Source organism: Oryx dammah, unplaced genomic scaffold, assembly GCF_014754425.2.
Source record: "Oryx dammah isolate SB20612 unplaced genomic scaffold, SCBI_Odam_1.1 HiC_scaffold_13, whole genome shotgun sequence".
NCBI lineage: Eukaryota > Metazoa > Chordata > Mammalia > Artiodactyla > Bovidae > Oryx > Oryx dammah.
In genome coordinates, this window is record NW_024070197.1 from 39049205 (window position 1) to 39186198 (window position 136994).

The 136994-nt window shown below is 51.1% G+C and overlaps 4 protein-coding genes across 6 annotated transcripts in view; all 4 read right to left on the reverse strand.

The window, feature by feature from the left end:
- Window positions 1-8980, reverse strand: part of DRC7 (dynein regulatory complex subunit 7) — a 21787-nt gene extending 12807 nt beyond the window's left edge. For both annotated transcript variants that reach the window (XM_040253897.1, XM_040253896.1), the window contains exons 1-6: window positions 8944-8980; window positions 5833-6064; window positions 5065-5239; window positions 3847-3972; window positions 2908-3102; window positions 684-842 (exon numbers count right to left, since the gene is read on the reverse strand). In XM_040253897.1, the coding sequence (XP_040109831.1) occupies window positions 684-842; window positions 2908-3102; window positions 3847-3972; window positions 5065-5239; window positions 5833-6064; window positions 8944-8965 (909 nt within the window). In that variant the 5' untranslated portion in view covers window positions 8966-8980. The remainder of the gene's footprint in view (window positions 1-683; window positions 843-2907; window positions 3103-3846; window positions 3973-5064; window positions 5240-5832; window positions 6065-8943) is intronic.
- Window positions 8981-15260: 6280 nt separating this feature from the next.
- On the reverse strand, window positions 15261-42219 carry ADGRG3 (adhesion G protein-coupled receptor G3). Its single transcript, XM_040253903.1, has 12 exons — window positions 42156-42219; window positions 35251-35413; window positions 27585-27723; window positions 25883-26029; window positions 24943-25077; window positions 24378-24420; window positions 24108-24205; window positions 23839-23951; window positions 21047-21327; window positions 20745-20838; window positions 19160-19434; window positions 15261-16495 (listed from the first exon to the last, which is right to left on the reverse strand). Exons 1-12 carry the CDS (start codon window positions 42205-42207, stop codon window positions 16383-16385), a joined length of 1653 nt encoding a protein of 550 aa, XP_040109837.1. The 5' UTR covers window positions 42208-42219; the 3' UTR covers window positions 15261-16382.
- A 4390-nt stretch (window positions 42220-46609) lies between these two features.
- On the reverse strand, window positions 46610-90189 carry ADGRG1 (adhesion G protein-coupled receptor G1). 2 transcript variants are annotated; one of them, XM_040253898.1, is made up of 14 exons: window positions 90044-90189; window positions 59765-59858; window positions 58779-59201; window positions 57090-57222; window positions 56403-56550; window positions 55849-55980; window positions 55155-55271; window positions 54897-54942; window positions 54571-54674; window positions 53717-53835; window positions 51344-51612; window positions 49931-50039; window positions 48627-48895; window positions 46610-47077 (listed from the first exon to the last, which is right to left on the reverse strand). In XM_040253898.1, exons 1-14 carry the CDS (start codon window positions 90173-90175, stop codon window positions 46947-46949), a joined length of 2226 nt encoding a protein of 741 aa, XP_040109832.1. In that variant the 5' UTR covers window positions 90176-90189; the 3' UTR covers window positions 46610-46946. The 2 variants fall into 2 exon arrangements, with proteins under 2 accessions (XP_040109832.1, XP_040109833.1); XM_040253899.1 differs by lacking the exon at window positions 90044-90189 and adding an exon at window positions 81412-83937.
- Window positions 90190-133736: 43547 nt separating this feature from the next.
- Window positions 133737-136994, reverse strand: part of ADGRG5 (adhesion G protein-coupled receptor G5) — a 16500-nt gene continuing 13242 nt past the window's right edge. Inside the window, exons 9-11 of the mRNA XM_040254125.1 lie at window positions 135828-135834; window positions 135209-135734; window positions 133737-134832 (exon numbers count right to left, since the gene is read on the reverse strand). Coding sequence (XP_040110059.1) covers window positions 134726-134832; window positions 135209-135734; window positions 135828-135834 — 640 coding nt within the window. The 3' untranslated portion in view covers window positions 133737-134725. The remainder of the gene's footprint in view (window positions 134833-135208; window positions 135735-135827; window positions 135835-136994) is intronic.

Genomic DNA, 136994 nt, shown 5'->3' on the forward strand with positions numbered 1-136994 from the left:
TGGGAGGGTGGATGGGAGGGTGGTGGGAGGGTGGATGGGAGGGTGGTGGGAGGATGGATGAGACGATGGTGGGAGGGTGGTGGGCAGATGGATGGGAGGATGGATGGGAGGATGGTGGGAGGATGGTGAGAGGGTGGTGGGAGGGTGGTGGGAGGGTGGTGGGAGGGTCGTGGGCGGATGGATGGGAGGATGGATGGGAGGATGGTGGGAGGGTGGATGGGAGGTTGGTGGGAGGGTGGTGGGAGGTTGGTGGGAAGGTGGATGGGAGGTTGGTGGGAGGATGGATGGGAAGGTGGTGGGAGGGTGGTGGGAGGAAGGTGGGAGGAAGGTGGGAAGGTGGGTGGGAGGAAGGTGGGAAGGTGGATGGGAGGATGGATGTAGGGTGTATGCAGGTATATCTTCAGTGAGCTCCTGGTCTAGAACAACTAGGACACCAGAACTGCACATCACACAATGAATTGGCCCAGGCAGCACAGCTCTGTACTATTAGCAACTGGCTGACCACCACTGGGATTCCCGCATGGCCGGGCAGAGGTGGGGTTTTTTTGGAAGAGGGAGGAAGGGATTTGAACCTGGGGGCCCATAAACACATCCCTTCGTGACCTTCATCTGTTTCCCCATTCCTAGCAGCCCCTTCTCTGGAGCCGAGTTCATGGCTTGAGGGCTGAGGATGGTGGACCCACCAAGAGGCGTGCTTCCTCCTGCTTCCGCCGATTCTCCTCCTCAGCCTTGATTGCCTCCTGCCTCTTCATCTCCTGTTCCTGCTCAAACCTGCTGGTCAGGTCCCTGGGCGGTTTGATGGTGTACTTCTTAGGGGGTGCCTTTTCCTCCTTCTTGACTGTCTGTCACAAGACAAGAGGAAAAGGATCGGCAGCCACCCACACTGTTGCTCCTGGAGTCTGCAGGCTCTCTGACCCCAAACACAGAAAGAGCCTCAGCTCCAGACTTGTGACTGTGGGCATGTCCTCCCATTTCCCTAGCCGCAGCCTCTTCTGCAAAATTCAGTGAGAACCTTTTCCCCAGGCTTGATCTGCCAAATGGAGACAGGAAATGCCTGTATGAGTTGCCCATCCAGGCCAGAGCTCAGGAGGTGTGACTTCTGTTCTTCGTCCCCGACGGCCTAGACGAGCTACGATCTGGATCTGATTTAGAAAATGGGGCAAATTGTCGGGAATCAGATTTTCCAGGTTTTACCACTGCAGGGCTTCACATGTTGACTTGAAGTGAGAGTTTCCTGGGCTCGGAAAAAGAACAAAGCTTGTGTGTGTGTGTGTGTGTGTCTGTATGTGTGTCTGTGTGTGTGTGTGAGTCTGTGTGTGTGTGTGTCTGTGTGTGTGTGTCTGTGTGTGTGTGTCTGTGTGTGTCTGTGTGTGTGTGTCTGTGTGTGTCTGTGTCTGTGTGTGTGTGTCTGTGTGTGTGTGTGTGCACGTGCCCATGAGCGTGTGTACAGAAATATGTGCTAGGTGGATAGAAAATGTCCAGGAAAAGACAGCACAGAAGCTGCAGAGTGGGGACCTGATATAGGGGAAATAGTGAATCTCCACCATTCATAATCAGACAGACTGGGCCTCAGCCCCCAGGGACCCATTTACCAGTTGTGTGACTTTGGTCACAAAAACTATTTCATCTCAACACACTCACACGTAAAACACAGAGCAATCACTCCTACCACGCAGTGCTCTTGAGAGGAGCAACCAAGTCAAGAAACGTGTAAGTGGTTTATAGACCGGAATGTTCTCAGTACCCATTAGCTATTGATATCAATTTCATAATTAAAATTTTGGCTGAGCTAAGAGGCCTGTATGTGAGTTCATGGGCCTTTGGAGCCAAAAGCAGTGATGGAGCTTTTTTTGTTCCGTCTTTCCTGGGGAGCCGGGGCTGAGAGAGGAGGCTGGGCTCTCACCAGGTGCCCCCCTCTCCTTCTCCACCAGGAACAGCCCCGGGGGCCCCAGTTGCTCACAAAAGTATAACACAGGTGCATCATGCTGGTTGCCTCAGGTCCCTGGATCCCCTGCCCCAAGCTGCAGGTACCCATGGGGCCTTGACCCTGGGTAAGGCCAGGGTCAGGAATCAATCCAATTCATGGAAACGATTATCTGCCTGTGCATGCATGCTAAATCGCTTCAGTCGTGTCTGACTCTTTGCGACCCTATGGACCGTAGCCTGCCAGGCTCCTCTGTCCATGGGATTCTCCAGGCAAGAATACGGAGTGGGTTGCCATGCCCTCCTCCAGGGGATATTCCAGCCCAGGGATTGATCCCACATCTCTTACGTCTCCTGCATTGGCAGGTAGGTTCTTACTAGAGCCCCCTGAGAAGTCCTTTCTGCCTGTAGTGTGGCTATTTTCGAAATGCACAGAGATGCTTTAACGATTCCTACAATTAAATTCACCTAAAAGTGTCTTGAGTGTTCACAGCTGCCTTGGGCCATTATGGTGTGTGCTCAGTCTGCATGTATAAAAGCACCACCACTGCCTGCTGTGGTTTGCTGTAGGTTTGGTGAAATTTTGTGCTGTTAAAAAAGGGATCTTTTTACATGAAGGGGGAAAAAAAAGACAGAACTACATGTCTGTTCATTTGTCTGCTTTTTCCTTATATGAAAATGACTGGATGCATTTTTATCATATGCACAGGATAAATCTGGAAGAATTTGGCTGAAGATAGCCGCCATGTGGCATTCACTAATGTGGGGAACACAGTAGCTGAAGCTGAGTGACAACAAGTGGAGAGGAGCAGCCAGTTTGGAGGAATGGGCTGTGTGCATGAAGATGCCAAGGGGAGAGAAATCATCAGTGGTTTGATTTCAGTGGCACAGGTGTCCCAGTTGTAAAGCTCAGCGGCAGGGACAGGATGCTGTAAGGATAGTGTGTCTCATGTGATGTTGAGGGCAGCAGGGGCCCGGCCATACCTCCTTGGGCTTCATGGTGAGTGGGCACACCTCCCGAGTTAGGTCCATGTTGCACAGGTCCTGCGAGCCATAGCCATTGACACAGTAGGCATCGTAGCCGGCGCCGATGAGCATAGAGCAGAGCAGCGTGCTGAAGTCGAAGCAGTTCCCCTTCTGGTACTTGAGCACAGTGGTCGAGGAGTACAGGTACAAGGGCTGGGCACAGCAGGCTGGTCAGTACAGCTGCCCCCTGCCCCTCGCCAGTCTCCCCAGGGCTGGGCACCAGGGCCAGTATGCAGGCTCGACCCCAGTGGGGCTCCTCCCCTTTGCTGGGTTAGGGAGCCTGCTAAGAATGGGGTGAAAACCACAGCCCCCATGTCCAGAAAGTGCAATTCACATTTGCCTGTAATTCCAAATGGCCATGGACTCCTTCCTGATGGGAAAGACCATCTGGATGTTGAGGCTTCTGGCCTGAGGATCTTTGATTGGATGTTCTATGGTTTTATTCCAAAGTTACCCTTACCTCCTACCTCTGTCTCCCTCTTCTCTTTCTCCACTGTGTACATATCCCCTTCTCTCTCCCTCCTTCCCACCCTCCATTCTTAAAGAGATTAAGCTGGTCAGAACCCCCAAAATGTGGCCTTGAAACGTGGGTAGCATGTCCCCCTCTCTCCTTTTCTACCTCCTAAAGTCCTAAAAAGACTCTGAAAGCCGAAGGAGGCAAAGGAGTCAAAGAGGTGGGAGTCCAGAGATCAAGCATGCTGTGTGACCTCAGGCAAGTGGCTGTCTCTTTCTGGGCCTGTTCCTATCCTCCCTCCCAGCCAGGGGGTCGGTGAGGGGTTCGGCCCCGACAGACTCATAGACTGTGGCCCGAGGCTGGCCAAGCCTCCTTCTCCTGACCTGCCTGGTTTCCCGTCTCTGGCTTCATGGCCTAAGGATGCAGCCTCAGGTGGTACTTACAGGTTTGAGGGGGTCGGGCAAAGGTACCATGGACAGGAAGTCGGAGATGAACTGGGCGCAGGTGTCCCAGTTGTAGAGCTCAGGGTAGGGCATCAGTGTGGGCCGGATGGTTGTGCTCACGAACTTCTGCAAAGGAAGAGACCACAGGCCCTGGGGCAATGTGCCACTTGGGAGGAAACCATGGTGCTCCGAGGAAGCTGGAGACCTCAGGATGCGGTTGGGGGTGGCTCTCTAGGCCTCTCTGGGCCTCAGGTTCCTACTCAGGACTTGGGAGTTGGAGGAAGGGATTCCCTCAAGGCCCTTCTTGCCCAGATCTAGCATAATCCTGTGCTAGTGATGTGATCACTACTGCGTCATCACCACTACCCCACTCAGCGCCGCTCAGTCCTGCATCACCTCCCTGACCCCCAGCAACTCTGTGAGGCAGGTCCCGCTGATGCGTGAGGAAGCCGAGGCTCTGAGAGGTGAGCTGACTTGTTCAGGTTCAGTCAGTAGCAGAGTCGGGTCTGTCTGGCTCTAGACCGCTGCCCAGCGTTGGGGAGCTGGTGCTTCCACGGCCTTTGAGGGGCAGCTCTGCTGCCCTGGGGCCAGGAGCCAGGCCTCTGGGGTCTCTTCCTCTGTGAATTCGAAGAAGGTTTCACCAGCACCAGATCACACATGGCCCCACCTAAGGGGCAGCCCCTGCTGATGGCTGTAGTAGAAGTGCAGGTCCGGGGTTACCAGATCCAGGAAAGAGGAGACTAGGGATCTGGTTGGGAACAGCTGAGTTCCAAGTGCTGGCAGCTAACACAAGGGTTACATCACCAGGTGGGCCAGATCAAACGGTCTGCAAGCCCCTGTCAGCCTATGTATGGGCTGGCATTGTAACTTCGCATTCATGTCCTACCGTTCCCTCTACAGGTGGGGAAACTGAGGCCCAGTGAGAATCAGGGACGTGCCCTGGGTCCCAGGGTGGGAAGGAAGGAGGCCAGCACTCGGGTCCTGGCCCGTTTTGTCTTATATCTCTGCCTTTCTCTGCACAGGGCTGGCCTCATGGGCATGGGGGCTCCAAGCCACCACAGACCGCAGGGATGACGCACACCGGGCCTGCTGGGGCCTATGGTCGTTTGAGTTTATATGCTGCCCGCCCCCACCCTCCAGGAGAGGGCTGTGCTTGGCCCGCCTCCCTCCGCCCTCTGTGCTCCGGCCCCGGCCCTGCCCTCTACCACCCAGTCTTACAGGCACTTCGCACTCGTTCAGCGGGTGCAGGAAGAGAGGCACCCGGTCCGGGCACAGGTGGCTGTACTGGCGGGAGAAGTTGTCAGCCACCTGCAGCAGGTGCTCCTCCTTGAGCGTGTTGCTTTGGTAGGAAAGGGGCAGCTTGGAGGTGTCGATGGTGTCCTTGGTGAAGGTCCTGTGTCCACAAGAGGGTGGTATCAACCTGCGTGGGGTTGGGCCTGGCACACAGGGAGCCCTCTGTCTACCTTAGCTGCCACCGGCTCTACTCCGTCCTCATTTAATCCTCATAACTACTTAGGAGGGAAGTGTTGTTCTTATCAGCTGCTCTTTTATTTTTTTAATCTATTCTTAGTTGGAGGATAATCGCTTTACTATGTTGTGTTGATTTCTGCTGTACGACAACCATAAGGATACATACGTCCCCTCCCTCTTGAACCTCCCTCCCCTCTCCATCATCCCACCCCTCTAGGTTGTCACCGAGCACTGGGTTGATCAGCTGCCCCTTTAAACAGATGAGGGAAATGATGCGCAGAGAGGCCGAGTGGCTTGCCCAAGGTCACACTGTTAGGGAGGGGCCGAGTGGAGACTTGGCCCAGACAGCCTGAAAGCATGGTCCACACTCTTAATCGCCTCCTTCTAGGTTCCCGTGCTGCCTCCCAGCCCCGGCATCACCATTCTGACCTGCTCTCTCTTTCTGCCCAGCCCTGGTCTGACCCCGGCCAGGGTGGCTGGGCAAAAGCCCCCTCCCTCCCCATCCCTGACACTCACAAGAGCTTCTCCGGGACAGAGACCTCGATCTCTGACAGCTTCCTCTCCAGGTCTCTGAGCATCTCCTGCGTCATGGTGGTTTCCCCTCTCCGCACCTCCATCGGCCTCTTTGTTTTCTCTCCCCTCTCAGCCCGCTCAGCTGCTTCTTCTCGCTCCGCCTCCTCTTCCTCCTCCACTTTCTCCTTCAGGACCTCCATTCTGGCGTGTCTCTGACTGTCTAGAGAGGAGGTTGCTGCAGGAGGATTAAATGCACTCAGAATGGCCAATTTCAGGCCAGAATGGAGTCAACGACACCACCTGTGTCCCTGGGTGGTGCTTTGATGTGCTTTAGAATTTAGGGATCCCCAGCCTCCAGGATCTAATGTCTGATGATCTGAGGTGGAACTGATGTCATAATAATAGAAATAAATTGCACAATAAATGTAATGTGCTTGAATCATCCTGAAACCACTTCCCTCCACCCCTGGTTCATGAAAAAATTGTCTTCCATGAAACTGGTCCCTGGTGTCAGAAGGGTTGGGGACCGCTGGTTTAGGTCACAAAGGGAGGAGGCAAGACCCTCTTAAACGTCCTTTCTATCAGAGAGAAAGTCTCCACATGGTGCGAGCACACCTGTAACACCTTTTTGACATTTGCAAATTTCCCCTTGAAGCAGAGATGTTGCAGGTCACACGTTGAGACTATTGTCAGGGCAGGAACAGGTAGCTGAGGCTTATTAACCTTGCTTTGCTTTTTGTATATTTATTCCACCAATTACTTTCTCCTTCTGGCAGGTGATGTTAATGCTGTATGGATAGTATTATGAAGTTTCCTATTAAATATATTTGTGAAGTCCAGTAAGTCTAAATTCAAAGAAACTTATTCATAATTATCTTTTAGACCTCTTAGATATGACACCTATATGCTCAGTCACTAAGTTGCTAACAGGGCTGGTTCCCAGTGCCTCACGAGACTGGGTGGCACCATGGTTAGCAACACTGGAGACAAGCAGTTGTTGTTTCCCAAGCCAGGTGTTGAACCTGTGTCTCCTACGTCCCCTGCATTAGCAGGCAGATTCTTTACCTCTGGCGCCACCTGGGAAGCCCATTCATAATAGCAAGGAAGAAAAAAAAAAAAAGAGGTAACATCACCAAACTTGGAACACAGAGAGGGCAAGAATGGGGCTGCCTCTAAGCCACCTGAATAAGGGGCAGGCGTCAGTGACACAGCCTACAGTCTTCTGGCCAAGCCCTTGCGTCATCTCTCAGGATGGAGGACCTTTGTGGGGGAGGGTGGGGGGTGGATAGACACTGAAATGCCGTATATGGTCATGTGCCCTAGGGAAGGCCTTGTCTGCAGCCAGAGAGCCCAGCCTCACTACAGTGGACCAAAGATCCTGTCCCCTTATAATTTCCGAAGCGATAAGAACACCAGGCACATCTTTTTTTTTTCTGTTTCAGCAAGGCTGGGTGACCCCCTGGATGACTCCCTAATGGGGAGTCTTTCTGGTCACCAGAAAGACCAAGCCATGGCTGGAAGCTTGGAATTTCCAGCCCCTCCTCCATTCTCCAGAGATGAGAGAAGAGTAGAAATGGGCTCAATAATTGATCAAGCCTCTGTGAGGAAGCTTCCATAAGACTCTCAACAGTAGGATGTTCAGAGAGCCTCCAGGTTGGAAAGGCAATGTCCTCTTCGGGGACAGAAGCTCCTGCACTCAGGACCTTCACAGACCTCCCCAGACCTCGCATTATGTATCTCTTCACCTGCCTGGCCATCTGTGTCCTCTACTGTGTCCTTTAATAAACTGGTAATGTAATGAGGTGTTTCCCTGAGTTCTCTGTGCCTCTCTAGCAAATAAACAGGACCCGAGGGAGGGGTCATGGGAACCCCCAATCGGTAGCCACATTGAACAGAAGTTGTGGGTAACCCGGGACCGACTACTTGCTTGCTATTGGCATCTGGAGTGAGTGGGAAGAGTCTTGTGGGACTGAGCTGTTAACCTGTGGGATATGATGCCACTCCAAGGAGGTAGTGTCAGAATTGAGTTGAATTGTAGGACACCCAAGTGGTGTCATGGAACATTTCTTGGGACTTCCCTGGTGGTCGAGTGGTTAAGAATCCTCCTTGCAATGCCGGGGATGTCGGTTTGATCCCTGGTCAGGGAACTAAGATCCCACATGCAGTGGAGCAACTAAGCCCATTCCTTAAAACTACTGAGCCCACGCGTCACAACTAGGGAGTCCTTGAGCTGCAGAGAAAGATCCCACATGATGCAATGTAGATCTGTGTGTGGTGCAGCTAAGAACTGAGGCAGCCAAATAAATAAATGAATATTTTAAAGAGGAATTACTCAGTAAGGGGAAAACCCGCATATTTGGTAACCAGAAGTGTCAGAAGCAAAGGGTTTTGTCTGAGAAGTAAAGGAGACACACAGAAGGTGGAAGACTGAGTTTTTCCATTACGGACCCTATGAGGCAGATACTGTTATGATACTCACTTTTCAGAGGAGAACACTGAGGCCTAGAGAGGTTAAGTGCTTGGCCTAAAGTCACAGAGCTAGTAAGGAGCAGAAATATACATGAACCTGTATATTTCTGGCTCTGAAATCCATGCATTTAAGGGCCTAATAAAATGTAAAAATCCTAGAAGGAATGGATGGTTTAGTGGAGGGGGAGTGAGTAAGGAAAGACATAGGAGGGGAGGAGGCCAAGGTGTCAGTGGGCAGCCACTAAAATGGGCTCTGAGCCAAGGTCACAGAACACGTCATCAGAGGTGCTGAGCCAGGATTTGCAACGCTTATTCCCTGCATCAGCCTGCCCTGTCAGCTAAAGCACAATTTGGGGAAGGCAGTCCCGCCTTAAAGTTCCTCCAACTCTGTGCCCAGCAGTGCTCCCCACCCCACAAGCCCTTCCCTGAGTCTTTCTCCCCAGCAACAACCTCCTCTTCACCATCACACACACACACACACACACACACACACACACACACACACACACACTGAAAACTTCCCCAGAAAGTTTGGGGTTGAAAGGCCCCAGGCAGAAGAATCCCCCTTACCACCAGAGCCCATGCCCTTGCCCTCCCCCCTGCCAGGTGGGGTTCAGCCACCCCACACCCCAGCTCCCATCTCACCCTTGAGGACAGCCTGTACCATCTGTTAGCCTGTCTCCATGGTAACAGCTTTCCAGGCTGAGGGCAGGTCCTGGGAGAGGAGGCTTCTGGGAAATGTAGTCTTTTGTCACTAACCAGGTCTGGGTCCAGGAGACCCACTGCAGTGTGTCCCTCAGCCAGCGGTGGGCTGGAACCAGCTCATGTGCCAGTTTGCAAGAACTGATGGTTAAAGCTTTAGGAATGTTTGTGAACCCACTGATGAACACAGTCATTAGTAAAATTTAAATTATAAAAACATACAAGTAAATAGACTATACTAAAAGCAGAAGTAAGAAGTACTCAAAACTCATCACTTCCTAATTATTTTACTGCATTTTATTGTTATCTAAGCTCCAGAGGTTATTTATCCCTATTGTTATCTATACGACAAAAATATGATGTAAGCGTAAGCTACTCCGCATCTTTTCCCAGCTCTGTTCAGTGATGTCACATAGGAAGCTTAAAATGGTCCATGAGCTTATTTATACCACAGAGACTGGCAAATGCTGCAGAAAAGGACTTTTTCTCTCCTCACGCGTGCTAAGTCACTTCAGCCATGTCTGACTCTTGGCGACCCTGTGGACTGTAGCCTGCTAGGCTCCTCTGCCCATGGGATTCTCCAGGCAAGAATACTAGAGATTTCTCTCACCAAGTGTTGTTAAACATTTACCAGGACAGCACTGCTTCTGCTTGCATGCTCAGTATGGCCTTCATCAAACAGATAGAAACCAGTGTGGGTCCTGGCATGGCCGCCTGTCATGGTGGACAGAGTCAGGCTGCCTGAGTGCTGGTTCTAGTTGAGGCTGGACCACTGATTTAGTGTAAATCTCATGGCACAGGGAAAACTTGTTAGGTTAGTGGCCCATGAAATTGCTTATTTTAATTTCTTTTAAATCCCAAGGAAAAAATGAATAGACCAATAATGCACATTATGAATCCACCTGGGATTATATTTGTCTTCGTACCAATGTAGTCACAAAATATAACTTCGATTTTTTTTTTTTTGAAGGAAAGGGCCCATAGAACTTGTGATGCCGCCTTGTGGAGGGCAGTGGGGTCCAGAGAAATCCTGCAGATGTCTGGACGAGATTATATAGTTGCTGCTATTGGTGAAAATGTAGGAATCACCTCAATTCTTGATAATAAAGAATAATTTTTTTTCTTCTGGCTGGAACATTATGCAGTCATATAAAATAAAGTGAGAAGGGTAAATTAGATGGAGGGAAAGTTCCTAAGATGGCGTGTGGACATCAGTCCTGGAGTTCACCCTGGAATTACCTCTCTGGGGAATTCACCTGGGAGGCAGCCAGGAAGGGAAGAGGAAAAGGAAGATGTGATATGTGCCACTGGCGGAATGGAACACAGGTATCCTTTTTCCTTTTGTCTCATGCAACACCTAATTTCCTCCACATAGTTGTTTATTCCTCTTTACCCATTCCCAGCCCACATAGGCATCATTCTGACGCTCCCCAACTCCCTACCAAATGAGCGTTCTTTTTCATGCTGTCAGCATTTTTAATTGGTGTTAATGACATTGTATTAATATTTTTCTGTTTCTTAGATATTTGCTAAGAACTGTGTTTTTAAGATCCACCCACTGGACTTCCTTGGTGGTCCAGTGGCTAAGAGTCTGGGCTCCCAAAACAGGGGACTTGGGTTTGATCCTTGGTCAGGGAACTAGATCCTGCATGCTGCAACTAAGACCTGGCATAGCCAAATGAATAAAGAAAATAAATAAATATTAAACAAACAAACAAAAGCTGCACCAGAATTTATTAAAAAAAAAAAGATCCACCCACATCAATTTCCTCTTTACTCTCCCAGCCATGGACACCCCCCTTTGCCATCAACTCCCGTTATTCTCAGATAATGCCACACATGTCATTGGTGGAGTCCCTTCTAGGCCTGCAAGTGTATCTCTGGGCTAAAGAAGCGGAGCAGGACTGCTGGCTTAGCAGCAACACTGCACTTTTTTTTTTCAGGTGGTGAAGCCTATACTCTCTCCACCTCCCACAATGCCTGAGGGAGCCCGGTACTTGCCCCCACCAGCAGTTGATATTCACTCCCTTCCTGACGTTTGCCAGCTTTGTAAGGGTACGACAAGATCTTATTGTCATTTGAGCATGTGCCTCTCTGATTACTAAAGATTTAAAATCTGTCTTCATGTGCTAATGTGTTAGCTTCAAGGGTTTCTTCTTCTGAAACTGTCTTTTAAAAACTCAACCCATTTTTCTTTATTGCAGAATTAGCTTGTTTGGATTTGCAGCACTTTCAGGAGTTAATCCCTGGTTCCAGATGCTGCAAATGCCTCCCTCCATTCTGTCACAGGTCCACTAACCTTGCCGGTAGTGACCTTCATTGAACAGAAAACTTTAATTTTGATGTATCTGAGTCTATCAAGTTTTGGCCTGATGTTTTGCACTTATGAATTTTTGTTTAAAAAATCCTTTCTTGCACTTAAGTCACAAAAATATTTTCCCCTCTGCGATGACCTAGTTGGGTGGGATGGGGAATGGGAGGGAAGCTCGAGAGAGAGGGGATATATGTATACAGCTGATTCACCTTGTTGTACAGCAGAAACTAGCACAACATTGTAGAGCAATTATACTCCAATAAAAAACATTTTCCTATGTTACCTTTGTAATTTTGCCATGCCATTTAGACCTTTACTCTGCTGGAAGTCCATCTCTGTATGAGGAGTTAAGTAGGGATTTTGTTTTATTTTTCCCCTTACGATGAGTTAATTTTCCAACACCATCATCAGATCATTTGTGCCTTCCTCATGATGTCACTCTTGTCATACAGTAAGTCCCTGGGTGTACATGTGTCTGCCACGGAGCCCTCTGTTCTATTCCACTGGTCTTCATGTCTATCCCTGCACAGACTCGATGTTGAATTTACCACTATGGCCTTGTACACTCTTTATATCTGCAGGTCAGTTCTTCCTTCTATACCCTCTTTCATTAAGCATGACTTAGCTATTTGAGGCCTATATGCCTTAATATAAATTTTATTTTATTTAGTTTTTAAAAATTTTATTTATTTACTTACTTTTGGTTGTGCTGGGTCTTCATTGCTGCGCATGGACTTTTTCTAGTTGTAGTCCATGGGCTTCTCATTGCGGTGGCTTCTCTTGTTTCAGAGCACGCGCTCTAGGGTGCACGGGCTCAGGAGATGTGGCCCACAGACTTTGTTGCCCCGCGACATGTAGACCAAGGGGCAAATGATCTTCCTGGACCAGGAATCGAACCCACACCCCCTGCATTGCCAGGCAGATTCTTAACCACAGGACCACCAGGGAAACCCTGTCATATAAATTTTAGAATAAGTTTCAGGAAACCTAAAAAATCACTTAGAATCTTTATTGGAATTACATTGTATTTGTAGATCAATTTGCAAAGAATTTTTATCTTTTGATATTAAATTACTTCTCTGAAAGCATGAAGCAAGTAGGTCTTCTTACTTCCTACTTATTTGTTACATTGTAATGAAAAAGTATTAGGAAAGAAGAAGTTGGGACAGAACAGAGAGAACCTGGCAGGGAACCACAATGAGGGGACACCCTTCCTGCCCCACATAGATGACTACTGCTGCCTATGGCCTGATAAGGTGTCAGCCAAAGCCGAGTTCCGGCTTAGTCACGATCACACTGTGTTGGGTGGGCAGCCCTCTTAGCCGGTATCTCATGTAATCATCAGCTTTGTCAGGCAGCTGCCGTTATCCCTGCATTACAGATTCAGTAGGTGAGGAACTGGTCCAAGGCAAAGAACTTGGACCAAGCAGGCTGACCTCTGAGTTCATGCTTTTGACCATTAGGCTGTCCACCTCCTAGGTTGTCCTTTGGATGCATCAGTGACAGGAGAACTTCATCTGTCTAGGTGGACCTTGGGGTGTTTTTTGGCCACAGCCCTCTCTGGCCTTAGCGTGTGCTCAACTTGGTGCTTGGAGCCACTTTTGCACTGACTTCAAGCAGTGAGGGACCCCAGCCCCTCTGCCGCTGCCTGGCCCTGGAGTGGAGAGCCAGGCAGCAAACAGGACATCTCTGATGTTAGCTACGCACCCCTTCCCTAACTGCACCTGGAAACCCCGCCCATCCAGGGCTTGTGGTTCTATTGGTCCCTCATCCCACTGAGCATGTCTTAAGTGAGAAAGCAAGGAAAAAGCAAGAAAAAAACCACTGCCCAGGATTTCCCTTGAGACTCGGAGGTCAGGGACAAGGTAATATAACTCTAAACCCAGGGAGACCCCAGCTCTAGTGTCGGTCCAACTTTCAGGGTGGTCTTGGGTGGGGTTGCTGGGCCTCTCCGGGCTCAATTTCCTCCTCCCCACCCAGGGCTGGTCCACTTGGCAGAGCTGTGCAAGGAATCTGGAAGAGAGATTTTTTTTTTTAATGTATTTATTTTCAGTTGAAGGATAACTGCTTTACAATATTGGATTGGTTTCTGCCAAACATCAACATGAATCAGCCATAGGTGTACATATGTCCCCTCCCTCTTGATAGAAGGGAGCTTTGAACTTCATACCCTCCTAGTTAACAAACAGGTCGCAGAAGCTCACAATCTGCTTTATACCCAGGTTTTCTCTAGGCCAAGTGGTTTCTCATGGAGCAAACTAAGTCCTGCTGACTTAATGACGGGGATTCACTTTCACCACCTCACTTAAGACTCAATGGGCTTCCCAGGTGGCTCAGTGGTAACGAATTCACCTGCCAAAGTAGGAGACCCAGGTTTGATCCCTGGGTTGGGAAGAGCCCCTGGAGTAGGAAATAGCAACCCACTTCACTATTCTTGCCTGGAAAGTCCCATGGACCAAGAAGCCTGGCAGGCTGTAGTCCATGGGGTTGCCATGAGGTGGACATGACTGAGCAACTGAGCATGCACACATAAGACTCAACAAGCCCCATCTTACGCAGGGTGACTCTGAGGTTCAGAGAGGTGTGGTGACAGGCTCAGGATCCCCCAGCCCCTAAACAGCAGAGCTAGGATTTGAAGCCAGGCATGTCAGACACTGAAGCAGCCATTCTTCCTGAGGACAGGTTACTAGCTCTGAGACTTTGGGGTAAGGTTGCTGAAAACTTCAGTGTGAGAAATGATGTCTGTGAAGATAAGCCCCAAAACCCACCAAGTTTGTCCCACCAAACTGATAACGTGGCTCAACTGTTGCAGTGTCCACACTCTTAAGATTTCCCTTCTAGGAACACAGTGACCTGCATAAAGCCAGGGTCCCGGGCTTCCTTTCTTTCATCTGTTTGCTGAGTGGGAGGAGGGAGAAGAGGAATCCAAGTCCAGGGCATTTGTGGGGAGAAGGCAGACTGGCAGCCAGGGGTTGTGGTGAGGCTCTAATAATAATAACTTCTCACCTGTGGAAGGTGCTAGACTTTCTGCAAAGCACACTGGGGAGGGTGGGGGTTGAAGAGTGAGGCTGAACAGTAAGTTGGGTGAGGTGCAGTGTAGGGCAGAAGAGAGGGGTGGACACCAGCGCCCTGCCCTCCTGGTCGGGCCAGCCCAGGGGGCCAGCATGTCCCTGCATTTGTCTGTCTCTCTTTTTGTTTTCTTTCTTTGGGTCAGTTTATCTGTTCATCTTTCTATCGGTTTATCTTTCTGTCTCTCTCTATCTCTCTGTCTATCTCTACTGTCTCTGCCTCTTTTTTGTTTCCTACTGAGGAAACCAGTGGTTTCAAAACGAAGCCGAGCCACTGGAAGTGACAAACCCAGCTGGGTCTGGCCTGAGGCACTCCCCTGGCACACGGGAGCTTGGATGCCAGAAGAAATGTCCACCCTCTCTCTGTTCACAACCTCCCTCCCCCTACACTGGCTCCCCAGCCCTCAGATGTGCTGAGCCCTGAACCTTACGCCCTCCACCCCCACCAAGACAGCAGGTCAGAGGTCAGTCCACCTGAGACCAGCTGGGACGTGGGACCCTTTGCTGCAATGCTTGCAACCTGGGCAGACCTCTCCTCCAGCAACAAAATGCAGAGAAGCTGCTGCTAAGTCGCCTCAGTCGTGTCCAAATCTGTGCGACCCCATAGACGGCAGCCCACCAGGCTCCGCCGTCCCTGGGATTCTCCAGGCAAGAACACTGAAGTGGGTTGCCATTTCCTTCTCCAATGCATGAAAGTGAAAAGTGAAAGTGAAGTCACTGAGTCGTGTCCAACTCTCAGCGACCCAATGGACTGCAGCCTACCAGGCTCCTCCGTCCATGGGAGTTTCCAGGCAAGAGTACTGGAGTGGGGTGCCATTGCCTTCTCTGGCAGAGAAGCTATATGGGACTAAAAATAACTGCGTGCATGTGCAGTTGGGGCCAATTCTGGACAAAAGAAACAAAGCCAAACAAAAAACTAAAAAAGTCCCTAATGCCACCTCTGAAGAGCCAGGAATAAAAACGGTATCGGGGAAAAAAAGCTTGGTACTGTGCATGCCCCCTGTACTCAGCACCACCAGAAGGAAGGGCAAACCACCTAAGTCAGGCTTCCAGCCCAACCCCTGGACATACCCCTACCCTCACCCCATGAAAGGAATTGGCTTCACCACCCCTGCCCTCAGGGAGCGAGCAAGCAAGGCAACCTGTTGTTAGTTCTCACTTTCCCCTGCTGCAGCAGGGGCCCCAATAAAGCATTGCCCATCTGGCCTCCCATCAACGTCTGTTGATTGAGAAAGGCCAAGGACCCTGGTCGGTATCAGGGCCACCCGCGAGGCAGTCCAGAGGAGGGACTGGGGACTGCTTGAGGTAGCCCACCTACTGAGTAAGTGGCATTCCTTGATATTCAGGGTCCCCAGCACCTGAGGGGCTCCCAGTGCCCCTGAGCGGCAGGGAGACATCTGTGAGGATGGGCCCTGGAGAGAGTGGCTGAGACCAGGTGAGACCAGAGGAGGAGCAACCCCCCCACCCCCTCAAAACACCTCCAGTCCACAGCAGCCCCCCACGCCTGAGCGGGCAGTGGCCCCTGAGCGTCCCCTCAGGGACAGGCTGCCCAAGGACGGAGCTGTGGGAGGGCAGTGACGAGGGGAAGGAAGGATGGGGAGCGGCTGGGGACTCCTCACGAGGCGGCCAAGGGCCGACTTCCTTACTGGAACTCAGGCTTTCTGAGACTAGAAGGCCATTTCGCTGAGGCTGGGGGGTGGGCGTGGGGGCAGGGTGAGGGGGTCGCTCTGTGCTGGCAGGGGTCTCAGGATCACAGGGACTTGAGACTCCTGCCGTCTTGGATCTGTGAACTCTCAGACCCATAGGGGTATCTGGATAAGACCTTTGAGACAACATGGCCTAACATATTTCCCATCCCCTGGCTCCCCAGTCACATTGTATGGAGAGGGGCACTGAGGCCCAGGAGGCAGGGACCCCTTCTCCCCGCCCCCAGGTCACACGGCGAATTAGAGCTGAGTCCAGAGTGCAGGGCAGGCTCGGCCTGGCCACATGGCCTTCCTCTATTCTTGAGACACGGTGTGGGCATGGTCAACCCGGGCAGTGCCAGAAGATGAGGTCACGGTGCTTTGGCTTGGGCAGTAGAGGACAATGAACCAGCAGAAGATGAAGACACCTGTCAGGGAGGAGAAAGCCTCAGTGAGCCTGGGGCAGGGCTGGGGCTGGCGGCTGCCCAGAGGCAAAACCACTCCACTGTGAAAGTTCAAGAATGTACAGAAACATCAGCCCCCAAGATGAAATCTACTCCTGAAAAAGGACCTAATCAGTATCTTGGGAATGAAAGCCAGTCCTTGAAGTAAAATCTATATACATATCTATCACATAAAACAAAGGCTGAAACGAAGAGATTTTCAACCATACAAAACAACGACCGCAGCCCTTCTTATAAAGAGTCCAGGATGTCCTTCAGCAAGAAGAAGAGGGAAGGTGTGAGGTATGAAAACTGCAGTAAGTACAGACATTGAGGGAGAAGTAAAAATCTTTTTGTGTCTTTAAAAGAAATTTAGAACTAAAACCCTATACAACAATACAAGTATTGAGGGGACTTCCCTGGTGGTCCAGCGGTAAAGAATCTGCTTTCCAGTGCGGGGACACAGGTTTCTTGGTCAGGGAACTATGATCCCACATGCCACTGGGCAACAAAGCCTGTGTGCCACAACTGAAAAACTTCACCCACCACAACAAAGGGATTGTGTGCGGCAATGAAGACCCAGCACAGGCAAAAATTTTTAAAAGTACACTTGTTAAAAAAAAATATTGAAAAGACTTCAAGGGCAGTTAAAGTGGGCCAAGGGCTCTGCTTGTGAGAAAGAGAGAAATACTGAGTTACTCAGTGAAAGTGAAAGTGGCTCAGTCCTGTCCGATTCTTTGAGACCCCATGGATTGTCCATGGAATTCTCTAGGCCAGAATACTGGAGTGGATAGCCTTTCCCTTCTCCAGGGGATCTTCCCAACCCAGGAATTGAAGGGGGGTCTCCTGTGTTGCAGGCGGATTCTTTACCAACTGAGCTATCAGGGAAGCCCTTGAGTTACTCACAGTCAGTCGAAAAACCTCAGTGCAGTGAAGTGTTCAGGTTTAGCTATAATGGGTAACCTCAGAAAGAATGACAATCCACAGTTTCAAGACATGCCCCCAACCCTTAACCCCTGAGACTTCTCAGATGTGGACTCATGAATCTTCACCTAGGGCCAGTCTCTGATGGCCTAATAATATCGGACTTCTGTTGTTAACATAGTTCCCACATATTGAAGACTTCCTGCGTCCCACACACACATTATCTCAGTTATTCATCATGAGATCTGGTGAGAAAAGTACTGGGATTATCCCAGCTGTACAGATGACAAGGATCTGAGGAGCTGAACGAGTTGTTGAGGTGGTGAGTGGAGGCAGGATTTGAACCTAGGTCTGCCTCTCCCTGGGTTTCCCAGGTGCTCAGTGGTAAAGAATCCGCCTGCTGATGCAGGAGATGCAGGTTTGATCCCTGGGTCAGGAAGATCCCCTGGAGAAGGTAATGGCAACCCACTCCAGTACTCTTGCCTGAGAAGTCCCATGGACAGAGGAGCCTGGCGAGTTACTGTCCGCAGGGTCAGAAAAGAGTTGGACACGACTTAGCAGCTAAACAACAAGAACTGCTTGTACCCGTGCTGCCAACCACGTTGCCATGCAGTCTCGTGAGGCACTGGGAGCCAGCCCTGCTCCTGTGGGCTTGCACCCGCTGGACCTAGACCCCCTGCATCCCTAGTGACTGCTCTGGACAGGATGAGACTGTGAGTCAAGGCCACACTTGCCGTTCCTCTCCAGGCTGTTTTCCCTCACAGTCAGGCTGTGATATACTTCTTTGAGTTGTGTGTGTGAAACAGGGGTATGAGGAGGAAAGGGGACAGGTGCAGGCAGGGAAACCCTGTCCCACATGCACCCTGAGTACCTGCCCCTTTGCTGGATATGGGAGGAAAAATTCTGTCGGGGCAGGGAGCAGGCTTATCTACCATTTCCTCCACTAATCATTTCCTTCCCGCCTCCACAGAACCTCCAAGACTCTGTTCATGTCACATAGCCAGCACATCACAGGATTTTGCTCTTTTGGCCACAGATGACTGGACCAGAGATGGATGTCTGATGGCCCAGTCAGATCCTTGACTCTCCTAAGAACATAGAAAAGACTGAAGCAGACCACAGTCAGAAGACTGGAAAGATGACATAGGGATGAGGTGGTCATCGTGGGCAGCCAGTTGGAGGCCATGGGTAAGAACGGGCCCGTGGAGGGGAAAAGTTACCGCAGAGAGAAGGTGAGAGACTTGTTGTGACTCCAGAGAAAAAGATGGAACAAGTATCTGCTTCGGTTTTGGTGGTTTTTCCTGACCCTGCTACCAGCTCCCATGAAGTCAGCCAGTCTTCCTACCCTGGGGTGCTTGGGGGAGCCTTGGATATTTAAAATCAGTACCCTTGAGTACCACCGGGCTTCCCTGGTGACTCAGTGGTAAAGAATCCACCTGCCAATGCAGGAAGTGTGGGTTTGATCCCAGGGTCAGGAAGATCCCCTGGAGAAGGAACTGGCAAACCACTCCAGTATTCTTGCCTGGAAAATACCATGGACAGAGGAACCTGGTGGGCAACAATCCATGGGGTCACAAAAGAATCAGACTCAACTTAGCGACTAAACAACAACCCTTGATTTGAGCTAGCCTGAGTAGAATCCTGTTTCTTGCTATCCCCCAAAGCCCCCCAACACCCTCTGGTACAGGAAGGCAGCCCGTCTCCTCCCTAGCCCAGGAGCCTCACCTTGCAGAGAGGTGAACAGTGCAAAGACATAGGCCGTGAACGGGCCCAGGGACGTGAGGAGGGCCAGCCCCCATGGCAGGCCCATCAGGCACGAGAGGCCCAGCAGGGTGAGGACCCCCTTCCAGTGCTGCCCCTTCTCCTTGCCCGCTGTGGCACTCGACAGAGTGAAGATCTTCCAGGACACCAGGCTCAGGATTGCCGCACTGAAGAGGAAAACGATGAGGCAATAGCCGTGCACGGTGACGTAGAGGGCAGTTTTCTCACGGAACCAGCACCTGGAGGAGATGGATGGCCATTGGGACCAGAGGAAGTCCTCTGAGAGCAAGCCCCGGGCAGTCTCCCCAGCCTGTTCTCTGACTAAGAAGATGCACCGCCCACATATCCATCCATCCTTCCCCTGCTCTCCCAGGGGAGGGGATGTCATGAGGCTCCAAGTTGCTATCCCTTTAGACCAGTGGGTACAAAAGGCCAGTTTGGTTTCAAAGGCATGTTTTGTTCACCCCACCTTATATTGGGGAAAAACTGAATTAAGGAACACCCTTTTTAAAGTGAAAGGTTTGGCATATACATCCAGATTCCACTTGGCTTATGGGATCTTGGGCTTTGCTAGAGCCTCAGATGGTAAAGAATCAGCCTGCAATGCAGGAGACCTGGATTTGATCCTAGACCTCCTCCATGGATTGAACCCAGGCACTGGCAGTGAAAGCACCAAGTCCTAACCACTAGACCACCAGGGAATTCCCTAAATATGCCAATTTCTGCTTCTCTTATGAAACCATACAGCTGGCAGCTCTGTGGACACCTTCCTGAGGGACAGTAATCAGCTCCCAGTTAGGCTGGTGTGTGATTGCCAGTCTGCAGCCATGCCCACTCAGGCCACTGCAAGCATTTATGCTACCTGTCTGTCTCCTGGGACTCTGCATTCGAGGCCCTGGGCACAGCACCAAGGCCCCGCCAACTCTTCTTAGCACAGAGTCACGGGTCTCAGGCATGAGCCCTGGGAGAGGCTCAAATTGGCTCCACTGTTCCCTGTACTGCAGAGGTGAGAGGCCCCAAAGCAGGTGTGGATCAACCCCCATTGTACAGACGAGGCTCTGAGAGGGGACAAGCTTGCCCACGATCATACAGCAACTCAGAGGCAGAGTCTGCATAGAACCAGAGGTGCTGCAAGCACTGGAGAGTTGTGCCCTGCACAAGGGCACCTGGCTGGGGGGCAGGGGGAGGCTGAAATCCAGCTCACCCTGCATTCACCAGGCTGGGCACCTGGCATGGCAGGTCAGAGGGATAAAGGGGGTACCTTTTAAAATTTTCCCAAAGGTGCTATAGAGGCTGGTGGTACCGCAGGCTGGAGCAGGGTGTCCTGCCTCCTGGTCCAGTCCTCTCTCCTTCTCACCCCCCTCTCTCCTTGTCCTTCCTCTCTCTGGGCCTCAGTTTATCCCTCCAGGCCATGAGCTAGCTGGATCTGAGGATCCTTGGCCTTGACTTACTCTCTTCTCGGGATTCTCCCCTCTTCCCACCTTCTTCTGGCCCTAATTTGTGCCCCCAGGACCCTGAGGTCACCCCAACTCCCACAGCCACCACTCACAGCTCCAGCGTGGTGACATTCTTCTCATCACGGATGGAGTAGGGGCCGTAGCTGTTGGCGATCCCAGTACCGATGACTATTAGGGCAGGCAGGACTGGGGGCGAGGAGGGAAGGACGTATGGCGTCGCTGAGCCTCCCTTGGCACGTCCTCCTTCACATCCCCATCCCACCATCCATCCCTCGAGCTCTGAGCCAATCAGAGTGGGAGCTGCCCCTGTCCATGGCCCGCCCCAAGGCTGGTCCCCTTCTGGCCTCATCCAGACAGAGCCAGCCAACCCTCTGCCTGGCCAGGAGACACCTACCCCAGCCCACAAAGCTCAGCTTCAGGAAGTAGTGGCTGAAGTAGGTGTTAAAGACCTTGATGACGAGCAGGTAGAGGTGGAAGGCTTCCAGGCCCATCCAGGTGAAGGCGCAGAGCAGGAAGTAGTGGAAGATGGCCCCCCGGGCCCAGCAGGCAGCATCGGACCCCTTCAGGCGTTGCCCCACATTGATGAAGAAGGCCAGATTCAGGAGAAACAAGCTGATGCTCAAGGCCACATGGATCTTGGGGGCATCTTCAGACTTGAACCTCTGCCGGGAGAACCTGGGGCAAGAAGGGCCAGTGAAGAAGGGCACCCAGCCCTCTCCGTCTGACCTCCTCTGTTCCACCTCTCTGCCAGTGTGAGCACCCTCTGGTTCAAGTCCAGAGGCTCTCTCATGACCTGCAGGACCCTGTGGGTTCTGGATCTTTCTGGCTTCATTCCTTGACTCCATGCTTGAGCCAAACCGTATAAGTTGCAACTCTCTAAATGCCTTTTGCTTCTCCACAGCTCCCAGACTTTGCCCACGCTCTTCCCTCTGCTCTCTGGTGCCTTTCCCTGCTCCACCTTCAAAACCCTCCTTGGATGTTTCCTCCTGTGAAGGCTGTCTCTGAAGGCCACTATCCCGTGCTTAGGTGGACCTTTCCCAGAAGTGAGTGCAGTGTAACTCTCCTGCCCCTTATTTCCATCTCTCTCCATGCTGTGACCTTGGGCCTAGCACAATAAGCAGGAGGAGGCCCTGCCCTGGTTGAGTGACTGGATGGATGGTGCATGGATGCCTGAGGCCTAGAAACTATAAGGAGGTGAGGCTCAGAGATGGACAGGGACTCAGAGTCACAGAGCAGGACAGGGGCTCCAGGCTCTGAGCCCTGGGCTCCATGCCTACTCTGCACTTTCCTAGCCAATCAGTTCCTGCAGGACTCTCACTGGAGGGATGGGCCCTTAGGGCTACATGGAGGGATAACGTCCCCCCATGAGTGATAACATCCACTTCACCTGAGATGCCAGGCCCCACCCTTGGGAGATACTGACACTTCCTCCTGGCACTCCAAGTGCTTCTCTCAGGGTCCAGCAGGGCAACCAGCTGGCAAGTCACACTTAGCTTGTTGGGAATGAAGGTAGTGTTCTGGGCCAGGGCTTGGGGATGGGGGCAGGGACCACTTACACTCATCGTTTGGTCTGAGATGGGGGGTGGAGCTGGTGGGGGCCGCAGCCCCCTGTAAAAACAGCACCAGCATGTGGAGGAAGGCAATGGGAGGGCCCAGACTGGGAGTCAGGAGACCAAGGGCTGCTCCAAGCCAGTCATGGGTCAGAAGGCTGGGCATGGGGCTGCTCCCATGGGTTTCTTCAGCAGAAGTTCCTGTGGGTCCCTCAGCCATGGCCGGGGCCCAGAAGAGCCTGGGACCGGCTGCAGCAGCTTCTGCTATCCCTGCTCCTCCTTCTTCCAGGAAAAGCTCTGGGTTTCCCCAAGGAGTACCCTTCCCCACTCCCAGCCATGAACCTCAAACCCAAGAGCAGGCACGTGATCTGGCCTGACCAATCAGTGTCATCCATCCTTTCACCACAGTGGGCCTCTTTAGTCCTGGGCACATGGTCTAAGTTACACGAGTGAGACTCAACTCTGCAGTACAGGGACAAAACTGAATACACACACACACGCACACGCACACACGCACACACACACAACAGGGCATGCACGAGCTCAGCTCCTTTGGGGTATGATCTCTGCAGGGCCCTGTACTCAGAGGGGCTCTATGCTTGTTTTAATGCTCTGTTGTCACCATCTTGAAATTCTTCATGATTTTTGAACAAGGGACTACATGTTTTCGTTTTGGACTGGGCCCTGCAAATGATTTAGCCAGTCCAGTGTGCATGTGTAAACATGCTCACACACACACACACACACACACACACAATTGAATGTGTGTGGAAAATGGTGAAAACTGAATGAGCCGTGTATTTGCATTAGCAGTCCTCTGTGTGTGTGTGGGTGTGGGTGTTAGTTGCTCATTCACAAAGAGTTCTTCTCCAAAGAGCAGTGCTGTACCAGTATTAATTTCCTGGTTTTATACTGTACTACAGTTATAGATGGAGAAGGAAATGGCAACCCACTCCAGTAGTCTTGCCTGGAAAACCCCATGGATGGAGAAGCCTAGTGGGCTACAGTCCATGGAGTCACAGAGTCAGACATGACTGAGCAACTTCACTTTCACTTTCACAGTTATAGAAAATGTCATCACTGAGGAAAGCTGGATGAAGGAACCTTGGAACACTAGGTACTATTTTTGCAACTTCCTGTTAGTCTATAATTATTTCAAAATAAAGTTTTTTTAGAGACTTCAATTCTGAGGCTTAGTTCAGAAGATTAGCTGTTTAGGCAGATAAGAAGCTATGATGCAAGCCTGGGGCTCTGCAAGGCCCCTGAGTATGAGGAAGTTGCCTGACGTGACTGACAAAGGAGAAAGCGAAGTGGTGAGAATCAGAGGGACACGGAGTCCCAGGGACATCTTTTGAGCACCTGGATCCAGCATCACCTGAACCGAGATCACCTTGGGTTTTTCAATCCCGTGAACCATGAGTTGAGTTTCTGCCACCTGTAACTGAAATAGCCAGACACTTTTCAGCCTCCAATCCCGTTTTATAGATGAGGAAGCTGAGGTTTGGAGTAAATATGAGTATAACACAGGATTAACATTACTCTGTAGGTTTCTACCCTGCCCTGCTGCTGTCCTTGAGGGCAGGAAGGGGATGGGTCTCCTTCCTGGAAGGAGTGGGGCTGGGGTGGGGTGACCCACCTCAGGACAGTGTAGAGGACGATGGTGAAGGCCAGGAAGATCATGGAGGTTCCACAGCCAGCCTGGGAGATGTGCATGAGGGCCTTCACGGTGGCCTCATCCAAGATCGGCCTCTGTGGGTGATACCCCCGAATGAGAATCCTATCAATTGGAGGTCAGGCCTGCACACCCCAAAGGCCTGGCCCCTGGCCCACAGCCACCCTGATCCCTGGCCCAGGAGCCTCGGCATTTCTGGATTGCTGGGATGGTCGGGGAGGGGGCACTATTACCAGCAGCAGGGCGAAGAAGGTCAGGTGGTCACAGCGGCAGACAGTCCTGCGGACTCCAACCTCCGTGGAACAGCCCTTGGAAGACCAGTCTTCTGATGACCCAGGGGAGAAGGAGAGGGAGCATAGCAGAGGGGAGGGCAGGAAAAGGGAAGAGAGAGGTCCGGAGAGGAAAGGAAGAGGGGACGGCCCTGCTGTTGAAGTCCTGTCCCCTAAGAACAGGACTTACCCTTACCCTCCCTTCATCTTACCCGGGGAAGGTCCTCCAGGCCCTACCTTTAGTCGCATCCCAGAATTCACAGCTGAAGTTCATGTTCTAAAACCAGAGAGTGGGCGTCAGGGGCGAGGCAGGGGTGACTGGGAGTAGGGAGAGGAGGATCGGGGGAGTGGGAGGTGCTCCATGTCTCAGCATGTGCCTGCATTAGGTGGAAGCAAGGCTCAGCCTGTGGTCACACAGGAACCACATTTGAAGCATTTGATGTATCCCAGGTCAGAGTGTGGGGTGTGGATTGGTGTGGGTGGGAGGGGCGTATGTCTGGGGGCTCCTTTAGGGGAGCGCACATGTGAGCAGATGTGCAAAGCCATGTGTGTGCGTGTGGGTTTGCCAGGTCCACCAGGCCCCTCTGGGAGCACATGAGTGGAGCGTGTTGGGAGGACATGCGTGCATAGAGGACATGTGTCCATGGGCACAACTGTGTGTCTGGTCCTAATGGCTTCTCCCAAGTCGATGTGGGAGGGTAAGGGGTGCAGAGTCCCCTGGGTGTCTGTCTATACGCCTGGGGATGCCCACCTGCCCATGTGCCCCTCGGGAACTGCCAGGCCAGGGTGGGGGACTCACGGGGGGCTGGTACTGGTGGGAGAAGGTGATCTCCAAAGGCTCAGCCAGTTCGGTGACTTTTATGTCACCCAGAGTCAAGCCCACCATGCGATTGTTCAACACGCTGCTGCCATCCTCCCGGCTGAGCAGGGAGCCCTGTGGAGTGATGTGGGGGAAGCCAGGCTACACAAGGGGCTCCCCCGACCCAACCCTGGTGGGGGCTCCTAGGACCTTCTAGGGCTTGTGCACCTTGCCTGGAGGGAAAAGTTCGGAGCCAGAGGTCCAGGGGATAAGGGGTCATGGGCGACCTTCTTCCTGCTGCTACCCGGAGTCTGCACCGGCTGTGCCAGGACAGGCCCTACACTCTAGGCCGAATGGCCACAACGCTGTGTATCTGATAGCTGTCCATTTCTGGTCCCCAGGCCTCCTCTGCCCTCTTAACTGGAGCACAGGGTTAGAAGGAAGATCAGACGAGAGATGGAGGACAGTGGATGCCTACAGGTGGGGAGCCCCTGCCCAGCAGCACTCAGGGAGGCACACCCCCCGTGTGAGTGCAGACACACCTCTGGGGACATACCTGGTACATATTTGCAAGGGAATGAGCATGCTTGCTCGTGTGAACATGGTCACGCCAGCACATACATGATTATGTGTGTAATCAGGAATAAGAAAAGAGAGGCATGTTTGTTCATGGACAAGGATGCACACAGGAAATGAACTCACTCGGGATACAGATACAAGTCCAAGGACACTGATGGGGGGTGGTGTCTAAATACCAACCGGAAATAACCAGTGTGAGCCTGCGGTCCAGACTCTAAGGACATGGGTCTAGATGACCTTGGCTGGAGACGTTCATCACTTCCTTCATCCCCACTGGGTCCCTCAGCAAAGACTCCAGAGGGGGCAAGCATGTCCCGGTGAACCCAGCATTGAATCTCAGCCACCCTGTGCCTCTCCTCACCTTGAAGACATTCCCTGGACCGATGTCCAGGACGACTATGCCCAGCCGGACCATCGGCCTGCCGCTCTTCAGAGATCCGAAAAGGCTCTTGGGCAGCCGGACTCTGTCAGGATGCTGGTGCTCATCCTTGGTCACCTGCTTCGGAATCTGCAACCACAGACCCAGCCACTTTGTCTTTCCCTGAGGAGCCCAGCCACCAACACAGTTCCCGCCCCTCCCCCAGCTGGAAGGAGAAACTGAGGCAAGCTGGGTGGTGGGACAGCCCCAGGGTCCGAGGACAGCTCTGAGAGGTGGGACACCTGGGGACACAGTCCAAGCTCTGCTCTGTTCAGGCTGTGAGCCCCTGGCCAAGTCATAGCCCTTGTGGAGCCTCAGTTTTCCCAATATGGAGAATGGAGTCAGCAAGGTGTCCCCGTGGCCACCAGTCAGGCAGGCTGAAAGTGGGTTATGAAGGGGAAACACCCGGACAAGTCAGTTTGCAGGTGTGAGGAAGGGTCAGTGGTAGTGCTTTTGGCCAGGGTCCTGACCCCTGCTGTGCTGACATAGGGCTAGGATAACAGTGTCCGGTTTCTGACTCAGGTATAAAGGAAAAGCATAAGGCCCTCGGGAAGGGAGACAGTGAGGACAAAGAGGAAGAATACAAGAGTTCACACTGAATGTGATATCCATCCCCACCCAACAACACATTTTGCAACAGCTAAAAATGCAAAATATTAAAACAAAGTTTCATGGGTAGTTGCCAAGTGTGTTTCATCCATTCTGTGACCTCACTGTTCCCCTGGGGCTTCAGCCTGGTCCCACCTGACCCTGCCTCAAAAGCACCCATGGGCATGGAAAGAGGGGGAGCTAAGTGTTATAGCCGACAGCCTCAACTTTCTGCTTCCTAGCCCAGAACCTTGTCAAAAGGACATGTGGGTGATTTCAGAGGCCGGTGCCTACCCCACTGCTAGAGTGATGTGATAAAGGGTTGAGAAAGGCCCCTCCACCTTCCATCTCTCCTTCTCTAGGCTGACCTAAAAGCCGCTCAGTGACAGACCACTTCCCTACTGCTCAAACTTCCACCCTCTGCTTTATGCCTGGAGGGAGGCTGTGCCCTCACTGCACCAAATATTCCCTGTAAATTATTGCATTTTCTCTCTCTGATAACCTTGACGGTGGGCAATACCATCCCCATTTTACAGATGGGGACACCGAGGCTCAGAAAAGTTCAGTACTTTGCCCAAGATCACTGTAACTAGTTAGGGGCAGAATCCAGAGTCTACCTGTTAACCCTTTGCAGTACCTCCATCAGTGCCTCTATCTGGTTTCTAATGTGTTCCCTGATAGAAGTTCTCATGAGAATGTCAGACTTTGGAGGACCTTCAAGCTCATTTTATAGATGAAGACTCAGGGGCCCAGAGAGGGGAGGGGATTTCCTTGAGGACACTTTGTCAGGTGGGGGAGAGTCCAGGACTAGAACCCTGACTCTTGATTTGGCGATCTTCCGAAGGGCTCATGCTAGCACCCTGGACAATCTGTTACCAGGATCCACTCATCCAGCTAATTCACCAGCATGCACTAGCTAGGTGGCAGAGAACTACCCATTGTGACTTGGGAAGGACAACTGTTGATGGACACCAAGCACAGACCATGATTCTCTCAGAAAAATATGCCTGAGGAAAATAGGGCCAGAACCCACCAAAGGGGATGGGGGAGTCTTCACCTGAGAGGGGGTCAGAGAGAAGTACAGGTCTTCTGAGACATTGGTGTTGATGCTTTTGACAAGTGCCGTCAAAAAAGATGTATTCAATGTGTCCGTCTGACTCCTCTCCACCAGATAGGTCTCGAAGTTCAGCCAATATCTACAAGGGAAGATAGGGTCTTGCAGGTTGAGTCACTCACTCACCTGGATGACAGGAGGAGGAATACCATGGACAGCAATCATCAGGCTCTTGGTATAGGAGGGGTGACCCAGGATATCAAAGGGAAGACCATGATGCTGCAGAAGAAGAGGGGTGCACAGGAGTGATTCATGCTGGTTCTGAGGAATTCTAGTCAGAGGTCCCCCTGAGTACATGTTTCTCTTTTTTGGTAACAAAATACATTACAATGTAAAGTTTGTCATCTTAACCATTTTAAAGTGTGCAATTCAGTGGCATTAAAGACATGCACAACATTTGAAATCATCTTTGCTATCTAGCTCCAGAAATGTCCATCACCCTAAATGGAAACCCTGAACACATAAAGCAGTTACTCTTCCCCCAGGCTCTGGCAACCACTAATCTATGAGTTTGCTTATTCTTGATATTTCATATAAATGGAATTATGTGCTATCAGATCTGTTGGCTTCTTCCACTTAGTATGTTTTCAAGGTTTACCTATGTTATAGCACGTGTAAGTATTTCATTCCTTTTTATGGATGAATAATATACCTTCATATGTATATACCATCTTTTGTTTATACATGTTTCCATTGATAGGCATTTGGATTGTCTCAACTTTTTGGCTGTTGTGAGTAGAGCTGCTTGTATTCACCTAAATGCTTTTGTTTGAAGAGGTTTTTTTTTTTTTTTTTTTAAGTCTATATTGAATTTGATACAATGTTGTTTCTGTCTTGTGTTATTGTTTCTTGGCCAGGAGACATGTGTGACCTTATCTCCCCAACCAGGGATTGAACTCACACCCACTGCATTGGAAGGTGAAGTCTAAACCACTGGATCACCAGGGAAGCCCCTGAAAACTTGCTTTTAATTCTTTTGGGTGGATACCTGGGAGCAGCTACTGCTAAGTCACTTCAGTCGTGTCTGACTCTGTGCGACCCCATAGATGGCAGCTCACCACACTCCCCCCCTCCCTGGGATTCTCCAGGCAAGAACACTGGAGTGGCTTGCCATTTCCTTCTCCAATGCATGAAAGTAAAAAGTGAAAGTGGAGTGTCTCAGTCGTGTCCAACTTCTTCGCGACCCCATGGACTGCAGCCCACCAGGTCCCAGCCCAGGGATCAAACTCAAGTCTCCCGCATTGCAGGCGGATTCTTTACCATCTGAGCCACCAGGGAAACCCAATTTTTGAGGACTTAAGATTTATCATGTACCCTCTGGGGATTTTACATATAATAATTCTCATAACTCTATGAGGCAGGGACTATTTCACATGACTATTTTACAGATGAGGAAACAGATACATATAAAAAATTCAGAACCCTAAGAGACCTTAGCAACTATGTATTACCCCGGCAAGCTATTTATTTTCCACTCACGTCAAAATATTGGTATGTTAAATCATAAATTTAATCCAGGATTTAAACCTACATAGTCTAACACCAGCAACCACAATATTAACAGCATACTTATAAATGACACTGACTGCTGTTATAATCGAAAACACTCAACTAGAAAATCCAAAAGCTTCAAGAACTACAAAGTGTGAAAACTGTTTATATCAAATGAAGGAACAAACAAAAAGTCATTCCTGGTAGGATAAATAATAAGCTCTTAAATAAGATTTTTCTTAAAAAACTATTTTCCTGTTAACAGTAACTATCTAGCTCTCTTTTATTAGTATTTCTTTTAAACTCAATTCTATAAAATACCTAAGGAGGCACAAACAAGTACACGAAGACTAGTCTCAAAATAAACAAAATGGTAATATGTATTAACCCTTAATAAGGGGCACTATACACGTTATATTGTATTTTTCCTTCTATTTTATTACTGTGAAAGCTCTGTGAAGACAGTGGAGCATCAGTGTAAGAGTATTTCCCCCTACGTGCAGCAGAAACTTGAGAAAACCACAAAAGTTAAGTCAGGCTCTGCTTCTTATCAGTTATGTGGCCTTAAGGTAAGTAAGATACTTACTCCCTCTCAGCTAAACGCCTTCATATATAAAACCAGGAAATTTGTATAGCTTCCAAGGTTGTGTTGAGGATTAAGTGATATCATAGAATAAAGGGTCTGGGACACAAGCACCCAATCCTTTCCCAAAGCTATTATGTTACTATTAAAGCACAATGGTTAGGAGAATAACATTAAGAGTTAGACATGTCTTATTATGAGACCCGTTTTCATTATTTGCCAAGGACTAATGAGATAACATCTGAAGCATGGAGTTTGGCACATAAATACTGAATATTACTACATAAATAATACTACCAAAAGCAAAGATTAACTAGAAACTAAACCTAGAAAGATAATAAAAACTAGACCCTAATTTTTTGTGCTCTTCTACTAAGCTACAAGTCCATGATCAACTTGTTTCATGTACCTAAGCATTAGTTTATCTACCTGTAAATTAAATACATCAGAATACTGAGAATTCCCTGGCAGTCCAGTGGCTGGAACTCCAGGTTTAAATCCCTGACAAGGGAACTAAGATCATGCAAGCCATGCAGCGTCCCCTCCCAAAAAAAAAAAAAAGTATATTCTACTTATGCCTATCTGGCCTCCAAATTCATAAATTTTATCTTAAAACAACCAACACCCTCACAGATATATACACTCACCCTCAAGGAAAAGAAACAAGTCAGCAGGAGATTGAGAAATTTAGAGATTCAGAGTAATGACCAAAATAGCAAGTTCTACAGTGCCAGTTTAAGATTTTAGTAAGAAACATATTAATAGTAAATACTTTAAATGAGAAAAAATATTTTAAAAAGAAACACCTAAAATAATGAAAAACAGTAAAAAAACTATTTTCCTGTTAACAGTAAATTATCTAGCTCTCTTTTATTAGTATTTCTTTTAAACTCAATTCTATAAAATACCTAAGGAGGCACAAACAAGTACACAAGGAACTATTCAACTGTTTTCTTCCTGAGGAACTATTCAACTGTTTTCCATGTTAGCTGCATCATTTTACAGTCCCATCACCAATGGATGAGGGTTTTGACTTCTCCAGATTCTTGCCAACACTTAGTGTTTTCCACTTTGTTTTGTTTCATTTTCAAATATAGCCATCCTAGGGGGTGTGGAGTGGTATCTCACTGTGGTTTTAATTTGCATTTCTCTAGTGACTAATGATATTGAGCACATTTTCATGTGTTCATTGGTCTGTGTAAATCTTCTCTGGAGAAATTTTTCTGAGTAGTTGAAGCTGTGGGATGATCAGTGTGTGGTGTGAGGGCTGTGCTCGGCTGTGCTGTGCTTAGATGCTCAGTCATGTCCGACTCTCTGTGACCCATGGACTGCAGCCCGCCAGGCTCCTCAGTCCATGGGATTCTCCAGGCAAGAATACTGGAGTGGGGTGCCTTGCCCTCCTCCAAGGAATCTTCCCAACCCAGCGTTCAAACCCAGGTTCCCCACATTGCAGGTGGATTCTTTACCATCTGAGCCACCAGGGAAGCCCAAGAATACTGGGGCAGGTAGCCTATCCCTTCTCCAGGGGATCTTCCTGACCCAGGAATCAGACTGGGGTCCCCTGCATTGCAGGCAGGTTCTTTACCAGCTGAACTACCAGGGAAGCCCCGGTGTGAGCTCACTCACATTTATTACCAAGTGCTAAGTGAATACAGGGAATTCAGCCTTTGAAGACTTAGCTCTATGGACACTGACTTATGGGAACTGAACTGGCATTGGAAATACATAGAATACAAATTTAATTGTCATTTATTTTACTGTAGCCCTCTCGCCATTGGCTAAAACAGGGGTCCCCAGTCCCCGGAGCCACAGACGGGTATCAGTCCGTGGACCATTAGAAACTGGGTCGCGCAGCAGGAGGTGAGGGGTTGTCTTCCACAAAACCAGTCCCTAGTACCAAAAACGTTGGGGACCACTGGGCTAGAAAGTTGGGGTGAGGCAAGTCCCCCCACCCAGCCCAGTCCCTGTCCTGGTGCTCTCCATGGTGCTGAAACTTCTCTGGCCAGAGTTCCTTTTCCTGAGCAAGGGGTCCTAAGATGTGTTGCCCATGTTTTAAAAGTAATTTTAAACAGAGGAAGGCTGAAGTAGCAATAAGAGAGAAGTGGAACAAGAGCAAATAGAGCCAGATCAAGGCTACTAGAAAGGAGTAGCTACGGAGGGCTTGCAAGGGAGACAAAAGGGAGAATTTTATTTCAACATCATTTTTTGAATAGTCAGTTACCCAGATGGTGCTAGCAGCAAAGAACACATCTGCCAATTCAGGAGGCATAAGAGAGTCTGGTTCGATCCCTGGGTCGGGAAGATCCCCTGGAGAAGGAAATGACAACCCACTCTAGTATTCTTGCCTGGAGAATCCCATGGGCAGAGGAGTCTGGTGGGCTATGGTCCATAGGGTCACAAAGAGTCAGACATGACCGAAGTGACTTAGCACAGCACCAAGGAATAAAACTCCAAGGAAACTACAGGACAAAAATATTGTAAAATATAATCTATGAAAACATGTGCAAATAAGATTGGATGGATCAGGCAACTAGAACATCCAGCCAGGAACAGTGGAGTGAGACTGTCCAAATCCATTGACTGAAATACACCAATTGATGCTACTTTTTATCTTTCAAAAATCTAAACAAAGAAGTTTTGTGATTTTTATTGTTACCAAATAAAATAGAGAATTTTATTTCACAATATATATAGCTCACCTCATGCACTCCAAACATTCCTTTCCCTTACAAAACAGACCATGAATTTACTTTCTTGAGGGAAGATTTTCTGATCTGGTTTTCAGAGCACTTTTAAAAAATTGTTTTAGTTGTGAAAGTAACATATATTCAGAAATTCTAAAGCATAAATGAAAATGAAAAGAAAGTGTTAGTCATTCTGTTCTGTCCAACTCTATGTGGACAGAATTGGATTGCTTCCTCTGTCCATGGAATTCTCCAGGCAAGAATACAGGAGTGGGTTGCCATTCCCTTCTCCATAGATGTATAACTGAATTTTTAATTGTAAAGCAGACACTCATTTAAGGGTCATCTTCTTTGATACTAATTTAACTATTGAGATATCTTTTTGCTTGTGTTTGTTGGCATGATACATTTTTTTTCATTGTAAGTGGTGTGAAGTTCAGCAACTTGTCTTTTACCTTGGAGGGGACATCTTGATATTCTCTAGTCCTCTGAATGTCCAGGGGATGCACTGAGGTGATGGGATCCTGAATTCTTAGGGATTTTGTCTCCTATCTTCTGGTTCACATGTGTCTTCCTACAGCATCTTCACTACTTGCTGCTTTCTGCTCATCAGATCTAATCAGCAATGTTGTCAATGTGGTGAACTTTGTAGAATGTCAGGATGAGGGAGGTCTCTGTGAATTATCTTATGACAGTGAAGAGACTTAATGTGGCCCTGAGGAAACACTGTGGCTATATACTGTTAGCTCTGCCAAGTAAAAGCAAGCGACTTCAGGGACCTCTCTGGTGGTCCCGTGGTTAAAATCCACCTTCCAATGCAGGGGACTCAGGATCAACTGTCTTCCCTCATAGTTCAGTTGATAAAGAATCCTCCTGCAAAGCAGGAGACCCTGGGTTGATTTCTGGGTCAGGAAGATCTGCTGGAGAAGGGATAGGCTACCCACTCCAGTATTCTTGGGCTTCCCTTGTGGCTCAGCTGGTAAAGAATCTGCCTGCAATACAGAAGGTCTGGGTTCAATTCCTGGGTTGGGAAGATTCCTTGGAGAAGGGCAAGGCTACCCACTCCAGTATTCTGGCCTGGAGAATTCCATGGACTGTGTAGCCCATGGGGTCGCAAAGAGTTGGACACGACTGAGCAACTTTCACTTTCACTTTCACTACTTTCAGGTTCAATTCCTGGTTGGGGAACTAAAATCCCACATGCCTTGGGGCCACTAAATCCCTCTCACAGTCACTACAGAGTCCACATGCTGCAACTACTAAGCCCAAGCACTCTAGACCCCATGCTCCACAACAGAAGTTCACATATCACAATGAGAAGCCCTTATACCGCAACTAGAGAAAAGTCCATATGCTGCAATGAAGACCTAGCACAGCCAAAATTTTTTTTCAAAAAAGTCCTTGGAAAATGGTTTGGAGAAAAAAAAAAAAAACATTAGCCATGTAATAGCCGCATAGCAACAGCGAGGGGCTGTGTTGATTTCTTTGTGTAAACATACTCATCAGGGACAGCAGCTGCAATTAGATTCACTACCTGATTAAGTTTATGACAGTCCATGTTATTCTCCAAGATCCACCTGACTGATGGTGTGTTAAATGGGGTTATGGCAGGTGTTATCACTTCTGCTTCTTTCAAGTTTTCACAGCTGCATTAACCTCTATATTTGCCCCCATCGATGTTGTTTTGTTTCTAGTTTACTATCTCAGTGGGAAGAAGACATTCCAGGAGCTAGTATTTAGCCATTCAATGAAATGCCTTCTCAAATGCAATTCAATAAAGAAAGCATAATCTCTTTAATAAACAGTGCCAAAATCGGACTTCCCCGGTGCTCCAGAGGTTAAGAATCCACCTGCCAGTGCAGGAGACATGGGTTCGATCGATCCCTGGTCTGGGAAGATTACACATGCCTCGGGGCAACTAGGCCAGTGAGCTGCAGAAGCCCGAACACCCAGAGCCCGTGCTCCACACAAGAGAAGCCACCACATTGAGAAGCCTGCACAGTGCAGTGAAGAATAGCCTCCACTCACCTTGCAGCAGCAAAGATCCAGGGCAGCTATAAATTCATTAATTAATTAAAAATTAAAAAAAGTGCCAAAACCATTAGCTATCTAAATGCAAAATGACAGCAATAACATAAAGTTAGACATTTATCTCACACTGTGCACAAAAAATGAACCTCACATGCTAATTGAGCCTAATTATAAGACTTCAAACAATACACTTAGAGCAGAAAACTTAGAAGAAAAATTTTATAGCTTTGCTAGATGAACATTTCTTTGATATGTTTTAAATTTAAGTTATAATTTATCAAAATTAAATGCTTTGATCTTCAAAAGGCATTGTTAGGAAAATGAAAAAACAAAACATATACTGGGAGAGAATACATATTTGCTAATCATACATCTGATTAAGGACTTGTATCCAGAATTCTTAAAACTCAGTAGTAAGAAGACAACCCAGTTTTTTAAAAGAGAGGAAGATTTGAATTTCCCCAAAGAAAATACACAAGCACATGAAAAGTTACTCAGCGTCATTAGTCATTTGTTAAATGCAAATAAAACCATAGTGAAATACCATTCACACTCAGTGAAGTGGCTATAACCCAAAATACCAACAGTATTGTAAAATGTATTGAAACTACAACCCTTTTATACTGCTTATGGGAAAGCAAATGATATAGCCAATTTGAGAATCAGTTTGGCAGTTTTTTTATAAAGCTAAACATTTACTTACTGTATATCTCAGCAATTCCATTCCCAAAGAAATGAAAACATATGTCTACAAAGAACTTGAATTCAAATGTTTATGGAAGAGGCCCAGATTCCTGCTCCAGCTCAGAGGGCCCTTTACCTCTGCAAGTTTCCCAGATGGCAGAGTTCCTCCCGAGACTGTGTACACTTTGAGAAGCAACCAGCAGTTCTATTAAGGTCGAAGTCTTCATACCAGTTCATATTGGTGGAGCCCTGGCAGATATTTCTTGGCTTTTCATCTTTGCGTGTGACATCTCCCTCACCTAATGGAAGGATGCAAAATGTGAATGTTCTGCATGGGGAGGCACCACAAGAGGAGAGGGTAGAGGAGTTCAGGGTCCAGAGTCTAGTGGTGTGGACTAGAACCCCAACTCCATCCATCCACACCAACTGTGTGAACTTGAGATGGATTCATATCCTCCCTGGACCTCGGTTTCAAGGTGAAGGAGATAATATCCTGCCCCTGCCGCACCGCCCCCCCACCCCACATCTCACAGGGCCAGTGGGCTACTTTGGGGAAAGTGCGTGCAAAAGGCTTGGCACATGACTCTATAGATAAAGGTTCATGTTAGTGCAAGTACCCTTTCCTGCCTCCTCCAGGGAGTCTGCCTGGCTTTTTTTGCATTTTTTCCACACAGACTTTTCAAAGCCTTCACAAGTGGGACGCATGGTGTAACTCTTAGACATGATCTGTTTTGGTTTGCCTCATTCTCCCACATTCCCAGCACAACCCTCATGGCTATCTCCTGGTATAGGTGGAAAATACAGCAGAGTGAGGCTCCCTGAAGCAGAAAGACTGAGCAAGGTCAACAGCTAGATGGAGGCTCCAGGAACAGAGGTCAGCTTTCGCCTGGTAGGGGATGGAGTGCAAGCTGTGTGACCTCAGATAAATTACTTAAACTCTCTGATACTCAGTCCCATTGGCCAAATGAAGCTGATGATACTTTCCTTCCTAGTTGTGGGGAGGATCAGAGATCATACGTGTTAAGGACATAGCTCACCGGAGGGGTACAAAGAGTCAGTATTATTTATTCCAGGAGGTGAGAAAGGCATTGTAAAACTATTTGCATATTTATGTCTTTACACTGGATGGAAGGATGTGTCTATATATTTACTTATCTCTCAACAAAAATAATATATGAACAGAGTTTTTAAAAACAAACTGTACCCAAGGACATAAAATGAAAAGTAAAAGTCCCTGCAACTCCCAAGTCACACTCCAGAGTTCACTACCTGTAAAAGTTTCTTGTACAACTTTCCAGGGAATGACTATGCATATGCAAGTATTTTATGCTAATTTACAAATTTACATGAACGGGATCATTTAGCAATAAATCTAAAAGAGCTTTCTGTGTCAGCACATACCGATCCATCTCATTCATCATATATTTGCATACTATTTCAGTATACGGGTATTGCAATGGTTCTTCAGTTGGTCCCCTCCTGGTGAACATTTAGGGGGTTTTGTTTTATTTTTATTTACTATTTTGAATAATGCTACTTACATCTTTGTCAGTGTATGTTATGAATTCATAGAAAACATTCCTGTCCTCAGCATTTCTATATCAAAATGTATGCACTTTGGAAAATTGCTAGATATTATTGAACTTCCTTCTTTTTTAAAAAAAGATGTATGCAATTTTATTTGCTTATTTGGCTGCACTGGGTCTTTGCTGCTGAGGCAGGCTTTCTCTCCTTACAGTGTGCCGGCTCTAGGCACTCAGGCTTCAGTGGTTGTGGCATACAGACCAGTTTGCTCTGTGGGCTTAGTTGTCTGGCGGCATGTGGAATCTTCCTGGACCAGGGATTGAACCTATGACCCTTGGATTGGTAAGCAGATTCTTAACCACTGGGCCACCAGGGAAGTCCTCAAAGTCTTCAAATTTCCTTCTCAAAAGGGCTACAGCTCTTTATACTTGCACCCAAATGGGCAAGAGTGACTGCTTATTCACACGCTCACAGTCCTAGACTTCACCAAACTTTCAAATCTTTGCTAGGCTGAGGGGTAAAATTGGATTTCATTTTTATTTTAGAAGGAGTCTGAGCATCTATTTGTATGTCTTTTTCCATGAACTGCTTTATTGTTTCCTTTACAGGGGTGAGCCTGGATCTTGACGATCTGTGCCTTTAAGTTCTAACTGGCCCACCAGGAGCTGAGGGTGAGGTGGGCAGGGAGACAGTTACTTTTCATTTTTTCACACCCTTCTCCAGTGTTTGATTTTTTAAAAAGTATGTACAGTATTACTTTCACATTACATGAAACCAGTTAAATTTTAAGACAAAAATGAAATACATAGTAAAGACAACAGCACAGCAAAGTCAGGGTAAATGAGGGTAAAACAGTAACATTTTCAAGTGGATTTTATAACTATTAGGGCTATATGTGACAGTGTTTTAAGTAGCTTATAAAGGAACTTTAGTTTTCTGTTAGATTGTAAAGATATCCATAATATGTTGTTTAATGGGAAAAAGCACAGGATGGGCGAGAATATGCAGAACAAGATCCATGTTTTCTTTCTAAGCAAAGGAGGAAGAGAGGGGCTTCCCCAGTGGCTCAGCGATAAAGAATCCACCTACCGTTGCAGGAGATAAGGGTTCCATCCCTGATCTGGAAAGACCCCCAAGAAGCAGAGCAACTAAGCCTGGGAGCCGCTACTATTGAGCCTGCGCTCTAGAGCCTGGGAGCCACAGCTACTGAAGCCCATGCTCCCTAGAGCCCGTGCCCCCTAGAGCCCGCGCTCCCTAGAGGCTGTGCTCCCTAGAGCCCACGCTCTGAGACAAAAGAAGCCATCGTGATGAGGAGCCTATGCACCACAGCTAGGGGAAAGCCCAGGCAGCGATGGGACCCGGCAAAGCCAGAAATAAAAGAGAAATAATTTTTAAAAAGGAGGAAGAGAGAGAAAACAGGGCAGGAGGGAGAAAGAGAGAAGGAAGAAGAGCAGAGAGGAAGAGGAGGGGAGCCAAGGAAAGTGTCACGTCAGCTGCAGGGAAGGGAACATTGTCTTTTAATGGCAGCCCTCTGTGTGCCTGAGGGGTTACTCATGGGTGCTGGGTACAGGGGGTACCTCTGCAGGTGTGAACAGAGCCTCCCTCCTGGCCCGCCATGAGATTTCAGGGCCTTCAGACTTATGAAGCTCTTGGCAAGTACCTGGGGCAGAGAAGATTACAAAACATCTTTTTTTGCAATTAGTTTTGGAAGACATTATCAGAAGCATTTAGCCCAGACAGGGAGAGCCTGACCCAGGCCTTTGTGCCAGAGGTCCCTTCAAACCCACCCTACTCTTCTCCATCCTGCTCTGACACAGAGGCTGGTCTCCAAGCACCACCTAAATCCGGGTTCATATGGGGAGTTGGGGATGGGCAAAGAGGTCAGAGGGCAGGACCGTACCTGCTCCTCCCTAGCCTCCCCATCACTGGCCTGCTTCTCTCTGCCAACAGCCACAGACTCTTGTTCCTGACCTGTCCTTGGTAAAGTATCCCCCCGCTGCCTTTTTTAAACACTTTTTTTTTAATGTGGATCATTTTTGAAGTCTTTATTGAATTTGTTACAATATTGCTTCTGTTAGGTAGTTAGAAAGGAAAAAGGGGTCCAGAATGGCGGTGACTAAAAGACAAAGACAAAGAAGGGAAAAGTCCCTGAAAATAGAACAAAGGAAGATTCGAGGACCGGAGTGAGAACCTCAAGTAAAACAAACAGCCCTCCTGGCTAGCCCAATTTACAAAGGGCAGGCTTAAGGGGAGGAGAAAAAACATATACAAAGAGGAGCCAAAATTGGGCCAGGGGCTTCTCTTCTCTTCATGTCTTTTGGTTTGGCCCACCCTCACACCTTGAGGATGTATTTTCCTTTGCTTTCTAAATAAAAAATGCAAACTAGTACAGCCACTGTGGAAAACAGTGTGGAGATTCCTTAAAAAACTGGAAATAGAACTGCCTTATGACCCAGCAATCCCACTGCTGGGCATACACACTGAGGAAACCAGAATTGAAAGAGACACGTGTACCCCAGTGTTCATCGCAGCACTGTTTACGATAGCCAGGACATGGAAGCAACCTAGATGTCCATCAGCAGATGAATGGATAAGAAAGCTGTGGTACATATACACAATGGAGTATTACTCAGCCATTAAAAAGAATACATTTGAATCAGTTCTAATGAGGTGGATGAAACTGGAGCCTACTATACAGAGTGAAGTAAGCCAGAAAGAAAAACACCAATATAGTATAGTAACACATATATATGGAATTTAGAAAGATGGTAACGATGACCCTATATGCGAGACAGCAAGAGAGACACAGATATAGAGAACAGACTTTTGGACTCTGTGGGAGAAGGCGAGGGTGGGATAATTTGAGAGAATAGCACTGAAACATGTATATTACCATATGTGAAACAGATCGCCAGTCCAGGTTCAATGCATGAGACAGGGTGCTCAGGGCTGGTGCACTGGGGTGACCCTGAGGGATGGGATAGGGAGGGAGGTGGGAGGGGGGTTCAGGATGGGGAACACATGTACACCATGGCTGATTCATGTGAATGTATGGCAAAAACCACCACAATATTGTAAAGTAATTAGCCTCCAATTAAAATAAAGAGAGAGAGAGAGAAAAAAAAAAAACCAAGCTGTAACACAGAGCTGTAACACTGGTCCATCCGAGGAAAGTACATGGGGCTGTAACACTGGCCCATCCGAGAGCTGTAACACTGGTCTGTCCATCACTTCAGATTTTTGTTGTGACCAGACAGAACCGATGAAATTACAAACTCCCCAATGATTTCTGTTTTATGTTTTTGATTTTTGGCCACAAGGCATGTAGGACCTTAGCTCCCCAACCAGGGATTAAACCTGTATCCCCTGCATTGGAAGGTGAAGTCTTAACCACTAGGCCACCAGGCAAGTCCCAGGAAAGTAACCCTTTATTAAAGAGACCGTCTGCTTCCCTCTAGATACCTCCCAAGTGGCACAGTGGTAAAGAATCCAATCAACGCAGGAGATGCAAGAGGGTTCGATCCCTGGGTTGGGAAGAAACCCTGGAGTTGGAAACGGCAACCTGCTCCAGTATTCTTGCCTGGAAAATCCCATGGACAGAGGAGTCTGGCAGGCTACAGTCCATGAGGTCTCAGAAGTGTTGGGCACGACTGAGCGACTGAACACGCACACACTTCCTCCTCTGGGTCCCTACTCCTTTGACGCACCCATGTCACTCTGCTGGAATGTGAGTCCCTTGAGAGTAGGGACCACATGGTATATGAGCACAGGGCCTGACATTGTGTCGAGGGCTCCGTTCATTCGGGAATGAATGAATGAAAAGAGCAAATGAACGCATGGCAACTGCCCAAATACACCCACCAAGAAAGGACCTGACCTCAAGACAGAAACCTCTCAGGGCTCCTCACACTGCTTAAACAGCTGCACCAGAGCACCCATCTCACCACAGGGGAAGCTCTGTCACTCCGAGGGGACTTTGAGGCCCGACCAGAAAATTACAACTTCTGTGAGGGGCCCAGGGTCCTTATGAGGTCAAGCAAGAGCCCCTGCTGGTTATGAAGTTAATGAGTCCTTCAAGTGTTGCCGCCACACCTCTGGTTCCACGTTGCCGTTTTTCACACTTTTTTGAGCCATGCCCATGTGTTTGGTTGCTCAGTCATGTCCAACTCTCTGTGACCCCACAGGCTCCTTTGTCCACAAAATTCTCTAGGCAAGAATACTGCAGTGGGTTGCCAGCCCCTTCTCCAGGGAATCTTCCTGACCCAGGGATTGAACCCAGGTCTCCTGCATTGCAGGCAGATTCTTTACCATCTGAGCCACCAGGGAAGCCCTATTTTCTGCCATAGACTGAATTTTGCATTTCCCTGAATTCCCAGCTTTTGAAGAGAAGAGGATTACTTGAAGCCCTGAGAGATCAATCCAAAGCCATGTGACCCCACGCTGGACACACACAGGGGTGGGGATGAGGGACAGGCACGCAGGCCACTCACTGAATCAAGAGCAAAACAGGAGGAGCAGGCAAGGCTCAGAAACACAGACAGCCCACGGGGAGGGTGCATCGTCCTCTGCCCCAGGGGGTCGCTGCAGACGGCAGAGAGCAGCCAGGGAGAGCTGGCCAGGTGAGCCAGGGGTGGGGGCCCGCTTTCCCAGGAAGGAGGACAGCAGGGGCACAGCCTGGCATCCTCAGGCTGCCTCTGGACAACCACCGTGTGGATGTGTGCCAGACCAGGAGTGAGGGCTTCCCTGGTGGACCAGTGGTTAGGACTTCGCCTTCCAGTGTGGGGGTGTGGGTTCGATCCCTGGTTGGGGAGCTAAGATCCCGCACGTCTTGGGGTCAAAAAAAAAAAGCAATATGGTAACAAACTCAACAAAGACTTAAAATGCCCCACATTATATATATATATATATAATCCCTTATATATAATATAAGCCTCAATATATATATATTTGGGGAAAGAAAGGCCAAGAGTGAAGGAATGGAAAGTCTCATTCTCAGCTTGGGTGACTGGGTACCGTGGAGCTATCGTGGGGTCAGGGAAGGGGAGCCAGTGTGGCTGGGGAAAGGGGTTGGTGGTGGTGGGAGGGCAGTGCAGGCAGTGTCTGGCCTTAGCCTCCAGGGGGTCCCAGACTCCTTTCCAAGGAGCTCAGAGGCAGTGGAGAAGGCCTTGTCCCATCCCTTCACCCCATGTCCCAGAGCCATGACTGTCAGAGAGCCAGAGCCTGAGGTGTAGGGGTCGGGGAGCGCCCTCCATGCCCCCCCCCATCTCCAGGGTGCTGTGGGGAAGCCAAGGGGACCCAAGACGAGTGCTGCCCCAAGTTTATCAGGACAGTAAAACTGACCCAGAGGTCAGAGGAGGTGAGGCAGCTGTCAGGGTGGGCTCCTCAGAGGACACGCTCCAGACACGCCGCCTCCCCACCCCTCCCCGTCCCTGACCCTGGCTCTCCCAGGCTTGGCAGGAGAGGGTGAGGAGCTCACTGCTCACCTGGGGCAGGAGGGGTGAGGAGCCCACTGCTCACCTGGGGCCAGATGCAGGAGTAGCAGCACCCCCAGGGCCCTGGGCAGCACCATCCTGGGCCAGCCTCGTCCACACCGGCCGGAGCCCTGCAGCTGTGTGTCCTTCTGGTCCCAGGCTCTGCTGAGCCGGCCCTCCCTGGCCCCCACCCCGTAGTGTCACCACTTCCTGTGGCCTCTTTCTCCCTTCCTGTGCCATGGCACCGTCAGTTAAGTTGTGAAAGGTGAGTGTGGGGAACTGAGCAGTGTTCCTAGCCTCACCCCGCCCCATGACCACCTGCAGAGGGGCCCAGACTCCCTGGGAGCTGCTGAACCCACCCCAGGGACACTGCTCCTGGGGTCTTATCTGGGTGGGTGTGGGAATCCAGCAGCCACAGAAGCTCTGAGCAGGTTCCTGGGGAGTGATGATGGGCCCAGGCTTTGGAACCAACAATTCTTTTTCAGATCCTCCTTTCACAAGCGAGGGGCCTCTCTGAGCCTCAATTTCCCCCTTTGTAAAACAGACACCAGGTGGCCCAGTCAGTAAAGAATTCGCCTGCATTGTAGGAGATGGACTGTAGCTCAGGAGACCAGGGTTCGATCCCTGGGTTGGAAAGATCCCCTGGAGAAGAAAATGGCAACCCACTCCAGTATTTTTGCCTGGAAAATCCCACGGACAGAGGAGCCTGGTGGGCTAGAGTCCATGCGGTCGCAAGAGTTGGGCATGACTGAGCGATTAAACCACCAAAACAGACACAGCAATGCAGCAATGCCTCCTAGGGCTATGTCGGATGTGTGAGGAGACCTGTCACGCACCAGGCATGCAGCTCGGCTGTAGGGATGAGGATGAAGATGGGGAGAGAGTTGACACTCCCTCCTTCAGACCAAGGCTCAAGCCCAGGCCTGCTAGGGTCCTGGGAGGAGAAGAGGAGCCAGGCCTGGAGGCCCCCGGGGCCACTCCCCTCCCCCACCCAGCAGATGGAAAAACAGGAGAGGCATGAGCGAGGGCCCTGGGGCTTGGTCAGAGCTGGGCTGACGTCTGTCCTGGCCACTTCCCGGCTGCCTGAGCTGGCGTGAGCTAACCTCTGCTCCGAGTTTTTTATGAGGCATGGGGAGGACTCAAAAGACTGGTAGGCCCGCCCAGCCCTGGCTGGCCTCTCTTTCCCCTTCCTCCCACGTAGTGTCCAGACAGGACTCAGCCTCTTGTTAGGCCCTCTGGGCCCTGGGAGGGTCGGGGCCACACAGGGGGCAGGTGGGAATTTGACAGGACCCCAGGCACTTCCTCTGCAGAGAAGCCTGGAAGGGTGAATGGGAGCCACTGGCCTGCCCCTCCGCCCACCTCCACCTGACTGGCCGCCTCCTCTCTCCCAGCTGCAGGTCAGGGCAAGGGATCTGTGAACCATGACTGCTAGGTTCCACCCCTGGAGACCCACCTGGCACCTGGGGCTCGCAGAGGGACTCCCGGATGCCTTTTTGTAAAGAGCTTGAGCCCTGCAGACCGGAACCCAGAGTGTGCAGCCCACCTGGGAAGACAGGACCGGGGACTGGCAAAGTGATGAGGGAAGGTCCGGCAGAGCCAGAGCAGCGGCCACCTCTCCTAGGCCCAACAGGGGCTAGAGCTGAGCATGGAGCCACTCAGAGCCCTGGGGATTCCCAGGAACACCTCCCCCCTTCAACCATCTCCCATCCTCAGCTTGTTCAGATGGCTCCAGGTTTGGAGTCTCCTGGTGCGAGGCCTCTGGTACTCTGGACAGGCCCAGCCAACTCACCTCCTGGCTATTCCAGCCCATTTCCCACACAAAGGGGGAAACAAGCCTGGTGGGACCAGTGGTCCGATTGTCCAAAGTCCCACAGCCCAGAGATGAGTGTGATAAGAACCATCTGGGTTGAGGAGCACCGCAGAGCCGTCAGATGGCCCGTTCAGGGCTGTCACGAAAGGATGAGATCCGACCAGAAACCTGGTCCCCGCTACATGAGCTGGCCCCGGAAACAGACACTAGGTGCTCAAGAGAGTCATTTGGAGTGGGAGGATTTGTTTGAGGGGAGTGCTACCGGCCTGGGGGAAGGGGCTGGGTCACCCTTCCTGCCCTCCCTGAGGATGGCTGGAGGTGTTTCCTAAGGTCTAGCCAAGTAATGTTGGTCTGAGAGACCCCCAGAGAGGTCCACGAAGGGGAGATGGCCCTGATCTCTGTGCATCCCACCCAGATGTGCAGTCGGGACAACGGAGTCGGGGAGGAGGTCTGTCCTCTGCCTTCAGGGGCTGGGGCACAAGAGGAGCCCACCACTTGGAGAAGGGCAGAGCCAGGGGCCGATGGAAGTGGGTCTGGGCAGGTCCCCAAATATCCCACATTCAAGCCTGTGACATCACTGCCTGCCCATCCCTGGCTGCCAGGGCCCTTCACCCCACTTCCTGTCCATCTCTGGAGACCATGCCTGTTTCCTAAGCCCATGTTCCTCCTGGAGCAGCCAGGACAGAAGGGAGGAGACTGCGGGGATGGAAAGCTCAAATGTGGGCCAGGACTGGAGCTACACTGGACCTTTAGACACAAAGAGCCATGATCAAACAAGATTGCTTCCAGAAACTGAAGTGGGGATGAGAAGCTATTTGACCTGCCTCACAGGACAGAGAGGGGAGACTTGACGGGACAAGGTAGAAGGCAATGATGGGAGAGAATCAGTTTATTCAATTTATTGGATAATTCAGTTTATCCAATCAGTTTATTCCTGCAGCCCACCCACTGCACACAGGTCAGTAAACTGGCTACATACGTCCCGTGACCAGCCAAGGGTTGAATTCAGCCCTCAAATGTGATTTCTTTGACTGGTGAATATTTTGGATTAGCTAAGGGTTTTTTTTCATATTTATTATTTTTATTTAATTATGTGGCTGCACCAAGTCTTAGTTGCTGCACGTGGGTTTTGATCTTTGTTCAATGATCTTTGATCGTTGTGGCAAGTGGCATGTTTAGGAGCAGCATGCGGGATTCTTTTAGTTGAGGCACATGGGGTCTAGTTCCCTGACCAGGCATCAAACCTGGGTCCCCTGCACTGGGAGGGCAGAGCCTTAGCCACTGGACCACCAGGGAAGTCCCTAGTCAAGTTTTTTAAATCAGGGGATTTTACACCAGCACAATCTGGATTTCTCCTCATAAAAGGCAGGTGTGGCCTAGCTACACGGGCCCTCATTCTTGCAAGGTGGTGATTGGTTCAAGCCGAGTAGCAGCTGCACCCTCAGCGTGAGGCTCGTAACGTTCAGTTCCCCATTGACCCCACCATTTGCCGCTGCCTCCCCAGTGCTGACACCCAGTTGCCATTTCTCCTCCCCCTTGCCCTGATAACATTTCCAGTAGATTTCTTTTATACATGCCGTCTTCTCTTGTTCATGTTTCTCTATTGTGCCCCCCGCCCCACCCCCATCAGTGACTCTTACTAGAAGCACAGAACAAAGTTCCGGAGGAAACGCCCCAAAATGTTTGCATTTGTTGGTTAGGTGACAACTGACTTTTATTTTCTTCTGTGCACTCTTCTACAACTTCCAAATTCTCTACGATGAACACATACTTCTTTTCAATATCAAAAGACAAATGGACTGGTAATTACAAAGGAAATCTTCCCCATCTTTGAGTCTGAGAGCCAGGTCAAATGTTGCTCCCCTGCAGGAAGTCTTCCTGGAATCCCAGCGAGAAGTGATGGCTCCCCCAACCCTGTGCCTGCAGCTCTAAGAGTTCTCATGTTTGTGCATGGTTCCCACACTAGACTGAGAACTCACATCAGGGAATGACCAGGTCTGGCCATTCGTGTCCAGCAGAATTAACTGTGAGTGGCTGCCATGTTATCAAAACTGCCTGCAGGGGGCACTAAGGGGCACATCAGGCTCTACCAGCATCATCAGGGGAGGCGTGTCTCAGTCTTTGGAGGGCTAGGGTGGAGACGATTTTTGACTGAGATGTCCCATAGTTCGTGAGGCAAGAGGGCTTCGGGAGAAGCTGTGGGCCCCTGTGAGGTGTGGGCTTGGCAGTGGTGAGCAAGGGTGATGCAGCGTTGGAGAGGCCCAGATGGAAAGATGGACCTAGCCCAGCCCAGAAATGTTTCTACTAAGCCTGAGTCAGGGGCAGGCAAAGGCCCACACAGTAAATAAAGGTTTACAGCAGGCGCCAGGCAGCTCTTGGGAACCACTGCCCAAAGTCCAGGGTTGGAATCAGGGACCGTGGGGCTGTGAGTGGAAGGTTAGGGAGGTCCTAGGAGACGAAGGGAGGAGCAGGAAGGGGAGAGGGAAGGCTGGGGAGGGAAGGCTGACAAAGGGGGAGGGCCCTGGGCTCAGAGGTAGGGAAGCTGTGCTCCTCTAGGGGTCTGGCTCAAAGCTCTGCCTCGACCCATTTTCCCTGCGTGCCATCCTTACGTTAAAATGCCTGGGGCTACAGAGTACCCTTGTGGTGATCACCAAAGACAGGGCAGCCATGGCACATTTCTGTCCTGGGCAAAAGCACAGGACCAAGGGTGCCGCCAGCCTCCCAGGTTCAAGTCCTGCAGCCTCCCAACCCCCAGCAACAAGGGCTGGTCCAGTGGTGGTGCATTAAGACCAGCCTTCAGTCCCACTCCTGGGCCCCCTGAGATGGACCCAAGAGGCAAGTAGTCAGAAGGCCCAGGCTGGGAATTTCTGGCTGCCATGGCAACAGCCCCATCCCTCCAAGGTCCTTGGGCCTTCTCAAGTCTTCAGCTGGCCCACCCAGGGCCGGGCCTGGCTGCAGGGGCCACAGGCAGCAGTGAAGAGAGACAGGTGACTCTGCTTCTTCACACCGGCGGGGTGCGCTGGCGGCCTAGATGCGGCTGGACGAGGTGCTGCCCGAGCTGATGGGGAGCCTGGCACTGTCCGAGTTGCTCTTCAGAGGGGAGGGCCCACCCTGGGCCTGCAGGCGCATGGACCAGTACCAGAGGAAAATGAGGAAGCCTGTGGGCAGCAATGGGGTACAGGGCTTAGAGGCTGGGGGCAGCCTCCCCAACACCATTCCCTTCCACTTTGACCCATATCTGCCCACACCCCCCTCACAGGCTCCCCACACAGACTCAATCCCAGGAGTCCCGACTCTGTGCCAGGCACTGGGCAACGCTCTGTGTATCATCTCACTTTAGTCTCTCCAGGTCCCTTGAGACCAGGCCTCATTATTACCATTCTGTTTTACAAACAGGGAGACTGAGGCCCAGGGCAATAAGGGGCTTGGCTGAGCCAGGAGTCCAGCAGCGGTGGTCAAGCTCTGGAGCCACTGCTTAAGTACCAGGTGATAGTATTTCTCCCCAAATAATACTACTGTGATTTAGCAATAGCTCAGTAAATGGGTGAATTGATCGGCATCCTTACAGAGTCCCCTTCACTTCACAGATGAGAAAACAAAGGCTCACCTCCCTCACACCATTGCATGGGAACTCCATGGAGACCTTGCTTTCCCTGTTTTCCTGCCCAAGGCCTCCTCCCTACCCAACATGGTGAAAAACAAAGGGGTGTGTGTGTGTGATGTTGGGGGGTGGGGGCAGAGGGGTGCAGGTAGAGCAGGAACAGACCCTCATGGCATCAAGCCAGGCCCCCACGATCCAGCCCCTCTGCTCCTCCCCCCTCACCTCCTCCCCGCCTCCCCCCAAGCTCACTACCCCTTACGCAGCTCCTCCTCCAGCACACACCCTACTTCTGGCCTCAGGACCTTTGTTCACGCTTCTCCCTCTGCCTGGAGCACTCCAGCCCTAGAGCAGGTCTCCTCAGCCTCTAAGGAGCACCTGGGCATCTGTAACAGGGAGAACTCTGACTCAGCAGGCCTGGGGGGGCCAGAGGCGGCGTCTGCAAGAAGCTCCTGATGCTGCTGATGCTGCTGGTCCGAGAAACACCCTTGCAGTAATGGGACCCTTGATCTCTCCGTGAGTGGAGAGATCCACCTTTGTTTTTCACTGTGCTGGGTAGGAGGAGGACTTGGGCAGGAAAACAGGGAAGGCGAGGCCTCCATGGGGTCCCTGTGCAACAGGGTGGGGCGTGAGGGAGGTGAAGTGAGGGCCACCCTAGATCCATGGCTGGATCCTTCTGTTGTCTCTGGATATCTCCTAAATGGAGGGGCCTCCCCCTCCAAGTGTCCCCCAGCAGGCTCAGACTATCACCTTGCCCACTATTACTTCCTTCCTCTCCCAGATGCCGTTTGATGCCTGTGGCCCTTGGTCTTCAGGGCCACACTTGGTCTTCCCCACTAGAGATGAGCTCTGAGAAGCAAGGCTCTTGCCTGGCTAGTTCACAGCTGGAGCACCAGGGCTTAACATAGAGTCTACACAGAGTAGGTACTCATCAGTACCTACTGTACAGAGACTTGTCAACTGTGGCCGAGGCCCCCACTTTATGAACAGGAAGGTTGAGGCCCAGAGAAGGGGAGGCTTCAGGTCATCTGGGTCATCTCGTCCGTGGCCTGTTCTCTATGTATGGGCACCTTTCCTGGGCCAGGGTCTGGGGTCTTCTCCACACCTACCTTGGAAGGAGGTGATGATGCTGAAGAAGTAGAGGACGACAAGCTGGAAGGTGCCAGAAGCAAAGGAGAAGAAGACCAAGGCCCAGGGCAGGCCAAGGACCAGACTGAGGCCCAGCAGGGTCAGCACGTGGGGCCACTTCTGGGCATGTGGGCGCAGCCGCAGGATCTGCACCACCATGGTGCCCAGCATGGCCGTGTTGAACAGAAACACCAGGCTGAAGAGGCCCAGGTTGGTGACATGGCTGACCAAGGAGTCCCGGATCCAGCACCTGTGGGCAAGCGTACAAAGGCTCAGGGCAAGGCTGGGCTCACATGGTGCTTCCTGGGCCGTGGGCAAGCACCATGGTGAGCCCCAGTTACAGGGCAGTTACTTTAGACACCACTCATTCAAGGGCCAAAAAGTCACTCTTCTTCCAACTATCCTATATTCCTTCTCTACAGTCAAGAGAAAGGCTCAGTTTGGAGCTAATGTGTTTTTACACTTTTAACACTTGCTAGTCTCCCTTTTCAAAAAGAGTCAGACTTAGGATCACCACTTTCATCAAGAATTTAGTAGCAGGGTTATCTTGTTCCTTTCATGACTTTTCACTGTTTATGACAAGTAGTGCTTATTTCCCATTTATGTGTAATATGACTTAAAAAATACATTTAACAAGCCAGAAGATTTAAAGAAAAAATTAAACAATAATAATACGGATGATACAGGTAAGGCAAAAATCACAAGATTATGATGCAAAAAACTGAAATTTTTAAAACACTGAAGGAACGGAAAGGATTCCTTCCTAGCCTAGGGCTCAGGAGCTCTGGATTCTACTCTAGGTTCAGAGGGACTCACAGGCCAGGCCACCACCAGCCTGGGTGAATTAGCTGAATGTAGGACTGGATTTCAGCCCCATTCATCTCCTGGTTGGGTACCTTTGAGCGGGGTGGTGTGGATCCCTGCCTTCTCTGGGTCTCAGTCTTTCCATCTTTCCATGGGGAGGGAGATAGAAGTGTGCAGCAAAGAAACATGCTAGAGGTTCATCTGCTCCAGCTCAGACGCCACACACAAGTGGGGAAACTGAGGCCCAGAGGGGGGCCAGGACCTGCGCAAGGTTATCTGGCAAGTGAGTGGCAGATCCAAGCCTGTCCTCACCCTCCCGGAGAGAAGCATCACTCTTAGCCCAGAGCTCCAGCCAAGGCCAGGCCAGTACCTCCAGCACCCGTCACCCAAGAGTCTCCTGGTCAGTGCGACCTGGGCCCAGGCTGCTCTGACTTCTGCGCCATGAGGACCACACTCCTGCCCCCACTGCACAGCCACTCACATGGAAGGGTAGATGACGCTCTCAGGGGTCTTGTGCACGGCAAGGATGATGTGACCATAGTTGTTCACGTCCACCAGCGCCACCAGCATCACCAGGAAAGCGGGGAAGCCTGTGGACAGCAAAGCAGGGAGCTCCGTCTCCCACCTTCCGAGGTCTGCCCTCCCCTTCCCTCTGGTGAGCCCTCCTCCTCTCACGTGCCCTCCGAGACCTGTGCTCCCAGAGCCCAGCCAGCTCCACCTGGGGCAAGTCCTCCAAGCTTGGACCCTCCTTCTCTATTCCAGTTCTGCTTTCCCAAGTGGTGTCCAACTCTTATGACCCCACAGACTGTAGCCCGCCAGGCTCCTCTGTCCATGGGATTTCCCAGGCAAGAATACTGGAGTGGGTTGCCATTTCCTTCTCCAGGGGATCTTTCTGACCCAGAGATTGAACCTGGGTCTTCTGCATTGCAGGCAGATTTTTTTTACCAACTGAGCTATGAAGGAAGCTCCTGGTTTCCCAGAGAGGGTCCTATCTCCCCTAACCTAACCCCTGCCCCCTCGCCATCCTGGAAGGCCCTGAGGGAAAGGGCCAGCAGGTCCCTGCTGGGGAGCTGGATGTCACAGGAGAAAGGGGAGAAGCAGACATTGGTGGGGTGGAGGACAGCTCAATGGGAGACATCTAGAGTTATGCTCCAATGGGATGTCTATTCTGGGCCTTGACTCTGTCCATGAGGTGGAGATGGAGAGCTCCCTGGAAGGGGTTGCCCACCATTAAACACCTGGATTTTGACAAACAGCCAACTCTGAAGGAATTTCATATAGATCAATGATAAGAACCAAAAAGGAACCAAATGAAAAATATGGGAGGAGCAGCAAGCTGGGATCAGGGACATGTGGAGGCTGATGGGCCTGTGCAGCGATCAAAAGGACTTGTGGTGTGTGCCTCTAGGCCTTGGGTCTGACAAAAGAGAGGTCGGGCTGTAGGTGAATTGGGTTGCTATTGGCTAAGAACAAATGCCAGAGCCATTGGGAATCTGTTATCTGAGGTTCATCAGGATGCACAGTCTGGGCCACCACCAGCCTAGAGGCATTATGTGGGGACTGGATTACAGCCCCACTCATCCACGACTGGGCGCCTTTGAGCAGTGCCCAACCTGCACATCCGCACATGGCGGCTCTGTCTGCAAACCCTACCTGTAAAACAGAGATGAAGAGAATATGTAAGCATTTACTGGAGACAGGGCTCATCACCTCATCCTCCTAAAGAGGACCTTGATCCAGCCAAGGTAAAGAACCCCTGAGGATGGGTGAGTGAAGGAAGCAGAGAGGGAATAATCGTAGGTGGAGAAGTGGGACGAAGTGCCCAGCTTTTGTCAAAGGCCAAGAGGAAGAGGCCGGTCTGGGGGGAACCCATAAACCCCCTCCACTAACTTACCCCAGCCCACGATGCTCAGCTTGAGCAGGTAGCCTGGGACATAGGTGCCGAAGACCTCGACCACAAGTCGGTAGAGGTTGTAGCCCTCGAGGCCCATCCAGGAGAGGCAGGCGAGCAGAGAGAAGTGCAGGAAGATGGCGCTGGCACGGCAGGCAGCCTCGGAGCCTGCCAAGGCCACCGGCTCACTGAGCAGGAAGCTCACGTCCAGCAGGAAGACGGCCAGCAGCAGATTCATGTGCACCTTGATGGTGTAATCCCTAGACTTCCTCCTGCACAGGTGAGGGGTGGTCAGTGTGGGAAGGCAGGGAGGTGGGAGGTGGGAGGTGGGAGGGCCTGAGGGCCTGCCCACCCCTCCTCCTCCAGGCAGCCTTCCCAGACTACACACCCACCTCTCCTCCTCCAGGCAGCCTTCCCAGACTACACACACACACACACACACACACACACACACACACGCGCGCGCGCGCTTCCTATCCTACTCTTGTGGCTGCAGCCAGGCTCTTGCCTACCTGTCCCTCTGCACCTACCCTGTATCCAGCACCCACAGGCTCAGGCACTGTGTGTGCAATGAACAGCAGCCTTAGCTAGGCATAGATGCTCCAATCAACACAGACTTGACCATCAACCAGATGCTCCCAAAGTCAGAAGGGAAAGACTGGAATTTTTGCTGTTTTGGAGAATCCACGCCACCCACGTTCCATGTCTGTCTGCACAACTGTACCTCTGTGAGCACAGGCTGTGTGCGCCTGTGCCCTTGAGTCTGCGTGTGTGCCTGCCCTGCCCCCATCCCAAGATACTATGTGATCCAGGGCATCGTCAGCCTTTCTGCCCCCAATGTGCCCTGCCTGGCACCATCCACTGCCTGTCCCAGAGGGCGCAGAAGAACACCTGCCATCCTGGATTTCCACGCCTGCCGTGCCCCCAACACAAGGCACCACAATTGGCTGGCCCCACCCCCTCACCCTCAGTTTACTCATCTGTGAAGTGGGAGGACTGGCCCCCCTCGAGGGTGCGATGAGGGTTAAACTGAAATAAAGCACCCAGCACAGATAAGATGCTCAGTCCCGAAGGGTTCCCGTCCCTGTGTTCAGGGGCACTTTTGTGATCAGTGGGTTAAGTGCTGGGGGGCTTGTGCCCCCACTCCTGGCCCTCCACTAAGCCTGCCAGCCGTCTCTCTTCATCACCGACTCCAGCCCACCACGTGTGCATCTGTGACCATGCCTGCACACGGCTGCACCCTCCCCTCCTCCCCACGAGGACAGTGAGCACACTCCAAGTGTCACTCCAGAACTGAGGCTGTCTCCCCTCTACCGCAATTGCTCCAGGCCCCAACTGCAGGTGAACTTCAGTTTAGGCAAAGCCCAGCTCTGACAATCCAGACCCCACACACAAGCCTGTCTGAGGGTGGGGGGAGGCATTCTTCACTCTGCCAGAGGTGACCTCTTCTCTCCTTAGGCACCCAAACAACTAGGGTGACAGGTTCCTCCATGGAGCCAGGAGGCCGGGCCTCAAAACAGACACCAGGGAATGGGGGCTGGGAAGAACCCTGGAGGCTCTGACTGTCCACAGAGGCCACTGCCAGACAGCTCAGTAACTGGGGCCTTGTGGGCCTGGAGCCTGCCAGCTTCGGTTCAAGCCTGCTTCTGCCACTTCCATACTGTGTGATCTCAGTCAGGTCACTTACCCTCTCTGAGCACTCTTTCATAGGACCCTTGTGAGGATGAACCTAGTTCATGTATATAAAGCACTTAGAACAGGGTGTGCCCATGGCTGATTCATGTCAATGTATAGCAAAAACCACTACAATGTTATAAAGTAATTAGCCTCCAATTGAAATAAATAAATTTTTTTAAAAAGAAAAAAATTGCACTAAAAAAATTTGCAAATCTTTGAGCAGCCTTTAAGCAAATAAAGTATTGAAATGCATTTAAAATAGAGGGAAACAATGGGATATTTAAAATAAAGGAATGTATTCTATATGATAAAAAAAAAAAAGAACAGGGTGTGGCATGTGGGAAGCTTGATGTAATTGTTTACCATTATCATCACCAGCATCATCATATTACTGTATGCCCCCAGTGGAATCACATCTGGTCCTTCAAAGACAGGCATCTAGATTCTTACGTCAACTTGCCCGATTTTAAATATTGGCAACTAATATAAGCTGTCAGTGTGATGTTACCCAAACATCACAGATCTGAGGAGGGAAGGTCAGCTGAACCTCCCAGGGCTCCCACAAACCACACACACACACACGTCAGGGTCAGTCAGGCCCGTCTCCAGGGTGGGTCCCCTGACTGTGGGGTCCCAGCTCGGGGGCTGGGAATGGAGGCTCTCCCGTCTTCCCCTTTCCCTCCCAGCCCCAGGCCCTACCTGGAGCAGAGGTAGGCGGCAATGGTGAGGACGCATGCCAGGGCGGAGAGGACGCAGCCCACGTAGGACAGGAGGCTCAGGTAGTGTTTGTGCACGGCGTCCACCTCCACGGAGGCGACCTGCGCCACAGGGCACGTCGGGGTTGGCCTCCGTGCTGAGGCTGTGCCCAGAGGGGGCTAACCTGTGGTCCCCGGGGGACCTGGGGCACCTGTGAGCCACTCTTGCCCCCCCTAGCGGAGCAGAGTGGGGTCCCATGAGTGCAGTTTTTCACCACATTCTCATATGGATCCCCGTCCCCACCAAGGTCCAGCGGCCTCCACCAGAGAACCCCTTTTCTGTCCTTGCACGAACTATGTTTCTAGAACACTCAACCCAGAAATAAGTCTCCTGGGAGGGATTGAGCTCCCGATACCCAGAGAGCACCAGAGGACCACTCTGGTCCCTCAGATGCTGGGTCCTAAAATTCTGGGAGAATGAATGTAGGACACAGAGATCTTGGGGGAGGTACTGAAGTCCACCATAAGGGTCCCTGCATTGGGCCTCAGCATCCCCTGGAAGGCTCTATAGAAACACAGTCCTGCCCCCACCCCAGCCCTTTAGAATCAGAATCCTAGGTTAGGACCAGGAACCTGCGTTTGTATCAGGCACCCAAACTGGGGGATAAAGAGCAAGGACTTCAGAGACCTTTTACTTACTACTAGCTGTGTGACCTTGAGTAAATTGCCTAACCTCTCTGAGCCGCAGTTTCCTTATCGATAAAATGGGACAACAACAGGAGTCAGCTTGAGGCTTGTGAGGAATGAATGCCATATGTGTGAGAAGGGGCAGCAGTGGGGCAGGAGGGGGTCGTGTACCATCAGCACCGCAAAGTAGGTCAGGTGGTTGCAGCGGCAGGATGTCTGTGTCTCTCTCCTGATGGTCTCACACCCCGCATCACTCCAGCTCCCCGGGCTGCTCGCTGAGGAAGGGCCAGCATGAGGCTCTGAGACCAAGCTAGGCTCCCCCACTGTCATCCCTAGTACCCCACAAATGCATGACTTAACCTGCCATCACTCTTTCTTCAAAGCCACCTTCCTCCACGAAGCCCTCTTGGATTAACTCCATGTACCTCACCCTCTAGGACCCCCACTACCTGCCTCCAGGTACCTGCCCAGCTCAGAGCACCCCCCCACACACTCACATGTCAGGTCTTCAACCCAGAATACACACTGCAGAGTCACGTTCTTCTGTAGGGACAAGAAAGAAGGGGGGGTGCCTGTGGCAGTCTGTTCCTTCCCCGCCAGGCTGAGGGAGCCAGTGCCAGGGCTCCACTCTATTTTGACCTGACTGGCCAGGGCCCTCAGCCAGTCAATCAGTTTTCTTTCAGAAAAGAGGAGGGATGGGAGCACATGGGCAAACAGGGACCCTTGTCCCCTGGGTTGCTTGGCTCACAACTCACCGGCTGTGGCTGGTGCTGGAAGGTGAGAACCACGGGCTCCGAGAGGTTGGCTACTTTGGTGTTCTGCACAACAATACCCAAGACCTTCTCTCCCAAGACCTGGCTAGAATTCTTGTCCTAGATATATGGGGTATGGAGGAGAGGGGAGGGAGGGGGCTCAGGACTGAGAAGAAGAGTACACTCTTGTCTCTGCCCAGTACACTGCTCCCAGATTTTGAGTCTCCCTCAGGAAGCAGTTCTTGCATGGGTAGTCATTTACACCACAGTAAGAATAACACCATTTAGACCTTTCCCAGCATGGCAACCCACTCCAGTACTCTTGCCTAGAGAACCCCATGGACGGAGGAGCCTGGTAGGCTACAGTCCATGGGGTCGCTAAGAGTCAGAAATGACTGAGCGACTTCACTTTCACTTTCATGCATTGGAGAAGGCAATGGCAACCCACTCCAGTATTCTTGCTTGGAGAATCCCAGGGACAGAGGAGCCTGTTGGGCTGCCGTCTATGGGGTTGCACAGAGTCAGACACGACTGACGCGACTTAGCAGCAGCAGCTCTAAATGTCATGCACGTTGCCATCTGATTTCTGACTTTACAAAGACTCTTGGAGGAGAGGACTACCTTCCATGCCTACCTTCCATCTCTCTGTCAGAAGCTGCTTTCCCCAAGGGAGGGCACAAGGACAACCACCCCGTACCTGGAACAGAGCTTGGCTGCTGAAGTCCACCAAGAGGAGTCTCTTCTCAGCTTCCTGCCTCTTGCCCTTGGTCTTCTGGAAGAGCACGCCGGGCAGCAGCACCGAGTACTCCAGGATCTCGCTCTGCTCCTCCTGCAGACCAGAGGACCCGCTGGGGCTCAGCCAGAAGTGGACCTCCAGGTCCCCGCCATGTCCCCCCAGCATACGTCTTCCTGCACGCTGCCATCTCTAAGCCTACCTCCTTCACGAAGCCAGGCCAGACTCACAACAACCCTGCTCACTCCTTTCCTTGGCACCAGTGCTGGCTAGGGAGTCTTGTGGTTAGAGCCCAGGGGATAATGGCCTGGGAGAGTCATGTTTATTCCGGTGTCTGGGTGTCAGACACTGACCCTGCCTATGGCCCCTTGGTGTGCTGGGGGATATGAAAGGTGCGGGGGTGAGGGGAAGGGTGGGGGGGTGAGGGGAAGGGTGTGGGGGGTAGGGGGGTGTGAGGAGGGAGCGCTTGCAGCCTCTACATCTGCTTCCTGCCCTGGCTACCAATCCTGACCCCTGACCTCCCGCCGGGAATGGATGTGCAGGTCCTGCGGGCTGAAGGCGGGCTGGAGCTTCCACACTGTGGCGTTGACCCGCTCCTCCTCGAAGGACACAGCATTCCCTGTGAAGTTCACAGAGGCCAGCTTCGACTCCAGGCTCTGCAGCTGCCTGGAAGCACGGGGGAGAGAGGAGGAGATGACTGCTGGGGGTGAGGGGTGGATCCAGGTAGTCCAGCAGGCAGGAAGACCGAGGGAGCAGTGAGGCAACTCAGACTGATACACAGGAAAGAGTGTGGGGCCCAACAGAACGACCTGCGGGGGTGATGCGGAGGAAACTGGGGCCTCAGCACAAACAGGAAAGGAGCGGGGTGGGGTCCTATCCTCAGACTCAGCCACCAGGCTCTGGGTCCAGTTCTGCCTGGACAGACCCACTTTGTGCCACCGGGCAGCCCTACCCAGCAGTTGGCCTCAGTCTGCTGAGCTGTAAAATGGGTCAATCCTTTTTCCTTATTGGTGGAGAGGAGGGCTTGGGTGCTGGTAAGAGAGACTTTTTTTCTGACTCAGACAGGAGAGGGGGCTTGGCCTGTGGGACTGAATCGAGATGGAGACCAAGGGGAGGTCTCCACGGTCTCCCACTCCAAATCCCTGCCTTGCCCAGGTCTGGAGGAGCCTCCTCCTCACCCCCATATGCTGCAGACCCACACTTACTGGCCCATGGGGGTGAAGGGGGGCCTCCTTGAGGTCTTTCGGGGATGCTTCAGAAACTGGCTGAGCTGCTGGAGGTCCCTTTTCAGCTCACATACGTCCACCGAGGCATTGTGGGAGGCCTTGTTGGGGGGATCTGGGGGAGAGGGATGGACAGACCCACCAAAGGCTGTTGAATGAGGTTCCACTCATTCAGCTCAGGCCACACTCATCACACTCTCAATTACTCCCCCTGTGACTCTGACAGCTTCTGTCCCCATTTTACAGAACAGGAAACTGAGGCTCCAGGTAGTGGGGTAGACTCCCCCAGGTCACTCAGAGATGTAGCCAGCCAGACGGGGCTCTGTCATACGGAGCTCCCAGAAACTCCAGCCCCAGGAGGGTGGGCTAGACCACCCTTACCCCTACCCCAGGCATCCTTCTGACCACACACAGGGAGCTGGGAGGGCCAGTTCCCCAGGACCAGCCAGGCCTCCTTCAAGAGGAGCTGGGGGGTGGGGGGCTTCTGTGGTGGCTCCAGGGCCTCCACCCGGGCTGCCCTGCACCCAAGGGCTGCAGACTCAGGCCTCTCCAGGGGTTAGATGGAACTCTGATGAAGTCGGCAGATGGAAATAGGGACATAGCGGGAGAGGGCAGGCCCTATGCCATCAAATAAGGCAGGCCCTGTGGTCACATCTGAATTTTTAAGGCAGAAAGCCTGATTTTTCAGTCATTTGAAAACTCTGGCTCATGTTTTCCAAAAACTCTCTACAGACCAAGTAAGACCAGGCCAGATCTCCTCTGCAGGAGGCCGATTTACAGCTGTTCCTGACTTTGCCCTAATCCCTCCCAGGTTGGGGCAGAATCCGGGCCTGGGGCAGGGACCCCCATCTACCTCCCCCCACCTGCCCCACCTCTGGCCCCTCCATCCCTCTCCCCACCCCACCCCCCACCACCCCTTAGCATTTCCATGGGCCTGGAGATGCTAACATATTCAAAGCCCTGTGTCCCCTCTCTTGGGAGCCCTGCCCCAAACTGGAGCTGCCTGAAAGGAACCAGAATCAGGGAAATCCTGGACCCCAGGTAAAGCCTCCAGCTCCTTCTGGTCAGTTCCTCCTCCCTGCCTCCACTCTGCACTGAATAGAAGGCAGTGGCCAGGCCACACCTGTCACATCTCAGCCAAAAGACAGCCTGCACACCTCACTGTCGGCCTCTAGCCTTCCCACTTCCTGACCTTTGACCTCTGCTGGGTTCAAATCTGGCTCCCTCTTACTTGTTACTCTTGCAACTTTGTGCCTCTCTGAGCCTCAGTTTCTCTTCTGTGAAATGGGGATAAATAGTCTAGATGAGGCTAACGAAGCAGAATTTTTCCTCCAGCTCCTGACCTCTAGTTCTGTCTCTCCATTCTCTCTGCTCCCACCCTGTTCATCTCTTGTTTTCCTTTACCTGGACCTACACTGCAGTCGCAGGGTGGGACTTCACCCCTCCTCCCTCACCCCTGTCTTCCCCCAAACACACCTTGCATCACACTCTTCCACTCCTCAGACACCTTCCCTGAGTCCCCACTGCCTGTGAACAGAGCCCCCCCAACTCCATGACATGACAGGCAGCCCAGACCGCTTTAAGCCCCCTGCCCCCAGCCCCTGTGCACTTTGCTTTTCCAGTTTCCAGGCCTTGGACCAAACTCTTCCTGCTGCCTGGAAGTCGCCTTACTGTGGAAGGAGAAGATGAAGCTGGCTGCACTGGGCAGACTCGTGTTCTGGGGGCTCCACCAGGAGCTGACTGAGGTGGCAAACAGTGGGGGCCCCGGGGCCAGGGTCTCCTCCTGATGCCGGAAGCACAGGAGGTCAAGGGCTTGGTCACTCAGCAAGAAGTCTTTCCTGCCGTAGCGAAGATGCAATTTCCCTGCATGGCGGTTCCAGTAGAGGCAGAAGTGGTAGAGGCCCATGCGGTGAGGGAATGGCCAAGAAGCTGGGTGGACTCCAGGGAAGGGGGCGTGGATGGTGAGGGCCTCCTCAGAGTTCCTGATGGAGATGTGGAGCTGGGTCGCCTGCTTATAATGGAGGCTGCTGTTCTGCGTCTGGTTCCGCTGGCCGCAGAAGCGGAAGTCTTCCCGGGGGCCCCCGCCACGGGCACCTGAGGGGGCAGAGACTGCAGGTGAGACTCTGGGCTGGAGGCAGGCCCTAGGCCCAGAACGCAGCAACCTGGTGCCTGGGACCCACACACATTCCAAGGACCTACTTCAAAGGGTCTCCAAAAATATGAATCTACCCTGCTCCAAGATGGTTGGCTTAAAAATAGGAAAAGAACAAACTCAAAATCAGTAAAAAAAAAAAAAAAAGAAAGAAAGAAAGAAAGGAAAAAACTTTCAAAGGTAAAATAATATTTTAAATAGCAATAAAATATTTCACGAGGCCATGCCTGCTACAGACAGCAGTGCAGGCTGTGCACTGCACAAGGGTGCTCTGGCTGCAGGGGTGGGTGGGGCCAAAACCCACCCCAAGCTGTGTACTGGGTGGGCGAGGGGGCTGCATTTGACAGGATGAAGGGGAGACTCTAACTTTTTTCCAAGGTACTGTCTACTTGCTATGCTGTATTTGTAGGTGTGTGCCTGCCCAAAGGGGTTAGTGGGTGTGCTAGTCCTTAACACAAGGATGGCATTTTAACAGAAGTCCCAAGGCACCTCCAGGAAAACCTACCTGGAACCAGGAAGAGACCCAGCAGGAACAATGGCATCTGCAGCAGCACTTGGGCAGTCATCTTCCTCCCCCAAGGCACCGGAGACATCACTGCCTGAAAGAGGCCAGGAGTGTTAGCCGAGGTCCTGACTCCCAGGGTCAGCCCTACAGAGGGACAAACCAGGGTAGTATGGACGTGGGATGCAAGGCAGGCAGGCATGTGTGGAAACAGTCCGTGGACCTCCCCCAGAGCTGCCAGGAGCGGAGTATCAGGAGGCAGTGGCCGAAAGAAGACACACAGATGACCTATAGGCATGTGAAAAGATGCTCTGCATCGCTAATGACTAGAGAAATGAAAATCAAAACTACAATGAGGTGTCTCACACAGGTCAGAATGGCCATCATTAAAAAGCCTACGAATAGCAAATCCTGGAGAAGGTGTGAAGAAAAGGGAACCCTCCTACACTGTTGGTAGCAATGTAAACTGGTGCAGCCGCTATGGAGAACAGTGTGGAGGTTCCTCAGAAAATTAAAAACAGAGTTGTCATATAATCCAGCAATCCCACTCCTGGGCATATGCCTGGACAAAACTATCATTCAAAAAGATATACGCACCCCTAGGTTCATAGCCGCACCATTCACAATAGCCAAAACGTGGAAACAACCTATTCTTCCATCAGCAGAAGAATGAGTAAAGATGTGGTACATATATGCAGTGAAATCCTACTTGGCCATGAAAAAGAATGAAATCATGCTACCTACAGCAACACGAATGGACTAAAGATTATCACACTAAGTGGAGCAAGTCACAGAAAGTCCAACACAGTATGACATCAGTTATATGTGAAATCTACAATATGACACCCATGAACACATCTACAAGGCAAAAACAGACTCACAGACATAGAGAACAGACTTGTGATTGCCCAGAGTAGGGGGGTGGGGGAGGGATAGACGGGGAGTTTGGGGTGAGCTGATACAGACTATTACATACAGAGTGCATGAAAAGCAAGGTCCTACTGTATAGCACAGGGAACTATATTCAATATCCTGTGATCAACCATAATGGAAAAGAATTTGAAAAGAATATATAAGTACTGTATAACGGAATCACTTTGCTATAAGCAGAAATTAACACAATGTTGTAAATCAACTATTCGTCAATAAAATAAATTTAAAAATTAAAAAAAAAAAAGGCAGTGACTGAGTTCAAGTCCCAGCTCCACCTCTGGCTTGCTGCATAATCCTGTGTAAGTCAGGGAAAACAGGACTAATAATAGTACCTCCCTTCCGAACCCAGCAGTGATGGGGTAATAAGGGTAGCATCACTAGGAACCACCCCACCCTGCCCTCTCCGGGCCTTCAGAAGGCAAGGAAAAGGACGTTCTCAGGGCTCTCCTCCAAGAACCTCACCATGATCACCCCTAAGACTCAGCTCAGAGGACACCTTCTGCAGGAAGTCTTCCTCAACCCCCTCTACAGTCGGTCCTCGACTCCTTTGGTTCCCGCCTCCAGCCAGGGTCTCCTGTTACCAGCTCTGGGAGGTACAGGACGGTGCACCCCTCCTCCACAGGGAGCTCCTGATCCATCTCTGTGCACAGGCCCGTGTTCACGGAGGTTACTGGGCAGCTGGGCTGCAGGGGTATTGGAGTGAAGGATCAGCGCGGTCACAGCGCCTTCTACAGGGGCTGGAGGAGAGAGGCACTTCTTGGTATGGCCACCAGGGGGAGCCAGCTCCCAAGGCAGCCGGAAAGGCAGAGGGACGTCCAAGTTTGGCAGGGAGAAACAGTATGGTCCAAGCTGGGGAGGATCCAGGTCCCCTCAGCCCTCTCCTGGTGTAGAATGGGTCACTCCCCCAGCCTCTGTTAGCTGAGTACCCACTATCTGCCGGCCTATGTTGACCCAGCCTCCTCACCCCTACACCTATGCTAATCCTCATTCCAACCCTGTGAAATAGGCCCTAGCATTTGACCCATTTCACAGATAGGGAACCTGAGATCTAAGAAATTAAATGGCTTGCCCGTTTAATTGTTCCAGAGGCCAAGGGCTTTCCCTGCCTGATCAGGACTGTAGTGCCTGGCAGGGAACCTCCGTTCCTGGTACTCACAGAGAGATGCCGGGTGGCCTGGCCCACCCACGGCCATCTGGCCCAGTGACTGAGCTGGGTGCAGTCATGAACAGACACCCTCATCCTGTAGGGAGCCGCATATGTCTGTGGTGACAGATGCAGTCATCTGCTACAAGCCAGACAAAAGGAAGCCTGGCATCCATGGGGCATGTGAGGACTTTGATTTGGGGGAACCCAGGAGGACTTCCAGGAGGAAGTATCTTTTGGATGGACTATTTGAGGGCAGCATTAAATGAAGGGGTGGCCCAGACAGGAATTCACTGAACAGACCTGGCCCCCTCAAGCCAGTCTCTAGTATCCCAGCATATGTAACAGAACCCTAATTTCTTGGGTCTGGTCAGTCTAATCGTTGGTCAGCTGGGTTCATCACCCTGCCCTGGTGACATCGCAAGACCGCAGAGAAGAAGGAAGTGGAAATGGCTGCTATTTCCTAAATTGTGATTTTTAAGGTTTCACTCTGCATCCTCTCTGAGCATTTTGGTTCCTTTTGGGTTTTGGTGTTTTTGTTTTTATCTTTAGGGGCAGTGAAGGATTTATTACTTGAAGTAAGGAGAACACCGAGGATCTTTCTAAAGCAGTGTCTCCCATTTGGACTCCTTTTGAAACTGTCACTCTAGAACAGTGGAAGGAAACCCAGCATCTGGGGACAGAAGTATGCCTCTGCTGGACCCCTTCTCTTTCCTCCTCCTTTCTGCCAGTCCCTATCACTGTCTATACCTGATCCCCAATACAAACAACATCTCCTCCAAGCAACTCCCTAACCCCTATTTTGACTTTTGCTTTATACCTGTGAACTCAGAGTTCACAGATCACTTTGCAAATATGGCCCCAGTTCTTCATTATGGCATTTGCATTCAAGGTCCAGAGAGGGCCAGTGATTTCCTGACCTTACACAGCAAGCAAGGATGGAGCTGGCTAGAATCCAAGTATCTCTCTGGCCCACTGACTTTCAAAGTGAGTTACCCACCCCCCCCGCAAAAAAAGTGAATTACCACTATCAGTAAACAGTGCCTAGGACAGGGCAGAGTCATCTGTTTTCATTTATCTTCCTGGGCTGTTCTCTTCGAGGACAAAAAAGCAGAAAGAGGGAATGAGGTTCCCATCACCAGAGGGATACAAGTGAGGCTGCATTTGTGAAATGCCATTATTCCAACAGATAGGGGTCAATGGCATGCTCTGACATTCCTGGTCATCCTCACTCTACCCTGGCTGCTTGAAAAGCCACTCCAGGGTGAACAACTCTAGTCTTATAGACTTTCTTGGAATTTGAGGGGGAGGGACAGCCTGGTTTCCTTTAACCCATCCTTAGTAGAGTAGACTCTGGAGCCAGACTGGGTTTAAATATCAATTCCTCTACTCAATGGCCATGTGTCTCTGGACTACTCACCTTCTCTGGGCCTCACTTTTGTCATCTGTAAATAGGTGTAAAAATCAAGACTATCGCAAAGGTCATTGTGAGAATTAAATGAATTGGTATCTATAGAGGATTTAGAGCAGGAATATGCACAAGGCAGGTGCCATAGGTGTCGGCTCAATACCTCTGTATCCTTCCTGACCAGCTCACACCTGCCCCTCACCCAGCCCCCTGGGCCCGTCACAGGTCCCTACTCCTACATCTTCCCTCCCACCCTCCACGTCACCCCCTCGTGGGCCCCAGCTCAACTTCCAAAGCACCTCGACCGGAAATTCTTCGAGCATGAAATTTCCTTTCTGGGAAGACTGAAACCCCACCCAGAAAACTTCCCACCTCACAGCACGGACCTGAGCCGGTCCCCAGAAGCCTCTGAGGGAAAGGAGGGCTGGACGGGGGCACCATCTACACTCTCATGAGATCCTCAGAGCCACCCTGTGAGGCCGGTCCTGCTGTTTTGCCATTTTACAGATCAGAAAACTGAGACTAGGGCAGTGGCTGTTGTAAGCTTTCCCACTGGTGGAGCTAAGACATGGACCTCAGTGTTATTCTAGAGAACTCCTTGGAGAGCTGGAGCCAATAGTTTCCAGAGATTCTTGCTCCTCTGGTTTGGGGAGACCCCCAAACAAAAGGAGAGAGAAATGGTGAGTGGGTGACAGCCAAGACCACAGGCTGTGCAGACAACTCCAGCCTGGGAGAGAGAATTTAGGGGGCTGAGTCCCCAGTAGAGGCCCCTCCCCCACCCGCCCCTTCTAGAGCAGCTGCCCTTGACCTCAGGCCTTCCGTAAACACACGCAGAGAACAAAACAATCTGGCCCAGTTTGACACAATGGGGGGCACCATCACAGAGTCCCCAAGGATCCAGGCAGAGCAGAGGGGCCAGGGCTCATCTAAGCTAAGACTCCCGGCTGCCAATCCCTCGGGCCGGCTGGGCCCAAGAGGAGATGCCCCGGCTCCAGAGCGGGCCCAGCCCTGCCCATCCTCACGGTGGGGGAGAGGGTAACGGGCAGGGACTCATGGCTCACTTTCTCCCCTGAGGCCTGACTCACTTCCTCTGCCATCCGTTTAGAGCCACGAGTCACTGCTGGCCCAGTCCAGGCTCCTGGAAAACCCATTTCCTCGGAGGACAGAGGTGGAAGTTGAGTGGACAGGACCTTGGTGGCTCTGGGGTTAACCCTTCCCGGGCAGGCGCCTCCCCAGGAAGATGACCTAGGCCCCCAGGCATTCTCCTGCCAGTAACACACTCCGTGGACCGCAGGCTTATCCATCCCCCGACCAGCCTCTTTGCCTGGATCGCCTCCCTCTTTCCATGATCCAACTCATCTTTCTAAACTCAGTGAAGACACGCCCTCCCCTTGAAGCTTTCCCTAACTGCCATCAGAATTAACTTCTGTGTTCTGGTGTGGTGGGGAAGGGGGCAGTCCACAGCCTATGCTCAACCCTATATGCCCACCTTTGCCACGAGGAGTTCACATCAGAGGTGCCCAAACCCACGAAGGGTCAGAACCACCCCAGGAAGTTCACTGAAATGCATTATCACAGATCCTTCCACACTAACATTCAGTATCTCTGAAAATAGCACAAAAGATTTTTTTTCTTCATTCAGCAAATCAGAAGTAGCGGGGAATTTTTACCCAGTAGCTGCCATAAGCTTGATGGTTTTTTTTTTTTTCCCATTTTTTTTTCCTTTTTTTTTTTCTTTTGCCAGGAGAGTAGTAACATTAGGATGAAAACACGTGCACACATACATACAGGGTACTGTCAAGGATACATAAACGTTTTGTGATAGAATATATGTGAGGGGCTTAGCGGAGAAGAATCCACCTGCCATGCAGAAGATGTGACAGGAGCCTCGGGTTGGATCCCTGAGTTGGGAAGATTCCCTGGAGAAGGAAATGGCAGCCCACTCTAGTATTCTTCCCCGGGAAATCCCAGGGACAGAGGAGCTTGGTGGGCTACAGTCCGTGGGGTCACAAAAGAGCTGCACTGAGTGACTAAACAATAACAGCGTGTGAGGGGCAGGTGCTCCAGGTCTGGTGTGGGGCTTGGGAGTCCAGCTTGACCAGGCAGCCCGTTGACCAACACTCCGCAGGCATAGAACCACTGGCTTACAAGGCTGGAGCCCTGTCTTACAGAGTCAGGGGTGGGTGGGGCCCAGCCCCAGATCACTTGGGTGGTAAATGGTTCGCTCTGGACGGGAGCCAGGGCAGCTTGCCTCCCCCGTGGCATCTCGTCTCCACCTCAGTGGTGGTGAGGATGAATCACAATCCTGGGTGGCTCACCTAGCATTTATCAGGGTGCCTGGGACCTTTAAGCACAGCTGGGAGCAGGGGGGTGTGGCGGGGAGGGGCGCCCCTGCCCCAGCGGGCCTCCAGGTGTGAGCCTGCTCCTGCCCTCCTGCAGGGAGAGCCAGCAGTGGGAGGACCCAGCCCAGCTTCCCAGCTCCAGCCCTCATCTTCAGCTGCTGGTCAGTGTGGGGGGTGGTGGGGACAACGGACGGGAGACAACATGGAGATGCTGGCTCCCCCTCCCCCAGCCCTGGACAGAGGGCCTTAGGAGAGAAGGGTTTGGCCAAGAGAGGGGTGGGTGAGCATGAAGTCCTTGAGGGAAGAACACATGAGGTGTGCATGCTCATGTGTGCGGGTGTGTAGGGGAGCGAGGAGGGACGTTAGAGCAGAGCGGAGGCTCTGCAGCAGGTGTTTCCTCCACGGGGGTGGGGTGGGGGCTGAGAGGACCCTCCACCAGCCCTTTCCAAACTCTCATAAACGCAGTCTAACTTAGAAACACCATGTACCCGACAAACAAAGGCAGCGCCCCCACCAGACCCTGGTGGGACCCCCGACCACACCTCACTCTCAGCCGGGCCCCCAGCCCCTCAGCAGAGCCCAGGGCTCCAGGGGGCACTGCTTGCAAACGTGGGGCCCATCTCTCCCCGCCCTCAGTCACAGGCTGGGTGACTGAAGCCCAAGCTAGGTGACCACACAGACTCCCCCCAGGAAGGGTGTTCTGGCCTGGCCGGGGAAAACAGAGTGACTTCAGGTTCCAGGAATTTTTCTACAATTAAAAAGAATAAAAATTAAGCTAGCTGCCTGCCTCCCGGAGGCCGGCGGGTGCCAAGACCTTGCCGGCTCACTGCCCAGGATGAGTCCCACGTTCTGGAGCGCTGCCCCACCAGCGTGGGCCCCGCCGCCCCATGGCTTCTGTCCAGCAGGTCCCTGGGCCACGGCTCCCTCCGCTTGCCCAGACGAGCCCCGGCCCTAGGGGGAGACCGAGGAAGGGCAGGAGAGGGGCACCTGCCCAGATGAGAGGACGCCGGGTTCCCCCGAGAGCCAGTTATCCAGAGCCGCCCACCCTGCCACCTGCTTTATCTGCAATCAGAGTGTATACTCAAGAGGCCTCAGAGGCCAACACACCATCACGAGAGATGAGCCTGGGCTTGAGTGTTCCCTCCTCCAAACCTCTGCACACACTGGTCCTCCTCACTGGATGCCAACCTTGTGCCATATCTGTAAAGGTCTAACTTAGAAACGCCATGTACTCAACAAACAAAGGAGGTGCCCCCACCAGACCCCAGTGGGATCCCGGACCATGCACTGGCCTTCAGCCTCCACATCCTCCCCCGACCGCCCTGCACTCCAGCCTTGCAGTGCCTGGCAGAACAGCAGTCGGCGAGTGGGAATAAACAGAGGTCTAGCTGGCACAGCAAGAAGGGGAGCAGGAGATGACAGTTCCCATTTAGCGATCACTCACTTGGTGCCCAAAACTGTGCAAGGCACTTTTCACAAGTGATCGTTCAATCCCACCTTAACTCTATAAAGCAAATACTACTATTGCCCCAACGTAAAAAGGAAATGGAAATCCAAAAAGGCTAAGTGATGCCCAGGCAAGTAAGTAGCCAAGCCAGGATTCAGACTTTAGTCCACCAAACCTCAAAGCCCGTGATTTCAGCCATTACGGTCACCAGAGCCCCTTCCTTCCCTTCTCTGGAACTATCTCCCTGACTTTACCATGAGGTAACTTTGCCAAGCACTTCCTAAGAAGCTGTGTGTGCTTAGTCACTTAGTCATGTCTGACTCTTTGCAAGCCCATGGACTGTAGCCCATCAGGCTCCTCTGTCCGTGGGATTCTCCAGGCAAGAACACTGGAGTGGGTTGCCATTCCTTTCTCCAGAGGATCTTCCTGACCCAGGGATCGAACCCAGGTCTCCTGTACTGCAAGCAGATTTTGTACTATATGAGCAACAGGGAAGTTCCTCCCTAAGAAGCACTAGTTCCCAAGCTAGAGAAATACTGCAGGTCCTACTTGGTCATATGAATTAACATATCAAAGGCTCTGATAAGTCCTGCAGAAAGAAAATCCACAGAGCTTGGTTGGGCTTAGTTTCCCAGCCCAGTGTGATGGTGCAAGCTTTTTTTTTTTTTTTTCTTTTGCAGAACACCTGTTACCAATGTGAAAAGAGGAGCGCTCAGAAATCTTGACACCACACAGATAAGAAAACTGTCAGCATTCCCCCTCCCAGCCTCCAGCTGCCTCCCCTCCCCTCCCCTCCAAGCTGTCCCAAAGGCCATTAACTAGCAGGAGATGGGCTACAGGAGCCATTTAGGCTGTGATGTTCCCCAGGGCGACTCATCACCATCTTTGACACTTCCAGGCCAGAGGTCCTGGGGGAACCTGGAGTAATGGCAGCCCCATCGCACCTCCCTTTGGCCAGCAGCACCAGCTCTTGGAGAAAGGGGCAGTGCCAGCCATGTTTCTGGATTGCCATTAAAGTCAACCGCAGTCACCTCAAGCAGCAGAGACACTTAGAATGCTGAGACTGAAAGGGAATGAGGGAGGAGCAGAGAGAGAGAAAGAAAGAGAGAAAAGTGATGGGGAGGCAAGAGCTTTCAGAAGCTGAGAATCACAACCTTTTTGGAATCTGAGTGAGGATGGAAAAAATCTAGAACCTCAGGGAAGGGGAGGGATTAGGAAGGTCTGGGTCTGGCCCAGTTTAGGGGTGGTGTTCAGACAGCAGGACCTGTCATGAGCAGTCCTGGGACAGTGGCGCCAGCCCTGCACAGCTCCATGCCCCTGGGGCAGCCTACAACCCACATGCAGGGCTCCCCACAGCCCTCCCCACAAGGAGCAGCTGAAGCTGGGCCTCAGGGCCCTCACCAGTCAGCACCTGCCCAGGGAATGCACACTCCCAGAGTGGGGGTGGCAGGAGTTAGACACACGTGCATGTTAATCGCTCAGTCACATCCCACTCTTTGGGACACCATGGATTGTAGCCTGCCAGGCTCCTCTGTCCATGGGATTTCCTAGGCAAGAATACTAGAGTGGGTTGCCATTCCCTTCTGCAGGGGATCTTCCTAACCCAGGGATTGAACCTGGGTCTCCTGCATCGCAGGCAGATTATTTACCACCTGAGACATCAGAAAAGCCCACAGCGTCCTGAACTAGCGCCACACCTAACTGGTCCTGGGACCTTTGTAGCACCCAGTCCCCTCTTTGGGCCTCAGCTTCCTCCTCTACTGAGGAGGTGACAAGATCCCTGTCCCCCCGTCTGTCTTCTTCACAGACCAGAACCTCAGGTTGCTTCTAGGGAAGGGAAGGGCTTACCTCCCGGCTGACAGCGAGCGGAGAGGAAAACAGTGCTGGCCATCTCATCCTCCTGCCCAGCCTGTCTTCCCTCTCAAACCACAGACGGACCTCAGCCGTCTGGCTGCAGTTTCCCTTCTGCATCTGTGTTCCCAAACTGGCCAAGGCCAGGCATACAAGGTCAGCCCAGTTACCTCCCTGCTCATTTTTTGGGGGCTGTTTCAGTTCTTTGGGGACTTGGCAGAAGGCCCAACTTTGGAGCATAGGACCCCTTAGCATTCCCAAGGTCAGCTGCCAGCCCTCCCTTTCTTTTCTCCTCCTCCGGGTCCCAGATCCCTGGCTGAGGGGCAAACCGGACACACAGCCAGTCATCCTCCCCAACAGGGGCTGGGGGCCAGGGTGAGCCTGAGGTTCCAGCTCCCTCCAGGGAAGGTCAGTGGAGGCACAGACTAGGATCCCATCCCAGCTCACTGAGCACACAGCGTCGCCTCACCTGGTCCTCCACTACTGTTTGCATACCCCCACGGGCAGGGTGCTCACCACCTCCAGCCACACAGCTAGCATTAAATGAAGCTCTCTGAAGATGCAAGACTTGATTCTAAGCTCTCCACCCAAAGAAGCACATTTAATCCTCCCCCAAATCTGAGACAAATACCATTCTGCCCATTTAACAAATAAGGAAACAGAGGCCCTGAAGATCAGGTTGGCTGCTGGAGATCACGCGGCTTGAGGTCCAGCATCGGGGCCTGGCTCCAGAACGCAGGCTCTCGATTTTGCAGTCCGTTTCTGCTTGACATTACCTGTTAGAAAGGGCTTCTCTTTAAAATTCCCAGTAAAAGATGCTTCCAGAAATGTGTTTCCTTGGGATTAGCTGAAACCCTTCCTCTGAAGAAACCCTGGTCCTGGAGGCTGTCCGGTCCCCCTCCCAGCAACACTCTTGCTCTCCGTCCTCCGCAGGCTCTGGATACCCACTCCCAGCACTGGCAGAGGCTTGTCTTCGATGACAGGGGTACAGTCCGTAAACTGAAATTGACTTTTTGCTGGAGTGTGGCTGAGGGAAGGCGTGTGGGGTATGAGGCCCTTACCCGCAGCCACTTCCTCGTCACTCTGGGCTGCTGTCTGTTTCACTGACCAATTCCCCTCGGAATCGTATCTGAGCCCCGGGTGTCACTGACACCCAGCCCCAACCCCACCCTCCCCATCAGCTAAGCTTTCAGTCTAGGGAGAAGGGTGGTTGGGGGGATGGGAGGGAGAGGCAGAGGGAGGAGAAGGTGATGGGGGGGGGGATGGTGGGGAAGGTGGACAAGGAAAAGGGGAGAGATGAGAAGTGGGGGTGGGGTTTGGGGAGCGGGAGTCAGCAGGACGGAGAGAGAGGGCAAGAATCATACCTGGATTCCTTCGTGCTGTCAAGCGGATTATCAATACATAAAGCACGTGAATGAGTGGGCTAAGGGCTCGCCTTGTTTGCAGGCTGCAGCCTGCTGAGGCGGTGGGTCAGCTTCTTCCCAGTCCAAGAGGCCAGAGGGGCACTTTGAAGCTGAACTACCCCAGCTCTGGCTCCCGCCCCCTCACCAGAGCCTCAAACAAAGCAGCGGGAAGATGGGCTGCAAGCCCCAGCCGACAGCCCAGGGAAAGGGGCGCAGGTGACAGCAACCCCTGGCAACCGTTGCCCTGGCAACCGTTGGCAGCTGCAGTGACTACTACGTCACCACCCAACTCCAACCCAGCACAGCGCAGTTCCCCTAACTTGTCCTGTGCCCATATCCCCTTACTCAGATGCTGGCCAAGCATGGAACTGGCAGGAAGAAGGGCAGAGTTTAGTACACTAAGTTATGGGGAACACTGGGGAACATCTGCCTAAGTTCATCAACATTTACTTTAAATCCAAATCTTTTTAGAACACTAGTGAGGTCTACCCTTGTGATCAAAAAATGTCTGCTATCAGCTATATTTGCCCATGGGGCTGCCAGCTTGTGGCCTTGGCTTGATCCCCCTGGATACCCATCTAATCCCCACCACCGGGTTCCAAGAGAACAGAATGTGTATAATACTTCTCTGGAAATGTCTTAGAGGAGTGCCTCCTCCAGGAAGCCTTCCCAGATAGCCACAGCACACCAGGAATCTTGCTCCTGAATTAGCCCTGGAGTCAGAGGTTCCCCCTGGCTTTCCTCCAGTGCACCCTAGGGGCCAAGAGTGGGTCCTTTTTGTGCCTTAGAGTAAGTACCTGTTTGGGGAGGGACGAGAACAGAGGTAAAGCTTCTGAAATCCTGCATATGTGCCAGGCACTCCACTGAGCATTTTGGAAATTCATTTCCACCACTCTAAAGGTTAGCCCTATTGAACCCATCTTACAGATGGAATGACAGAGGCTCAGGCACATGATGTGACCTGTTCAAGGCCACCTAACTGGTAAGAGAGGTGTATGGAATTCAAACCATGATCTCCTCTGAGGCATGAAGACATCAAGACCCAATGTCCATCTGATGCTTGACTAATCCCACCCCCATCCAATGTATATCCAGACTTTATTGGATTGCCTCCATTGACGAGGGCTCACTTCATTTCAAGAGGACACATCTCTTTGACCTCTGAAAAGTCTTTCATAGCCATTGAGTTAAAGGCAAAAGGACATCAAAGCCATGGGATGGCCTCTGTGTGCCATACTGAGCCCAGAAGAGGACCAGGGCCATGGCGCCCCCACCAGGGCCTTCAGCTCCAGACCAGCAGCTGATTAAGAGACAGGATGGGGCTGCTCAGAGCGCCAAGGAGCCCAGGGTTTCAGAGCCCTTCCCCAGAATAAGCAAGGATCCCCTCGGCACTCACACTCCAGGGGGCTCTGGGCTGGCTTCTGGCCGAGGCCGTGGGAAAGGCAGCGGGGGCTGGGGTCCATGGGATGGTGCGCCCCTGCATTCCCATCGCTGCCCCCTCCCCCACACACACTAATGGACGAGAGCCAGGGCTATTGTCTCACTGGCAGCGCAGAGCTGTGTCCTATTCAGGCACTATTTTTGGCGCCCAGAGGAAGAGGAAAAGAAAGCAAAGAAAGGAGTTGCTGTTCTCGGTGGAACCTTCGCCTGGAAAGGATTCCAGGGCCTGCTGGGCCAGAGAAGGCTGTCACTGTGGATCAAAAGATCCTAGGCTTGAAAGGAGCTGGCGGGGGGGCTGTGGTTCAGGGGAGCCAGAGTGGGGGCCACAGATGGGGCACCCCTGGCCTTGTACACATGCTTGGTACTCACTAACTGCAGCCACATGCAGAGAAAGAGAGGCCCAGGATTCCTGGTCCCACCCAGAGTCACTAAGCACTTATAACAACAATTAAAAAAAAAAAAACCTACAGCAGCACATAGCTGCCCATAACCAAGTCTCTGCCGGAAAGATTCTCACTTAACACCCACAACACTCCTGACCAGGGCAGAGGTCAGGGACAAAGTGATAAGCCTCATAAATCAGATAATTGATGCTCTGAGAGCAGCATGACCACCAAAATAACAAGCTAGCAACCCCGCTCCATTTCCTCCACCTTGTGCCACCCCACCCTTCCTTGCTTACACCAACTCCAGCGCACTAGCCTTCTTTCTATCCCCAGACACACATCAGGGCCTTTGCACGTGCTTTCCCCACAGTATAGACCATTCTTTCTGGGTTCTTTCCCTGATTGGTTCCATCTCAAGACTTTTTTCTTTTGTTTTCTTTTAATACTTATTTCTTTGACTGTGCCCAGTCTTAGCTGCGGCTTGTGGGACCTTTAATGCGGCATGCACACTCTTAGTTGTAGTACGTGAGATCTAGTTCCCCAGCCAGGGATTGAACCCAGGCCCCCTGCATTGGGAGCATGGAGTCTTAGCCACTGGACTATCAGGAAGTCCCTCTTCTCAAGCCTTAATCCAAGTCTCCCTTCTCCTAAAAAGCCTTCCACATCCACCCAACCAAAATATCCTCGCCATTCATCTCCTCTTCTATGTCACCTTATGTAATAAACTTTAAAGCACTTAACATTGTCTGAAATGACCCTGTGATTTGCTTGTCATCCATTTCTGTGTTTGCCCTTTCTTGTCTATCTTGCTCATCACTTGTATCTCCAGTACCTAGTGCCACAGAGCCTGGGCCACAGTAGATGCTCAATGACAGCTAGTTAATAAATGGATGAGTGAATGAGACAGAGCTGGGAGTCTGACCAGGCCAGGTTGGCTCCAAGCCTTTTTCCAAAAGAGCCAGTTCCTGATGCCTAGGGCAGGGGGATTCCAGCTCTGAGCCATCCCCGCTTCCCAGCTTCTATCTGAGTTAGAGGCACACACATCGCTGCCAGGTGCTTGGCCAGAGAGGGGCTTCCAAGACTGTGCGCAGACTGAGAGTCAGGACAGGACCTGAAACTTCAGCTCCCATCCAGAGCCACCTGATAAAGGCTTTTAAGAAGTCCTGTAGTGCACGATGGCAGTGGCAGACTTTATTTTGGGGGGCTCCAAAATCACTGTAGATGGTGACTGCAGCCATGAAATTAAAAGAAGCTTATTCCTTGGAAGGAAAGTTATGACCAACCTAGACAGCATATTGAAAAGCAGAGACATTACTTTGCCAACAAAGTCCGTCTAGTCAAGGCTATGGTTTTTCCATTAGCCATGTATGGATGTGAGAGTTGGACTAAAAGCAAGCTGAGCACCAAATAATTGATGCTTTTGAACTGTGGTGTTGGACAAGACTCTTGAGAGTCCCTTGGACTGCAAGGAGATTCAACCAGTCCATCCTAAAGGAGATCAGTCCTGAGTGTTCATTGGAAGAACTGATGTTAAAGCTGAAACTCCAATACTTTGGCCACCTGATGCGAAGAACTGACTCATTTGAAAAGATCCTGATGCTGGGAAAGACTGAAGGCAGGAGAAGAAGGGGACGACAGAGGATGAGATGGTTGGATGGCATCACCGACTCAATGGACATGAGTTTGAGTATGCTCCGGGAGCTGGTGATGGACAGGGAGGCCTGGCGTGCTGCAGTCCATGGGGTCGCAAAGAGCTGGACATGACTGAGAGACTGAACTGAACTGAACTGTTGTGCACAAGCCTGGAAGCCCAAGGCTTTCCTAGACCAGTGGGACCACAGACATATTTTCACAGGTGCTGGATTATTTGATGTTTGAGATCCTGTCTGAACTGTGATCCTAGAGTTTTCTCTCTATGTGGAGGCAGAGTACACACTGCTACACTTTCCACCACCTGCTCCCTTGGACCCAGGAGAGAGGGGCCCAGGCATGCGACTTACCAACAAAGGCGGGTTGTGCACCCACTGCCGCAAATGCCAGATCTCCCATCTGGACTCCCTGTGGGCTCCCCAGAGTGGAGCAAGGAGGGGAAATGGTATGTCCCTGTGGCCGGGGAGGATCCTGGGGTCTAGGCACCTGGAGGCAGGTGTGTCCCTAGGACCAGCCTGCAGAGACTCGTGATGGAGCTGGGGTGGAGATAGGAACCAGGAGGGAGCATAAACCACACGATGTGCACCTGACCTTCTGCAATGCACGCGGCTGCCCTGAGAGGAGTAGGTATTATTAAGCTCATTTTACAACTGGGAAAACTGTGGCTCAGAGAGGTGAAGCTTCTTTCCTGGGGTCCCATGGCTGCTGAAACTGAACCTACAGGTGCACTCCTTCACCCGTGATGCCCCCATTGTCCCATCCCCAGCCCTGGAATCTCCAGGACATGGAGAGGAGTTGCCAGCCACTCCAGGGAAGTGGACATGAGGCCCAAGAGGCTGCACGATGGGTCCAAAGCATTCCAGCCCAGAAACCAGACCCTCACCCATAGGCTCATGGGGTTTGCAAACACTCCCATCCTTCCAGGTCATTAGTTACTGCAGCTCCCAACCCAGGTGCGGGAACAGAGGCCAGACTCCCAGATGCACTGACACCCGCTGCAGGGTCTCCTAGGGGAGACACTGGCTGTCCTTTCTGCCACAAATGGCAATGTGCACTACCCCCAGACCCGGCCCAGGCACTGGGACCCAGATATTCTCGGCTTCTAGCCAAGGAGATGAATAATAGACTGCCCATTTGGTCTGGGGTGTGTACCTAGGTGGCAGAGCCCCAGCCAGGTGTGGCAGATGTGGTCATGGACAAAGGATAAGTACAGCTTTGAGGAAACCGCACGAGGATTCCTTCCGGCCTTGCCCACTGCTTGCAGCTCTCGCCAGGTAATGTCACATGCAGGTGTGGGGGAGGGGAAGTGCCACGAGGCCAGGCACACACCTACCAGGCACAGGACTACTGGATGAAGGAGAGCAAGGGGCGCCTGATAATTCAGGAGGTGGGTGTCCACCCTTCCCAACTCCTCCATCAGACTTTCCTTCCTCACGCCCATCCCGTTCCCCTGATGCCCTCTTGCCCTCTGTGCCTCCCATCACAGCTCACCAAGCTGTTCACACGCTAAAGAATTGATGCTTTTGAACTGTGGTGTTGGAGAAGACTCTTGAGTGTCCCTTGGATTACAAGGAGATCCAACCAGTCCATTCTAAAAGAGATCAGTCCTGAGTGTTCATTGAAAAGACTGATGCTGAAACTCTAATATTTTGGCCACCTAATGCGAAGATTTGACTCATTTGAAAAGACCCTTATGCTGGGAATGATTGAAGGCAGGAGGAGAAGGGGCTGACAGAGGATGAGATGTGGGATGGCATCACAGACTCAATGGACATGAGTTTGACTAAGCTCCAGGAGTTGGTGATAGACAGGGAGGAAGCCTAGCATACTGCAGTCCATGGGGTCTCAAAGAGTTGGACATGACTGAGCAACTGAAGTGAACTGAACTGAACTGAGGAGCCTCTGAAGATGTAATGGATGGTTCTAATGGTGGGTGTACTGGCAAGACTATGGAGAGGGCTTTTATATGGAGGCACCACCTGCCCACAAACATCGCCTGATACTAGAATGAGCAGGGTTGGAAAAGCTCAGGACTGGAAAGAGCTGTGAAGAACCCCACATGGTATCTGAGGTCCCCCTACAACTTCCCTGTCAGACTTAAATACCAGCAGGGACAGGGAACTCACTACCTCAGTTGGGAACATCCTCTGCAGGGCCACGGGCAAAGATCCAGGTTCGGAGTCAGGAGACCTTGGCCTGCTTCCTCATCTGTGAAATGTGCAGATTCAAAACTCCAAGGGCAACTACACCACAAGTGAATGAAGGTCTTTGTAGGCGGTGGAGCTGTACGCACCAGGGGTAGGGGGTTGGGTAGGAGGCGCCCGGGGGGGGGAGTTGACACACACCCAACTGGTGACAAAGCAGAGGAGCAGTGGGCAGAGGGTGCCAGGCCACGCATGACTCAGCTGCCCCCCAGGTCACCCCTCACATTTGTCACCATTAAGGCAGGTGGGTCTGGGCAGTTGTGCCCTTGCCCTAGGGTCAGAAAACAGGATGCCAGCCACAGAGCCACACCCCTGAGGGCCAGACTCAGCCAGGGACCCTCACCCTCACTGCCCAGGGGCCAAGGGGCCTCAGCTACCCCAGGAGACCAGCCCAGCTCAAACCCAAGTCTCCCCTGCAGGTCTGGGACAGTGGTCAAGCCAGGCAGGCCTTGGGTCTCCAGGGGCAGGAGGGACCCTCATTCTGGGACAGCTCCTCAGGCCAGCAGATCAAGAGGCCATTGGATGAGGGTGTCCGGTGCGGGGTGGGGGGGCTCTCTGGGGCCTTTCCTAGTGATGTCATGGGAAGACAGGGCTAATGCTTGCAATAAGCTCACTGCGGCTCCCTCAGAGAAGGGCTTGGTGATGGCCCAGAAGAGTGGCGATGACACTGCTAATGGTGTCCCAGTGGTTGAGATTTCTTAACCCTCTCAATGTGCCATTGCTGTTATTTATTGTTGTTGAATCACTAAATGGTGTCCGACTCTTTCTCAACCCTCTGGACTATAGCCCACCAGGCTCCTCCGTCCATGGGATTTCCCAGGCAGGAATACTGCAGTGGGTTGCCACGCCCTTCTCCAGGCCATCTTTCCAACCCAGGGATCAAGCATCTCCTGCATTGGCAGGTGGATTCTTTACCACTGAGTCACCAGGGAAGCCCCAAGGTGCCCTCACTATCCTCATTTTGAAGATGACAAAAATAGACACAGAGAGGCTAATACACCTGTCCAAGTTCACACAGGTGGGCCAGAATGGGGCAACCCCAGAGCCACCCATCTTGTGCTGCCTCCCCTAGGGGGACAGCTGAGCTGGGTGACGGGAAAGCAAAGGTCCAGGACAGCTGGGAATGGGGGATCTACTGTTCAAGGGCCCCTATAGCCTGGGGCTGACTCAGATGATTCCCACAGGGTCTCACTTAGGGATTCAGGTACGCTTCTGCCCATTTGATGGCCTAAGGAATGAGGCTTAGAGAAATTAAGCCACCTGCTCAAGGTCACTTTTCAAGGATGTGAACTCAGTTCTAACTGAACTACTGTGTGACCGAACCTGAAGCCCAAACTTTCAGCAGAGGTTTAGGGAAGATCCATCAAAACTGCACACTGTGCTGAGTGCGTGCTTTGCAGGCATCTCTCCCAAATTCCAGCAACAATCCTGGGGGGGGGGAGTGTCACCTCGATGCACAGGTGTGAACACTGAGGTCTGGGGAGGCTGTGACCTTAGGCAGCAGGATACGAGCCCGAAAGTCCTCTGCTCTCACCCGTGGGCCAGAGAGCTAAGGGCAGGGCTTCTGGAAGGAGGGAGGCACAGACCCGGGGACCGGAGGGAAGTCAGAGGTGGCTCTGATCGCTCACTGCTGCTCACCTTGGAGGTAGCGTGAGTGGCCCTGAACCCAGGGAGCCAGGCTGGAGCCATTAGCTGTCTAACCGCCAGCCTTTCAGAGGACCAGAGCGGGGGGACCAGAGCGGGGCTGGCTCCCGGACAGAGAGGCCCCCGCCCCCAGGCCATCTCTCTCTATTGCAGAAGCCTGTCTACTGGTGCCTGGAAGCCTTGCCAGCTCCTCCAGGGCTCAGCTTTTATCTCAGCCTGCCTGAACTGCCAAGTGCACCACAAACTGCCTGAGCCTGAGCCAGCACCAGCCCAAGAGCCCAACTCCCACCACCCTGGCCTCCCCACCAAAACACAAGTCAGGCTGTGGTGGGGGGTGGGAGGGGGTTCCTGCTGATGCCCAGGTAGCTTTAGGTCTCTCGGGGGCTGGGAGGCAGGAAGATGGCCCCCCTCAAGCTACTACGTGTGTCTCTGGGCCTCTGTGCACCCATCTGCCCAAGAGGTAGATCACAATAGTAAAGGCTAACATGTGGGACAAGCGCTGGTGTCAGCAATTCACTGCATTAGTCCTTCAGGCTCAAAACAGCCCCAGAAGTAGATACTGTTATGTTTTATCTACTTTTTCCAGATAAGGAAAATGAGGCACAGACACCCAAGTTCACACAAACTGAGAGGAACTGAAGCTTTCCCCAGATAAGTGGCCTTGCTTTCTCCATGGGTCCTGTTGCCTTAAAAGCACATGGGCTTAACAGTGGCAAGGATGGGGTTCAGGACAAGGGCACATATCCTCTGGCCCCCAGCCCGGAGTCCGGCCTGGCTGAGGAGTCCCCTTCCCATGGAGAGGGGCAGAAGAACACAGTGGACGAGAGCCCAGATTCTGAAGCCCCCAAGATAAGAGGTCATTCCTGGAGGAGCCTCCTGTGCCTCAGTGCTCTCATCTCTAAAATGGGCACACCAGGAGCTTGTAGCTTGTGGGAATAAAGGTGTGTTCAAAATGCTGAGCCTAGGCCTGGCGGAGTCCGAGGGCAGCAAGGTCCAGGACTGTTCTAGTCCAGCCGAGCCCCCAGGGAACCAAAGAGAGTTTGGGGCTTGAGGGGCCTGCAGGGGGTAGGGATATTTCAGCCCACCTGTGCCAGGGCAGGCACTGGGCAGGGTTCAGAAAATGTGTATCTTGTGCTCCTTCCTCCAGCAGCCCCAACCTGACTCCCAAATCTGCAGGGCTCCCCGGGGGCCCCAAGGAACTCCTGATGGGTGAGAGGACCTGACTGACAGAGGGCAAGCCTGGGGAGGCTGGGGTCCAGCCGGGATTCCACCTCACTTGAGAGGCCCCTCGGTGCCAGCCCTGCCCTGCCCCCACTTGCCATCTGCCTGGTCCCTGGGGTCCCAGTCCCCCCAGCTGCTGGGTTTGCTCATGTGATGCCCCAGCTGCTGTGAGTCAGAACACAGAGTCACAGCGCTGCCCCAGGATCAGGCTTGGGGGTGCTGAACCTGCTCTGGTTCTAGGTGGGGTAGCAGCAGTGAGATTTGGGGCTGTGTGGTCACATTTCCCTCATCCCCCACCAGCCCTGCCCCTGACTCTTCACTCCATACCCCGCCACCCACCATCCACACACAGGTCTTGCTGAGGATGAAGTGACCCGGGGCTAGACTCAACTAGAGCACCGTCCACCTGGCCTCCTTCATGGCAGACTCTGCCCTGCCCATCTTGCACTTGTCATGCTGGACCTTGCTAGGAAGCCCACCCCCACCGCATGTGGACCTGGCCACAGCTCTGCCGCCTCTTGTACCTGTCCTTCTCCTGGACTGGCTGACCACCGCCCCACTTTGTCTCCTCAGCTATGAAACTCCTCCCTCCAAGCAGGAGCCTTGGGCCTGGGGTAGCCAGACTCTCCTACCCCAGTCACAATCCTGCCCTTCTCATCCAGCTTGGGTGGCGGCCCACACTTCCAGAAACTTCCCACCATCCCTTCCCCTGTGGGCAGATTGCAACCCGCCGGCCTGGCAATCAGGCTACCAAAATGACACATGCCAGCTCTCCAGTACCATCACCTGCTCCAGTCGCCCCCATCATTCTCAAACCTTTTCCCACTGCAGTTTCTCAGCTAGGAATGCCACCCCTGCCACCCCATCAGCCCTCTCCCTCTCCCCACCAGCCTCCCAGGCCAGCCTCTATGCCCTCTGTGGAGCCTCCCATCCTCCCAGGTCAGGAAATTCTCTCCCCCTCAGTCAGCAAGCTTATCTCTTTCCTTGGTCTCAGATCCTAATTGTCTGTTTGTTTGTGTCCCTGACAGGTTGAGGGGGTCCTGCCCAGTGGCCCAGGGAACCACCGAGGTTGGCAACAAGAGAGCCGCACCTGCCCAGAGTGGTGTCCTGCACAACCTGACCCTCTCGGAGCCAAGCCCAGGACAGGAGGCGGGGCAGCTACCACCCCCAACCCCAACACACACTTCCACTTATCAGCAGGGCCAACTGCACCCGGAGAGAGAGAGGCAAGGCAAGGCGGCCGCAGTGATGCTAAGACCAAGGTGGGGTGCATCTCAGGCCCCTGGGGTCCCTGCAGCAAAGGGGCTCAGGTCTGGTTCCAAGAGCTAGTCCTGCCCTGGTCATTGGCAGGGAAGACCCCACGGGAACCCTGGCCTGGGATCTGGGGGACTAACTCAGCCCCTGATGGTTCTCACTGACTCCAGACCCTTCTCCCCGACTCAGTCCGGAGGAATCAACACACTGCCCTCAGCATATCCCCAGTGTGGGTGGGGTGGGGTGGGTAGGGCAGGGGCTTGGCTCTGGACCACCCACACCCAATTTGTCTCATTCAAATGAGTCCCCTCCCCTAGAATAGTACCAGGCACACAGTAGGTACTCAATTATTATTTATATAATTAACTTCTTGGGCCCTCTACAGCCACAAAGGCTATTCTTCCCCACCTCACCTCGCCCAGGCCAGAGCTGCTCCAAGCAGGATGGTAGTGGTGGCAGCATGGTGAGAGGGGCCCCTGCCTCAACTCATGTCCCCCCCAACCCTCCTCAGTAAAATGAGCACCAGCCACCTCCGTGGGGGCCATAGGAGACCCCAACTCCCATGAAACAGCACCACAGGAAGGAGGCCAGTTGAGAAGGAGGTGGGGAGAGGAGCCAGACGTCCCCCAGGTGGGGAGGCCCTATCAACTCTGAGCAGACGGGGACCTGGGGCCTGGCGGTTAGCAAGCAGGGAGCACTTCCCCACCGACTCACGCTGGTTCCCAGGACGCTGCCTCTCATCCTAGGTCCCCCATGTTCAGACCCCACTGCCAGGTTCCTCTCCTCCCAAAGGCAGGGCCTGGGCCATGAAGAGCCACGTTGCCCCTGTCTCAGTGGCCGGTGGGGGGCCCCCGGATACAGCCCCAGGGCAGCGGCAGGCAAGGCTGCCCCCGAAGTGCCTGTGCCCAGCCGCCTGGCCCTATCCTCTCCTCCCTGAGGCCAGAGGCTGGCTTTCCCTCCCCACACTTGTTCTGTGATCTTGAGTGAGCCCCCTGCCCTCTCACCAACCTTGCTTCTCTCATCTGAACGGTAAGAGGCAGGAGACAACAGTACTTCCCCGGCAACGGAGCAGACCCAGGGACCCTACCACTCCCAGCCTCAGTTTCCCCCGCTAACAAACGGCTCAGAGAGGTTCCACCCTCTCCGGCTCCACCCCCTTCCGCGGCATCTCGCTGTCCATCTGCCCGCAACTCTCCAGCCCCGGCACAGCCCTGCTCATGTGTGGGCTAGAGACTTCAGAGCCCCGCTCCACCGCCACCCCACCCTCAGACACACACACCCCTGTTCCGCCTCCCTCCTGCCGTTGAGCCCTTGATCTGGTACCTGGTGATGAGCAGAAGGTCCCGTGTGGGGCCAGGCAGCGGAACCACCTTTCAAGATCCACCTCTGAGGCTTAACCTGCCAGCCGTGGTCCCGCAGCGGCCGAGGGAGCTGGTGCGCGTGAAGACTCCCTCTCCTGAGACAGTGCAAGGCAGGCAGCCAGTGTGGAGCTGGGGGAGGCGCCGGGGTGTGTTTGCGGGGGGTGGGGGGGGGGACACCCCTCTCCTGCCCCAGCTGGGCTCCTCCCTCCTCCGAGCTCGGCTGGGGATGACGGGACCATACGTGAGTCACACGGATTTCTCAGAGGGAGGCTGGGAGGGGGCAGGGCTGAGAGCACCGAGGCGGGGACATTGAGGGATGCCCATGACTCAGCGCTGGGCAAGGGGGCACTTCAGCCTCCCCTCCCCCCCACCCCCCCATCCAGGTGCCAGGCTTTGTGGACGGATGCTAGTCAGAGATAACTGCCTCCTCGCCCTCCATCTGTTACTTCCCTAAGGCTGTTCTCCCCAAAGTTCCCGCAGAGAGGCCAGGGTTACTATGGCAACAGTCTGCCCAGATGCCCCCCCTTCCACCCAGGGCCCGGCAACAACTGCCCCTTCCTGAAAGAAAGGCCGGCCTCCTTGGCAGCAGGCAGGAGCCGGTGCTGACCAGCAGAGCGGAAGGGACTCCAGGGAAGGGGTGAGGGGCGGGTGTCAAGCCGCCTGGCATGCAGCCAGCCAGGCCGCACACAACTGGCCACTTGACCTTGACTCCTCTCTGAGCCTCAGTTCGTCCTCCCAGCAGAGGGACCCACCTCAGTGTTCCCCAAGCACTCACAACATTCAGCAGGCTCAAGTTCTGCACTCTGAGACTCCAGGGGCTTCTTGAAATGGCCTTCCAGTTTGTCTGCTGGGTCAAAGGGGGAAACTGAGGCCCAGGGGAGGAACACTTCCAGGGGGCTCCGAAAGCTCAGAGAGAGAAATTTGAAAATGGGCTGATGCCCCCTTTCCCTTTCTGGCCACTGGCCTCTGTCTGCAGTTTCCTCTCTGTTAACCTTCACGGCTACCCTGGGAGTCAGGAAACTTCAGATGGCCCACGCTCCCCCATTGTGGAGGGTGGGGAATCCCTCATCTTCCTTCATCCCTCCAATGTGAACCAATGATTTCCAAGTCACAGATGCTGGAAGGATTTCATAGCCTAATGAGGGCAAGTGATGAGAGCAACAATAACAACAGTAATAATAATAATTAATAATAAGGATTAGATGCACTGACCATTGACTACATTCCAGACTCTTCCCTGGCGCCACAGCCATGGCAGCACGGGAAAACTCGTTGCTCAGACCAGCGCCTGACACTTGAGCCCTCAGTCAACGTTCGCCATGAATGTGCTGAAGCAGAAGGGAGAGCCAGGAAGCCCAGAGAAGGTAATTAACTTGCACAAGATCACACAGCTGGGGAGTGGCAGAGGCGGGGCAGGACCCCAGATGGTCTGGCTCCACAGCCAGCTGTCTTAACCGCTCATGAACTTAGACTCCCAGGCCTCTGGAGTGGGCCCTGGATACTACGGATGCCCAGGGCCCTAAGGTCCCTTCTCTCTCACGGGGATCTGCAGAAGGGCCTGGAAAATTCACCTGCTGCAGCATGAATGGAAGCTTTTCAGGCAGCCCAGGAGGCCAGGGGCTGCTGCTGGTGAAGTCCATCCCTTACCTGCTCGTATAAACCAAGCTGCAGGGAAGAGGAAGGGCAATAAAGCTACACAGTGGGGCACAAGGAAGCCCCCAGGCCTGAGCTTCTGGAAAGCAGTTCTGTGCTCTCCAAGCAGTCAGCCCGCTGACCAGGCTGTGCCCCTGCCTGGGAGAGGTGGGCACTGGGTCTATGTCCAGCCGGCTGCTCCCTCCCAGGGCTGCAGTGAGCACTGCCTCATGGCCAGGGCAGGAGGGGCCGGTCCACATTGGAGACCAAGAAACAAGGGGTGAAGATGTTCTTCCTCATCAGAGAAAGGACAGGGAGGAAAGGACCCAGGAAAAGGATCCAGGATTCCTTAAATTCATGTCTTTGGGCAAATCATCACTGCTAAGGTTCAGTCCCCCCAAGGTCTGTCCTTCAGGGCCAGGCCAGATGGCCGCTGGAGCAGCCTCAGCTGTTCTCTGGGATCCAGGCCAGCCAGACAGCAACCAGACACACACACACACACAGACACACACGCCACAGAGGGTACTGGCTAGCAGGGAGCAGATGGAGGGTCAGCAGCGCCACTCTGAGTTGGCAGGGACTTGCTGAGCTGGATGTCCAAGCAAGGGACGCAGAAGCCTGGAGCTAACTGCCACCCTGGCCACATAGGAAAGGCCCTAGAAGGTGGCCCAGCCATGCAGGAGCTGCTCACCAGGCTCTGCCCGCTCTCTCACCATCAGCCTGCTCAGAGACCTACTATGTGCTGGGTACTGTGCCAGGCTCCAGGGGTTGGGGGGCAAGCCTGGCTCACATTGTAGCAACACTGGGGAGTCAGTTATCAGCACCATAGAGCCCTAGGGAGCTCTGGGAGTCGGAGAAGAGAAACCAAATAAATTATTATTAATCACAACACTACCTGTTACTGGGCTTCTCAGGTAGTGCTAGCAGGAAAGAACCTGCCTGCCAGTGCAGGAGACGTAAGAGATGCAGGTTCAATCCCTGGCTAGGGAAGATCCCCTGGAGGAGGAAACAGCAGCCCACTCCAGTATTCTAGTCTGGAAAATCCCTATGGACAGAGGAGCCTGGCAGGCTGCAGTCCACAGGGTCACAAAGAGTCAGACACGACTAAGGCGACTTAGCACGCGTGCTGCCTCTTCCTAGTGCTGCTCCCGGGACTAATTACCAGGGCTGTGTCCATAGGCTCTGAGTAAAATGCTCAGCTCTATCTGAGTTCTTGTTGTATCCTCCACCCTGTGGGCTGGTTGTGCTGGTGTTTCAGAGACACAGATGGTCTGTGTCTAGGTCTCCAGACCCATGGGCTCTAACCAAGCACCTGCCAGGCACCAGGCTCCTGCTAGGTTCATCACATTCATGATCTCCCCTGCATCTCAGGACAGTTGTTATCCTGCTCCACTGAAGAGGGACAAGCCTCAGAGAGGGTGAGGGTCACAGCCAGGGTTTGAAACAGGTTTGTCAGCCCTTGAGAGCAGCTGGGTCTCGAAGAATCAGTTTCAATGAACAGAGACCAGCAGGAAGGACTTTCTGGGCAGAGGGGACAGCATCAACAGAGAGGGGAGAAGTGGGACATGGGAGGCATCCTTGGAAGGAAGTAGGATCTAATTAGTGGGTGAAGGCAGATTCAGGAAGATCTTGAAAGCAGGGAGTTTGCTTCTGAAGGGGTTTCATCAACGGCGCTGAGAAGCCAGGGAAGGAATTTCTTGTGACCAGCATGCAAAAGGTGGTCCACAGACCTACAGCATGACCAGAGGAGTCATTAGGAATCCAGCATCTCAGGTGTGCCCCAGACCTACAGAACCAGAATATATATTTAAACACGATCCCAGGTGGTTCCAGCATTTATTCAAGCAGGAGGAACCTTGGTCTGCTCTAGAAGCTGTACCACCAGTGAGGGGATGGGATATGGAAGGGAGGCCAGAGCCTTGCTGGGGCTTTAGAGATAGAAGTGGGTGGGAGGCTAGGGACCTTGGTCCAAGTAATGAGAAGCAGAGGCTGGGACCCCCACTCCACATGTGAGAGGGGATACAATATCATAGACTGCCCTGAAATGCAGGGATCATGGGACGGACTACAGATCTGGGTGACAGGGAAGAGGCTCCCCTTGGGAACAGCAGAATGGGGGTATCCTTGTGATATAGTGGGGAACCTTCCGGAAGGTCACTGGAAACACACAGCTAGGGCTCAGGGGTAAAGGGCTGGAGTCCCCCAGGGCCAGGGAAGGTCATGAACATTACTGGCTGGTGATAGTGGCCAGAGATGGGGTGGAGAGCGCAGAAAGTTGCTGAAAAGGGCTTCCTTTGAAGGGACGGAGGAGAGGTGGTAATGCTACTGCCGAGAGGCTGGACTCGGACTCTGGGCTCAGGCCAACGGGCTTCTGCTTCTGGCTCTGGCAGCCTAGGGACTCAGGCAGCATCTCTCTAGCCATCCACCATCTGTGCAGATAGTAACAGCACCACCAGTAGTAATAAATGAGGCCACATACATCAAGCTCCTGGCCCAGCCTGGCACAAACGCGTACTCTAATGTATTTGCAAGGGTTTTGCTGTTCAGAGAAGCCTGCACAGGAGACAGAGCTGGGGCTGTCAGGGCGGTGGGAGGACGTGTGGTTCCCAGTACAGGAGGGAGGACGGGACATTCATGGTGGTCACAGTGGCAGAGCCTTGGGCAAGTAGGAGGGTACAGTGGGGCTTCTGCCTGGAGGCCTCACCCTTTCCCAACTCTAATCCTCCAGCCTGGGCAGCCTTGCAAACAGTGAAGCACTGTGCCCACCGTCAGGAAGATCACCACTGCCTGTGTATGGGTGGGTCCTTATTGGACAAGAATTGTTCAGGTTCGGGCTTCTCCCCCTTGCAAGTTGAGTGTCCCTGAAAATAACTGAGCACCATGTCCGGCACACAGTAGGTGCTTGACAAATGTTGGCCAATGTCATGATTATGACCAAGTCAACGCAAATGCCACAGGCCCACACTCCACCATTCGCAAAGCTCTTTCATGTCCAGTGTCTCCTCTACAAACAGTGATGACTGTTCCCACTTAACAGAGACGAAGACTGAGGCTCAGAGAGAGAGTTTTTCCAAAGCCTCACAGCGCATCTGTATGAGAGACAGGATTCGAACCCTGGTTCTGTGACTCAGACTACGTACTTGGCGGCCGATGCTCCCAGCCACCTCCCTGTTCATTCCCGTGGGAAAGCTTCCTGGCCACAGGCGTGGGGGTAGCCACAGTCCCATGATAACGCCATCACAGCCACCCTAGGGCGCAGGGGGTTGGCACAGGCCATGTGACTCAGCCGCCCTCACAAAGGGAGCTGTGTGCCTGGTGCTTTAGGCCTGCCTCCACCACCCATCCCCCAGCCGGAGAAGGAGCAGGGAGCCTGACAGATCCAAGACGCAGGAGAGCTAGAGGCACCTTCAGCCAATGGGACAAGTTTAATGGAGATTCAAGTCCAGACTTGGGGTGCAAGAGGCTGGTGCCAGCTCCAGCGGTGGAATGAAGGGCAGGGGTGACCCAGGTCTAAGCTGGCTTTCTGAGGCCTTATTTGGAGGGCCAAGGACAGACTCAACCCCATTGGTGCCCCACCCACGTTTACCTGCATCAGGTTTCAAAAGCATGGGGCTTGTGGTCTGGGGAAAAAGACACTCCCTTGATACCAGCCGCTGGGCTCCTGTGTCCCCAGCACTGACCTCTCGCCACCTTTTTCCCCTTGAAGGCTTCAGACAAGTCCATGTGCCTCTATTAAGCTCTCACTGTGTACCAAACAAGGGACTTGTGTTTTCTCCCACAGTCCTGCCAAGGAAGTTTTGCCCGTTTTGCTGAAGGGAGAGACAGAGGCTCAGAGAGGGAGGTCCTGTGTGACCAGCCCAAGGTCACACAGGATCCGACTTCAAGGCCGGCGTCTTCCCTTAATACCCTCTTTCTGTTTCCAGTGGTATCTTGACCACATGCCAACAAGAAGTGTCCTTGGACCTGCCCCAGACAGACAAACAGACAGATACCGCCACCCCCATCCCCCACCTGCCACCTCCCACAGTTGCCCTATTCCTGCCTAGACACATTATGCAGGTCCTTAGACAAAGTTCAGGTTGGCTGGGCCTCCCCGGACCACCCTGCTGACCTTCCCCGGAGGCAGGCACGCCTGGGTGACCAGCTACCTAAGACAGAAGGTAGACAGGGTGGCCACCCCCTCTCCCTGAGCATGACGGAATGTCTGACCTCAGCCCAGCCCCCCAAGTACACGTGGCAGGAAGTTTGGATCAAGCCAGAGCAGGCCTGGAAGGCCATTCTGACCACACTCCTGCCTCCAGAAGCCCCTGAACCCAGGGCAAGGGCAGGCCCAGCAAACAGGGGCCGCAAGCCCTCTCCACAGTCCCATTCCCCAAGCTGCCAGCCTGAACCACCCTTGCTGCAGGAAGTAGGTGCAGGGCGGGGCATGCAGAGGCCCGGGTTCCACAGGTGAGATCCCATGCTGTCTTTACGTATCAGGCACCCCTTTGCAGCCCAGGGTTTTCGAGCTGGTGAGCTGGGTGCAGCCTTCCTACGGGATTGGGGGGCTGACATCTGGCAGAACCACTGTCCCTAAGGGGACCTCTGGTGCTCTGCTCTGAGGCAGGCTTGCCTGGGGGAGACTTGGTGATTGCTGCTGTTCAATCACTAAGTCGTGTCTGATTCTTTGCAGCCCCACGGACTACAGGATGCCAGGCTCCCCTGTCCTCCACTATCTCCCAGAGTTTGTTCAGATTCGTATCCATTGAGTCAGTGATGCCATTCAACCATCTCACCCTCTGCCACCACTTTCTCCATTTTTCTTCAATCTTCCCCATCATCAGGGTCCTTTCCAATGAGTGGACTCTTTGCCTGGTGATTAGGAGGCTCCCCACTGCCCCCTTCTCACCTGGATTCCTCCCAGCACTGCTCCCAAAGTCCTCCAATCAGCACAGCCTGGGACCTGGCATCCAACTGTCCGGATTCGAGCTTCTGAGCCTCAGTGTTCACAGGTGTAAAATGGGTCTGCGCAGGCTTCTCTGAGGCCAGGGCTTCCAGGGAGTGCAGTTACAGTTGCTCTCACTATCCCAAGCTCTCTTTCAAGGCAAATTTGGCCCTTAGGAGGAGCAGAAGAGGCTTCGCCCTCCTCCATAGGAGCCTCCCTTCCTGGACAGGAGACCCAGGCTGGCCACCCCAGCTGTCACTGATGTCTTGGTGGCTGTGCCCGTTTGGTCAGTGCTCACCCCCAGCCCTGGCCTGTGAGGTTTGGGTGGCAGCTACTCAGACACCCAAGACTTGGGCCAGGGGTGAGGCATCGCCACTCCTGAGTCGCAGGAGGGAAATGAGGCCCAGAGAGGTTGAGCCACTACCCGGCAGGTGGCACAGCAGCAGGCAAAGACGTCAGATCTTGCTTCATCGTGGGGTAACAAGGTGCCATGTTGCTTGACTGCCACAGGCTCCCCAGGGCTCAGGCTCTCAACTTTGACCTTCATGCAGCCAATGCCACACCCCCAGCAAGACACACACACACACACACATACACACGCACACGCGCACACACACACACACACCAGCACAGGCTTCCCAGGTGGAGCTAATGGTAAAGAATCCGCCTGCCAGTGCAGGAGATGCAGCAATCACAGGCTGGATCCCTGGGTCAGGAAGATCCCCTGAGGTAGGACATGGCAACCCACTCCAGTATTCTTGTCTGGAAAAACCCATGGAGAGAGGAGTCTGGTGGGCTACAGTCCATGGGGTCACAGAGCCGGACATAACCGAGCGTGCACGCCCGCACATACACACACACAGAGCTGTGTGGAAGGTGTTGGCTGCCAGAGATGCACCTGGGAGCCATAAAGAGGGTGCCTCAGAGTCCTTACCTGGAACCCGGGGCTTCTGTCACTCCTCTTTTGATAAATAAAAAGGCGTGTACTTTGTGGAAAGGCCATCCTCACCCCGGGAGATGCCCCCAGTGCCTCCCCAAAAGCACCACTTCCCACCTGTGCCTCTGCCCTGGCAGCCAGGGCGCCCCCAGGGTCTCCCCATAAGTGCTGGGGCGCAGATGGTTCAGGAAGTGTAATGGGGCGATGATGACAGATACTCAATAGCAGGGGTGGCCTAATTAACTGAGGCAACATGGGGAGCCCTTTCTGCTTCCCACACGCCCCAGGGAGCCAAGCTCGTGGGGGCAGAGCTGGCCGGGCGCCGGGCCCCCTCCCGGCTCCAGCCCCCCACTTCCGTCTGGCTGCCGTGTGGGGCCAGGAGACTGGGTGTGTGTGGGTGGAGGTGGGGGTGGAGATGTCTGCTCCCGTCTTTGTTTTCAGATCTCTGCTCCTGCCACCTCCCTCGAGGTAGATAGGGAACCAGCCCAGAGACGGCAGGCTGCCCTAGTTTCCACTAGTGGCAGCGGCAGGACCAGCCCTTTGCTCCAGGCTGGGATGGGACATGCTGCCAGGTGAGGGGTCTGGGGAGTGGTGGGAAGGACCCCGTGCTGGCCAGAGGGGCAGGCACGCCCCCAGGCCTGCACCCTGTCCCGTCTCACCCAGGGAGACTGCCATCCCCCGCCTTGTCAAAAGTCAGACAACCTGGGCCAACCAGCTCCCAAACCGGTTTCCCATGAGATCCCTGGTGGAAGTAGGTTCTGGGTGCTGGGTGCCTGCCTCCTGCCTCCCCATCCAAGCACAGAGGTTTGCAGCCTCCCCTCGGCCCCCCACCTTCCACAGTCTCCCCAGCTGAGCCCAGGGAGCATACCGCACCTGCCAGCTTCCCTGATGACCAGCACGAGAGTATGGCCAAACCCCCTTCAGAGCCCCGAGGGGCGACCCTGGGACCGCCAGGACCTTCACGTCAGCCCAGAATCCTGAGTTGTGGGGCTACACACCTGCCTTCAGGTGTGGAATTAGACCAGGATCAGCCAAGGTCAAGTGAGCCAGGCTGGGAGCCACGCTCCCCCAACCTCTCCGCCCCAAGCAGCCGCTTCTTACCTCAGGTCTGGGCAGGCCCCTGGCTGGACTCTGCCTGTGCGACTTTCTCCCCGTCCACCTTCTCCCAGGGCTCCCAGGCACCCAGCTGGAGCTTGTCTGGGCAGGCAGGCCCAGGTATGGCTCCGCCCTCATGCGTGTCTCTTCCCATTTCCGGTGGCCCCACAGCTCCTGCCTCCCTCTCTCATTCCTGGGTTTCCCTGCAAGGGCTGACTTGGACTCTTGGGTGCTGAAGTCTCCCCGGCCCTCACCACAGCCCTTAATGGGCTTTCAGCACCTCTGTTCAGGGCCTCCTGGGCTGTGGCCCTCCAGGGGTCCCTGAATGTCTCTGAGTCTCAGTGCCCCCTTCCCCAGGGCTGGTGGGTGTCACTTCCCCCATCACCGTATGTGATGACTAGCTCTGCAAGCTTCTGCCTCCTCCTCTCTGAGCTCAGACCCCACCTGAAGCCTAGGCCCAGACTCACCTGCCTGCAGTAGGAACAAGCCAACAGCCTGCAGCTGGCTGGAGACAGGAGGTGAGGGTGGGGCTCTGGGGCCTGGGGACTGGGGTCACGGTCCCTGCTGTCAGATATTCAGCCTCGTGTGGGGCACAAAGAGGAGCTGACACAGAGGAAGGATGGGGGCAAGAATTGGAGGGGTTGTGGGCAGCTGCGCCAGCTTTCCAGGGGTACAGTGGGGAGTAGTCCAGGCAGGCTCTGCTCTGTCCATCCTGGAGGTCCCCACAGAGGCCTGGGCCTCTGTGGACCATTTGTGCCCACCCCCACCTCCCCTGCCCAGCTCTACCTGCCTGGCCCCTGCGTCACCCTTGAGGCTTTGCCTGAGGCCAGCAGTTCTCCTGGCCCCACTTCCACAGGTGGCTTGTTTCCCTGCCCACCCCCAACCCCAGTGTCCCTAGTATTGAGAACTGAACCACCACTTTTTCCAAGAAGTCATCCAGGCAGTTGTTGATTCATTTGGCAAAGTCTGTTCCAGGTGCCACTGCGGACTCGGCCCCAGGTGAGGCCCTGAGCCACATAAATACACCTTGAGCACCTTTCCTCACCTCCCCCTGCCACAACACAGGGTTCCTGTGGGTTCCCCTCATCTGGGGCCTATTCCCCAGGGTCAGAGTCATTTCTTTCCTTGTCTGTGAACCCTGCCAGATGACCAAACCCACACTCCAGCATAGGGCCTGGTGCAGAGAAATTCTGGGTGACTGGGGGTGAAGGAGCACATATGGGGAGAAGCAGTGGATGATGGATGGACAGACGGATGGACACGTGGACAGACTCAGCCACATACTTAGTGAGTGCTTATTGAAGGCCTACTGTGTACCAGACACTGTTCTAGGCACGGGGGACACAGCAGCAAACAAAATATAAAAATCTCTGCCTGGACTTCCCTGGTGGTCCAGTGGCTGGGAGTCTACCTACCTGTGCAGGAGGAATGGGTTTGATCCCTGCTCTGGGAAGATTCCGCATGCCAGGGGACAACTAACCCACGCATCACGACTACTGAAGCCGCTGCCTTAGAACCTGTACTCCACAAGAGAAGCCACTGCGATGAGAAGCCCATTCACTGCAACTAGAGAGTAAACCCCTGCTCACTGCAACTAGAGAATACCCACGTGCAGCAACGAAGACCCAGCACAGCCAAAAAACCTCTGCCTTCCTAGAGCTGAGAGAGACAGATAATAACTTGATTAGGAAGTTAATATGAAATATTTTCAGTGATAAGAACCATGGAGCAAAATAAAGCAAGGGAGGCAGAGAAGGATGGAGGAGGGAGCGTTGGTTTTGATTTTCTCTACGAATATGACACGACACAGACTGAATGTGATGAGGGAGGTAGACTTTGCGATGTCTGGAGCAAGAGCATTCTGGGGGCAGGAAGAGCACGTGCAAAGGCCCTGTGGTGAGTGGCTCCTTGATGCATTTAAGGAATAAGGAGGAGCTGGGCACTGCTGAATAAAGGGGTCGAAGTAGAGATGAGCCCACGGAGATGAAGGAAAGATGGATAGACAGATGGGAACAAGGGAGGGACGTGGGTCTGGTGAAGTGTGGGAGAGATCCAACTTCCTGAGGGAGGGTCTGCCTCTTGGCCACAGCTCAGCCCCTTTCCTGGAGGCGGTTTGTGGTCCCCAGATCACCTTTCTGTCTTCGCCCCAGGGAAATTTCTAACTGTTGATACGACTGCTGCTCTGCCCATGAGCTTGGGTGGCTGCTCTGCTCAGCAGCAAGATGTGCCCACAATTGAGCACAGATGGGGGCACCAGGAGAGTGGTGAAATAGGAGAAATAGGCTTGCAGGAAGACAGCCTGACCCCTAGAACCACGGAGTTTCCCTGGGGCTCTGAGAGCAGAACCCATGGCCCCAGAGATGCCACCCACCCCGATAAGGACACCAGGGGAGTCCCTGTGACTTCCTGTACACCTGCCTGTGACTCTCCCACTCCTGAACCCACATTCCAACCCCCACGCTGCCCCACTGTGCCCTCAGGGCCCTGGCTGGTGATGTCATCCGCAGGCTCTTCAGGTGAACAGGAGGGGCTGGAGCCCGCATTCGCTGGATGCACCTGGGGGAGATTGCCTAACGCCTACGCCTTGGGCCGTCTATGGAATGAAAGCACACACCTTCGCCCTGCTTCTCTTCCAGCAGCAAAAGGAGGAGGGGAGGGGAGGGGATGAATGGGAAAGTGCCCTGTCAGAGCAGGTGTCTGAGAAGCACTTGTGGGGCTGGGGGCTGGGTCTCTAGGAACCCCCATCCAGGACCTGTGGATTATCCCCTCAACTCCCCACTACACCTGCTTTTTCATGTGGGTTTTACAGATACAGGTGGGGTTGGGTGGGGGGATTGTTAAGTAACACATCTGAGGTCATACACAGACAGTCTGACTCAGGACTGGGGCCCTTTAGCTGACCCTAGGTGAACCCTGCCTCCCTCTGCTCAACCCCACCCCCACTCAGAGGGGAGTCTCAGGAAATGCAGACCCCTTCATTGTTGGAGTGAGGGGGACGTGTGAAGGGGTGTAAAGGGTCCCCAGCTGTGACATCTCACACTCAGCAGGACCTCAGGCTCAGTCTTCGAGCTCCCTCTGAGAGATAGTGCTACCCACCCCCAGGGAAACCAAGGAGTGCTAAGCTGAAGTGTTGCAGAAAAGACACTTGCCACATCTGTGAGGAGGACTCAATGACCTCTACTTTTTTTTTGGCCATGCCATGTGGCATCTTAATTCCCCAGCCAGGGATCAAACCTGTGTCACCTATAATGGAAGCACAGAGTCTTAACCACTGGACTACGAGGGAATTCTCAATGATCTCTAAAATAATTTTCTAATCACAGGTTAATTCACATGGATCATTTTTCACTAATTCACTTATTCATTCACTAAACTAATACTTGCAGAATGACTCCTGGGTGCCAGGACCTTCCTTACATTTTCAAAAGCAAACTGCCCACAGGGCAGGCAGCAGCACTGTGATTGGGCGTGGGGCTCTAGAGCAGACTGCCTGGGTAAGACATCCCAGCTCCTCTTGCCAGTCAGTTTGTCTCCCGTGGCCTTGGTTTGCTTATCTGCAAAATTAGAGTGACATCAGTATCAATCTATGAGAATTAAATGAGAAAATGCTAAGTGCTTCCAACAGTGGCTGGCATGTGGTAAGGGCTCTGTCAGTGTTTGCCATACCCACGTGCAGAGGGGAAATGAAATTATGGACCTTACAAAGACTGTATAGTCCATGGGGTTGCAAAGAGTCAGACAAGACTGACTTTCACTTTCAAAGCCCGTTATAGTTTTTACTGCTGTCTCTGTATTGAACAGAGTTGGCCTCTTCCTCCTTTTTGGCCACATTTGGAAGAAAGTGACCTCCCCGGCCAAATGTGGGTGTACAAACTCACAGCTGTCACTGTGCTGGGATGGGCAGAGAGATAGCCAAGGGAATTACCCTGCTTGCCACGAGGAGTTCATTCCCCACCTTCTGCATCCTTGGACACACGTGTTCCAGGTTCTGCTTGTACCTGCTCCTTCATCTGCACACAGTCTGAGGGTCAGGAGAAACTGGTTCCAGTTCTGGGTCTGCTGCTCACTGGCTCTGTGAGGCTGAACAGGTCAGGGCCCTCCTCTGAGTCTCAGTGTTCCCATCTGTGAAATGGGGATAATAAGATGACCCATGCTACAGTGTTTTCAAATGAATCACAGGAGGAGACTTGGGGCAGCGAACCACTCTGAAACCACTCTGCCAACCAAAGACTCATTTCGCCATCCCAACAACTCTGTCGAGGGTCTGTCCCCAAGTGTCTGAGACCAAAAGCAACCCAGAGAGAAAACTTTGCTCATAGCCCATGTGTGTGGGTGGCGCCAGGCCACATGCCTGGCATTCCGTGACCCTGCAGAGGCTGTCCTTGTGTAGTCCCTGGGTCCTCTGTCGAGTTGACTGAGTTCTAGGACAACTGAGTCACATTTTATGCTGGGTCCCCCCATGTCTTCTTGAAGTCAGCACTCCCCGGGTAGCAACAAAACACAGGAAATGTGTTACAAACCAGCTGTGAAGACTGTGGGGGCAGGTGCTGTGGGCCTAGAACAGGGCAGCTCTTGCTGGGGCTATGTCTCAGAAAAGCTTAAAGAATCTTTTATCATAGTCCCAGGGTGGCCCTGACCTGCCCACGGGTCCCTTATTGGGACCAAGTGTCCCTCACCTCTCCTGATCTCCTATCTCGTGTCTGCTCAGACAAATCCCACCCTCTGCCCTTATAACCTGATTCAAACGTCCCCTCTTCAAATAGGCCTCTTGGAGTTATCCCATTCTTCCCTAGGGGAATTCAGCCTCTGAACCTCTGTTGGAAAGGGGGGCATCTCAACCCTACTCTGCTTGAGTTCTTGGATGGACTAATAATAAGATTGACACAAGACAGATTAACAAGAGAAAAAGAAACAAATTTTAATTTGTGAGCAGGGAGGTCTCAGAACTGGGACCCAAGGGACTTCCCTGGTCCAGGAGTTAGGACTGCATGCTTCCACTGCAAGGGGCACAGGTTCGATCCCTGGCTGGGGAACTAAGATCCCACAAGCTTTGCAGTGCAGCCAAGAAAGAAAAAAAAAAAAAAAGGAACCCAAGAAGTGGCCAAAGCTGGCAGCTTTTATACATTTTAGACAGAGAAACAATAAATTTTTGAGGAATTAACAGGACAAAGTAACTTATCACTTAATTAGTGAAGAACCTAAGCAGAGTTTGGGGGCTTCCCTGGTGGCTCTGTGGTAAAGAATCCACCTGCCTATGCAGGAGGGATTCCATCCCTGATCCAGAAAGATATCACAAATTGTGGAGCGACTAAGAACATGTGCCACGACTACTGAGCCTGTGCTCTAGAGCCCGCGAACTGCAACCGCTGAAGCCCACGTACCCTAAAGCCTGTGCTCTGTGACAAGAGAAGTCACCTCAATGAGAAGCCTTTGCACCGCAGCTAGAGAGGAGCCCCCACTCACCACAACTAGAGACAGCTCACACAGCAGCAAAGACCCAGCATAGCCAGCAATAAAACAGAATTTTGACTTGGGGCTGTAAATTAGGAAAGAAGTAACAAGGTTTGTTTATGCAGCTTCTCAGCCCAAATTCCCCCTGTCTGGCGATAAGGGTGTCCTTCCTCCTGCATCCACAGGAAGGGCACCTTTCACATCAGAGAATTGTTTCCTGCTTTTCAAGGAGACAGAGGAGGGTCAGAGCTTCCTTCTTGCATCGGCTGATTCTTGAATAACTTCAATTCAAAATAATCAATACACCAATGTGGCCTACTAGGGGCAGCCTGCCCTGATTTCTACCATCTCAAAAGTCCTCAGCACTTTACCTACAAGAATACTACCATCCAAGTCTCCTGAGCATCTCTATGCCAGGCCCTTTCCTTTATTAAGCTTTAAAGTGTACATTAGTCCCTTGTCATGTCCGACTTTTTGCAATCCCATGGACTGTAGCCCATCAGGCTCCTCTGTCCATGGGATTCTCTAGGCAAGTATACTGGAATGGGTTGCCTTCTCCCACTGGAATGGGTAGCCATTCCCTTCTCCAGGAGATCTTCCCAACCCAGGGATCAAACCTGGGTCTCCTGAATTACAGGAAGTTTCTTTACTATCTGAGCTACCAGAGAAGCCTAAACTCTGCATGGACAGATTCATTTAATCCCCATAACAGTCCTATTGAAAGATCAAAAGTGAAAGTTGCTCAGTCATGTCTGACTCTTTGCAACCCCTTGGACTATACTGTCCATGGAATTCTCCAGGCCAGAATACTGGAGTGGGTAGTCTTTCCCTTCTCCAGGAGATCTTCCAACCCAGGGATTGAACCCAGGTCTCCCGCACTACAGGCAGATTCTTTACCAGCTGAGCCACCAGGGAGGCTATGGAGGGATGCTATTATTATAGGCGAGGAGATGGAACCCCAAAGAAATTGAGTCACCTTCCCCAGAACACATTGCCCATGAGTGCCCGAGCTAGCATTTGAACCCATATCTGTGTTGGACCATAACTTGTCTCTTTTACGCAGCTTCTCAGTAAATGTATTTCATTCATTCATTCAACAAAATTTTTACAAGAGCCACTAAAATGCCAGACCTCACCCTTGGGCTCTGTGAACATGAGATAGACATCACCTCTGCCCTCATGGAATTTATAGCCAGATGGGGTGAAGGATGAAAAAAAGACTCAGTGAAGTAATTCATGAATCAAGTAATTCAATAAGTATGAAGAAAAATAATTCTATATAATGTAAGGGCAATGCAGAAGGCAAAAAAAAAAAAACACATAAGGGCAGAGATGACATGCAACAGGGAAGCTGCTTTTAGCCAGGTAAGTGTGGAAGGATTCTTGGAGAAGGTGACATTTGTTCTGGTGGGCAAGGGAGAGCCAGTCTTGGAAAGAATGAGCCTGGGGCACAGAGCACCAGGCAGAAGGAATAGCTTGTGCACACAGGCTCAGAATGGGCTCAGAGCGTTGGGGAAACAGGCAGCTAAATGTGTCTGGAGCACAGAGGCAAGAGAGATGAGGCCAAAGAGGAGGGCCATGGAGACAGGGAGGGAGGTGCAATCTTGATCCCAGAGCAGGAGGAAGCCATGGGTGGACTTAGGCAAGAGATGAGGGCATCCATTTACATTTTAAGGAGAGTAGCTGAAGAACTCAGAGAAGGCGATGGCACCCCACTCCAGTACTCTTGCCTGGAAAATCCCATGGACGGAGGAGCCTGGTAAGCTGCAGTCCATGGGGTCGCTAAGAGTCAGGCATGACTGAGCGACTTCACTTTCACTTTTCACTTTCATGCGTTGGAGAAGGAAATGGCAAACCACTCCAGTGTTCTTGCCTGGAGAATCCCAGGGACGGGGGAGCCTGGTGGGCTGCCGTCTATGGGGTCGCACAGAGTCAGACACGACTGAAGCGACTTAGCAGCAGCAGCAGCAGCAGCAGCAGCAACAGCTGAAGAACTAGTCCCTGCCCTGACTAGGTCAAGGCTGTTGATCAAGGCTGGGTCAAGGATCAAGGGTCCTGCAGGGTCGAGCAGACGCTGTGCAGAAGTTCCTCAGGGCAGAGGGCAGGGCAGCCTCCCACCCCATCCAGGAGGGAGACACTGAGGCTGGTCCATCCACAGTAGCTAGGTCCCCCAGAGCTGGAAGGCTGGCCTCTGTTCATCCATCAAGTAGTCACCTGTCCATCCATCAGGCAGTCTCTCTATCTGCCCAACAACCCTCTGCAGTCTTGGGTCCAGGGCTGGCCTCCTCTGCCCCTCACCAACAGTGAGCAGCTAAACAGTAACACCTGGCTCTCTGTGTATTGTTGAGACATAAACAGTGATATTTTCTTTTTTCCTTCTGTCTTTCGTTTTTGCCACTGCGTGGCATGCAGAATTTTAGTTCCATGACCAGGGATCAAAACTGTGGCCCCTGAAGTGGAAGCTCAGAGTCTTAACCACTGAATTGCCAGGGAAGTCCCAAGCACTGAAATTTTCATCTGTATCAACATCTAAGACAAGAGTGAAATGACAAAGACATGTTGGAACTTTTCTTGTTCATCAGTGACATGAGCAATTTTTTTTTTACTGAATTGGATCACAGTCCTCAAAGCCTGGAATTCTTGCTGACTCGGATAAGCTTCTGAATACACTGCTGAACGCGAGAACAGTTTTCTGTTGTTCTGTGCGATTCACGACATAACAGCCACAGACGTGACACACGGCGTTGAGTGTGCTCTACCGCCATTTTCTCCACCACTTCCTTAAGTCTAGCGAGACGACCAACAAAGCGAGCAATCAAGGCCTATCTGTACTACAGCATGCGCAGACTTCTGTGGCATAAATACTCCCCCCATGGACCAGTTCAAGGTATTGGACTGACCAAAAAGTTCGTCCGGGTGTTTCTCCATAAGACGTATCACGCCTTGAACGTGGGATCGGAGGAAAGCTGTGCCACGGCTCACTATTCCACAGCATTTCTATGGTATCAGTGCGATGGATGTCAAAAACCACGAGCACATAGGTGACTCATTTGCTAAAGCTGCCGTGACTAAATACCGCAGGCTGAACAGCTGAGATGACAGAAACGGGTTGTCTCAGTTCTGCAAGCTGGGAGTCCAAGATCAAGGTGTCCGCAGGGCTGGTCCCTTCTGCTGGCTGTGAGAAAGGGCCCATTCTGAACCTTTCTCCTCGCTTCTGGTGGTTCACTGGCTATCTTTGGCATTTCTTGGTCTGTCGAAGCATCACGCTGATTTCTGCCTTCATCTTTACAACATTCTGTGTGTGTGTCTGCATCCAAGTGTCTCCCTTTTATAAAAACACCAGTCATATTGGGTTAGGGCCCACCCTAATGACCTCATATTAACTTGTTTCCCTCCCTAAAGACCCCCATCTATAAATAAGGTCACATTCTGAAGTACTGAAGGTGAGGAATCCCACATATGAATCGAGGGGAAGGATACAGTTCAGCCCATAACCATAGCAAAATGTGGCATAATAATTAGAAAGTAGTGTATTTTGAGCATTTATTACCATTTTGATTATAGTTTAATTGTAAGTTTATGTGATTTAATGCTTAACAAGACTATTTCATAACCAACAACTGGCTCTTGCAGGCCAGTATGAACAGGCTCCAACACATCGGAGGCCCTTGCCTCCCTCAGCCCTGTCCCCAGTCCCCGACTGACCTCCCTGCAGGCTCAGATGAGGGACGGGTCAGAAAAGCTAGGGGTACATCCTGAACGTCTCCTCTGAGGAACCCTGGGAGCCCAGTCTCTTCTTACCAGGAAAGAGTCCTGAGGGAAGGATGTGCCAGTGACAAGCTGTGGTCATAGGGCTTCCCGACCCAGCCAGCCAAGAGCTGGAGAGAGTCCAAGTGCTCAGCGCCAGGAAGCAGCTCAGAAAGTGCAGCCCAGCTCGCCCCACTAGGGTGACTGATCATCTCTGTTTGCCCCAGACTGTCCCCACTTTCAGTCCTGGACGTTCTGGGTTCCAGGAAATGCCTGAGTACTGGGCAAACCAGGACAGCTGGCCATCCCCACCTTATGGTCAACCTCCCCAAAACTGCTTATACATACCAAATTCAGTGAAAATAGGGCTTCCCTAGCGGTCCAGTGGTGGAGAGTCTGCCTGCTAATGCAGGGGACACAGGTTTGATCCCTGGTCCAGGAGGATCCCACATGCCGTGGGGCAGCTGGACCCATTCATCACAACTACTGAGCTTGCACCCTAGAGCCTGCGAACCACAGCAAGAGAGGCCCACTACGACAGGAAAACCATGCATTGCAACTAGAAGAAAGAAAGCAAGAAAGCAAGAAAGTGAAGTCGCTCAGTTGTGTCCGACTCTTTGTGACCCCATGGACTGTAGCCTACCAGGCTCCTCTGTCCACGGAATTTTCCAGGCAAGAGTACTGGAGTGGGTTGCCATTCTCTTCTCCAGGGGATCATTCCGACCCAGGGATCAAACCCAGGTCTCCAGCATTGCAGGCAAATTCTTGACCATCTGAGCCGCCAAGGAAGCCCACGCACCACAACTAGAGAGTAGCCCAAGTGCAGCAGCAAAAGTGTAGCCAAAAGTAAATAATAAAATAAATTAAAAAAAAATTTAAATACAATAAATTCAGTGAAAATAAGCAGAAAACAAATGTGGCATCTCTACGTATCCCGAGGACCTGTTTGTCTGATCTGAGGTGAGGCTGGTACCCAGAGTCTACTCAGAAATGCTCTGCAAAGCCGGTGGTGTCAAATCTGTGTCTCTGGGTCCAGCTTTCAATAGCAGAGGTGTGGGGAAAGGAGACCCCACCCTGAGGGGTGGGTAAGTGTGGTACCCTGGAGCCCATTCAATCCCAGCTCTATCACACACTTGCTGGGTGACCCTGGGGAGGTGACCTGACATCTCTGTGCCTCAGTGTCTCCATCTGTAAATTGCTCCTACCAGCTTGGGCAATTGTGCAGCTTCCGTGAGATGGATCACAGAAAGCATAGTGCCTACATGCAGCCGGCACTTAAACAATGCTGTATGTATGGTAGCTGCTCAGTCGTGTCCGACTCTCTGCAGTCCCACAGACTGTAGCCCACCAGGCTCCTCTGTCCATGGGATTCTGCAGGCAAGAACACTGGAGTGGGTTGCCATTCCTTTCTCCGGGGAATCTTCCCAACCCAGGGATCGAACCCTGGTCTCCTGCTTTGCAGGTGGATTCTCTACCGTCTGAGCCACCAGGGAAGCCCGATGCTACCAGGAAGCAAAGCCAGTTGGAAGGACTGTGGGTGTTTCTTTCCATTTTAGAATTATTTCCATTATGGCTGTTCTAAAATTGTTTTGTGCAACACAATCAAAGTAAAACAAAAACCGGAGGTATCTATGTACCTGGGTGGATATAAATAGAGCCTGAAACCAAATGTTACACTGTGGTGAGGGGGTATGACGGAGGGCTGCTCCCCAGACACCGCGGCTGGCCCCAAAACGTGCCGTTCCAGGAGGTGTATCTTTAGAACAGCTGACAGGAGACGCAGCTGGCTGGTTGCTCTCTGAGGTTATGTCCACCCATGTCAGGACTAAAAACCTGAGCAGACTAAGGAAATCGGAGGCGGGCAGGCACAGCTCCTGAGTCAGAGAGGGTGTCTATTCTTGCTGGGGAAGGCCAGCACGGGCGCACCTCAGGCCCACCTCCACAGCTGACACAGATTCCAGTCCCCTCAGCACTCACTGCGCCTTGCAGAGATCGGCCTCAGCAACTTGGGGAGCCGCCCTGGCCCCCAGGGCAGGAACGTCTGCCCCCCACCCCTGTTCCGTTCATAGAAGGGGCAGCTATCTCTCCTCCCAATCTTCTTTCTCCCTCGTCTCTGAGCTCCTGTCCTAATATTAGATTTTCTAGTGCAGGATGTGGAGAAGGCAATGGCACCCTACTCCAGTACTCTTGCCTGGAAAATCCCATGGACGGAGGAGTCTGGTGGGCTGCAGTCCATGGGGTCATGAAGTGTCGGACACTTACTGAGCAACTTCACTTTCACTTTTCACTTCCATGCATTGGGAAATGGCAACCCACTCCAGTGTTCTTGCCTGGAGAATCCCAGGGACGGGGGAGCCTGGTGGGCTGCCATCTCTAGGGTCGCACGGAGTCGGACACGACTGAAGCTACTTAGCAGCGGCAGCAGCAGCAACAGTGCAGGGTGGGGCAGGTGGTAGGGGAAGGGGCAGTTCAGGAACAGAATGTAAGGAGGTGCTCACTGCCAGAAGCCCAGGACTCTATACTTTCACTCGAATCTGCCTTGGACTCTGCGAGGCAGGCTCTCTTATTATCTCATCTCAAAACCAAAACAAAACAAAAAGCACAAGCCACAGACAGCACAAGGTGAATCACCCTGGAAAGCAGCAGGGTCAAGATCTGAACCTAGGCTTGTCAGGCTCGTGTCCACTGGCTTAACCACTGAGCCATTCTCCCCGCTCCCTCCACCCCCACCCCAAACCTCCCCTGGCACGTGGATGCCTGCCTGCACCTCAGGCGTGGCAGAAGCAAGCCCAAGCTGTTTGCAGGCTGGAGCTGGGGGCCCAACTCTGTCCAGACCCACCCGGTGACCCTTGATCAAGTCCCTTCGTTTCTGTGTCTTGGCTGCACTGTCTGTGGAAGTTGATGGAGCAGGAGGTACAAACTGCAGTGGCCGCCGAGGGCCAGGCAGGCAAAGCTGATGAGAGCAGGAGGGAGAGGAGAATGGGTGGGGGGTGAACTGGAGAGTAAGGGCCATCTTGGGGAGCGCTGCCCAGCTCCAGCCAAATGTCACTTGAAAGGGTTTGGGCCCCGGGTGGCCTGATCCTTCAGTTCTTTTGAGAAAAGCTAGAACTTTAGTTTGGACTTTGCCTTCCAGGGCGGAGGGTGCAGATTCGATCCCTGGTCAGGAAGATAAGATTCACATGCCTCACAGCCAAAACATCAAAATATAAAAAACAGAAGCAGCACTGTAGCAAATTCAATAGACTTTAAAACTGGTCCACATTTTAAAAAATTCTTTAAAAAGAAAAGATTGAGATTGATTTCAAATGGCTTTGAGAGTCAAAGCCTATATACAGGGCCAGATACCACCATGGGCCTCTCACTGACAGCATTTAGACCCCATGTCAGAGCCTTGGGGTGTTCCCTGATGTCTGTGTGCCCCTTTAGTGGAATGGAACCTCACACTTTTAGCAGGGCTCACAGCTCTCCAGAATAAAGACATTACTCCCAATTTTCCCTGGCAGTTAAACATGGCCACGTGACCAAGTACACCCATCTGCCCCACCTGGAAATCACAAAGGCTAACGCTGATATGGGCCACGTGCGGTTGTCAACACTTTGCTACGTTAACCCCTTCATGCTCACAGCAACCTCACTGCTGCTGCTGCTAAGTCGCTTCAGTCATGTCCAACTCTGTGCGACCCCATAGACGGCAGCCCACCAGGCTCCCCCGTCCCTGGGATTCTCCACGCAAGAACACTGGAGTGGGTTGCCATTTCCTTCTCCAATGCATGGAAGTGAAAAGTGAAAGTGAAGTCGCTCAGTCGTGTCCGATCCTCAGTGACCCCATGGACTGCAGCCCACCAGGCTCCTCCGTCCATGGGATTTTCCAGGCAAGAGGACTGGAGTGGGGGGCCATTGCCTTCTCTGCAGCAGCCCCACAGCAGATACTATTTTATCCACTTTTTTCAGGTGCAGAAACTGAGGTACAGATGCCCAAGTTCACACAACCCAAGAGGAACAAGGCCAGGACTCTCCCCAGACAAGCAGCCTTGCTCTCTCTGTGGGTCTTGTCACCCCAGAAGAGTGTAGGCATGGCGGTGGCAGGGATGGGGTTCAAGACAAGGGCACATGTCCTCTAGCTCCCAGCACAGAGTCTGGCCTGGCTGAGGAGTCCCATCTCCACAGAGGGGAGCAGAAGAGCGCAGTGGACAAGAGTCTGCTTGGAGCCCCCAAGACAAGAGGTCACTCCTGGATAAGCCTCCTGTGTCTCAGTGTCCTCATCTCTAAAATGGGCACATCAGGAGCTTATGAATGGTGGGAACAAAGGTACATGCAAAGCGCTGAGCCCAGGGTCCAGCAGAGTCTGAAAACAGTGAGGATCCAGGACTGTTCTAGTCCAGCCAAGCCCCCAGGGAACCAGAGAGAGTTTGGGGCTTGAGGGGCCTGCAGTGGGTGGGGATATTTCAGCCCACCTGTGCCAGGGCAGCCACCGGGCAGGGGTCAGAAAATGTATATCTCGTGCTCCTTCCTTCAGCAGCCCCAACCTGACCCCCAAATCTGCAGGGCTCCCCAGGGGGCCCCAAGGAACTCCTGATGGGCGAGAGGACCAGATTGGCCGAGGGCAACCCTGGGGAGGCTGGCTCAGCCAGGACCCCACCCCACTTGAGAGGCCCCTTGTTGCCAGCCCTGCCCTGCCCTTCCCTCATTTGCCATCTGCCTGGCCCCTGGGGTTCTGGTGCCTCCAGCTGCTGGGTTTGCTCATGTGATGCCCCAGATGCTGTGAGTCAGAATACAGAGTCATAGGGCCACCCCAGGATCAGGGCTGGGGGTGCTGACCCTACAGTTCAAGAGGAGAAGGAGGCACTAGGTTTGGGGACTGAGGGGGCCACATTTCTCCCATCCCCCAACCTGCACCCCCCAAATCCCACTGCCTCCTCTGTGTTCTCTCTCAGAGCCCTGCCGTGTAGAGAAGCCCACCGCATCCCTGAAAGGGGTGCAGCCCCGCCCCCCACCATCCACACACAGCTCTTGCTGAGGAGGAAGTGACCCGGGGCTTGGTTCGGCTGGATCACCATCCATGTAGCCCCCTTCATGGCTGTCCCTGCCCTGCCTCTCCCATCTCTGTCATGCTGGACTCGGCTAGGAAGGCCACCCACACTGCACACAGATCCGGCTGTCGTGGCAGTCTGAACAGAGTATCGCAGGAAAGAATGAATTTATTAAGAACAAAGAGCAAAGATAATGTGGACACTGCGAGCACAGCGGGCCGACACACTGACAAATCTAGGGAGAGTCAGCTGGACAGTGTTAGAACAGCAGGCCGACTCGACGGAGAGTCAAGGATTTTCATGGGTCAGTGGCCAATTTTTATGTCCTCAAGAGAAAGAAAATTCCTGCTGGAAGGGTGGCATTAGATGACTGGTTAGGGAGCTATAGGCTGAGCACCGGGGTGGGCATTTTTGCCTAATTTGGGGTCAGGGAGCTGGCCTGTAAGGACCAGGGGCTTTCAGCAATGGTTACAAAGGGGCTTCCCAGGTGGCGCTAATGGTAAAGAACTCACTTGCCAATGCAGGAGACACAAGAGATGCAGGTTCGATCCCCGGGTCGGGAAGATCTCCTGGAGAGGGAAATGGCAACCCACTCCAGTATTCTTGCCTGGGAAATCCCATGGACAGAGGAGCCTGGAGGGCTGTAGTCCATAGGGTCACAAACAGTCGGACAAGACTGAAGCAACTGAGCGCACACCAACGCACAAAGGGAGTCAGTTCCGGAGGTGACCTTGGTTCTGGGACTCCACTTCTATAGCCTTGGGGCAGGACTCCATACTAGCCACAGCCCTGCCCGCTCTTTCACCTGCCCTTCTGGGTGACCACCTCCCGCTCTGCCCCAGCCCTGCATTTCCTCAGTGGCCCCACTCAGCCAGCTTCTCTCCAGGCTGAAGTGGCCTTCAAGACTGGACTCCTATGTACTCGTCCCATGGCAGCTGTGTGGCCTCTGGCCAATCATTGCCCTCTCTGGGCTCCTCTCCATCCAGACTCAAGGCCTCCTGCCGCAGATTCTGAATTATTTGATTTTGGATAACGCCTCTGCATGCTAAATTGCTTCAGTCATGTCCGACTCCTTGTGACCCTATGGACTATAACCCTCCAGGCCCTTCCGTCCATGGGATTCTCTAGGCAAGAATGCTGGAGTGGGTTGCCATTTCCTCCTACGGGCGATCTTCCTGACCCAGGGATCGAAACTGCGTCTCCTGTGACTCCTGCATTGCAGACAGATTCTTTATAACTGAGCCACTGGGCAAGCCCTGGATAATGCCCAACATTAGTCATTTATTTTCAGTCCTCCCCTACCAAGTGACTTCATGTCAGCTAAGGGGGAGGATGGTGTTTTCTTCCTGAGAGTCTTGGGTATCAGGTTACCATTTCTCACTGGCTCGGCCTTGCCCCAGGAGTTATAGGATACATGGGGATAAGGATCTGAAAGGTGGAGGCCCCAGAAGGTCAAAGTCTGTGCCCATTAGAAGTAGAGAATGAAACCCTTGCTGGCCAAACACCCAGAGTCTGCACCTGCTGCTCCGCAAACAAGCCTCCGAGCAGCAGGAGGCCTGAGGCCAGGCTCCCTCGGGCACATAGCCAGGGCCACCCTACCCCAGCCGTGCTGAGCCTCTACCAGAGCAAAAGGGGCTGCTACAGGCCAGGAATATACCATAGTCACCCATGGGGTGGGCCATAGGATGTCACAGAAACAGCCCGGTCCTGGAGACATGCAGACCAGAGGTCCTGTCCCCCACCATCACTGACTCACACTGACTTTGGGCATGGCCCTTTCAACTTTGAGCCTCAGTGGCCTAATCCTAGCAACAATATGGTAAACGAAGTGCCCAGCCCAGAATCCAGCCTAGAGTTAGAGCAGAAAACCGCACCATAACAGGAAGAGGGGGGAAAAAAAAGATAAACTGAATTTTCTTTTTTCCAGTGCTTAACGGAAGTCAATAAAAAATGTCCAAGGTTAATAAATCAAAAAATAGCAGTATAAGCATGCTATTTATTCCCCTGGAGTAACCACGACATAAATTAAAACTGCTAAGTGGTGGACTCTGAGGAGGGGGTTGGCAGGAAATCGGGCCTTCTGATGAGTACTATTTACCAGTTCACGTTTTAAAATATCTGTCTCTTAAAAGTATTTGTCACAAAGGGACTCAGCCCTTCCAGTGTTGTTTTGGGAGGTCATAACTCTCTAACAGGTGGCTCAGGGGTAAAGAATCCCCGTGCCAGTGCAAGAGACACAGGAAACCTGGGTTCAGTTCCTGGGTGGGGAAGATCTCCTGGAGGAGGAAATGGCTACTCGCTCCAGTTTTCTTGCCTGAAGAATCCCATGGACAGAGGACCCTGGCAGGCTACAGTCCATGGGGATCGCAAAGAGTTGGACATGACTGAGCAGCTGAGTACACACACACACACACACAACTCTTAAAAAAAGTATTTGGGGCCTATGAAGCCAAAATAATGTCAAGTGCTCAAGTTATGGAATCAGGTTGCTAAGATTCAAATCCTTGCTTTGCAACTGGCTAGCTGTGCCACTTTGGGCAAGTTATTTAACCACTCCATACCTCAGTTTCCTCATCTATTGAATAAGAATAATAATAACTCCATGCTGCTGGCATATAATTGTGAGTCTTTATTATTATTAAAGTAGGCAGAGAGCCAAAGAATTGATGCTTCTGAACTGTGGTGCTAGAGAAGACTCTTGAGAATCCCTTGGACAGCAAGAAGATCAAACCAGTCAATCTTAAAAGAAATCAGTCCTGAATACTCATTGGAAGGACTGATGCTGAAGTTGAAGCTCCAATACTTTGGCCACCTGATACGAAGAGCTGACTTATTAGAAAAAGCCCTAAAGCTGGGAAATATTGACTGCAGGAGGAGGAGATGACAGAGGATGAGATGGTTGTATGGCATCATCGACTTGATGGACATGAGTTTCAGCAAACTCTGGGGACTGATGATGGACAGGGAAGCCTGCTGTGCTGCAGTCCATGGGGTCGCAAAGAGTTGGACGTGACTTGGCGAATGAACAACAGCATCTATGATTTATAAATGCAATTGGTTTCTAAAAATAGGGTTATTATGCTACACATAGTTTTTCGTAACTTGCTTTCTTTTCTCTTGCCAAGATATAATGGACGTTATTCCAGACCAGTACCTGAAGTTCTATTTCATTCTTTCTAACTGATGCAAGAATTCTATGGCATACAATATAAAATGTATTTAGCCATAACCCCCTCTTGAAGGAAATTTAGGCAGTTTTCAAGTCTTAGTGTAATATGCTTGGCAGCAATGAACATATATTTTGGGCACATGTGTGGCTATTTCTGAAGAATAGATTCCTAAGAGGGGAATCGTTGGGTCAGAGTTTGTGCAGTTAAAGTTTTTATAGACACTGCTAAATTGCACTCCTTAAAAAGATTTCCACAACTCTGTGAAAGTGTCCTTTTTCCCATACTCTTACCACTTTTTTATGCCAGTCTGGAGGGGGCTGATGCCACTGGGTTTTGGGGAAGAGGGTTGGTTCGTTTAATTTTATTTAGTTTTATTTAGTTTTTGGCTGCACTGGTTCTTCATTGCTGTGAGCAGGCTTTCTCTAGTTGTGGAGCACAGGCTCTAGGGCATGTGGGCTTACGAGCTTAGTTGCTCTGTGGCATGTAGAATCTTCCTGGGCCAGGGACTGAACTTGCGTCTCCTGCATTGGCCGGGGATTCTTAACCACTGAAATACCAGGGAAGTCCTGAGGCCATTGTTTTCATGTGCCTATCTGTAATTGTGAAGGAGTCTGAACATCTTTTCATAACTTTACTTTTCATTTTTATGTTTTCTTGTGTGAAGCAAATGTATATATCCTTCACCCACTTTTAATGGGGCTTTTTGCCACTAATTTATTTTCTTACTAATTTACAGGACCCCTTTTCATGCTAAAATTTTAATTCTTTAATACATATGAGGCAATATTTTCCAGTGGTCTACTGCATGCCTTTTAGCTAAATTCTCAGTATCTTTGGTCACAGGATGTTTTACATTATTATACAGTCAAACATGGGGCTTCCCTGGTTGCTCAGCCGTAAAGAATCTGCCTGCAATGCAGGTGACTCAGGAGATGTGGATTCAATCCCTGGGTCAGGAAGATCCCCTGGAGAAAATGGCAACCCAGTATTCTTGCCTGGAAAATCCCAAGGACAGAGAAGCCCGGTGGGCTGCAGTCCATAGGGCCACAAAGAGTCAGACATGCCTGAAGCCGCTGAACACATAGTCAAACATAATGTTCTTTCATGAATTTTGACCCTCATGTCTTAGCTCCTACTGGCTGGACCTTATTAAAAACATTCTTCTAGGGCTTCCCAGGTGGTTCAGTGAGTGGTAAAGAATCCACCTGCCAATGCAGAAGACATGGGTTTGGCCCCTGATCTGGGAAGATCCCACATGCTGCAGAGCAACTAAGCCTGAAGCACCACAGCTAGAGAGTAGCCCCCGCTCACCACAACTTGAGAAAAGCCCATGCAGCAAGCAACAAAGACTCAGCACAGCCAAAAATAAAAAATTATAAAAAATAATCTTCACATTTTATTTTAATACTTCTATAGTTTTTTATAGAAGAAGAAGTTTTTTATAGTGGTTGGATCATATGCTTGGATTACTGTGATATTGGATGGTTTGCCCTGGAAACTAACAGAGATCATCCTTTAAATTTTGAGATGGCACCCAAGTATTGCAATTTGGTACTTGGTACTTGCAGAGTTCCAAAGAATAGCAAGGAGAGATAAGAAAGCCTTCCTAAGTTATCAATGCAAAGAAATAGAGGAAAACAATAGAATGGGAAAGACTAGCACTAAGCACTGGAGAAGGCAATGGCACCCCACTCCAGTACTCTTGCCTGGAAAATCCCATGGACAGAGGAGCCTGGAAGGCTGCGGTCCATGGGGTCGCTAAGGGTTGGACACGACTAAGCCACTTCACTTTCACTTTTCACTTTCCTGCATTGGAGAAGGAAATGGCAACCCACTCCAGTGTTCTTGTCTAGAGAATCCCAGGGACGGGGGAGCCTGGTGGGCTGCCGTCTATGGGGTCGCACAGAGTCGGACACAACCGAAGTGACTTAGCAGTATAGTTTTTTATAACACTTAATCCATTCATCTTTAATCTGTCTGGAGTGTTTGTGCATATGGTTTGAGGTAGGGATCTAATTTTATTTCCTTCTAAATGGAGAGCCAATTGTCCCAACAATCACTTGTGATGTCCCTTTGCCAAATGTAACTCTCTGACTTTCTAAACACCCCTGTTGTGATCAGCACATGGCAGAACTCTGTAAATGCTGATTTGGGGGAGCAACCAAAATAACAGCTCAGTGAGACCAGCATTTTCTATCACGCAGCAAAACACAGGTCTCAGAATTTAGAACTAGCAGTGAATACAAGGGCCTCCCAATATAAGTGAATACTTGTGGCTCTGGTTTCTATTGTTTTCAAACCGGCTTTATCTCCCTGCAGAAAATCTCCACACTTTAAGTGTACAAGTCAATTACTTGACAGGCATGCCCACTTGTGTAGCAAACACCTCAATCAAGATATAGAGCATTTTCATCTTTCTAGAAACTTCCTTCGTGCTCCTTTGCAGGCAACCTCCCCGCCACTTCCACCCCAGGCAACCATGATGCTAAACTGTGTGTGTGTAGTACACTGATAACATTTTCAAAGAAATAAATAACCTGGCTGCAGCGCGAGTCTGTTGGCTGAGGAAGAAGGCCAACTTCCCCTCCAGGAAAGAACTACCCTCTTGAGACTGACAAATACCTCCCCAGACCTATTTGGTTAAGAAGGGGGCAGGGGTTACCCAGGCTAGGTATCCCCAACACAGGAAGGCAAGTTTGTTCTCACAGTTTTTTCCAAGTCCAGAAATTAAATCTGCCAAATTTTTACTTAATATTTTAGATCGATAGATCTTTTTAAACTTAATTCAAATGATTGCTTTTAAAAGAAAACACAATATCCTGTGTTAAATGACCAGAGTCACATGCCATAATTAATGAAAAGCTATTCATTAGACTAATATTAAAAACTAATCTCCCTTGGGACTTTCCTGGTGGTCCAGTTAAGAATTCTCCTGCCAGTGCAAGGGACATGGGTTTGATTCCTAGTCTGGGAGGATCCCGTGCGCCATGAGGCAACTGAACCTTGTGTTCTAGAACATGTGAGCTACAACTACTGATCCCACACACCACAACTACTAAGCCCTCATGCCCAGAGCCTGCGATCCACAAGAGAAGCCACTGCCGAGAGAAGGCCATGTACTGCAATGAAGAGGAGCCCCCATTCACCACAACTAGAGAAAGCCCACATGAAGCAACCAAGACCCAGTGCAGCCAAAAACAAATATAAAAAATAAATTCATTTCCCTGTGCCATCTAAAATTCCATTCCAATTGCCTCTTATGGAGAGAGCTGCAGACAGAGCATAGATAAGGGAGATGCAGAGGAAGAATCCAGATCTTGAGGATGGAGGCTGGTGGTTTAGGGGGCAGGAGAGTGGCTGGTGGGGTGGACAGGTGTAGGGGGACAAGCCAGCCTCAGCGTGTTTCAGGACCTAAGGGTTCCTTTTGCACTGAAACAGTGGAATTGCTTTAGGAAAAGACCTGAGTCCACATACCCACTTCCTGCAAGCCTGTGACAGTTTCTTAGCTCACAGGTTCTGAGACCTTCCATCCATAAAAGGAAACATGTATTTTAGGGACCACTCAAGGAGAAAATACCTTTGGAATCAGACAGACTGGGATCCATTTGTACTTATTAATAGTTACGTGTCCTTGGAGAAGAGAATCATCTTTCAGAGCCTCAATTTTCCCACCTGTAAAATGGGCATAATAATAGTACCTTATTCAGGTGGCACTAGTGGTAAAGAACCCACCCGCCAATGCGGAAGATATGAGACACGGGTTCGATCTTTGAGCCAGGAATATCCCCTGGAGGAAGGCACAGCAACCCACTTCAGTATTCTTGCCTAGAGAATCCTAAAGACAGAGGAGCCTGGCAGGCCATAGTTCATGGAGTTGCAAAGAGTCAGACATGACTGAACGACTCACACTTTCATATTGTAAGGACCGAATCTGGTGGGATTTGCAAAGCACACCGCTTGGCACAGAGCAGACTCTCTATCAATGAGAAGCAGTTATTCTATATCCCCCCCAAGGATCTTGGAGGATGCAAACCACTGATATCATCAGCCTTTGCCTGAGTGATGAAGTGGTTAATGAAATCAGTCCTTCCTGAAAGAAGCGGCTCTGGGAGTCACCAGTTTTATTAATGAATTGCTTGCTAAAGTTCTTCCTGTTTTGCTGACAGGCGCAATTAACTGCCTGCAGGCTGGTGGCCCTAACTAAATGATAACCAATTTGGGGGTTGGCCTGGAGGCAGAATATGAGTGTGTGGGAGCCCAGGCCTCAGGAGTGGGGGTTGTAGCACCTGCTTCCAAATCACCACAGCCAAGGCCTCTTCCCAGGTCTGGCTCCCTCTGGGCGTGGAGGCCTGGGGCCTGCGAGGGCTGGGGAGCTGCCTCTAGCCCCTGAGGCCCGGCAGCAGGGGATGTCGGTGAGCGGGAATTACTTTTTGCACTGACAGCTGCATCAGGCCCCGGGTGATTATCTCAGGGAATCCTCCCAGCCCTGTCACGTTGGTGTTGCCACTCTCCTCGTGCACAGATGAGGAGCCCTGAGGCTCAGAGCGGCCAGACAGTAGGCGGTCAGGGCACTCAGCGCTGCCTTTCCCCTGTGGTGGGGCCGGGTGGAGGCCCTAGAGTCCACACACTAGGAGGGACAGTCACACTTTTGCCTGATGGTCAGGTCACGTGGGGCCTTGGAGACTTATCTGTGCTGTCTCTGGTCCCATTTCACTGATGTGAGACTGAAGCCCAGAGAGGGACAGGGACTGGCTGGAACCAGAGTCAGAAGCCAGAGCCTAGATGTCCTGCCCCAGCTCAGGGAAGACAAGACTGAGTAGGGCCCTGTGCCTGCCTGGGGCCCCCCAGCCAGAGAGCTGCTGTGAATTCTCACCCGTCAGTTGTCCGTCTCTTCCCCCACCCCCCAACCCCGACCCATGGGAAGCTACTTACCCAAGTCAGTGTCTGGGTAACACCTTCCTAAGTGCTATAAGTGGTAGATATGGCTGGTTTGAGGCTGCAAGTTCTCAAGCTTCTGGGTTCCTGGAAGGCAGCTCTCATGACCCACTGCACATCCTCCCAGCCCGCTTGGATCCTTGAATCACCTCAGCAATTGCAACCCCCCAAAATCTCCCAGAACAAACCATGGAGCTTTGTCTGAACACCCTTTGCTGGTCAGATAGAGCTGGAGGCAGAGGGATGACTGGTTTTTCCTCCTGGTTTACCAATGGGGAAACCAAAGCCCGGACAGGGAACAAACCAGGCCACAGTCACACAGCCAGTCCGAGGGAGCAGAGGTGTGGCTGGGACCCTGAGTGGCTGTCTCCAGGTTAAGGAGATGGTGGCCTGCTGGGCTGCTTTGTGGAATCCCTGCCCTCTCTGGGCCTCAGTTTCTCACCTCTAAACTGAAGGGTGGCAAGAGATTAAAAGAGCAAATGCTACAGTAATATTGTGTTTATTTTTACAGTTGACCTGGAGAGGTGTGTGAGACCTCATCCCATTTTAAAAAGATTTTATAGAGCCTCTTATGTTGCAGGCACTCTCTCAAGGGCATTGCAATTATTGGCTAGTTAATTCTCCTATCAACTCTATAAGCTGGTTACTATTATGCCCATCCCATATTGCAGATCTGTTGGCTCAGGCCAGGAGAGGTTTGGCAGCTTCCTGGGTTGCATAACTCATATGGTAGGAAGCTTCGACTTCTGCCCAGTCAGCCGTGTCATCAGGCACAGCACTGTGCTCATTTCACCAGACATCCACGGAGGAGGCGGCAGGAGGTCCTTACAGTGGCAGTCTGGGGACAAGTGGGCGGAGGTGAGGTCACTGAGAGATGTGCCAGGAATTGAGGAGTCAGGCTCCACTTTCCTGCCTCCGTGAGGCATCTGATCTTTTGCTGAGTTCTGCCGGCTGTATCTGACTCACTTCTGCTCACTCCGTCTCAGAGGATGCCAGCACCCTGGCCATGGTACACTACAGTGCAGACAGGTGGTAGGCTGGATGCATGCAGACACTGACATCATTATAAAGAGAAGATTTTCTCTGATGCGACCCAACACAACACGTCCCCTCAGAACCTCCAATACAGTAGATCTAAAACTGATCTTGAGATTTTTGTTTTCAGCAATGGCAGACTTTGTTTTACCTCTGAACACAGTTTAAAATGTTGAGTTAAAAAGAAAAATTTAATTGAAGAGCTAGAAAGATCGTGGGGAAGCAGCAGGCTAAATCTGAGGAGAAAATATCACCCCAGAGAGGTAAACAACACGACAGAAACACCAAAGCCACTTCCGTACGAAAGATATTGACAGATACCACCCACTTGGGCTTCAGTCTGGGGGCCTTCAGAGCTAGCAGGACAGAAGTCAAGGCCGAAGACCAGTCCAGGGAGGGGAGACGTAAAGTAGACCCTTCCCATGTAGGTTGGGACCCCCTCCTTGAGAAAAAGGTAAACCAGAAATGATTCACGCCCCTGCCCTTGGCCCCAGAAAGCAACTTGGGATTGAGAAGAGCAGAAGCAAGGGGAGAGGCCCATTCTGAGAACGAGAGCGTAGACTGGCGTGCACACACTTGTCACCCCAGGTACAACAGACAGGGGCAGACCGGGGGCCTCAAGCTGTGAACTCGACTACTGTTTTTCCATCTGTAAGCGTCCCAACTGCCTATCAGAGACAAATACAAGAAGGGCAAGGTGGTTGGGAAGGGATGGAGTGGGAGGTTGGGGTTAGCAGATGTAAGCTATTAAATATAGAATGGAAAAACAACAAGGTCCTACTGTATAGTGCAGAGAACTGTATTCAAGACCCTTTGATAAACCATAATGGAGAAGAATTTTTAGAAAGGATGTTTACATATGTATAACTGGACCACTTTGCTGTACATCAGAAATCAAAACAACGCTGTAGATCAACTATGATAGGGCCCTCACGGGGTCTCACTGATCAGGTGGCTCATTATGTCAACTTCGCAAACAAAGAATAAAATCAAAATGATCCTCGACTGACCAAATTGCCCAAATAGCATGCTGTTTTCTCACTGGTGCCTATCTTCTCAAAGCTGCGAGATCACCAGATTCCAGACATCTGGCTCCGTGACCATCCCTTCAGAGAGTTTTTCATTATTGGCTATAAGAAGGACCCACCCTGTCAGAAAGGGAGGATGCTTGATCTCCTTAAGAGCCAGTCACCATCTCTTTGCCCTCTAATAAATTTCCCTTTTCTTGCCTGACTGCCCAGCTAGCTGTTTTTCTCTGCACTTGTCTTACAAACTAAAATTTTTTTAATATTAATAACTAAAAAAAAAATAAATACAAGGCTGGAGGGGAACACATCCATTCCTTGAGGGAAGTCCCACAATAATTTTTTGAAGCCAACAGCCATAACCAGGTCAAAGATGACAAACTACACAAAGACAAGGGGGCGTGTAAGTCAGAATCAGCAGGAACAGATCCGTGGTTACTGCAGATATTTTAATGATCAGAAAAGAGGATTAAACAATTCTTACTATATTCTACAAAAATGGACAACAAGCTGAAAATAGCTTCAGGGAATAGTAAACTATAGAAAGTGGCATAGCACATTTTTTAAAGAGCCAAAGGAAACTTCTAGAAACTTGAAGATGGATCAGAAGAAATTATTGAGAATGTACTCCATAAAGACAAAAAGATGGAGGATACCGATAAGATGGTAAGAAACAAGGAGGATATAGTGAGAGAAAAATCTAATGTATATTTCATCAGAATCCCAAGGAGAGAGGAGAAAATATTTAAAGAGATGGTAGTTGAATATCTTGAGTATTTTTTCAGAATTGATGCAAGGTACAAGTGGCCCAGCCACAGATACAAGTGGCCCAGAAAATCTCAAACAGAACAAATACAAAAAATTGATATTTAATAGAAATAGAAAAATCAGGAGAAAATATTAAAACCTAACCAGAGAGAAAAGATTTTTACTTTCAAAGCAATGGTGATTAGACTTATAAAGCATTCTCAGCAGCAATGATGGAAACCATAGAAAAGTGGAATGAATGAAATCCTGAATGTAATGAAGCAGAATAACTGCCAACCTAGACTCTATACTCAGCTAAAATATCTTTCAAGAATGAAGGCCAAATAAAGACATTTTCTTTCAAATAAAAACTGAGAGTTCATCACCAGCAAACCCTCACTAAAGAAAAATTTTAAACATGTACTTGAGGCAGAAGGTAAATTATCTAGATGGGAGGGTAGAGGGTATAAAAAAAGAATAGGGACTAAAGAAAGTGGCTAAAAGAATACAGAGGACATCCCTGGTGGTCCAGTGGTTGAGAGGCTGGCTGCCAACGCTAGGATCATGGGTTCGACCCCTGGTCCAGGAAGATCCCACATGCTGCAGGGCAACTAAGCCCATTCAGCAAAACTGCTGAAACCCGTGTGCCCTAGAGCCTGTGCTCCGCAGCAAGAGAAGCCGCTGCAATGAGAAGCCCGCACACCGCAGCTAGAGAGGAGCCCCCACTCGCCTCACCAGATAAAGCCCGCAGCTACAAAGACCCAGCGCAGCCATGAATAAATAAATAAAATACGGACAAATGTATAAAACGTTGTATGGAATAGTAATCATAAAGTCTAATGGAATTTAAAATGAAATGAAAATACCAGAAAATCTAACATAAAATTGGGAGTGGGAAACAAATAGTATCAAAATGTTATAGTATCAATGGGGTATTCAGGCGAATGATAAAGGTTTGATTAATTTCAGGCTTTAATAAATTAAGTGTGCATGTTACAATATTTAGGGTAAACACTAAAACAAGGATCAGGACACTGTTCTATGGATCAGATCCAGCTTGCTTTTGGTAATGGCCTGACAAATAAGAATGGTTTCCACATATGAAAAGGGCTACAAAAATCCAATCAGAGAAGAATCTATGACAGACTATCAGTGGCACTCAAAGCCTAAAATATTTACCATCGGGCTTTTTACAGAAAAAAGTTACCAGCTCCTGCACTAAAGGAATAGAAAAAGAGTATATCATTTCAAACTTATCAACAGAGTAAATGATATGAGTTAAATGATAAAACGTATACAGACAATTCTTTCAAGGCCAGAAAGAAAAGAAAAAAATTGGATGAGTAAGATAAGTACCACAAAGTAAGATAGTAGATTTAATTCTAAATGTTTACAGTAGAGGTACATTCCATTTACATTTACCTATACACAGTCATTAGTTATAAATGGACTAAATGCTCCACTTAAAAGGCAAAGATTTCAGACTGGATGGGGAGAAATTTATGTTGTTTAAAAATGAACGAACACATCTAAAACATAAGAATAGAGAACATTTTAAGGCAATAAAATAAAAATACTAGTTTTCAAAAAGCTAGTATAACTTTATTTGTAAAAGACAAAGTAGACTTTAAGGCAAAAATGCATTACTAGAGGTAAAGATAATAACAAAACTTAATTTCACTGACTCAATAAACATGAGTTTGAGCAAACTCCAGGAAATAGTAAAGGACAGCGAAGCTTGGCATGCTGCAGGACATGACTTCAGTTCAATTTAGTCGCTCAGTCGTGTCCGACTCTTTGTGACCCCATGAATTGCAGCGCGCCAGGGCTCCCTGTCCATCACCAACTCCTGGAGTTCACTCAGACTCACGTCCATTGAGTCGGTGATGCCATCCAGCCATCTCATCCTCTGTCGTCCCCTTCTCCTCCTGTCCCCAATCCCTCCCAGCATCAGAGTCTTTCCAATGAGTCAACTCTTCACATGAGGTGGCCAAAGTACTGGAGTTTCAGCTTTAGCATCACTCCTTCCAAAGAACACCCAGGACTGATCTCCTTTAGGATGGACTGGTTGGATCTCCTTGCAGTCCAAGGTACTCTGTGGAGTCTTCTCCAACACTACAGTTCAAAAGCATCAGTTCTTCAGTGCTCAGCTTTCTTCACAGTCTAACTCACATCCATACATGACCACTGGAGAAACCATAGCCTTGACTACATGGACCTTTGTTGGCAAAGTAATGTCTCTGCTTTTCAATATGCTATCTAGGTTGGTCATAACTTTTCTTCCAAGGAGTAAGCGTCTTTTAATTTCATGGCTGCAGTCACCATCTGCAGTGATTTTAGGGTCCCCGCAAAATAAAGTCTGCCACTGTTTCCACTGTTTCCCCATCTATTTCCCATGAAGTGATGGGACCAGATGCCATGATCTTCGTTTTCTGAATGTTGAGCTTTAAGCCAACTTTTTCATTCTCCTCTTTCACTTTCATCAAGAGGCTTTTTAGTTCCTCTTCATTTTCTGCTATATGGGTGGTGTCATCTGCATATCTGAGGTTATTGATATTTCTCCTGGCAATCTTGATTCCAGTTTGTGCTTCTTCCAGTCCAATGTTTCTCATGATGTACTCTGCATATAAGTTAAATAAGCAGGGTGACAATATACAGCCTTGACATACTCCTTTTCCTATTTGGAACCAGTGTGTTGTTCCATGTCCAGTTCCAACTGTTGCTTCCTGACCTGCATACAGATTTCTCAAGAGGCAGGTCAGGTGGTCTGGTATTCCCATCTGTCTCAGAATTTTCCCCAGTTTATTGTGATCCATGCAGGACATAACTTAGCGACTGAATAACAACAAAAGTTCTAATGATCATTGCAAAGTATGAAAAAGAGATGTTTGACAAAATTCAATATCCATTCGTGGTTTAAAAAAAAATCTTAGGAACCTAGAAATATGAGGAACTTCCTAAATCTGATAAAGGGTACATACTGAAAAAAAACTTACAGCAAATATTATACTTCAGGGTGAAACTGTCAAAAACTTTCCCTTTGAGTTTGGTAGCAAGATAAGGAAGCTTGCTATTACTATGCCAGTTCTGTATTGTTCTGTCAAGACCTAGCCTGTGCAATAAGAAAAGGAAGTGAGATAAGACAGACAAGCATAAAAAAAAATAAAAAACCTCACCATTCATAGATGTGATAATGAGTATATTTTTAAAAATTGAAAACCTATTTTTAAAAATTGACAATCTATTAGAATTAACAAGAGAATTCAATAAGTTTGCAGGATACAAAAAACAATGTTAAAACATCATTATGAATACTATATGCTGCTAAGTCACTTCAGTCGTGTCCAACTCTGTGCGACCCCATAGACGGCAGCCCACCAGGCTCCCCCATCCCTGGGATTCTCCAGGCAAGAACACTGGAGTGGGTTGCCATTTCCTTCTCCAATGCATGAAAGTGAAAAGTGAAAGTGAAGTCGCTTAGTCGTGTCCAACCCTCAGCGGCCCCATGGACTGCAGGCTTCCAGGCTCCTCCGTCCATGGGATTTTCCAGGCAAGAGTACTGGAGTGGGGTGCCATTGCCTTCTCCGGTAATACTGTATAGTAGCCACAATTAGAAAATAAAATTTTTAAAAAGTCACAGTAACAGGTTCTATTCATTTTTATAATGGTCCAAAATGATTCTGGCTTCCTGCTATCATGCCTTTATGTAATCCCCTCCTCTTGTGTCGGCTGCACTTAGTAACTTCAGTTCAGTCGCTCAGTCATGTCTGACTCTTGGTGACCCCATGGACTACAGCATGCCAGGCTCCCCTGTCCTTCACCATCTCCTGGAATTTGCTCAGAATTATGTCCATTGAGTCAGTGATGCCATCCAACCATCTCATCTCTGTCATCCCCTTCTCCTCCTGCCTTCAATTTTTCCCAACATCAGGGTCTTTTTCAATGAGTCAGCTCTTTGCATCAGGTGGCCAAAGTATTGGAGCTTCAGCTTCAGCATCAGTCCTTCCAATGAGCATTCAGGGTTGATTTTTTTTTAAGATCGACTGGTTTGATCTCCTTGCTGTCCAAGGGACTCTCAAGAGTTTTCTCCAACACCACAGTTCAAAATCATCAATTCTTCGGTGCTCATCTTTCTTTATGATCTATATTCTAATGAATAGAACATAGCAGAAATCATGACATGTCATTTCTGACATTAGGTTATTAAAAGGCTGGGGCTCCCATCTTGGGTGTTCGCTCTGCCTCTCAAATTACTTCCCTCCCAGGGAAGCCAGCTGTCATGTCATGAGGCAGCCCTGCTGGTCCCCTTCACAAGTCAAGCCGAGGTAGGAGGAAGATTGGCCCCAGGCTGGGCAGCTGCAGCTGGTCTCCTGCTGACATTTCAAAATGGGATACCAGTGGGAGGATTGGGTCTTGAATTGGATGCATTCTTGTGGATTTCCCAGCCTGACGCATGCACAGAAAAGGCCTTCAGTCTAGGGGAAGGATGAAAGGATGAAGAAGACACCTGCTGGAGATGCATGGCCACACCAGGACCAAATATGGAGATGATTGACTAGGAAAACAAAACAAATGGAAACTGCCTCCATATAAGCCACCTAAGCTGCCTCTATTGGGCTACTCACCTTGAGGTTGCCTCTGTGCCTTTGCACACCTGTATTGTTACTTCTTCCACACAAACAATGCTTTTCACTTTTTCACAATATTGGTCTCTTTGCTGAATTCTTTCTTCAAAGATGACAAGAACCGAGCCTCTTCCATCAGCTTTTCATCATGGGAATCAAAGCCTTTAGATAAGACCACAGCCCTAGTACATGGACTTGTAATATGACTTTGCAATTTCAATCCTAGGTATACACTCAAAAGAACTGAAAATGTATATTCACACAAAAACTTTTGAGTACCCATAGCAGCATTATTAACAATGTGGAAGAAAAGCAAAATATTTACCAACAGATTAAAAAATAAATAAAAGTGTGGCATGTCCACACAATGATATATTATTCATCAATGAAAAGGAACACATGCTACAACATGGAAAAACCTTGAAAATGTACTAGGTGAAAGAAACCAGTTATAAAGGCCACATATTGCATAAATCCATTTCTATGAAATGTGCTGAATAGGCAAATTTATACAGACAGAAAGTAGATCAATGGTTGCTTGATGCTGGAAGCTTGGGTGAAACGGAAATGAGGTAATGGGTATGAGGTTTCTTTCTTGGGGTAATGAACATATTCTAAAATTGACTGTGATGATGGCTGCACAATTCTGCACAACCACGTCTTATGGAAAAAACCCAAATGAACTTTTGGGTCCACTCAATACTAGAAACTATTGAAATTGTACACTAAAAAAAGTAAGTCCACAGCTCTAGCCATCAACTTGACCGCAACCTCATAAAAGACCTTAAGGCAGAGCCACCAGGTAGGTGTATAATCCACAAAAACTGGAGATGATAAATGCTCGAGGTTTTGCCACCGAGTTTGGGGATAATTTGTTACATGTTAATAGATAACTAATATAACCACCACCATTTACAACACTTCAAAAATAGATCACGTGGCTAGAAATAAATCTAACCAGAAATGCACACAGTTCAGATACAGTTCTAAAATTTAATTGGGACATGCAGAAATAGACCAGAGCACTCACCAACAGTTCCACATATATGTGGCTGCCTGATTTACAACAGAGCTGGTGTTTCTGAGCATCAAGGAAAGGCTGGAGTTTATATGAATGGTGTTCAGACAGCTGGATTTCCACAGGAGGAAAAAACAAAAACAAAATTCAACCCTATACAAGCCACAAAAATCAAGTGCAGGTAAATTTAAAGACCCAACAGTGAAAAGCTGCAAAACTTCTTGGCAATGATTTAGAAAGATACCTTCCTGACTTTGAGTAGGGAAGAATTTAACACAAAAAGCACTGGCCGTCAGATAAATATTTAATCACCTAGAACATAATAAGCTGAAGAATCTCTGTTCATAAAAAGACGATGGGTGGGGTGGGGGGTTGGGGCTTCCCTGGTGGCTTAGTGATAAGGAATCCGCCTGCCAATGCAGGAGACACAGGTTTGATCCCTGATCCCATATGCCTGGAGCAACTAAGCCCATGTGCCACAACTACGGAGTCCGAGCTCTAGAGCCCAGGGACGGTAACAAGAGGAGTTACCGCCATGAGAGCCCTCTGCACCACAACTAGCGCCCCCTCTCTGCAGCTAGAGGAAAGCCCGTGCAGCAGTGGAGACCAGCACGGCCAAAAATAACTATTATTTTAAAAAAAGACTGCAGGGGGAAAAAGTGAATAAGATCACCGAGTGGGAGAATATAATTGCAATCATATAACCGACAAAGAAGTCATATCCAGAATATATAAATATCCCCTAAAAATCAATAAAAACAAGAGGAGAAGGGAGACTGAGACAAGGGCTTGGGTGTCTAGAAGATGATGCTCAAGGCAGGAGTGAGGGGTAGAGAGAGTGAGACAGGGCAGGTGGACATCCCAATGCCAGGACGTTATCAAGGTCACTGATGTAGGCGGTGGGACCTCCAGGACTCCTGAGACAGTCGAGAGCTGTCTCTGTGAAGGTCAGGAGCTAGGGCGCCCGTCCATCAGCTATCATGCCCCCATTCCAGTCTTTTCCACAATTTTGGAAAAGACCCTGGATAGAACATTGACAGACTGGCTCTCTAGCAGTGGGAGCTTTGTACCCTGCACAATGGCCAAAATTAGAGGGATGCTGGCACCAGGGCCATATGTTACAAGCAATCCAATAGAAAATAGGCAAAAGATTTAAACAGATGCTTTTAAAAGGGGAGGGATGAATCCAACCAGCCAATAAATATATGAAGAGATGCTCTACCTCATTAAATTGCCTTGGAAATGCAACTTACAGTAACAGTGAGATACCACTACACACTCAGCAGATTAAGCAAGGGCTTCCCAGCTGGTGCCAGTGGTAAAAAAAAACCACCTGCCAGTGCAAGAGACTTAAGAGACTCAGGTTCAATCCCTGGATCAGGAAGATCCCCTGGAAGAGGGCATGGCAACCCACTCCAGGTTTCATGCCTAGAGAATCTCATGGACAGAGGAGCCTGGGGGGCTAGAATCCATAGATAGGATCACAAAGAGTCGGACACAACTGAAGCGACTTAGCAGGCACGCACGTGTGGCACCAGAGAGCCACAGGGATACTCATCCGAGCAGAGTGGAACTGAAAATTTGCTCAACCACTTCAGAAAAATGGCATAGTCTAGTAAAGTTGAAGACGCAGATGACTTGTAGCTCAGAAATTCCACTCCTAGATACATAGCTTGGAGCAACACAAACATTAATATGCACCTCTATGTATATACAAGAACACTCATCGCTTACAATACCTCAGCCTGCAAACATCCCAAATATCCGTCCACAGGAGAAAGGGTTCATAGCTGTAGTGTTGTCCCGTGCTGGAATAGCATACAGCAATGAACTTGAAAAAAACGTGTTTACATCCAACAACACAGATGAATCCCACAAATTTAATGGTAAGGTGAAGAAACGTGGATTTTGTTTATATAAACTTCCAAAATAAGAAAAACCAAAACTATGTTGTTCAGAGATGCAGATACAGGTGGTCAAACCGTCAGTACTAGTAAGGAAGTGATGCCTCTAGACATCAGGACGTTCTCCTGCCCTGTGCAGGAAGGTGTGGGGTGGAGAAAGGAGGATGGAGGTTTCAGGGGGCAGAGCAGGGGAGTCACATGGCAATTTGCTCTATAATTTTGGTTAAATTGTGTGTATATCCTGTGAACTCTTTATAGTTTACAATTTATTAATGTTCACCAATAAAGGATTACATCAACAAAACTGATGCGCACACACCACCTGTTCTCCCTTTGTGAGTTCCCCACCACAGTTACAGACAAGCCACCCCACCATTCAGGACCCACCATCAGACTTGATGACTCCGGCCCACCTGGTGGCCAGGCAAGCTTTCCATTCTATGGGTTCCCCCTCCCGACGCCCCTCTGAGTCTCGTCCCTCCCTCCATGCCTGCTGTCAGCACAACTCTGGATGCATTTCAGGTCCACCCAAGGACAACCAGAGACAGCTATGCCTCCCTGGATGTCCCTCCAACCTGTCTCCACCCACTGCCAGTGGCCCTTTGGAAACACCACTCAGATGGAAGACTTACCTGGTCAAAGAGCGTCAATACCTCTCTACTGCCCAAGCTCAACGATGGAGCCATTACCCCTCTGGTTTCTCTCTTGACTCCCCTATCTTCCCCCCCAAGCCCACGTGTCTGCACTCTCTCTCTCTTCCTTTTACCCCTAAACCTCTCCCCTTCCTCTCTCTTCTCTATTCAGATAGAAGCTGTCTCTCATAAGAAACCTTCCTGCTGGACTTCTCTGGTGGTCCAGTGGTTAAAATCCACCTGCCAATGCAGGGGACACGGGTTCGGTTCCTGGTGTGGGAAGATTCCACACGCCGCAGAACAACTAAGCCCATGGGCCACAGCTTCTGAAGCCCGTGTGCATAGAGCCCATGCTCTGCAGCAAAGAATAGCCCCCGCTCACTGCAGCCAGAGAAAGCCCACATACAGCAACAAAGACCCAGGGCGACCAAAAGTAAAAATAAATTATAAAAAGAAGCCTTCCTGCCACCCTGGGTTACACTCCTCACCCTCCCCTAACAGCCCACTGAAGGAAGCAGCCCAGCCCACAGGCTCCAGGCTCTGGGTTGGTTTGTGCTTCTGCAGCCTGGGTTCCTGGGGTGATAGAGCAAAGCCAGGACCCACCTGAGATGAGAGGCTCCCATTGCTGGAGAGGAAGGTCTGGGATGTTTTTTAACAGGTAACTTCTCATCAAAGCATCCCAGCAAACCCTGGGGAGGAACAGGGAGCCAGCTGACTAAGAGACACCATGGGCTCCAATACAAGGCCATCAAAGTAGTGACTATGAGGCTGAAGTTGAACCAGAGGCCCTTTCCCCGTTTTCCTTCCAGGAGCAACATAAGCCTCTCATTTTTGTTTAACTCATAGGCCTTCTCCACCAATGTCAATCCCCATGCAGAAGGTGGGAAAACCTTGGAGTCTAATGTGATATAAAAATTAATAATGAAATGTGACATTTTTGCTACCCCAATTTTGTCCACAAACATCAGGTTATGTTACCACTGCCTGGTATATCCCTGGTCCCACCAGATGGTGAGCCTGGGGGAAAGGGGCAGTGTGAGCAGCAGCTGGGCCTCCTCCCTGCATGGGGAGCCCCAGGCTGAGCAAGCCTGCCCCAGCGTAGTCTCTGCGCATGTGGGACAGATAGAGGGCAGATAGACAGAGGTTGGGTATTGGGGGGATGGGAGGATGAATGGACGGATGGCCAGGTGGTGGCTGGATAAAAGGACAGATAAGTGTATTCATGAACAAATTAAATGGAAAATAAAGGAATAATGAACAGATGGATAGATAGAACGATGAATGGATGGACAGACGAATGAATGAACAGAGACAGATGGGTGGATAAAAGAACAGCAGACATTCCCACAGAAGGATGGGAAAATCTACCAGTTTTCTTTAACAGATCTGGGAAAGCCAGGTCAGAGCCTCAGATGCACTTTTGCTGGAAATGTTCCCATCTTGCAGTTGGCAGGAATGTCGGGATCCCCCAAAGTCCTCTGCAGGCTGCCTCTGGGCTCTGGGACCAGAGAGAAAGGCAGGAGTGGTCAACCGCGACCCCTGGTGGTCAGGATAGGAATGACCGCCCCCGAGCCTGGCTTGGCAGCTCTGGCCATCCTGGCCCTGCTAAGGAGCCTACCTTCACCCTAACTCCAGGTGCTGACTTCTGGCCCATAGGCTGAGGTTCCCATCTAAATGTCCTCGGACAGCTCACAGCACGAGTGGTGTGCGAGGCAGCAGACCAGCGTTAACTCACACTCTGAAGGGCCTCAGTTCAGTTCAGTTCAGTTCAGTCACTCAGTCGTGTCCGACTTCATGACCCCATGAATCGCATCACACCAGGCCTCCCTGTCCATCACCAACTCCTGGAGTTCACTCAGACTCACGTCCATCGAGTCGGTGATGCCATCCAGCCATCTCATCCTCTGTCATCCCCTTCTCCTCCTGCCCCCAACCCCTCCCAGCATCAGAGTCTTTTTGAATGAGTCAACTCTTCACATGAGGTGGCCAAAGTACTGGAGTTTCAGCTTTAGCATCACTCCTTCCAATGAACACCAGGGCTGATCTCCTTTAGAATGGATTGGTTGGATCTCCTTGCAGTCCAAGGGACTCTGCGGAGTCTTCTCCAACACCACAGTTCAAAAGCATCAATTCTTCGGGGCTCAGCTTTCTTCACAGTCTAACTCACATCCATACATGACCACTGGAAAAACCATAGCCTTGACTAGACGGACCTTTGTTGGCAAAGTAATGCCTGCTTTCGAATATGCTATCTAGGTTGGTCATAACTTTTCTTCCAAGGAGTAAGCGTCTTTTAATTTCATGGTTGCAGTCACCATCTGCAGTGATTTTGGAGCCCAGAAAATAAAGTCTGACACTGTTTCCCCATCGATTTCCCATGAAGTGATGGGACCAGATGCCATGATCTTCGTTTTCTGAATGTTGAGCTTTAAGCCAACTTTTTCATTCTCCTCTTTCACTTTCATCAAGAGGCTGTTTAGTTCCTCTTCATTTTCTGCCATAAAGGTGGTGTCATCTGCATATCTGAGGTTATTGATATTTCTCCCGGCAATCTTGATTCCAGCTTGTGCTTCTTCCAGCCCAGTGTTTCTCATGATATACTCTGCATAGAAGTTAAGTAAGCAGGGTGTCAATATATAGCCTTGACGTACTCCTTTTCCTATTTAGAACCAGTGTGTTGTTCCATGTCCAGTTCTAACTGTTGTTTCCTGACCTGCATACAGGTTTCTCAAGAGGCAGGTCAGGTGGTCTGGTATTCCCATCTCTTTCAGAATTTTCCACAGTTTATTGTGATCCACACAGTCAAAGGCTTTGGCATAGTCAATAAAGCAGAAATAGATGTTTTTCTAGAACACTTTGCTTTTTTGATGATCCAGCGAATGTTGGCAATTTGATCTCTGGTTCCTCTGCCTTTCTGAAGGGCCTACTCCTGACCAAGTCAAACTCACCTCTCCCTGGCCCCTCAGAGCAGCCTTGGAAATAGCTACTAAGCCTCCATTTTACAGGCGAGAAACCTAAGTCTCAGAGGGGCCTCGAGAGGCTTCCCAAGGTCTATGGTGAGTGAGTTGCAGAGCCAGAATTTGAACTCAGACTGTCTCAGATTCCCTCCTAGGCTAGCTCCCTGCCTCCCTGACAGATCCTGCTGAGACAGTTGTGGCTGACTTTCTGAGCATCCCCGGTGGGTCCACAGCACAAATACACACAGCCCTTGGCTCCGCAGAACTCGCCCTCTGATGGGCTTGTTCCCACCCCTTCATGATTCTGATAAGGAGTCAGAGGCTAATTTGAATCTCAGCTCCAGCACTGAGTACTATGCTACCTTGGGCAAGTCTCTTAACCTTTCTGTGCTTTAGTTTCCTCATGGGTGGAAAGAATCTGATAATAATCAAAATTACATCACAGGCCTGTTGTGAAAATTAAGTGAGCTAATATATGTAGGAAGTATCGGGTACACAGTAAGGGCTCCTTCTCACCAGGATTCCGGTGAGCGGAATGGGGCTCAGATGAAGCAAAGCCTGAAAACTCACAAGTGTAGCAATGCCATGCTTACTTTCATTGTTTCTCAGAAGCAAGATGGAGACGAGGATGGGCAGCAAAATGGGGAAGATGGTGGCTGTGGGCTCTGTGGCGATGGCAGTGGAGGGCGTCTTCCAGAAGCTTTTCTGCTTCTTCCTACAGAGCCGCCCCGGGGCCCCGCAGACCTGGGAGGGGACATCGACTTCCTGCCAGCTCACACCCACAGCACAGGGCCTGGTGCCCACAAGGCGGTCAAATCTCAGCTAAATGTGTGCCTAGTCGGTGACCACAGTGCATACGGAGCAAGACTTCAGCTGGTCAGCAGGTGGCGAGCCTTTGGACTGCAAGGCTGTCTTGGATCTCTTTTGATCCCACACTCCTTCTTCCCAGGCACTGCATCAAGCACTGCCTCTAAGTCAACGGTCTCCAGCCCATTTGGCACCAGGGACTGGTTTCATGGAGGACAAATTTTCCACAGACCGGGGTGGGGAGGTATGGTTTGGAGATGATTGAACCAGTGAAAAAGTGAAAGTGTTAGTCACTCAGTCGTGTCCAACTGTTTGTGACCCCGTGGGCTATAGCCCACGAGGCTCCTCTGTCCACGGATTTCTCCAAGCCAGAATACTGGAGTACTCCCTTCTCCAGGATATCATCCCAACCCAGGGATCGAAACCAGGTCTCCTGCATTGCAGGCGGATTCTTTACCACTGAGCCACCAGGGTACATTACATTTATCGTGCACATTATTTCAATTATTATTACATCAGCAGCCCCCCCCCACCCCGCCCTGAGATCACATGTTAGATCCCAGAGGTTGGGGACCCCAGCTTAAGTTATATTCCCAGAACCTAATGTATCTAACCTGGACAAACATATGACTAAGGAAGAGACCCAAGATTTCTGGGAACATAGCAAAGAGTTTCTAAGGTATAAAGAAGTGAGCAAATGGAAATCTCAAAGTTTATTAGAGAAAATGCATTAAGTGATCCTAGGCTACCATTACTTTAATGACCTGACTTCGACTTGACTTTCCTTTCAGAGTATGTGGCCGCTGATTATGTATTTCAGGGTTTTTAAGCTGAAGCCATGGCATGTTATCTGGCCAGAGCTTTTTCAATTTTTTGGAAATGCCAGTCCATGGGTTTTGCTCATTTTTCCCCTAAGTTGTTTATCTTTTCTTACTGATCCATAGGGGATCTTGATACCAACTCTGTGCTTACATCTTTTCCCAAATATGGCTTGTCCTTTAAGGTGTATTTTGGGAAATAGAATTTTTTATTGGAGAATAGTTGATTTAAAATGTGCTCATTTCTGCTGTACAACAAAGTGATCCGTTGTACATATACATACATGAGCGTGCTCAGCTACTTCAGTTGTGCCCGACTCTTTGAGACCCCATGGACTGTAGCCCGCCAGGCTCCTCTGTCCGTAGGGATTCTCCAGGCAAGAATGCTGCCATGCCCTCCTCCAGGGGATCTTCCCGACCCAGGGATCGAACCCGAGTTTCTTCTGGCTCCTGCACTGGCAGGCGGATGCTTTATCACTACCTGGGAAGCCCACATAACATATAGCCACTCTTTTTTTTAGATTCTTTCCCCATATAGGTCATTACAGAATATTGAGGGGACTTCCCTGTGCTTTACAGTAGATCCTTATTAGTTCTATTGAATCTATATAGTAGTATGTGTATGTCAATCCAGTCTCCCATTTAACCCTCCCCTGCCTTTCCCCCTGGTAACCATGTTTGTTTTCTACATCACAGATGTAGAAAAGAAGCCCCATGGCTTCTGTCTCAAACACAAATTAGCATGTGGTCAATTGTATCTGGCTTTTCATCATGGTTAACACTTTTTTGATGTTTTCTTTAAGGGGTCTTGCCCCGTCTTGAAGTCAGAAAGATGTTAATCTATATTTTCTTCAAACAGTATTAAAGGTGTGCTTTTGACATGTAAACCCTTAATTCATCTAGAGCTGATTCTTGTTTTTTGGGGTTTTGTTTTTATTTTTGGTTTTGGGTGGTTTTTTTTTGAGATTTTGGCCATTTGGGAAGGCATGTGGGATCTTAGTTCCCCAACCAGAGATTGAACCTGCGCCCCCTGCAGTGGAACCCCGAGTTTTAACCACTGGACCACCAGGGAAGTCCCTAGAGCTGATTCTTGAGTCCAGTGTAAGGCTGAGATTTGAGAGGACTTCTTTCCCACACGTATCACCCGCTCCCCATGGTTCCCCCTTCCCTGGTCTGCCAGCTTCCACTGTCATATACCAGAGTCCCACATATGCCTTCTCCTGCTTCCAGGCTCTCCTTTCCATTCCTTTGGTCAATTTGTTTATCCCAGTGACAAATTTCCAAACACGTGGGGATTTTTAAATTATATTTTTGATATTACTAGCTCCACTTCATCGAGTTCAAAGAATGTGGTCTAATAGCAAGTCTTTGCAGTTTTTTTTTTGAAGCTTGCTTTCTAATCTAGTCTACTGTCAGTTTTTAAAGATAGCCCTTAAGTGCTTAAGGAGAATCTGATTACGGGAGACAAAATTCAATTAGTGTCCATTACATCAAATCTGTTTCTTATGTCATTCAGATCTGTATCTTGGCTAGTTTGTTCAGCTTTGCCATCCGTAATTAAGAGAAGCATGTGAGGGACTTCTCTGATGGTCCAGCGGCTAAAACTCCGTCTTCCCTGGTTAGGTAATTAGATCCCACATGCTCTAACTAAGATCCAGCAAAACCAAATAAAATAATATATTTTTTTAATAAAAGAGAGAGAGAGAAGCATTTGAAACATTCCACGTTGCTGGAGGATTTGTCAGCTTCTCCCTAGTCTATCAATTTTTAAAAGTCAGATTGGTCGAAGTAAACTTGCAGATGATAAAATTCACTTTTTAAATGATATGGATATCCACAACTACTGTCATGAGAAAAGGGCAAAGGCTGTGGAGCCAAAAGAAGCCATCCTAGCTTTTGAGGTAGGAGATAGATGGGGCCCCTGGGCTGGACAGCTGGTGTTTGTCAAGTGGAGTAAAACTGAAGCTTTGTTCTCACCCAAACACTCCAAGGGCAAAGCTAGTTGCAAAAGCTGAGCTCTGCTTAAGTAAAGAGATAAGGTGCCTGCTCCTGAGGTCAGAAAAACTTTCCTATCTGCACACGTGCATGTGTATAATGTCCAGGAAGGACACTGGGGAGCAGGAAGGAGCAGGAAGGCTCCCTGGGGGTCAAAAAGGAAGGGGGCGCCCTCCAGAAGAAGCATGGAATGCACCCACAGGCCTCTGCTGTAGGATCCATCTTAGCAAACAGTTGCACATGTATCTTTGGGAGGGTGCTAGGACCAGTCAGGTATAAAGAAAAAAGTGAAACAACTGGCCAAATGTAAACAAAGACCAGGAAGGACTGTCCTGTAGAAGTGATCTGAATCGCCTCTTTACCACGCCCCTCATTCAGGACGCCAGCACTCCTCTCCAGGTGTGTGTCTCTGCCTTGCTTCTGTCTTAAATAAACAAACTGCTTCTGTGTGCACTCCCACACCTTATGCTGTGTCTCTAATAATAAACTGTGTACCTGTTTTTACAGTTTTTGTCTTCTTGAAACATTCTTGCTTTCAAATGGGAGAAAAGAGCCAGGGTCACTTTGCATCTCACCTCCACCCCTGGGGACTAGGATTCCTGGTTTTCATCCAGGCTTACCCAGGTTCGATTCCTGGGCAGAGAACTAAGATCTCTCTTCAGGACTGCTCACTGCTATCTCTCCAAAATCAGCTTTACCGGTCAAGGGCAGCTTCCTGGTCCAGACAGAGAAATCAGGAGAGGCTGCCAGACTGAGACCACTAGGGTGTGTTGTCATCTTTCTGCAAATGAAAGACCCGAGGGACAGTATTCCAGGAAGCTTGTACAAGGCCTGGAGGTGAGAAAGGACCTGTTCAGAGAACGTGAAGTAGTTGAATATGACAGGAACAAGGAGGACAAGGAAGGGATGGTGGGAGACATGAGCACAGGTAGGACCCCCAGGGCCTGTCGAGCTCCAGTGGGAAGTTTGACTATGAGGAGGAGGAGGGTACGGAAGGGTGTCAGCAGAGAAAAACATGTCAGCTTACAGGATGAAAAAATTCCCTCTGGCTTCTGAGTAAAGCTCAGACTGGGAGTGGGAAGCCAGGGAGGGCTGTGGAGAGGAGGATGGAGGCCAGGTCTGGACCATGGTCGATGGGACGGGGCACCAGAAGGCAGAGCCCTCGAGCATCCTGGTGGCAGCCTTGACTGGCAAGGGGAGCCTGGGAAGAGAAGCCCTGAGTGGAACTCAGGACTCACCCAGGGGGGAGAGGGTTCCCCAGTTGGCACACGGTGGATAGATGTGAAGGGTAAAGACTGCACGCCCCAGATCCCCGAGCCAGTGCTCCTTCTAAGCAGCATAAACTAAGCCTGTGCGCCGCCAGTGCTGAGCCCCGGTGCTACAATACTGAAGCCCAAGAGCTCTAGAGCCCGGGCCCCGCAGCAGAAGTCACCAGTGAGAAGCCGTGCACAGGTAGTCCTAGCGCTCCGCAATGAGTGTGCACAGTAACGGAGACCCAGAGCGGCCAAAAGTTATACTTAAAAAGAGCAGGTTGCCAGGCTTAGCAAAAGAACTAAAGGAAGAATAAGCAGATGGAGATCTATAGGATGAAATTTGAATTTCAGATAAACGGTGAACTTTTTTTGTATCTGTCCCCCAAATCAAGCATCTTGTGCTTTATTGGGCAACACTCATTCAACACTCCTCCCCCTGTACACACACTATGCCTTTCTGAAAAAACAGCAGCAAACCAACACAGAAACTGCTAGTCTGTGGCCTTTCTGGCATCAACTTGTCATCCCTCACCAGGTGCCTCCTCAGAGTCTCTGGCCCTGTGCAGTGGTCCTGCCCAGACACGACCCCTGCCATCTTCCTGCTAAGTCTGGAAGCCCCTGAGCGCTGTGCCCGATGTGGAGTCCAGGCAAGGCCAGGACCCTGCTGGGAGTGAGAGGAGGACACAGGGGCCCCGCAAGGGCTCCCTCATCCCTGCCTCTACACCCAGCTGGGGCATTTCTGGGAACTGGGTCCCTGCCCAGAGCATGAACCCTTGCCGGGCTCAGGGCCACATGCCTGGGGCTGTCTCCTAGAATTACTAGCCCCATTCCGTGTCACTGTGGCCAAATCCTCCATTGGCAGCCCAGGCTTGGTAGGATCTAACAGGCCAGGTCCGCGCTGGGGTGGGGATGGGGGAGGGAGCTCCCAGGCAAGGCCCTGCTTTACTGGGCTGCGGGGTCAGCCTGGGACACTGCTCCCTGGAGCTGCCCAAGAGAGGGGCTGGAGATTCCCATGATTCTCGAGATTCTCATTGGAATGGGGACTCATCCCAAGGCCTGGGGAGCTGGGTACAAGCCGGAGCTGGCCAAACCAGGGGAGCTTGGATGGGGACTCACATCACCCTGATAGAGGCAGGGGGACACTCTGCCTGGAGTCAAAGTGGGAGAGAGACCTTCTCTGTGGGAAAATTGGAGAGATTTCATGGGAGACATGATAACTGAGCCCCTGACAATATCACTAGATCAGAGAATTGGGGAACAGAGGGGTAGGGTGATCGGTGGCAATGGCCTGGAGGCTGTACCACGTGGAGAATATTCCTAAAATGACCAAAGGCCAGCAAGGCTGGGGCAGAGGCAGCTCTGGGGAAAGTGGCAAAGCCAAGGGACACAGGATGTGCCCAGAGAGGAGCTGGACCTTAGGTGGATCAGCCTCCGAAACTCAGGTGGCACTGCTAACAATAATAACAAAAAATATGAATGATAGCAGTAATCATTCACTGAGCACTTACTTACCCTCTGCTAAGCCTCTTTATAACCAGTCCATTCTAAAGGAGATCAGTCCTGGGCGTTCTTTGGAAGGACTGATGCTAAAGTTGAAACTCCAATACTTTGGCCACCTCATGCGAAGAGTTGACTCATTGGAAAAGACCCTGATGCTGGGAGGGATTGGAGGCAGGAGGAGAAGGGGACGACAGAGGATGAGATGGCTGGATGGCATCACCGACTCGATGGACGTGAGTTTGAGTGAACTCCGGGAGTTGGTGATGGACAGGGAGGCCTGGCGTGCTGTGATTCATGGGGTTGGAAAGAGTCGGAAACGACTGAGCGAGTGAACCAAACTGAACCGAGCAACTAAACTGAACTGAAGCCTCTTTATATGGGTTATTTTATTTACCCTTCTAAACAGATATTACTATTACCCTTGTCTTACACAGGGAAAAGTCAGGCGCAGACAGGTGGAATGGTTTGTCCGTGGTCAAACAGCTGGCAAGTGGCAGGGCTGGCATTTGAGCCCAGGCCGTCCAGCTCTGGAACTGAACCATTCACCACCTAATGAAAGGCTATTCGTGTAAGAAATTAACAGAGGGCAGAGGGGCCCCCTGGGAGAAAAGGGATCTGGCCCCAGTTCCCGCCCTGTGATGTTCAAAGTCACCAAAATCTGTCTGATGGCCCAGAGCCAGTCGCTGAGACCCCGTCCCAGCCCACTGCTCCAGTGCCAGATATGCCCAGACCGGGCGCTGTGTTGGGAAAGAGAAGTGGCTATGTAGGCAGGACTGGCATTCCTCCTGCTGGTCACTCAGCACGCACAGTCCTGGAGGCAGGGCCTCTCTGTCTGGTGTGTCATCTCCACAGACAGCGACCACAGCATCTCCATTGATTTTGGACCCACCGGCTTCTGATGTGGGCCAACATCGCCCCCTGGTGGGAAGCCTGGGAAATGCGCTGGCTTCATGAGTGGTCTCCTCTGTCTATCAGGACAGGTCAAGGGCTATGGCGATTCTCTACAGCAGTGACAGCTAACATAGCAAATAAGGAGAAAACAAGAATGTGCAGCATGACAAGAGACTCGCATAATTTATACCAATTTATAAATACTGTAGGCGCCTCCCAGCTCCAAGAGCATAGACCAACAAATGTGAGATTTAGAACACACATCCTCACACCTACCAGGGGAAATTCAAGCCTGCCCAGTCATCAAAATGCCTGGTCACTGGAGCTCAGATGAAGGGGAACGAGGCACTCCCCTCCCACCTCCAGGAAGTCCTATGGCCCCAGTCACTAGTCTAAATGGCCTATAGGGGCCTGGGGAGCACTGGAGGAGGAGCCTCTGGGAAGGACAGGATCTTCTAATCTTCAGGAAAGGTGGGCTTGGAGTTAGTCCACATAATCTGGGAGCAAAAGTAAAAGAAACTTCGGACACAGGCTGATGAGGTCTCAAGCACTAGGTGGGTCTCTAAGCACTGGGCTGGGGACTCCCGGCCTGGGATGACCCTCTCCCCAAGGAAGGAAGCAGGGCCCAGCAGGCCTTTCCAGGACAGGCTGGTCAAGACCCTGCCCCCAGCCGCCCTAGGCCAGCTGCCCCACCCCACTATGACCTCTTCCTCCCTGGTCTCATTCAATCTTCACAGAGCTCTGGGACAGGGCAAGACCAGAGCCATCTGTCCCCAGGTCACAGATGTGCAAACCGAGGGTCAGTGAGAAATGACAGGTCCAAGGTCAGATAGTGAGACTCAGAGCCAGGCGCTGAAACATGACCTTTTGACTCCGCGACCAGTGCTCTGGTCACAGGCCTGGCCAGCTGGCCTGAGGCACCAGGGGCCAGTTGGCTGCCCCCATGTGGGGTTGACCTGCCTCGGAGCAGAATGCCAGAGGAGGTAGAGCAACATCCTGCCCTCTGGGCCTGGGGAAGCCATGGAGGTGGAAAAGGCCCCCAAGAGGTGACAGTGGCCTCTGGCCTCCAGCAGCTGGCCTGCCATCTTCTCTTCTGCAGGCAGCCAGAGAGGCTGGGAGCGCCGGGTCAGAAGTCCAGGTCATCCAGGCTACTGCACCATCTGGGAGGAGGTGAACACCTCCATCTCTGCCTCGGCCTCTGCCTCGGCCTCTGAGCGGCACCTCTGAGAGCAGAACCATAGGAAGAGGAAGAAACCTGCAAGAAAAGACTGGTCAGCAGGAGCATGGAGCCGCCTGGGGCCTCCCTCCAAACCCAGGGGCCTTCTTGGTCGGGGTGAGCCAGGCCTCCCTGAGGCCCAGGAGTCATGCTCAGAAGCACTCAGTCTAGGAAGTCAAAAGGGATGGAGCGCAGGAGCTGGAGGACCAGCTGCAAGCCCATAGGTTGCCTTTGTGCAAATAACAAGGTGGTATCCCCTTCCTGTGGGCTGGCGTAGCCCCAAACCAGCCTGTCTGGGGCCAAATTTCAGCCCCTGACTTGCCCCCTTGACCTGGAGCCCTTCAGCAGTAGACCAGTACCTGCTGTCCACCACCCAGCCCCCAGGGGTTTCCTCCTCGCCATCCACAGGCCCTACCGTAGAGCGAGTTGAAGATGGTGAAGAGGAAGAGCTGGGGCAGCAGGAAGACACTGAAGGAGAAGAAGGCCAAGGCCCAGGTGGTGCCCAGCAGCACGGTGAGGCCCAGCACGGTGATGGCATCCCGGCAGGCCCGGGCGCCTGGCGCCTTCTCCTGTGCCCGCAGTTTGTTCAGGACCCTCAGCGCCCAGGCCAGCACCACCAGGTTGAAAAGGGATGTGAGGCCACCATAGCCCATGACCAGGACACTGTGCACCCAGGGGCTCTGCACCCAGCATCTGCAGGGGAGGGGTAAGTGCTGGGGTGGGTATGGCTCCCAAGGCCCGAGGCGGGGAAGCCACGGTCTCCTAGGCCTCTGGACTGTCTCCTGAATCCTGTCCCCATCATTTCTTGCCTGACTGCACACATGGCAAAATCCTGAACTTGGCTTTCCAGCCAGGCCACAGGGCATGGGGCTGGGTAAAAAATGGGTGAAGTGGGTCAAAGGTACAAACTTCCAGTTATAAAATAAGTAAGTCTTGGGGATCTAATGTACTGTATGATGACTATCGTTAGTAATACTGCATTGCAGGGGAATTCCCTGGAAGTCCAGCCATTAAGGGTCTTTCTTGGAAAAGACCCTGATGCTGGGAAAGATTGAGGGCAGAAGGAGAAGCAGGTGACAGAGGATGAGATGGTTGGATGGCATCATTGACTCAATGGACACGAGTCTGAGCAAACTCCCAAAGACAGTGAAGGACAGGGAAGCCTGGTATGCCACAGTCCATGGGGTTGCAAAGAGCTGGACATGACTGGCCAACAACAACCACCAGGTGTTAAGACTCCATGCTTCCACTGCAGGGGGCACAGGTTCAATCCCTGGTCCATGAACTAAGATCCCACGTGCTGTGAAGTGTGGACAAAAAGTTAAAAATAAAATAAAAATAAATAATACTGCATTGCATATTTGAAAGTTGCTAAGAGAGTAGAGCTCTTACCACAGAAAAATAAGTTCTATAACTACATATGGTGATGGATGTTAACTACACATATTGCAATGGTCATTCTGCAATATATATATATAAATATCAAACCATTATGCTGTGTACCTGTAATTAATATAGCGTTATATGTCAAGTGTTATATGGGCTTCCCTGAGAGCTCAGTTGGTAAAGAATCTGCCTGCAATGCAGGAGACCCCGATTCAATTCCTGGGTTAGGAAGATCCACCGGAGAAGGGATAGGTTATCCACTCCAGTATTCTTGGGCTTCCCTGTGGCTCAGCTGGTAAAGAATCCACCTGCAATGTGGGAGACCTGGTTTGATCCCTAGGTTGGGAAGATCCCCTGGAGAAGGGAAAGACTACCCACTCCAGGATTCTGGCCTGGAGAAGTCCATGGACTTTATAGTCCATGGTTATAGCAGAGTCGGACATGACTGAGCGACTTTCACTTTCACTATATGTCAATCATACTTCAACTTAAAAATAAAACGTGTAAAAAAATTTGTAAGAATACATACATATGTAGTAAGGGTTTTTTAAATGCAAGTAAATGAAAGTTGCAAAATCCAGGGTAAGAGGAGTGGGGGAGAGGTGAGGAAGACTCAGGAGAAGCCAGTTCTTAGTTGAGGGGGCTCACTAACACCTCGGCATTGACCCACTTCCTGTCCTATGGAAGTGTCACTTCAGTTATTTTGCCCATGTCAGCAAATTATATAATAAAACACACATTCAAAGAGTCCTAAGTCACACTTCCTCGGAGAAACCATAATAAAACACACATTCAAAGAGTCCTAAGTCACACTT

Excerpts from the sequence above, each read along its gene's own strand:
- ADGRG1 (XM_040253898.1), bottom strand. The coding sequence starts at position 90,175 with ATGAGGGCGGAGCCATACCTGGGCCTGCCTGCCCAGACAAGCTCCAGC. Across the intron at positions 57,223-58,778 it reads CTTCATCTTCTCCTTCCACA|ATCCCCCCAACAAGGCCTCC; the intron begins GTAAGGCGACTT and ends CCTCTCCCCCAG. Across the intron at positions 56,551-57,089 it reads CCCTTCACCCCCATGGGCCA|GCAGCTGCAGAGCCTGGAGT; the intron begins GTAAGTGTGGGT and ends CCGTGCTTCCAG.
- ADGRG3 (XM_040253903.1), bottom strand. The coding sequence starts at position 42,207 with ATGGTGCTGCCCAGGGCCCTGGGGGTGCTGCTACTCCTGCATCTGGCC. Across the intron at positions 24,421-24,942 it reads CCCACCAGTACCAGCCCCCC|AACATGAACTTCAGCTGTGA; the intron begins GTGAGTCCCCCA and ends CTCTGGTTTTAG. Across the intron at positions 21,328-23,838 it reads GTCCTCTACACTGTCCTGAG|GTTCTCCCGGCAGAGGTTCA; the intron begins GTGGGTCACCCC and ends TTCTTGCCCCAG.